Source organism: Geotrypetes seraphini, chromosome 1 (assembly GCF_902459505.1).
Source record: "Geotrypetes seraphini chromosome 1, aGeoSer1.1, whole genome shotgun sequence".
Taxonomy (NCBI): domain Eukaryota; kingdom Metazoa; phylum Chordata; class Amphibia; order Gymnophiona; family Dermophiidae; genus Geotrypetes; species Geotrypetes seraphini.
The window spans coordinates 21,388,750-21,507,647 of NC_047084.1; the positions used below are offsets into that span (position 1 = coordinate 21,388,750).

At 41.8% G+C, this 118,898-nt stretch overlaps 2 protein-coding genes across 3 annotated transcripts; one reads left to right on the forward strand and one right to left on the reverse strand.

Moving 5' to 3' along the window:
- Nucleotides 1–2,518: 2,518 nt before the first annotated feature.
- On the reverse strand, nt 2,519–65,422 carry CCDC125 (coiled-coil domain containing 125). 2 transcript variants are annotated; one of them, XM_033927568.1, is made up of 12 exons: nt 65,201–65,422; nt 61,898–62,297; nt 61,254–61,312; nt 49,295–49,381; nt 47,392–47,469; nt 46,168–46,253; nt 32,749–32,831; nt 16,523–16,638; nt 14,202–14,312; nt 7,396–7,573; nt 4,002–4,135; nt 2,519–3,909 (listed from the first exon to the last, which is right to left on the reverse strand). In XM_033927568.1, exons 2-12 carry the CDS (start codon nt 62,247–62,249, stop codon nt 3,691–3,693), a joined length of 1,503 nt encoding a protein of 500 aa, XP_033783459.1. In that variant the 5' UTR covers nt 62,250–62,297; nt 65,201–65,422; the 3' UTR covers nt 2,519–3,690. The 2 variants fall into 2 exon arrangements, with proteins under 2 accessions (XP_033783459.1, XP_033783536.1); XM_033927645.1 differs by having other exon boundaries at nt 2,520–3,909; nt 65,293–65,402.
- An 8,507-nt stretch (nt 65,423–73,929) lies between these two features.
- AK6 (adenylate kinase 6) lies at nt 73,930–97,365 on the forward strand. Its single transcript, XM_033927751.1, has 5 exons — nt 73,930–74,335; nt 76,978–77,070; nt 89,896–89,954; nt 94,014–94,159; nt 96,478–97,365. Exons 1-5 carry the CDS (start codon nt 74,305–74,307, stop codon nt 96,665–96,667), a joined length of 519 nt encoding a protein of 172 aa, XP_033783642.1. The 5' UTR covers nt 73,930–74,304; the 3' UTR covers nt 96,668–97,365.
- The last annotated feature ends 21,533 nt before the right edge of the window (nt 97,366–118,898 follow it).

Consider the following 118,898-nt stretch of genomic DNA (forward strand, 5'->3'; position numbering starts at 1 on the left):
CGCACTGGACCAGCCAGAGCCCCGCCCTCTCTACCCAGAGGCTCCTCTTCAGCCCTATTAAAGGGCAGCAACCAGGAAACCAGCGACCACAAGATTCGGAGCCAGCTATAGGCAGGGAAAGGAGGTGAGAAGCCCACCATCATGCCTCTCCTCCCCCTGCCTGATCATCGCCGCACTGGACCAGCCAAAACCCCAACCACTTTACCTGGAGGTTCCTCTTCAGCCCATGTCATTCTCTAATGGTTATTCATACATGAAAACTCATAACATCACCACCCGATGAGGTCTTGTCCTGTCATATCATATAAAGTATTGCCATGCTTTTTGCTCCCCTATGTATTGTCCTATCATGTCATGACCTAAAATGTACTGTCATGCTGTACTGTACATTACTATACCCTGTTCTATTTCATTATATATGTAAACTTGTAACCCGTTCTGAGCTCTTCTGGGAGAACAGGATATAAATCCTAATTAATTAAAGAGCTGGTGACCAGGAAACCAGTGACCCCAAGATCTGGAGCCAGCTATAGACAGGGAAAGGAGGTGAGAAGTCCACCATCTTCCTTCTTCCCCCCCTGCCTGATCATCACCACACCAGACCAGCCAGAGCCCCCCACCCACTCTACTTACTCTTCTTCAGCCCTATTAAAGGGCCAGCGACCAGGGCCAGGACAAGAAATAGTATATAAGCAGTAGGAAAATCCTCAATTCCTTCCACAGTCTTATTACGTTTTGCCTCTCATTCTCAGATTCTTCCTTGTTACTCATTCCCTTCTTTCTCCAGTCCCTTTACTATGTCTCATTTCCTATCTAGACTGCCATTTTCTTTTACCTTCAGTTCCAATCTCTCTTACTTCCTTCAAAGACTTGTCCTTATTTTTTGTCTTTTGCCCCTTCTTACAATCTCAACATCCAGCCAGATATGTCTTCTAATCCTCAAATCTCTTTCTAAATCCAAAGTCTCTGGTTTTCTGCATCCCCATGTCTCCATTATCTACCCGGACACTTTTCTCCCCTTGTCAAGCATCTAATGCTCCTGCTGCTTTCCCATACCTCCTTCTCTTAGACCCTGGCATTTACTATCTACACCAGGGGTAGGGAACTCTGGACCTCGAGAGTCATATTCCAGTCAGGTTTTCAGGATTTCCCCAACTCTTTTTTCCTACCTGGCCCAGTATCACCATCAGCCCCTTTTTCCAAGCCCAGTCCTTGCCCCAAATTTCTTCTTCTACTTGCCGGCCCCACTCCCCCAGCATCTGGAGTCTCCACATAACAGCAGAAGGTTGCTCTTTGCTCCTGTTGTCATTCTGCTGCTGGCACCAAGGGGGGGGGGTTACATTGGACAAAAAGCACCTCCCATGCTGTCAGCGGTACAGCAGTGGGAGCACAGGATCAAGCCCCTGCTAGTAGAAGAGTGAACCAGTGAGGCAGGCTTTTGGCATTTTCAACCAATACCTACTGGCTCTTTCAGACCGGATGGTATTCTATATCACTAATACTGCACAGTTTGGCATTAAAACAGGCACTCTTTTTAGTCTCAGGAGAGGATGGTTGGTTTTCATTCAATAAATTAGAACTACATTTAGTGCAATTCTACAGGTCAAACACACAAACTCATGCTAATCTCTGTGTACAAAGATGGAAGCTGAAGTTGCTGAATTTACTGACTATAGTGACAAGAGTAAATGTTAATGATTCTTGCGAGAACATCCCATTACACACTCACAGGGCCATGGTGTTGACATCTTATCAGTTGTAGGTCCTTTTAATAGAAGACAGAATTTAACTTTTTTTTTTTTTTTTTTTTTTTTTACAATTTTATTAATAAACTAATTCACATACTAGAACATAAAAGATGTAAAATTGCTTTAAAAATATCTACATTATATTTAGTTACAATAAAGTTAGTATCAGTTAAAATATTTAATCCATCTTTGTCAAATCATTAAACTAATCAGATTAAAATTTTTAAGAACAAGAATGGTATTATTAGAATGATGTAGGAGCTTGCTGCAATGACATGAGGGCAATTATATAAAAAGTTTGCCAAATTTGGGTGCTACAATGCCAGTATAGAATCTTCACTTAGTGCCATGCATCTGGGCACCTAGATTCCATTACAGAACGTAAATCAACATTTGCACACAGACATTTAAAAAGCAGACATAAATGTTAGCACATAAATACAATTTAGCACATACCATATTTAGCGCCCAACCAGGCCTGGGTCTAGGTCTAGGACAATACATCATTACCATTTAAGAGCCGCCTGTTCAGTGCAGCCCTTTTATCATGGGAATGTTCAGAGCCATACTTATCACGGGACTGTTCAGCACAGCCCAAGGCTCCAGCAAGTCTCATGATGTATTTGGTTGGGGGGGGGGTGATGCCCTTTCCCACCCTGATCCAGCACTCCACCTCACCTCGGCCTCCCACCCCCCCGATCCAACATATCTTGTGACGCATGTGGTGAGGGTCAATGCCCCCCCCCAATTTAGCATCCTGCCTCACTTCAGCCCCCCCAAACCCCTCCATCAGCACTCCAGCAACCCCTCCTCCCCCTATCCAGCACTCCAGCTCACCTCGATCCAATATGAAGGATGGTGCTGAGCAGTCCTGCAATGAAAGGGCGGTGCTGAACTGATGGCTCTTAAAGGGCCACGATGACCTGGCGGCTCTTAAAGGGCTGCGATGAGCGGTCCTTTTCCGACCAGCCCTTATGTGCTTGAATGTTGTGAGCAGTAGACTAATTGTTAATACAGTGGTTTTTGATCCTAAAGAACCAAATTCAATTCCCACTGCAGCTCCTTGTAACCCTGGGCAACACTTTAGTGCCCCAGGTACAAAAACAGATTGTGAGCTCACTAGGGACAAAAAAGTACCTGCATATAATATGTATGTCTGGTAGAACTATAGAAATGGTTAGTAGCACTAAGTGATAGTATTCTATAATCTTAGTGGGCAAATGGCACTTACATTTAGGCACCAATATTACAGAATTAGGGAAACATTGGATTATCCAACCCTCAGGGGAAGACTGACAGTAATCTGGGCCCCTAGGCATTGTCATGGGCCCCTAACTACCTATCAAAAATGACTGAACTAGATAGAAGTTAAGGGAGAATGGGGCCTCAGGTGCTGCTTTATTGTCCTAATGGTCAGTCCACTCCTGCCAACTCTTGTATATCACATACCACAAAATTCAGTGCAGAGGTTCCAGAAGCCTGTAACACTTCACAGATTTTAAAACCCCATCCAACTTATTGTTAGCCAAAATAATCTGTTCTTGAATGATGAAGCATTATATCAGGTAGCCCAGGCACTTCTTTACTGTTCAAATATACCAGTTAGCAGCTGGGTTTCTTCTTTTTCTGGACTACAACATCTTCTGCATGACAGCACATTATATATGTGCTCTGTAGGTAAACAAATCCCTCAATTATAAATTAAGGATTTTTGCCATAACTATTTACAAAGTTCAGTCAAAGAACATTGCACAGTACAATTTATAATTTTTGTTTTTAACTTAGTCATGAGACATCAGTCTTCATTCACTCTCAGCGGTAAGCCGTATTGCTTCTTTTGAACATTCTTGATGTGCAGAGCATGCAGTGGGAGTGTGAACTGTTCCTTGGAAATGAGTTTCATCAGAAGACAAGGTGTTTTGTGTTGGAATTTTGTAGCCTGCTAGCATGGCTTGAGCAGAGAGTCATCAGAGCCTGTATCTTGGTGGCACAGGCCTGAGGGGTCAGCTGCACTTTGCAATTCTGAGTTTTTGCACAGGCCATTCCTCAAGAATCCTGCCTCCTCACTTGGTTTTGGAGCTTCAACCTTCTCCTCCATACTGCGAGCTAACATATAGCTCACTTTCCTTTGATGAGCTAAAGCCTCCTCTTTGTCATTCAACTGTAGAGGAAAAAAAGGACACCTCACTGTAAGTTTACTCTCGGAACAGTAAACACCATAGACAGTAGCACAAAAAAGCACAGAGTACAAACCAGATCTATCAATATCTGGAAGATTTCCTGAGGGTCGTCAAGAGTTTCCAGCTTCCTACAGTCAGCAGAAGATATCAGCATGCCTATCAGTCTCTTCCCTAAACTTTTCTTATTTCCCTTGCAGAAAAGTGGTCCTGAGAATAAAAAAGGAATGTCAGATTCAAATACCACTCCTCCAAAATTTATATTCTCTAAGACAAAAAGCAGCTGCTGTGAATCAAGCTGAGTCCCTGCATTTCTCAGTTGTGAGACAAACAGCAACTCGTATTTATCCGAGTACAAAACTTACAGAAAATTGGAACCAGATGACCTAGAAACACCATCAGCTCAATTTTTGACATTCAAACTTAATCTATTATCCAATCCTGCAGCTCTGGCAACATATTAGAATATGAGATAATGGGGGATCAGAAATTGTATATTAGCAGTATAGTGCAAATTGGTGGCATGTATATATTAACACAAACAGCAAACAAGGAACAATAATAGTTATTAATACAGTTTCAAAAATGGCGTTTAGAATCCAAAAGTAGAGTAAAATAACTCAGCATAGGGAAAAACCCTTTTATAAACTTTCATAGAATCAATCATTGCACCATCTTGTTAGAATAAATGATTTTTAAATAACTTCATAGATTCATAATTCTTAAATCTCCATAATGTGAAAATAAAGTCCAAAGTCCAAAGTTTTGTGAAAAGCTAATATAAGTAAACAGATTTAGTTTCAATGTCTCTGCAGCGGTGACCTTTTGAATTAGGTACCCAACTGACAAGTCTGTCACACACAGCATTAGCGGGTTCTCTGAGGAAGCCAGGACGGCGAAACGCGTCAGAACCCCGCTGGGTCACCGCTGCAGAGACATTGAAACTAAATCTGTTTACTTATATTAGCTTTTCACAAAACTTTGGACTTTATTTTCACATTATGGAGATTTAAGAATTACTTATGAATCTATGAAGTTATTTAAAAATCATTTATTCTAACAAGATGGTGCAATGATTGATTCTATGAAAGTTTATAAAAGGGTTTTTCCCTATGCTGAGTTATTTTACTCTACTTTTGGATTCTAAACGCCATTTTTGAAACTGTATTAATAACTATTATTGTTCCTTGTTTGCTGTTTGTGCTACATTTCCTTTGGAACAATATTCAATTTATTCAATTACCCAGTTGTATTATATTGGGCACCAGAATGTATATATTAACAGCAGAAACACAGAACCTTAGAGAATTCCATTATCAATAGGCATTTAAACAGATTGACTGGCTGATAAATAAGAGCTCAGCAAGTAAAGTTCAAAAAACTTGATACCATAACAATACTGTTCCAATCTTAACTCAGGAGCATTTGATACTTAATCTGTATCAAATACTGCTATTTTACAGCATCACCAGGATATATCAGCTAATCTAAGTCAAATCCTCTCCAATAAATTTAGCATAGACAACATAAATAGTTAAATTCCTTCTTTCTCCTGAAAGCCAAACTGACAGCCAGCTAATACATTTAAATTCTCCAGATGATATTTAAGTTGATGCAACACCACCTTTTCAATAACTTTTGATAAATAATATGACAATGATGATATGTCTATATTTTGAAACCCATTGCAAAAACACTGGCTGGGAAGTAGAAGCGTGAGTGTAGAGCAGAGGCCTCTCCGAGGTTGGTTCATTTCTCTATTTGCTAAGGGGAAGACCCATAATGTGTAGATGAAGCAGGAGTGCTGCGCTGTTTGTTTTTAACCTCAGAATAAGAGATGAAACCATATTTATCATGCTTCTAAAGTCTAGAAACAGACATCTTTAAAATGCTTTGAGACCAAATCCCTGTGAGAAGTATGTTTTATACTTTTTTTTTTTTAAAAAAGAGAGAAGGTTGAGCAACAGTTTTCTCCCTCAGCCCATAAGGAACAGGGGCAGTCAGTACTAAGATAGGACGGAGTCCTGTTGAAGGGAAAATGAATTTTAATATGCACTCCTGGTCCCAAGAGGAAAACTGCTCCTAGGGACTTAGCACAGACCAATGCACCTCCAACATCCCCAAAGAGATCCAAACCATGCCCAGGGGAGGAAGCGGCTGAATTCACCATTTCTGAGGCACAAGCAGAGGAGACAATAAAAGGGAAAGTAAAGATGGCAAGCAGAAAAGAAGCCTTGGTTTAAAAATGGCAAGCAAAACTTTGAGGGAAGGGTGGAGGAAAACTATACTGAAATTTGATAGGTTATCTAATCCAATGCACAGCTATTCCTAAATTTAAAATAAACAAACAAACAAGACAACACCTATCAGTTGAAGGGCAGCTCTGGGCAACTTGGCAGGATCATTCGTTTTCCTACAGAGAATGTATGTGCTCATTTCAGACTAAATGTTATGGCTTCAATGGGTCTCTGTTGTATCCTAACTCAGCTATCCCGTTTCTTAATTTTCACAAGGAAGACATTCCATGTCCATTTTGTAGCCCTTTTCTGTACCTCTTCTAATTCTCCTCTAACTTGGGATGGTAATCCCATAACTGCACACAATACATAGAATGCAGCTGCACTACACATTCAAACCGAGGTAATTTCTTGTTTTCAGTGGGACACAAATCACTATTTTGAACAATTTCATCAGGAACATGCCTTTTAAGAATTTTTCCATCAAACGGCTAGATTCACTAAGCAAACCGATCATGTACCGATCGGTTTGCGAGCCCTTTGAAACCCAATTTACTAACCTGTGTCCCAATGATTCTCTGATCCGTGCATGCAAATGAGGGGAATCAGCATGCAAAGCAGGAAGGACGCGATTCACTACACTTTCTGACTGGCTGGCTGATCAAAAACAAGCGACTGGTGAGGACCAGTCGCTTGTGCTAAAACCCTACTCTCTGCCCCGATTCTCCTGCCTGCCGCCCTGCTCTCTGCCATGATCTCAGCCCCAAATCACTCCTGCTCTCAACCATGACTCTCCTGCCCTTCCCCGCAGTGCAAGCCTGTGGTTTTAACCCGCAGGCTTAAAGCGGGTTAAAACCACGGGCTTGGAAAAAAACGAACACCAAACACATGCGTTGACCATCTACAGGGAAAGCAGATGGTCTGCGCACACTCAAGGATCGCTCTCTAGCGATCCGTGTAGTGGGTGGGGGACGTGTCAACGATCGTCCCCATTTGCATGCAGGCCATTAGTGAATTTGTCGGCCTGCATGCAATTGGGCACGGATCGGACACAGAATTGGGGGTTAGTGAATCCAGCTCTATGATCTTTCAAGCATCATTTTCGGTGTCGCTAATTCAATAAGCAAACCACAGCAACAAAAGCAATTATAGACCTTGAGGCACTTTTCGGTCTCAACCTATGGAGCATGAATATATTCACATGAGTAATGAAAACGTGTTAGGGTTAATCACCATCATCCATAATGCGCTTCCAATTGTTCATGTGCTTCGTTTCTTTCATGTAGATCTTGTCCACATCATTAAGCCGGAGGGTCTGCTCATTCTTTCTCTTCAGTTGCTGCTCAAAGGCAATTCTAAAGGCATCAGCCACTATCAAGGCCTCTTCTTTGCTCTTCTTCTCAAGTTCAAACTGTTGTATAAAATTTAAGTTGGTTTTAGGGTACATCATGCAATAGTATGTGCCATGATTAGACCACTATTCTGCACCACTGGTTGCGCCTTGTGAACTAGCATTCTATGAGCACATGAAGTAATTATTACCTGATTTAAGATCTTTGCCATTCAAACAAATGTGATTCAGGATCTATGTGGGGTTGCTATTTTCAGTGAAGTTGTTTCTAATTCCTCCCTGCATGTATTTGGATTTCCCCCTGTCTGGTTTTGCAATGTCTACTCACGGCTTACACTGCTAGGCTTGTAATTCTAGCAGAGCCCTATGCTGAGCTATTTGATAGTATTTTTTGTAAGCAGGGAACCATTAACCCTCCCACTTTTGTGCCCAAACAAAGTGTACCTGGGGCAATGGGGGATTAAATGATTTGCCCAAGGTCACAAGGAGCACTTCACCACACATGCCCCCATCAATTTGTTTATCAAAAAAACTTAACCGTGAACTTGTCGAGGCCCAGTGACCTTCCTTGCGTCATCCCTCATGATGTCTGACAGGCCTCAATAAGTGTTATTGGCCTATCTAATCTCCTAGCATCGTTGCTACTTATTTTATCAAGACGAACCTAGTCAAGATACCCCTCAATAGTTTCAGGTGGCACATCCACTTCCATAGCGTAGAGCTTTTAATAGAATTGAACGAAAATCTCTAATCTACTTTTCATTACGCACAATCTCCCCTGAATGCCGTTTAATGGAGAAAATAGTAGCCTGCCCACGCTGTACTTTCAATCTAAGGGCCATCATTCGGCTAGCTTTGTTATTGTCCGCAAAATATTTCTACTTCAATAGTTGAAGGCTAAATTGTATATGATCAAATTCCAGAGCCCACAGGTCCCTTTGAGCCTCTTGTAGCCTCCGCTATACCTCCCTGTTCCAAGGCTGTGTCCCCTCCAAGCGAGCTGCCAGCTGAGACAAGTGCTGTTTTCATTTTTGATAAGTTGCTGTACAAATAAGTTGACCCGTGAAGCACAGCCTTTACTCCTTAATAAGTAGCACTGGGGGACACTTCTCCTCTTACACTGAACCAGATATATTCCTCTATATGTGATCTAATTTTAAGGACCACCCAGGAAACTACAGACCGGTGAGTCTGACCTCGGTACCAGGAAAGATGGTAGAGGTGCCGAAAAAAGACTGTATCACTGATCACCTTGACGGACATGGGCTGATGAGGACCAGCCAGCACAGTTTCAGCAAAGGCAGATCTTGTTTAACAAACCTGCTGCACATCTTCGAGGGAGTAAACAGGCAGATAGACAAGGGAGACCCAGTCGACATTGTATATCTGGATTTTCAGAAGGTATTCGACAAGGTGCCGCATAAACAACTACTTCGGAAAATTGCAAGCCATGGAATCGGGGGTGAAATACATGGATTAAAAACTGGCTGGAGCATAGGAAACAGAGAGTGGGGGTAAATGGACAATACTCGGATTGGAAGAGCGTCACCAGTGGGGTGCCGCAGGGCTCGGTGCTTGGACCCGTGCTCTTTAACATCTTTATAAACGATCTGGACATAGGCACGATGAGCGAAGTGACTAAATTTGCGGACAATACAAAGTTATTCAGAGTAGTGAAGACGTAGGGGGATTGCGAAGATCTGCAAAGTGACATAATCAGGCTCGAGGAATGGGCATTGACATGGCAGAAGAGGTTCAATGTTGATAAGTGTAAAGTAATGCATGTCGTTAACAAAAATCTCATGCACGAATACAGGATGTCCATATAGAAAGACCTCCCAGGAAAGGGACTTGGGAGTTCTGATCGACAAGTTGATGAAGCCGTCCACACAATGTGTGGAGGTGGCAAAAGGGCAAACAGAATGCTAGGAATGATAAAGAAGGGGATCACAAACAGATCAGAGAAGGTTATCATGCCACTGTACCGGGCCATGGTGCGCCCTCACCTGGAGTACTGCGTCCAGCACTGGTCGCCATACTTGAAGAAGGACACGGTACTACTCGAAAGGGTCCAGAGAAGAGCGACTAAGATGGTTAAGGGGTTGGAGGGGCTGCCATACAGCGAAAGATTAGAGAAACCGGGCCTCTTCTTCCTCGAACAGAGGAGACTGAGATGGGACATGATCGAAACATTCAAGGTACTGAAGAGGATAGACTTAGTAGATAAGGACAGGTTGTTCACCCTCTCCAAGGTAAGAAGAACAAGAGGACACTCTCTAAAGTTGAAAGGGGACAGATTCCGTACAAATGTAAGGAAGTTCTTCTTCACCCAGAGAGTGGTAGAGAACTGGAACGCTCTTCCGGAGTCTGTCATAGGGGAAAACATCCTCCAGGGATTCAAGACAAAGTTAGACAAGTTCCTGCTGAACCAGAACTTATGCAGGTAGGGCTACTCTCAGTTAGGGCGCTGGTCTTTGACTAGAGGGCCGCCGTGTGAGTGGAATGCTGGGCATGATGGATCACTGATCTGACTCAGCAGCGGCAATTCTTATGTGATAGGTTTATACTATATTTGTGAAGCCAAAAAGAAAAAAAAAAGAGGACACATGGCCCCACCCCTGTGCTCTCCTGTCCCCTAAGCGGTTGCCTGCTGTGTGCAGTCAGGATTGCAGCAAGGTATAATTGCACTTTGTGGGACTTGCCCTCCATGGTGCCCCCATCCCTTCTTGTGCTGCGCCCATGATATATCAGACTTTCAGTTGTGAGTCTATAAAATACTGAGTGGAGGAGTAGACCAATCCTTGAGCTGATAACCATGTGGAAACAACATTAAACAGTCCTCCAGGTGTAACAGATCTGAAGCATCAGGGGCAATTGCAAACACTAACCAAATACCAAAATTGCAGACTCTGTGGACTTTATTTCAAAGCATAGCCAGGGAAACTAGCTCTTTTTCCTGACTATAGTCAGGTTCAGTTCCCTCCCAACCTTTTAAAAACATTCAGCAAATGGTCATGTATAACAAACAGCCCCAGAGATCTCAGCAACACATGAAGAACACAAGTTACAGATTGTTTATTTAGGGGGGGCGGGGTTTGACAAACAAACCCTCTATTGCTGCAGCATTGGATCTAGAATTAAAAGTCCAGCCGGCAGTGGAATACCTAGCATATTTGACACCCAGGGCCTAGGAAAAGGCAGCATTTAACCACTGTAAAATTAAACAAGCCAGATTAGTAAAGATAGGACCCTAGCATTTCAAGCTGATAGGCAACAATCTTGGTTAGGTAAATGTATTCAGCAAGCTATGTTATCCTATTGCAGTTTTCGGAAATTAATTAAGACCACTTTGTTCGATAAGTTTATTATTTTGTGAGTTTTATTATTGAAATTCTATTTTACAAATATTTGTATTTTTTACTTTATTATTGTATTTCACTGATTGTCCAGCTCTTTTTAGTGTAAACCACCTAGAACTTTTGGTTATGGCGGTATAAAAGAATATTATTATTATTAACAGATCATTCCAACAGAAAAGCATGTCTTTTTTCACGCACACAGAACACTGATACTTACTCTATACTGGGCGAGAGTATAAGTGCAAACTAAAAATAGAATATTTAGACAACAATGAAACTGCACCCTAAAAAACCAAATTCTGAATAGAATGCAGCTCCACAGCCTCTGAGCAAATCACTTAATCCCCCCCCCCAACACACACCCACCCATTGCCCCCATTAGATAAATTGTGAGCTCACTGGGACAGATAGGGAAAAAATGCTTGCGTATCTGAATAAATTCAAACCCATTCTGAACTCCCTTGGGAGAACGGTATAGACAGCTGAATAAATAAACAGCAATGCATGTCCCTTAGTACTGTGCAAACTATAAACACAACAGATGTAAATTTGAAAAAGACAAATACCAATCACCACATAGAAATAAAACAAAAATGGAAAATAATATACCGTGTTATAGGCCAAATCTATTTTTCAATTAGCTTTCAGAAGCTAAAATCTCCTCTCTCAAGTCAGTACCATATATTGCTGTTATGGTTCCCTTTCCTGACCTGAGGAAAGGGGTTTTGATCTCTTAAAGCTAGTCAAAAAAAAATCCTAAAATTAGTCTAATAAAAAGATCATCTTATTTCCATTTTCAAATTATAAACATTTATTAAGATAGCTATAATACTAGTTAAGAACATAAGAATTGCCGCTGCTGGGTCAGACCAGTGGTCCATCGTGCCCTGCAGACTGCTCACGCGGTGGCCCTTATGTCAAAGATCAGTGCCCTATTTGAGTCTAGCCTTACTTGCGCATGTTCTGTTTCAGTAGGAATTTATCCAATCTTGTCTTGAATCCCTGAAGGATGCTTTCCCCTGTAACAGCCTCCGGAAGAGCGTTCCAGATTTCTACCACTCTGGGTGAAGAACTTCCTTACGTTTGTATGGAATCTTTTCCCTTCTAACTTTAGCAAGTGCCCTCTTGTTCTCTTCATCTTGGAGAGAGTGAACAGTCTCTCTTTCTCTTCTAAGTCAATTCCCTTCAATATCTTGAATGTTTCGATCATGTCCCCTCTCAGTCTTCTCTTCTGAAGAGAGAAGAAGCCCAGTTTCTCTAACCTCTCGTTGTACGGCAAATCCCCCAGTCCCTTAACCATTTTTGTCACTCTTCTCTGGACCCTTTCGAGTAGTACTATGTCCTTTTTCATGTACGGTAACTAGTGTTGGACGCAGTATTCCAGGTGGGGGCCTACCATGGCCCGGTATAACGGCAAGATAGCCTTTTGTGATCCCCTTCTTAATCATTCCTAGCATTCTGTTTGCCCTTTTCGCAGCCGCTGCGCATTGAGCGGATGGTTTCATTGACTTGTCTACAAGTACTCCCAAGTCTCTTTCCTGGGGGCTCTCTCCAAGTATAGCTCCGGACATCCTGTATTTGTGCATATGATTTTTGTTACCGACATACATCACCTTGCACTTGTCCACGTTGAACCTCATTTGCCATTTTTCAGCCCATTCCTCGAGCGTATTTATGTCTCTTTGTAGGTCTTCACAATCCTTCTTTGTCCTTACTACTCTGAATAACTTTGTATCGTCCGCAAATTTAATCACCTCACTCGTTGTGCCAATTTCTAGGTTATTTATAAATATGTTGAAAAGCAGAGGCCCGAGCACCGAACCTTGCAGCATTCCACTCATGACGCATTTCCAGTCTGAGTATTGTCTATTCACCCTCACTCTCTGTTTCCTATCCAACAACCAGTTTTTAATCCACGTGAGTATATCACCCTTGATTCCATGGCTTGCAATTTTTAGAAGTAGGTGTGGGCAGACTAGATGGGCCGTGGCCCTTTTTCTGCCATCATGTTCATGTTCTATGTTTCTATGTTAACTTTGTCAAATGCCTTCTGAAAATCTACATATACGATGTCAACCGGGTCACCCTTGTCTATTTGCTCATTTACTCCTTCGAAAAAGTGCAATAAGTTTGTCAAGCAAGATCTTCCTTTGCTGAATCCGTGCTGGCTGGTCCTCATCAGTTTGGATCTGTTAAGGTGATCGATGATGCAGTTCTTTATTAGTGCCTCTACTATCTTTCCCGGTACCAAAGTCAGACTCACTAGTCTGTAGTTTCCTGGACCTCCCTTCGAACCTTTCTTGAAGATCGGCGTAACATTCGCCACTTTCCAATCTTCCGGAATCTTTCCTGATTTGATCAACAGATTAGCTATTAGTTGGAGCAGTTCAGCTATAACCCCTTTTAGTTCCTTGATTACCGTTGGGTAGATGCTGACTAGTCCCTGGGATTTACCATTTTTAAGCCTATCAAACTGTCTGCATACCTCTTCTAGACTGACCGTCGTCCCTGTCAGTTTCCCGTCTTCATTTCCTGTGTATAGCCTGTCGGCTTCCAGTATATTGGATAGATCCTCGTCGGTAAATACAGACGCAAAAAATGTGTTCAGTTTGTCGGCGATGGCTTTGTCCTCCTTTAGTACTTCTTGTCTAGTGCTATACTATGGTGAGAGTCTGAGCTGTACAGTACCTCAATCCCCATACTGCTAGAAAAATAAAACAGCATACTTGCTATTAAAAATAGTACAAGTGAAATTTGAGATGTTTAATTCACACTTTTCCTTCCATCAGAAATATGTAAACTGAATTTGAAATTTCTAAAAATAAATTGAAAATCCAGCTGCTGTAAATACATGTGTCTAAGAAGAAGCTTAAAATCCATGGGTACACTTAGGAGATTTCACCTGACCAAAGTTGGTTAAAGAAAGATTTATGCATAAAAGTGGCAGGCATGAAGACAGAGGATTCTCTGAAGCATCAACAACCTTCTTCTTTGTTGTAGATTAACATGGACAAAACTAAGAGAGTCAATCTTTAAAAATAAATAAATTGCAGAGCCACACCAAGGGCAAGATTGTGTTCAACACAAGAAAGCCAAAAGATATCGTAATACATGTTTTTTTTAGGACCTCATATATTCTTTTCTCAAATTGTCTCCAAACCAATATTGCTACTAGAACTGCTCAACACAAGAGACAGTATATACTTAAGGTAATGAAAGATGCTATTTTACTGTGTGCAGTATGGCCAAGTTTTATTAGCTTCATTACTTTCTCCTGTCTGATTGGGTACATTGCTGTGGCCGGTAACATGAGCCAAAGATGAGATTACCTCCTGTCGCAGCTGGAGAAGTTGTTTGCGAGTTGCAGCTGACATCTTAGCACAGGAGCAAGGCTCTCCCCCAGCGCTTTTACAGCAGTTACAGGCTCCAAGCACTGCCAGCTTAAAATACAAAAAAAAAGTTATATGAAGCACTACACGTTACTATGTAAACCTCCACTCCACTCCTTACAGTTAACATTCATATAAGAAAAAAAGTACTCATTAATCATATCATCAGTTCTCAATTATCTATATTTTGCCAGTGATCCTTCTGCAGATCAGTTACATACCATATTTTTCGCTCCATAAGACACACTTTTTCCACCCCCAAAAAGGGGGTGGAAATAAGGGTGCGTCTTAAGGAGCGAATGTAAAAAAACCCCAAACAAAGCCTGTACCTCCTTTTGTCATCCCGGCAGTCCAGCGTCCTTTCCGCGCTCCTGCCTGGGTTCTTCTGATCTCTTCCGGCAGCGGCACAGGAAACAGGTGCGCGCTTTTTGCGTGCCTGCTTGGTCCCTCCCTGCACTCCGAATGGCTGCCTGTCAGTTCTCGCGGGACGAGAACTGACAGGCAGCCATTCGGAGTGCAGGGAGGGACCAAGCAGGCACGCAAAAAGCGCACGCTTGCCTCCTGTACCGCTGTAATGCTGACACTGCCAGAAGAGAGCAGCAGAACCCAAGCAGAAGCGCAGAAAGCACGCTGGACTGCCGGGGTGACAAAAAAAGGTACCGGGGGAGGGCGCCTGCCTTTGGGCTGGCTTGGGACTGGCTGGCCAGGTTAACTGGGGGCTGGCAGGCTAGCTTGGGGTGGGTTGGCTGGTTGCCTTTGGGCTGGCTGGCTTGGGGTGGTTTGGCTGGTTGCCTGTGGGCTGCTTGGCTGGATTGGGACTGGCTGGCTAGCCAGGTTAACTGGGGGCTGGCTGGCTGGCTTGGGACTGGCTGGCTGGCTTGGGGTGGGTTGGCTGGTTGCCTTTGGGCTGCCTGGCTGGCTTGGGACTGGCTGGCTGGGTTGATTTGGGGCTGGCTGGCTGGCTTGGGGCTGGCTGGCTTGGGGGTGGGTTGGCTGATTGGCTGGTTGCCTTGGGGCTGGCTTGCTGGCTGGCTTGGCACTGGCTGGGGGTTTGGGAGCTGGCTGGCTGGCTGCCACTAGACGTGTCTATCATTAGATGTGCCCACCACTAGATGTGCCCTGTACCCTTGTCCCAGCCTACTACTAGACCACCAGAGGGGGGACAGGGTACAGGGCACACCATTTGGTTCAGAATTTTTTTTCTTGGTTTTTCTTCCTCTAGAGGTGGGTGCGTCTTATGGTCAGGTGTGTCTTATGGAGCGAAAAATACGGTAATTACCATCACCTGTCAACTAAAGATTCTCCCAGAAGTAGCAAATGAAGGATGAGAAGGATCAGGGCCGGTGTTAGTTATGCTGGGGCTCAGGGCAGAAATTAAGGAGGGGAGCTCCTATCTCCACCCACCTGCCATTACTACCACACATAAATGACTTCTTCATACACAAAACACAGACATTCACCAAACACAGCACAAGAGATCACAAATTAGAAAAATGAAAACCAAAACTGAACTGAGAAATAAAAACAAGGTCAGATAGGGACCCTAGCAGTCCCAAAAACTTACATCTTAAAACCCCCCCTACTAGTATTAGTTTCCAAGCTTATTAAATACTTGCTATCCTGCATATCAAAAGAATTGCCTGAGTGGTTTACAATTTCTAGTAGAATATATTACCTATATAGATTTATCCAATTGTTTTTCTTTCAACTAAAAAGCAAGATTTTTCTTGGGTAACTTTCAAAGCTACTCAAGTCGAACCGTTTGAATCTGAGCTTCACCGAGCTTTTTCAATACCAAATGGTAATTTATACAAAATTAAAATCATATGTCATGCTCTAGAACAAGCCAGAATAAAAGACTAGGACCTTGGGTTTAAATGAATTGAATTAGGCATTTCTATACCAACTTAGTCATAAGAACATAAGCAATGCCTCCACTGAGTCAGACCCGAGGTCCATCGTGCCCAGCAGTCCACTCACGCGGCGGCCCAACAGGTCCAGGACCTGCGTAGTAGCCCCCTATCTATACCCCTCTATCCCTTTCTTCAGCAGGAAATTGTCCAATCCTTTCTTGAACTCCAGTACCGTACTCTGTCCTATTACTTCCTCTGGAAGCGCATTCCAGGTGTCCACCACACGCTGAGTAAAGAAAAACTTCCTAGCATTTGTTTTGAATCTATCCCCTTGCTTGGTAGAGAAATAAAATGAATGTACTGGCACGTAGCACATACACAAATCATATAAATTTCCTCCATACTTACTTCAAGAGCTGTGATGTCTGTAAAGCCACTTGTACTAACTGTTATATTTTCTTGAAACATCTTCTGTTGTTTCACATCAAGCATTGCCAGAAGTTCCAAACTCTGTTGGTTCAGGACTAGAAATATAAAACAAGAAAGTAGACTTATTCTTCATCTGTCAGTTCTCAAGACAGCAAAATATTCTGCATTAACTCAGAGACTGACTACTTCTACATATTCTACTGAACACAATTCTCATGCCAAATGATTTGAGAATGATACCGTTAGGATCATCCCTTAGATATAAAATCTCTGATGCTTCCAAACTGACAATATGAACATTTCCCTATGATAGAGTAAGAGATTATGTGCAACATTTATATGTATCTATATTTTTAGCCCAACTTTTTAAATAACGTTCAAAGATATTTATAGCATTAGTTGAATTCAGTTATATTAAATCTCTGTTTGGAATCCAGTATTTTGTGTGTGAGGGGTGGGGTTTTTTCAAGATGGTGTCCATATAGGCCATTGGGCTATTTTGTAATTTTTCTTTTAATTTGGTTTCTTTTATCCTTTTATTGTGTTTATTCTTTACTAGCTTTATTTTGATAGTTTTTCTTTGATTTAATCCTATTTTTGATTGTGAAACTGACCCAATATCAGTACTGAAGTTTTTAGAATTTGACCGTTGGATGTCTAACAGTTGAGGCCTTACTTGTACTGAGGCCCTTAATACCTGTTCCTGTCAAATGCAGTGTTGTTCATTTCCTCTTCGGGCTGGATGTCTCCATCATGCTGGCTGACAACTCCGTGTCTTCCTGTTTGGTGCCGGATGCCTCCTCCAGCATGCCAGCCGTTTCCTTCATCGTGCCAGCTGCTGGCTTCATATATTCCTGCTTGGTGTCAGATGTCTCTCCCTTTGCCAGCTGGTCCCTTGTGTGTTCCTGTTTCTGCTGTTCTGCTGCTGTGGCAGGCCTTGCTTGCGATGGACTGTGCAACGCCTTTGGATCTTTGTATCTGGTTAGCCCCAATGGTGAGCTTGGCATGCAGAGCGGAACTGTTCCGAGGTCATTGTTTTCAAATGTCGGTCATGACCTTGCCTGGTGCAGCTCGGCTTGGAACTGCCTCCTACACTGATGTTGCTATGGCCTTGCACTAAACAAGAGACTAGACTAAACTGATATTGTTTTGTTTTTATTGGTCTTTATTTTATTTCTAATAATTTAATTTTTCTTCTAAGATTTTTATTCATTTTTGGTCTAATCGTTTGCTTTTTCCTCCTTTCTATTCTATCCTTATTTACAAAATGTTGTATTTTTTCCTTAGGCACTTTTAGTTAGATTGTGAGCCCTTATGGAACAGAGAGGGTAGTTCAATGTGCCTACTGTATTTAATTTTGTAAACCGAATAGTACCGAAAGGCTTTTGGCAGTCAGAAAACTAAGCAACTGTATTTTGAATTTGGTAAGAAGCCTAGCCCTCTTCTGTCCCACAAATTTAAAAAACAAGCTCTCTGTAATCACATCTCCTGTCCTAAAACAGCCGATGGGAGAGTCTTGAACTGCTCAACAGACATTGGAAGTAGTTTCCATAAGTATTTTCAAGAGATTTACTGTCAGGGAGATACACTCTCTGCAACAGAGCCGGAGACTTATTTAGCGCAGGTTTCGCTCCCCGCCATTTCTGAGAGGGAGGCCCTATAGCTGCTCTATGCTCAGTGAGATGGACGAGGTGATTGAAGCACTCCCTGCAGGTACCTCCCCAGGGTTAGATGGATATACTAATCTATATATATATATATATATATATATATATATAAAATTGGAGGTATGTATGTGTGTATATATGTGTGTGTGTATGTGCCGCGATCACGCAAAAACGGCTTGACCAATTTGAACGAAACTTGGTATGCAGATCCCTCACTACCTGGGATGATATGTTCTGGGGGTCTCGCAGCCCACCTGCACACGTGGGCGGAGCTACAAACATAAAATCAGATTTCACCCATTCATGTCAATGGAAAAAATGTTAAAAGCTGCCATTCTCACAGTAATTCACAAACGGCTTGACCGATTTGAACGAAACTTGGTATGCAGATCCCTCACTACCTGGGGTGATATGTTCTGGGGGTCTCGCGGCCCACCTGCACACGTCGGCGGAGCTACAAACAGAAAATCGGATTTCACCCATTCATGTCAATGGAAAAAATGTAAAACGCTGCCATTCTCACAGTAATTCAAAAACGGCTTGACCGATTTGAACGAAACTTGGTATGCAGACCACTCACTACCTGTGGTAATATGTTCTGGGGGTCTTGCGGCCCACCTGCACACGTGGGCGGAGCTACAAACAGAAAATCGGATTTCACCCATTCATGTCAATGGAAAAAATGTAAAACGCTGCCATTCTCACAGTAATTCAAAAACGGCTTGACCGATTTGAACGAAACTTGGTATGCAGATCCCTCACTACCTGGGGTGATATGTTCTGGATGTCTCCCGGCCCCCCTGCACACGTGGGCGGAGCTACAAACAGAAAATCAGATTTCAACCATTCATGTCAATGGAAAAAATGTAAAAAGCTGCCATTCTCACTGTGACTAATTTGGACGAAACTTGGTATGCAGATCCCTCACTACCTGGGATGATATGTTCTGGGGGTCTCGCGGCCCACCTGCACACGTGGGCGGAGCTACAAACATAAAATCAGATTTCACCCATTCATGTCAATGGAAAAAATGTAAAAAGCTGCCATTCTCACAGTAATTCAAAAACGGCTTGACCGATTTGAACAAAAATTGGTATGCAGATCCCTCACTATCTGTGGTGATATGTTCTGGGGGTCTCGCGGCCACCTGCACACGTGGGTGGAGCTACAAACAGAAAATCGGATTTCACCCATTCATGTCAATGGAAAAAATGTAAAACGCTGCCATTCTCACTGTGACCAATTTGGACGAAACTTGGTATGCAGATCCCTCACTACCTGGGGTGATATGTTCTGGGGGTCTCGCGGCCACCTGCACACGTGGGCGGAGCTACAAACAGAAAATCAGATTTCAACCATTCATGTCAATGGAAAAAATGTAAAAAGCTGCCATTCTCACTGTGACTAATTTGGACGAAACTTGGTATGCAGATCCCTCACTATCTGTGGTGATATGTTCTGGGGGTCTCGCGGCCACCTGCACACGTGGGCGGAGCTACAAACAGAAAATCGGATTTCACCCATTCATGTCAATGGAAAAAATGTAAAATGCTGCCATTCTCACTGTGACCAATTTGGACGAAACTTGGTATGCAGATCCCTCACTACCTGGGGTGATATGTTCTGGGGGTCTCACGGCCCACAACTCTATTTTGCTTGCTCAAGGGTGGGTTCACCCAAGAATTTATATGTTCTTGCTCCAGGAGGTGAAAGTAAAATTGTTGTTTATAATCACGTTTTGCGTTAGTTGTATTGTATTCATTTTGTCAAATATTTCACTTTATAATTTGAATATTGTACTTTTTATTAAGCTGTAAAAAAATACTTTCATTCACCTCTATAAAGTATCTTTATTTGAATCCATTTACAGTGTTATTGCTATAATTAAATACCCGTGCAACGCCGGGGCATCAGCTAGTAACTTTTATAAAAGCTTCAGGGGAGTATTGGCTCCCATATTGGTTCGAGTTTTCAATTTCCGGGGGAGGAACCTTGCCTACCGCAAACATGGCGTTTAGCAGCGGTTAATTTGTTACTTAAGCCAGGTAAGCCGAGTACTGCTTAGACCAATATCCCTTCTAAAAACTGATTATAAACTGTTCACAAGGATTTTGTCCCAGCTGCAGGAGGATGTGCTGCCAAAGCTCATACATGTGACTCAAGCGGGCTTTATTTTCCAACATCGGACATTTAACAATATTAAAATAGCAATGCATTTGATGTGGCATGCAAGGCAGTAGGGAATTCCTTCACTGGTACTTTCTCTGGACACCGAGAAGGCTTTTGACAGTCAGCTGGAAATTCCTATGTGGGGTTCTAGAAAAAATGGGATTTGGAAAACAATTCTTAACATGGATTTTTTAAAAATTATATCATTAACCCTCATTGCAATTTAAAATCAAAGGTTTTCTGTCAGAGTCCTTGACATTGTTGAGGGGTACCAGACAGGGATGTCCCATGTCCCTGTTACTATTTGCCATAGCAATGGAACCTCTGGCTTGCTTGATTTGTGTGAATCCTTATATATAGGGCTTATGGGTACAGGATGAGTCCTATAAGATTTTACTTTTTGCAGATGATGTGCTATTGTTTATTAGTGACCCAACTAAATCTTTGACTGAGTTGACACTGGATGCTCCTGCTGCCGATCTTAAATATAGCAGGAGGGATGCTCACTCCCTCCAGCCAGCGGATGCCACCCTCCCTCGGCCCCCTCCTCCCTCAGCACCCCTCCTCCCTGTTACCTTTAGTCGGGAGCAGGAGTCCTTCCTGCTCCTCCGCTGGTCTCCGCTGTCTGCATTGCAGACCTTAGGCCCCTCTCCAGTGCATCTTCTGATGCATGAGGAGGGGCCTAAGGCCCTGATTGGCTCAGATGCCTCAAGCCCCTCCCCTTGGGTGGGGTCTTAGGCATCTGAGCCAATCAGGGACTCCTTTAGGCTCTCTCTATATCCTGGATAGAAGGGGGAGAAGCCTTAGTTTTGCATGCAAACTCCCTGACTCAATCGCTCAGTGATCAATTGAGTCGGGGCAGAGTCCTAACAGTAGTGATAGGAGAAGCAGCCTTCTGTAACTGCTGTCAGGGCTCCTGTCAACCGCCCACCAAACTTCTTATGGCAGGAGCAATGCCTGGTCCCTCCTGCCATCCGGTCCCTCCTCCCCCACTTTTTTTTTAATTTTTTTAAATATTTAATTTATAAATTTTTCATTCTTACAATAATTTAATTTTACATAAACTTCAATTAATACATGAAAAATTGTGATTACAAGTAATTCATCTTATCACATAAAATATAACCCTCCCCTTTCTTCATTTCTTAAATCCATATAATATACATTCCCACCCTTCCCCAATCTAATATATCCATTACTAATGTGCTATGAAACCTGATCATTGGAATATCGAGTCAATGGTTCCCAAATTTTCTTAAAATTATGAATATTTCCCTGTTGTAATGCTATTGTTTTTTCCATTTTGTATATATGACAGACTGAATTCCACCAAAATGTAAAATTTAATTTGGTGTAGTCCTTCCAATTTTGAGTTATTTGTTGCATGGCGACCCCTGTCAATATTAATAATAGTGTGTTATTGTTTGCTGAAATCGGACTCTGAGTTCTCATTGCTGTACCAAATAGTATAGTATCATATGAGAGTCCTACATGATTTTCTAGTAGTTCATTAATTTGGGGCCAAATTAGTTTCCAAAATGCATTTATACAGGGACAAAAAAAAAATTAAGTGATCTAATGTCCCGACTTCTACTCTGCAATGCCAGCATCTATTAGATCTAGTACTATCTATTTTTTGTAAACGCGTAGAGGTCCATAAAGTTCTATGTAACAAAAACAACCAAGTTTGACTCATAGATGCTGACTTTGTAGATCTTAATCTCCAGGACCAAAATCGTGGCCATTGAGATTCAGAAATTGTCTGACCAATCTCAATACTCCAAATATCCCTAAGTCCAGTTTTCTTTTTTTTGTTTAAAAATCCATTTAACAATTTATACCATTTTGCGGCTTGGTGACCCAAAAAATCCACCTGGAAACATAGAACCTGCAGACTATATTGAGTATTAAGAGCTTTCCATTCAGGGAACCCTGCCTGAATAGCTTGCTTCAATTGCAACCATTTAAAATATTGTGTTTTATTTAATCCAAATTTATGTTGCAATTGTGAAAAACTAAGCATTGCTCCTTCTGAAATAACATCATTCAATGTTCGTATACCTGCAATTATCCATTGTTTCCAGACGATTTTGTATCCGCCAATCTTGATCCTGGAGTTTACCCAAATTGATTGATTTAATGATTTAGCAATTGGTTCTGGTGATAGATTACTAACATATCTTAACGTCTTCCAAGTATCCAATAAAATTCTGTTATCCTTATATCTTCTTGGCATGTTTATACTAATTAGAATTTCTGGATGTAGTGGGAACAGGAGCCGCCATTCTAGATATAGCCAATCTGGTACATTCTCCATGAGATCTGGGAGGATCCAATACATACCCTGTCTTAGAATATAGGCTTGATGGTACCTATAAAAATTTGGAAAATTTACCCCTCCCTCCACAATTGGTCTTTGTAAAGATACTAAAGCAATTCTGGGTCTTTTCCCAAACCAAACAAATTTTGTAAGAATATTGTTTAACTTTTTATAAAATGACCCCTGAAAAAATATTGGTATCATACTCATTTGATAACAAACCACAGGCAATATCATCATTTTAATTGTTTGGACTCTTCCCCACCAAGAAAGATGTAAAGGATTCCATTGCTCACACATTTCTGTTATTTTTTTTAATAAAAGCTTTTCATTTTCTTTTACTGTATCTTCAATTGTATTTTTGATAATAATACCTAAATATTTTAATCCTTCTTCTTTCCAAATAAATGAATATGAATCAAATAATCCTTTGGTACAGTGAACATTAATTGGAAGAATTTCCGATTTACTCCAATTAATTTTATATCCAGAAAATTTCCCAAATTTCTCTAGAAGATTAAGTAAACTTGGAACAGTATTCCCCGGTTCTCTTAAATATAATAATATATCATCTGCATATGCAGAAAGTTTAAATTCCCAGTAAGAAAATGGGATTCCCTTTATCTCCTTAGTTTGATTAATTGCAATTAATAAGGGTTCTAAAACAATATCAAAAAGTAAGGGGACAAAGGATATCCTTGTCTAACTCCCCTACGCAAGATAAATCTATCTGATAAATTGTTATTAATATATAATCTTGCACCAGGAGAGCTATACAATGTCTGAATCATTTTAATAAAACCGGGGCATATTCCAAACCATTCCAGAGCTTGATACATATAACTCCATTCCACTCTATCAAATGCTTTTTCTGCATCTAAAGATAGCATAAAAGCTGGATCATTCATATTTTTCATTAAATTTAAAGAGTGGAATGCTAATCTAGTATTGTTTGATGAGTGTCTTTTAGCAATAAATCCTGTTTGGTGTACATCAATAATAAAAGGAAGAGCTTTTGCCAATCTTATTGCTAATACTTTAGCAATCAACTTACCATCTACATTTAATAAAGAGATAGGCCTGTAGTTTGAAACCAAGGTAGGATCCTTGTTTGGTTTTGGTAAGACAATAATTACCGAATCAGCCATAGTACCTGATATATTCCCATTATTTATTTGATATTGATACAAATTTAATAAATATGGTAAGATGACATTTTGAAATGTTTTATAGAATTCAACAGTATATCCATCACCACCCGGAGCGGATCCAACTCTAAGAGACTTCAATGCTGATTCTATTTCTTTTAAAGATATAGGATCTTCTAAACTTCGTTTTATATGATCCGGAACATTTGGGCCAATAAATGAGTTTAAGAAATTTAATCCCTCTTGTTCTTTATTTTCATAAGATTCAGAAGAATATAAATCTTTATAAAAATCAAGAAATTGTATTAAAATATCTTTGGTGTTAGTGTGTGTGTTGCCTTGTGTATCTTTAATTGCAATAATCTTAGATTTGCTTTTTTTTGCTTTAAGAAAATTAGCTAATAATCTTCCAGCTTTGTTTGAATTACCATAGAACTGAACTTGCTTATAGAAGATATCTTTCCTCACAAATTGAGAAGAAATCTCATTATATTTCGCTTTTATTTTTAATAAACTTTGTAATGTATTATGTTCCCAGTTCTTAATTAATTTATTTTCTAATACTTTAATTTGGTTTTCCAGATCAACATATTGTTTTTTAAGTTGTTTTTTGATAAATGCTGAATATGAAATAATATTTCCTCTTATTGTTGCTTTAAATGCGTCCCACAAAATCTCAGCATTAATATTGTCCGAATTATTTATTTGAAAAAATTCATTCATCTTTAATTTAAAATCTTCCAGAAAGTTCGAGTCCGCAAGTAAAGCATTATCAAATCTCCAAATTGGATCGAAATGTACTATATCATTATTCTTAAAGTCAATCCATACACCAGCATGGTCTGAAATTATAATGGGATCAATAACTGCATTCAATCAATTCGTGAGAAAGATTTATGGACCTGAGAACAAAAAGAGAATTCCTGATCATTAAAATGAAGAATACGCCATATATCAACTAAATTACAAGATTGAACCAAATTATCTAAACCTAACGATTTCATAATTCTACTTGGTCTCTTATCCAAAATTGGATCCATTACAGCATTGAAATCTGCTACGATTAAATTAGAAGTAACCAGTGGTAACAGTAATTGTTGAACTTGTTTGAAAAACTCCATTTGATTCGAATTAGGAGCATATATATTTAATAAATCCAGGGTTGTATTTCCCAGAACCATTTTGATATGCACCCATCTTCCTAAAGGATCATAGTTTATTAATTTGAAATCAGCATTGCACTTCCTATTTATCAGGACAGCAACCCCAGCTTTTTTCCCCATTGCAGGTGCAAAGAAGCATTTAGAAATCCAACCCCCAGATAACTTTTTAGATTCAATATCAGAAAGGTGCGACTCTTGAATAAAATATATGTCCGCATTTTGCTTTTTAAGGAACGTTAGTACTTTCTTTCTCTTAATAGGATGATTTAAACCATTGACGTTAATAGAATAAATTTTTATACCCATCTATTTTATAATTAAATTTTGGCAAATATTTCTAAAATAAAAAAGATGACCAGACCTCAGCACATTAAGTAAATATAATTCATTCATCCAATTCACCCATCCCTTTCCCCCCCCCTAAAATAAGATTATAAAAGAAAAATTCAAATTTTACATTTATCCCATTTTCAATCCTCATCAATATATTATTACTGTGAACCCCCCCCCCTCTCTATATGCTCCCTCCCCTCCCCCCATAATCATTGTCTGATCTGGAACACACATTGGTATAGCAGACCCTAAACCCCCTCCCCAGACAACTAATATCCCTCCATATTGAATTAATATCTCTCAAAAATTCAACTATTCTTTTTTCCCCCACACATTTAATATTTCATTATTTCTATCCATACATATTCAATCATTCAATTAATAATTATCATTAATATTAATATTTCATTGTAGCAAATAACATAAAATAATCTATAATGAATTCAAATATAACTATTCAAATAAATTTTCATTCATATAAGTTATTCATATAAATAATAGTATCTTAAAAATCTTTATCTCCTTAGTAATTATCTCTTCTTTAAAAAACCCAATTCCCAGACTTAACCCTTTATTTAATAATTTTTGTATTTCATATCAATTAGTATCTAGGTAAAATATATCATTATATTAAGAATCATACTTAATTAATTCATATAAATTATAAATATATCTTCCTTTCAAAGTAATATATATCCTATCTTAATATTTTGTTAACATTTTCAATTTTAACTATAATTCCATGTATATTAAATATTCATTGTTAATTTAAATATATTCATTCATAGCGTTAATATATTACTAATATTAGCATCTAACCAATTTATTTATAACATTCTCATTTAAAAATCAATCATAATATATTCAATATAAATAAATATTTGAATAAAATATATATTTTCATATTTATTAATAAAAGTCTACAATTATTTCCTATTTTATTAATAATCCCTTTTGAAATATGTAATATCCTATATATATTTCCTCATATTAATCAATTATTGTTATTCAGGATGGTTAGTAATTAGTAGTTAGGTAAATATATATATTATATTTATAATATCTCTCATAGATAATTAATTTCTTGTTAAATTAAAAATGTATCAGTAAATTCACAATATTGAAAAATTAGTCAAAAGCTCTTCATCTGCAATAAAATGCAGTAAAAATAACTTGGACCAGTATCAATCCACTTCTTTTTTTTTTTTTTTTCCTTCTGTCTTCCTTTTTTTCCCCCCTCTTTTCTTCTCTTCAAAATTAGTCTTCTCCATTTTCTCTTTTTCCTTTAATCAATTTTCCTTTATGTAGACATCGGTTCCTCTTGTGATAGAAATTCTTTAAGTTTTGCAGGGTCTTGAAAATACCAGGACTTATTTCCAGTAGATATTCGCATTGTAGATGGATAGTACAAGCCATACATGTAACCTTTTTCTTTCAACTGCTGCCTCAGCATAAGAAACTGCTTTCTGATGTTTGCAGTATGTTTTGCAAAGTCTGGAACCAATAACAATTTAGACCCTTTATAATTTAAATTTTTGTTCGCTTTTGCTACTTTCAGGATTTCTAAAGCTTGCTGGTATCTCAAAACTTTAAAAATCAAGGGTCTGGGGCCATTCTGATTCACTGGTTTTTTTGAAGGGATTCTATGTGCCCGTTCCAACGGCCACTTGGAGTTTAACTGTAACAGTTTAGGTAGTAAGTTCTCTAAAAACTGTACAGTGTCTCCCCCTTCAAGATTTTCAGCCAGTCCAAGCACTCTGATGTTCTTCCTTTTCCCCCGATTCTCCAAATCTATCAGCTGATTTTTCAAGCTTTCTACATTTTGTCTTTCACTGTCACACTTTTGTGTGACAGTTTCCAGCAGTTCAATTCTCTCCTCAATCACAGACATCCTCTGCCTGTCAGTCTGGATCTCCTGTCTCAGACCCAGCACCTCCTCCTTTACCTCCGAAATTTTGGCAGTGTTGTCTGTCAGCATTAATTTAATTTTAAATAGCTCTGCCATTATATTTGCTTTATCTGAGAATTCCTCTGTTTCCAACGGGATCGGGACACTCGACGGCGACACCGGAGTCACTTTAGATCTTTTTGCCGATACACCGGAAGTGCACGGCTTCTCCGATTTGCCTTGCCTTGTGGTAGCCATTTCAGAAGTTATTTTTTGTTTTTATAACTGAATCGTGGCTCGTGGCTCGTTATGGGACGATATTGAAATGGATGTCAGAAGCATGATAGTGCAGTATTTTTGTAGCACCAGTTTTTCGTATGATTCTGGGTAATTCTAGTTAGACAAACATCTGTGTTAGTTAAGGACCGCGCCCAAATAGAAGCGTACGGAAAAACAGGTGAATAAAAATTTAAATATAATGTAGCTAAGGCCAGAAGAAAAAACACACTAAAGATTAATATAAGGAAAAGAATGGTGTTTTCTTGTGTACTTTGCTGTTGAGCTAAATCATGGTGGAAATCATGATTACATGATTACATGGAGTCCAGTTTAGGTTCTTTTGTATGTGCTATAACTGTCCTGTCTTAGGTCACCATCTTGTGCCAGTGAATAGTTTCTGTTCTTTGTTCAGCTTCCCGCCTTTAGCCTCGTGGTTCTAATTGTTAACAGATGTGCTCAGGCCAGTTAGGAAAAGCATATTAGACTCCATATTCCAAACTGAGATATAAAATGTATGAAGTATGAATGGCCAAGATATGAATGAAATTATGAATGTTTGGGGCCCATGAATGTGGTTTATAAGAAGAAACACTAAGGAAAAATCCTGAGCATAACATCTGGAAGTAATTAGAGTCAGTCTCAAGAATAGGGAGAAGGGGGGCATTGGAAGCCCACGCTTCAGGGAGAGGAGAGGGGGATTTAACCCCCCCTTTTTCCTCCTGAGTAAGGTTTCTGTGTAAGGCCATGCAATTTGAATCTGTCAGCTTAGGAGTTTGTTTTTTTCCTTTAAGGCTCAGAGCTTGCCAGCATGGAAGGGCTGAGAATTTATCAGCACCATGTTAATAATTATAGATTCTCTTGAATGTTATAATGTTAATTCAGAAATCAAAAGTAATTTTCTGAAAACTTTGACTAACTTTTAAACATGGAGGAATGTTTTTGTCTAAACTTTGAGACCACCCATAGAAATGTTATTGGTCGTCAAACTTGATGATGTCACTAAACCGTTCGGCGTGCTGACGAAGGCGCACGACAAAGGCGCCTGCGCCTTAGTGAGCGCCTTCGTGGAGCACCTGAGAGGAGCACCTGCGGACCTTGGAACCGGGAACACCTACGCCCCAAAGACCACTCCACAGGACCTCCTACCGACTTCCAATATAAGGTAAGGAGCGAGAGATCCCCGCTCCTCCCCCTCCTCCCAGCACGAAAAAACCAGCCACTCCCGATCCAGCCGGGACTCTAAGGGAGAACCATTCCTTCTACCTAACACTCCGAACCAGACATCAAAAATGAAGCTCTCCCTGCATACACACACACTAGCCACCCTTTTGATAATCCTCCTCATTTCTAGTTGGAAAGCAGCAGCAAACAACTTACCCACCACAACCACATCCTCCAGTACAACCAACTTCCAACTTCCCAACAGAAGAATACTCACATCAAGAAACTCGAACCACCACACCAGCACTCAAAAATCCATCACTGTTACCTGGAGAAGAAGATCAACACTCCCGAAAACAAAATCCCATCCAACTCCCTCAACACTCATATACCCGGAAACAACTTACATTCCCCAGACCGACACAACCTCCCTTACATGTGCCTATGTTAACATCAGAGCACTAGGACCCAAAACAGAAAACATAAAAAATTGGATAAAAACAGAAAAACTTGACTGCCTATTCCTCACTGAAACCTGGTTAACCTCAGACACAGACCCTAGAATAAAAGAAGTATGTCCGCCGGGATACAAAATAACAGTAACCTGCAGAGAAAAAAAAAGAGGAGGAGGACTAGCAATAATAATCAAGAACTCCCTAACTCTAAACATACTTGAAAAAACATCCACTCCGCAAATGGATTTCCTAGCGTGTCAACTCACAAACCCAACACTAAAAAACTCACTAAACTGCTTACTCTGCTACATAACACCAGGAAACTGGACCACAGTGAGACCTGAATTTGAAAACTTCATCTACCAAAACTCATTAACAGCAGAATATAACCTCATCCTAGGAGACCTAAACCTACACCTAGAAGACACAACCTCCACACCAGCAAATAACTGTCTATCCTTCCTCAAAGCCTTATCCTTCCAGATCCTAAACCCACAAACCACCCATGAAAAAGGTCATCAACTGGACATTGCTGCATTCATGTCTCTCCAACCATCCAATCCAGCAATCCAAACTACTAACGGAACATGGTCCCCATCCCTATGGTCAGACCACTACACATACAACTTCAACATCAATTGGACTAAGACCAAACACACACCTCAATCAAAAAAAACCACATATACCACACGCAAACATATCGATCCAACCATTTTTTGGTCAAATGTAGACGAAACTATCCAAAACTGCGACCCAAAAAACTTCATCTCCCACTGGAAAAATGTATCCACTAACATCCTTGATGATCTGGCCCCCCTACAAACCAAAACCAGAACCAGCAGGAAATCAGACCAATGGTTTGATAATGAATTACTCCAACTCAAAAGACAGTGTAGAAGATTAGAAAGAAAATGGAGAAAAAAGAACCAAGATCAAACAAAAACCGACTGGAAAAAAATCAACAAACAATACAAAAATCTACTAAGGGATAAGAGGAAAAGCTACTATACTAATCTCATAGGCACGGAAACCCAAGATTCCAAAAAAATATTCCAAATCCTGAAAGAATTAACAGACACCAAACCATACACTAACACCACGAACACCCCTCCACCATCACCCATCCTCTTAGCAGAACACTTCAAGAACAAAATTACCAACACCAGAGCCACTCTCATCCTTAACCCATCCCATCAAAACTCAATCACAATCCACCCTACAGGAAAAGAGGCAACCGCAGCAGACAGAATTTGGACTCAATTCCCCAACATACAATGGTCAGAATTCAACAAATTCTACAAAAAATACAGCCATGCCTCCTGTGACCTTAACCATTGCCCCTCATATCTCCTTACCACCTCTAGTGTAAAATTCCGCACCATAATTCTACAATGGATTCAAATCACGCTCACAGAAGGCACATTCCCTGCTGACCTCAGCGAAATCGTCATCACCCCAATCCAAAAAGACCCAAAAGCACCACAAAACCACCCATCTAACTTTAGACCTATAGCCTCAATTCCGCTATATGTCAAAATTATAGAAGGCCTAGTAGCCAAACTCCTCTCCAATTACATAGATGACCACAACCTACTCCACCCCATGCAATCAGGCTTCAGAACAAACTTCAGTACAGAGACACTACTAGGCTCCCTTATGGATACCGTCAGACAACACCTTAGTACAGGGAAAAAAATGCTTCTCATACAACTGGACCTAACTGCAGCATTCGACTTAGTGGATCACAACATCCTTCTACAGATCTTAGACGCAATAGGCATCTCAGATAAAGTATACTCATGGTTTGAAGGATTCCTAAAACTCAGAACCTACAGTGTAAAATCAAACAAAGAAAAGTCAGAATCCTGGTCAAACCCCTGCGGCGTACCACAAGGATCTCCACTATCCCCTACCCTCTTCAATCTCTACACTGCTTCTCTAGGAACGCATCTGGACAATCTGGGCATAACCACCTATAGTTATGCTGATGACATCACCATCCTCATCCCATATGATCATTCTAAACCTACCATTCTAAACCTACCTCAGGTGCCTCAGGCCCTGCCCAGGGGAGGAGCCCGAGGTGCCTGAGCCAATCAGGGCCTTAGGCCCCTCCCCATGCATCACGTGATACACTGGAGCAGGACCTAAGGCCACAGTGCAGGAGGGACTGAGCACCCCTCCTGCTCTCAACTTACAGGGAGGGAGGTGTACTGGGACGGGGGATTGTACCGAGGTGGGCTGGGCCAATGGCAGTGGGTGGGTTCTGATGGCAGGAGGGAGTTAACATTCCTCCTGCCATAGTTTTAAGCGGCGTGGTGGGGGCAGCGTTGGGTGGCAGGAGGGAGTGGGCATCCCTTCTGCCATTTGTGGGTCACGGGGGGGGACGGGGGGATGGTGGTTTTTTGACAGGTCTGCCTGTCTTTTATTCATTTTTATGGGGTAGATATTTTGCGTGTGTAACACACACAAAATATCTGTGCCATGGAAAAAAATTAATAAAAAAGACAAACAGACCTGTCAAAAAAAACGGTAGATCTGTTGGTAACACAATTACCGACAGGTCTGCAGCAGTTGGGTCTTAAGTAACACCTAATTCAAAATAGTCAAGCAATTGTTAGTGAATCAATCGCTTGGCTATTTTGCATGGGTGGATCGGATTGGAAAGGAGATTGATCAGGCAGCAGTTTAGTGAATCGGATCGGGGTCGGGGAATGATCACAAACCTAGGATTGGTAGATTTAGTGATTCTAGCCCTAAATAAATATTTTTTATTTTTCTGTAAGGGGCGTGTTTGAGGGTGGAGAGTGGGTGTGACAGGGCTACTCAGCACATGGGGCATTGCTGTATGCTAACTGATTAGCATGGGGTTAGCGTGTGGGTCCTTAACTTCTACAAAATGGGTGGTGGTAAGGACTCATGTGGTAATATTTGTAATGGCTATGCGCTAATTGCACAATTTGCGCATGGTCTTTAATTCCAGAAATAGGAAAATCGCACAACTTTCAGGTGCTGAACAAGTGGCCTTAATGAGCAGGAAAGACCCCCACATAAGGAGTGTGCTAAGGCCACTTTTACCATGGCTTTAATAAAAGGACCCCATTATGCCTTGGGTAATTAATTGTTGTGCAATCCTATCATTCCTTTCCTTTTGTATCATCTTTAATTGTTGAACCCTGCTGTGGAATTGTACATTATTCTGATGTAATATACTGTATATTGTGAAGAGTGCTATATCAAATACTGATTAAATAAATTGTGTTGACCCTGAAAACTCAAAAACCTAGGTGTGTTTCCAAGAGAGGGTCAAGAAGCACTGTTCTAGAACAAAGGATCCTGCTTTGCTATTTCTCCCAATGCTAGGCTGCTCCGCTTTCCCTCCTGAAAGTTTCAGTCTCCTATTTCTCCTTAGTCCAAGTTCTTTCTTCCTTTGAGTTCAATTGTGCCTATTCACCCACCTCAAGGTAGCATGGGAAAATAAGCTTTATCTACCAGTACCAGTGCATGGTATCACTCTGCACTGTACTCTGATTTATATTTGGGCAAATCATTAGATTTCAGACAACTGGTAAAAATAATCCAGAGAAAACAGTTGAGCAGTTCAGCCTTCTGATTTGCTTACTTATATTTTCTGCTTTCAAAGTTTTAACTTCACTTGTTCTCAGTTCCAGAGTTTCTTTAAGAGCTGCATTTTCACAATAAATTCTGGAAAGTTAGAAAACAGTAAAATAATATATTATTTGATGCACAAAAATCATAGAATTACCCTTAGAAGTCAAGATTTTCTTCTATTTGGGCCAAACAAACTTCTCATACATATTCTCCCCGTGACAATACATAGAGAATCATTTTACTGCATTCACTCCAAATAATTTTGGCGTTACAAGTACTTCAGTTTCTGTATAAAGGGCTAGAACAGATCAATCTTGGTGAACAGAAAAAAAGTAGATATTATGCCATTTGTTTGCTATGTGTGGGTAAAATTTAAAAAAAGGTAAAGAGTAAAAAGTAATAAGAAAAATCCAAATTCAGTACAAATTACATATTTTGCTGCTATGGCAAAATGAGCCTTTGAAAAGACTTTTCTCACAGTTTGCAACTAAAAGAAAGGGAACATTTGTTAACTAAACCCACAGATAAAAATACATGAAAAAGGCAGTGAACAAAAATGGACAAGAGAATCAGAACTTAAATATTTGATTCTTCTAGGTCAGGGGTGTCCAACCTGTGGCCCATGGGCTGCATGAGGCCCAGAAAGGTGTTTCATGCGGCCCGGCGTGAGGGCGATGTGGCGTTTTGCTCATTGCTGTCCCTGGGTGTTTATCTTCTAGCCAGCTCCCTCCTCCTCCCTGCTAAAGTTGTTTCTCTGCACAAAGCTGCAGGCCAAGGATCAACGTTGACATCAGAGGGAAGGGCATCCAGTTCAGCTGCGGGACGCATGTAGGAGACGCCACTTGTGGCTTTATACACAGAAACGACTGTGACAGGGAGGAAGAGGGAATCGGCCAGATGGTAAATACCCGTCGGAGGGAGGCATGTACTTGAGGCACAGAATGGAGGGAGGAAGGTAGGGTGCTTGTTGGGACTCGAGAGGGAAGGAGCACAAACTTCGGACAAAAGATGGAAGGAAGGAAGGGGGGGCATGATCTTTGGCCACAGAATGAAGGGAAGGAGGGAGGGTAGCATGAGCCAAAGGATGGAAGAATAGAGGGAATGAACGAGGGAATAGAAAGGGAGAATTAGGTGTCAGAGAGGGAAAAAGATGGTGCACATGGGGTGGTGAAGAAAGAGAATTGTTGGGCATAGGGAGAGAGAGAATTAATTATTGGACATAGTGATGGGAGAAGAGTGAGGTAGAGATGCATGGGGATGAGATGGAGTAATGCTGGATATGGTGATGAAGAGGGAACAGTGGGATGGATGGAAACGGATGCAAGAAGGCCTCAAGGAGGTGGAGAAGGTAGGAAGAATACTAGGATCAGAGTTACATATAAGTTCAACTTAAGAATGGTTTAAAAAATGGAACCCATTCTTAACTCGGGACTGCCGTTACTGAGCAAGTGCAGCCTGTGGTGTGTGGCCTCTAGTGTGCAGCCTATTACTTAGGACGGGGTTATTTATTAAGAGTTGAAGATGGTGTGAGAGCTGAGTTTGGACAGCCGATTGTGATTTGTGACAGGGCAGTTCTTTCAATGAGATATTCATTAAAATGCTGAGGGTCAACACGATGATGACTCTAGCGTTACTGAATATCTCATAGGCTGCTGTTATTTACAAATTTGTAAAAAAAATCTTAATCTCACTGAAAAAAAATCTACCCCTCACCTGCAGAACTGCCCCATCACAAATCACAATCAGCTGCAGGAGATTCTTTTTTTTAATTATAAATGACCTTTTTTGCACTTTATTGGGTGTTAGGGTCACTAAGGCTCTCCAATCTCAGCTCTCACACCTTCTTCAAATCTTAATAAATTATAAGTGAACTAGGGAGGGCCATGGAAGTGACAATCTGATTTTTGGAACCCCTGCTACGTGCAATTAATATGCGATAAGCGAGGACCCACTATCCTGGAATTTTTTGAGACCCGACACTACTACTACTACTAATAATTTAATAATAATTATTTTATTTTTATATACCGCCAAAGCCATGAAAAGTTCGAGGCTGTTTACAACAAGAAGCACTGGACAATCAGCGAAGAGGTCAACAATTCAAAGACATCTATACAGTCTTATATAATGGAAAAAGTAGAAAGCTATATAGTTCTTAAGGTTAATGGTTGAATTTGCAGTGCTATAAAAATTCTTAGTTTAATCGATTGAACAAACTCGTTTTTATCAATTTTCTAAAATTGAGGTAGGTTGAGGAGTGCGTGATAACGTTACTCAGCCAATCGTTCCATTTACTAGATCCGCCCAAAAACTTAAACTATCTTTCCCCTCGTTAAAAGGCGTCATTTTTCAAATTCACTGAGCTTTGGAATAACTTTCCTGCCCCGCTGCGAAATCTAGGCTCATTCCAATTATTCCGAAAGCATCTGAAAACCTGGCTTTTCTCTAAAATGTAAAGCTATCTATCCTCTTTATAAACTCTAATTTCTTATTATATCTTTCCCTCATTTATTGAATTACCTGTAAACCGTGCCGAGCTCTATCCTTATGGAGAGGAAGCGGTATACAAACTTAAGGTTTAGTTTAGTTAACACAGCAGTGTACGGTAATTAAAAACAACTTCCCAGTTCAAGGAAAGCCAAAAGCAGAAAGTAAATTTTCTGGCATTGGAGCTAAGATGTATAAACTGAAAGAGACAGGCAGATAGGTGGTTGATTTTCCACATTTTGGATGGGTGAAGACTGAGAAGAATTGGCTTGCACCTCAGTTATGTATGTCTGTTTTTAAAGGAGACATTATTTTTTTAAAAAACAATAAGTGAACGAATAATCAAATAAAGAATTAAAAAACAAAAACAAACAATAAGTGAAAAATACCAAAACAATTTTAAATGGACAAACTGGAAAGGAACCCAAAAAAGCTGTAATACTTACCCTGTCTGAGTGATCCTCCATGTGAACCACTGATAGCTGCTTCAGCATCCCTGCTCTGAAGAGGCTCACCGTAGCTGTAATAGAAATGAATGGGAGAACCAGGCTTCTGCTGTCAGCGGCGCATTTAGAGCATTGCTGTCAGGGTAAGTATTACTGCTTTTTTGGGTTCCTCTCCACAGTGTCCCTTTAATGAAGGTTTATTGTTAGATACGCACATCTTCTATATTAGTGATTGCAAATTTGGAACCTGCTTGACCGTTTTTTTGCTCATCAGCTAGCGTTAGTGTTTGCGCAACCCCAGACAATATTTTTTCTTCCAATGCAGCCCAGGGAAGCCAAAAGGTTGGACACCCCTGTTCTAGGTATCCTCATGTTATTATGTGTAAATAACTCTCATGGCAACTCCCCATGAAGGAATTCCTACAGAGCCACATTGCATTACCACCATGGCTTGAATGAAAAAGATAAGTGTTATCTAAATATAGTACAATCATTAAATAGCTACTGTTGAGTTCAATCAGATCATATACTCCTTGTGTCTTTATAGGTATCAAATAAAGGGACTAGTCACAGAAGGTATTACTTAAATTTTGTATGGCCCTTCAGATGGCACCCGGGCAATGTACACCCAATTGCTACTGCTCTTCGTCGGTCCAGCCTTAGCTTATAGTGATCTTGTCCTATATCTTACATTCACCTCTCCCGACATACATGTTTCAGATTGAAACTTTTCTTCAGGGTCGAGGGAAACATTTAATGGAGCTACATCGGGCAATGTATCGGGCAATGATACATTGCCCGATGTAACTCCGTTAAATGTTTCCCTCGACCCTGAAGAAAAGTTTCAATCTGAAACATGTATGTCGGGAGAGGTGAATGCAAGATATAGGACAAGATCACTAAAAGCTAAGTGACGGTCTTTTTAAAAAAAGTTTACACTTACAAAAATTTCAAGAAAAAATTACAAAATTGAGTCTTATATGAAAAAATTAATAAAGGTTGGACCGACGAAGAGCAGTAGCAACTGGGTGTACATTGCCCGGGTGCCATCTGAAGGGCCATACAAAATTTAAGTGATAACAAAATTTATACCTTCTGTGACTAGTCCCTCTATTTGATACCTATAAAGACACAAGGAGTATATGATCTAAATATAGTAAACATAAGAACATAAGAATTGCCGCTGCTAGGTCAGATCAGAGGCCCATCGTGCCCAGCAGTCCACTCACCCGGCAGCCCTTAGGTCAAACTACCACTCTCTGGGTGAAGAAGAACTTCCTTACGTTTGTACGGAATCTATCTCCTTTTAACTCTTGAGAGTGCCCTCTCGTTCTCTCTACCTTGGAGAGGGTGAACAACCTGTCTATCTACTAAGTCTATTCCCTTCATTATCTTAAATGTTTTGATCATGTCCCCTCTATTTAAGGGAGAAGAGGCCCAGTTTCTCTAATCTCTCACTGTACGACAACTCCTCCAGCCCCTTAACCATTTTAATCGCTCTTCTTTGGACCCTTTTGAGTAGTACCGTGTCCTTCTTCATGTACGGCAACCAGTCTGGACGCAGTATTCCAGGTGGGGGCATACCATGGCCCGGTAAAGCGGCATGATAACCTTCTCCGATCTGCTCGTGATCCCCTTCTTAATCATTCCTAACATTCTGTTCGCCCTTTTCGCAGCCGCCGTGCATTGCGCAGACGGCTTCGTCGACTTGTCGACCAGTACTCCCAGATCTCTTTCCTGGGGAGTCTCTCCAAGTACCACACCAGACATCCTGTATTCGTGTATAAAATTTTTGTTACAGACATGCATCACCTTACAGTTATCCACGTTAAACCTCATTTGTCATGTCGCAGTCCATTTTTCAAGCGTTTTTATGTCACATTGCAGGTCTTTGCAATCGTTTTGCATCTTCACCACTCTGAATAACTTCGTATCATCCGCAAATTTAATCATTTTGCTCGTCTAACCAATTTCCAAGTCGTTTATAAATATGTTGAAGAGCACGGGTCCAAGCACCGAACCCTGCGGCACTCCACTCGTGATGCTTTTCCAGTTCAAGTATTGTCCATTTACCCCACCCCCTTCTCTGTTTCCTATTCACCAACCAGTTTTTAATCCACATGAGTATTTCACCCTCGATTCCATGGCCTGCAATTTTTCGAAGTAGTCGTTCATGTGGGACCTTGTCGAACGCCTTCTGAAAATCCAAATATACAATGTCGACCAGCTCACCCTTGTCTATCTGCCTGTTTACTCCCTCGAAGAAATGCAGCAAGTTCATCAAGCAAGATCTTCCCTTGCTGAAGTCGAGTTGGCTGGTCCTCATCAGAATGTGTTCAACAAGGTGATCAATGATGCGGTCCTTTATCAGCGCCTCTACCATCTTTCCCGGTACCAAGGTCAGACTCACCAGTCTGTAGTTTCCAGGATCTCCCCTGGAACCTTTCTTGAAGATCAGCGTGACATTCGCCACTTTCCAGTCTTCTGGAATCCTTCCCGATTTGATCGACAGATTGGCTATTAGTTGAAGCAGTTCAGCTATAGCCCTTTAAAGTTCCTTGATTACCCTTAGATGGATGCCATCCGGTCCCGGGGATTTATCATTTTTAAGCCTATCAATCTGCCTGCATACCTCTTCTAGGCTGACCGTCAATCCTGTCAGTTTCCCGTCCTCATTTCCTGCATATAGCCTGTTGGCTTCCGGTATGTTGTGTATATCCTCTTCGGTAAATACAGATGCAAAAAATGTGTTCAGTTTGTCAGCAATGGCTTTGTCCTCCATTAGCACTCCCTTTATTCCATGGTAATCCAACGGCCCCACCGCTTCCTTCGCAGGTCATTTCCCCTTAATATATCGAAAGAATGGCTTGAAGTTTTTCGCCTCCTTGACTATTTTTTCTCATAGTCTCTTTTGGCCTTTCTTACTGCCTTGTGGCACCTGCTTTGATGTTGTTTGTGCTTTTTCCAGTTTTCGTCCATTTTTGACCTTTTCCATTCCTTAAACAAAATCTTCTCATCTCTGATCGCTTCCTTCACCGCTACAGTGAGCCACACCAGTTCCTTGTTCTTTTTCCTGTTGGATCCCTTGGCGATATGCGGTATATATAGATTTTGCACCTGGTGATCATATCCTTGAAAAGGGACCATGCTAGCTCTAGCGTTTTTACAGTGCTTATTCTCTACTTAATCTTTGTTCCCCACCATGAGTCTCATCCTTTTGTAATTCCCTTTTTGGAATTTCAGTGCTGTGGTCGACGTTCTAGATCGATGTTTTGCCCCCGTGTCCAGGCCAAAGCCAATCATATTGTGATCACTGCAACGCAGCAGAGGAACGCCTGGAAGACAGAAGGCTGCAAAGCAGCCTGTCTAGATTGCTGCCGATGCTGCCAGTTTGTTATAAGGTATTTATTTTGGTCTCACGGTTCAGATGGGAGGAGAGATGAGTCAGCAGGGTGGTGGTGCGCTCACGGCCGGGGAGGGGGGACAGAAAGATGCTACATGAGGGATGGGAGGAAGGGAGAGTTAGAAGCTGCAAGTGTTCTGCTGCACAAGGGATAGGAGGGAGGGATAGAAGCTGCAAGGGTTCTGCTGCACAAGGAATGGGAGGGATAGAAAGATACTGTACAAGAGATGTGTGAAAGGGGAAGAAAGATGCACATGTGGGGGAGAAAAAGGAAATAGGAAGAATTGGGGTGGAGGAGAAGAAGGGAGAGATGATCATTGTACATGAAAAAAATAAGACATCCCCGAAAATAAGACCTAGTGCCTTTTATCGGCTCAAAATTAATATAAGCCAGTGTCTTATTTTCGGGGAAACACGGTATTTCTTATATATCCTTATGGGCCTCTTAAAATCGCCTTGAACCTGTACTGGATAAGTGTGATATAGAAATTCAGATTAGATTATTTTAATAACAATCACAGTTTTAATATTTTTTAAAAACTATTTTAGGTACGCATTATCAGTTATAATTTAGCTTTTCATCACTTAAACAAACCATTCATCTGCACAGAAAATATTACTCTAATCCAGGGGTAGGGAACTCCGGTCCTCGAGAGCCGTATTCCAGTTGGGTTTTCAGGATTTCCCCAATGAATATGCATTAGATCTATTTGCATGCACTGCTTTCAATGCATATTCATTGGGGAAATCCTGAAGACCCGACTGGAATACGGCTTTCGAGGACCGGAGTTCCCTACCCCTGCTCTAATCTAATCTAAGCCTTAAATTTATGTACCGTATCTTCTCCTGAAGTAGGAGCTCGACTCAATTTACATAAGATTTCAATAAACAGTTTAACTAACATGTGAATTACTAAACAAAAGACAATTAATACACCTTAGTACCATTCTAGGGATTATATTAGACCATAAACTTACCTATCAAGAACACATCAGTCAAACAGTTAAATTACGTATGATTAGGTCTTTGGCAAAAGTTTTGGAACCCCCAGCATTTAACATCCTTATACATTCTTTTGTCATTGCAAAACTGGATTATTGTAATTCACTGTTAAAAGGCATTACTCAAAAACAAATAAGAAGATTACAACTAATTCAAAATACCGCAATAAAAATCATAACCAACTCAAAAAAATATGACCATGTGACACCTCTGCTAAAAAACGCTCATTGGCTACCAATACCACACCATACCTCTTACAAAATTGCATTACTGTCATTTAAGATTCACCAGGTTAATTTAACTCTCAACATTTCTTGACAGATTACTGATTCCTCACATTCCATCAAGAACTCTACGTTCATCAGATCAAAATCTCCTTTCTATCCCAAAGTATATTGGCACAAGACAGACAGAAATCTTCTCAGTAACTGCACCACAGTTATGGAACTCACTTCCAGGATATATAAGAGAAGAAGCGGCATTAGATAGATTTAAAAGCTCTTTGAAAACTTTTCTATTTAGATACGCATTTGATAATTAGATTTCATATTTGCCAAACAGCATCTCAACAGACTTTGCTTTCAGCAAACAGATTTTCCTTTTACCCCTATCCTAGTGTATGAGCCTTTAATGTTACTTTCCTATAAAATAACTGTAGTTCAACTCCCTTTCCATGTAGTCTGTAGGTCTGTTCTTAAATGTCATTGTAATTAAATGTTATTTGTAAATCCTGATTTTAGTAGATTTGTAGTTCGCTTTGAAATAGTATAAGCATTTGCATCAAATTTTAATAAAAATGAAACATTTCCAAAAAACTGTTGAAATAGCATTGTTTTCATTGATTTATGAAAAATCTGGAAAGAGAAAAGAGTTCTAATATAACTAGGAATTTCATTTCAAATTGTTGTAAACCCATATGAAAAGGAGCAAGAGATATTACCAACAAGCTTTATCCCTTTCATTGAAGGAAATGAAAGTTTGTACTTCTGAGAAATCCTTGAAACAAAAGACCGAAGAGAATTTCATGTTAGAGGAACTATAAGCAAAAATAGACCATGGATAATTTTGAATATATTTATTTTTTAAATTTCTATATAGTATAGTTCCTAGGCGGTTTACAGTATATCCACATACATAATGCCTAAAAACAATACAATAAAAAGGATATCATACAAGCACATTTAAATCAACTTCTAAGATGAACAGGGTGCCAGGGAAGATTTCTCAGTAATGGAAATACATGATCAAATTTTCTTTTTCCAAAAATCAATTTGACCGCCATATTCTGAATCAACCGGTTGATATTTCCTTTACTCAAGGAAATGTAAATAGAATTGCAATGATCTAACTGAGCCAAAATGATGGCTTGAACCAATATAGCAAAACGTTGCTTAGAGAATAGCTGACACACCCTCCGTAACATTCGAAGACTAAAGAAACATTTTTTTAAAAGATGATTTACCTGACTTTGGGCTAGAGTCACTAACCTGCCAGATTGTGACTGATCCGGGCAGGTCCGATGGATTTAGAAACCAACAATATTCTAATGGGGGGCGATAGGAGGAACACCCCCATCCACCGACACGGATCGTAAGTGTGCGATCCTGACGCATGCGCAGACCATCTGCTTTCTCTGTAGATGGTCTGCGCATGCGTTCGTTTCTGTTCCTTTTTTGGGGGGGAGCGGGGGGCCCGATTCTCCTGCTATCAAAATTTGGCTTGAAGGGCGATCCCCGGCAGCAGCAGCCTCAAACTCACTGGCTCTGACTCTCCTGCTCTCTGCCTCCTTCCCCAGAGTGTGAGCCTGGAGGTTTAAAGCAGGGCTGCACTGATTAGTGCAGCCCCACTTTAAACATGCGGGCTCACACTGCGGGGAAGGAGGCAGAGATCAGGAGAGTCGGGGCAGCAGAGATCAGTCTGGGCAGCAGAGAGCAGGGGGAGTTTGGATTTGGGGCAGAAAGCAGGGTGGCAAGAGGAGTCAGGGTGGCGAGGCTGAAAGGCAGAAAACAGGGTGGCGAGAGGAGCTAAACAATGCAGCCTACAGCCACTGCTCTCCCCCAAATCTGGCTCCAGGGCTTCTGTAGAGTAAAGGCAGCGAGGGCGTGCAGAGAGCAAGGTGGCAATGGAGCTGGAGAGTCAGAAAGGACGTTTGTGACTGGTCCCCAGCAGTCGCTTCTTGTGTTGATCGGCCAGCCCTTTCGGTTTGCAAAATTTGTTTAGTGAATCACGTCCCTCCTACTTTGCATGCTATTCCCCTCATTTGCATGCGCAAATCAGATCGGCAGAGAGGTAAGTGAATCATGCCAGAGTAAAATTGGGTCGCATAGGGGTTCGGTACACGATCAGTTTGCTTTGTGAATCTAGCCCTTTGAAAGGAAAGGGAAGAGTCCAACAAAATAATCAGATTGTCCAGTCACAGCAAGTTGTTAGATGTTGTGAATGGCAGATCCCTATCACTTTTAAAAGTAGTATTGTGAGGCTGACACATCTTGAAACAAAGGTGTCAAACTCAGCAGGAAATCAGGTTGGGCAGGCCCCTAAACCACAATTTAGCCCTTATTCCTTCCTGTGAAACAAAGAATCAATACAGAAGGGGGAGGAGCTGGGCTGGGGGGAGTGCAGTCACAGAAGCCTCTGCAGAGAAAGATGCTGGTGAATAAATTAGCTACAGCTGACTCTTGAAAGGTAATCACAGAACGGCACATACCTCAGGACTCCAGGTCTTCCCAAACAAGGGAAAGAATAACTCTGCACAGGGCAGGATAGGACAAGAAAAGCAACAGCAATCAGGTAGCCATGGTGTCGATTTCCCTGAACCTGTGGGGATAAGAAGGGAGTTTTTCCACAGGGGGGAAGCTGAAGCTTATCCTGACTACACCAGTAGTTCCCAAGAAGGAGGATGGTGGGAGGTGAAAAGCCAAGCTGGGGAGTCCGTGATAATGAGTGAATGTAATTATAATCCCAATGATACAGGATGGGAAATAAGTGTATGTTAAGAGGATTTAAGTTTACCTGAAGAAGGAATGGAGTTGTGACCTAAAGTTAAGCAGGGGTAAGGGGGGGATGGGCAGCAGTCCTCTGGAATGGAACCTTTCCTAACAAAATAGCCACATAGTCCCCGAGCTACTGCTCGCTGGGGGGATTCCAGGGAACAGTATGGGGGGACCAGAAAATCTTTGGTATAAGAGTGGCTTGTTCCCACACAGTCTGTAGAGAAGGGCTGTGAGTGAATCCTGAGCAGGGAAAGAAAGTGCTTGAAGTAAAAAGTTGCAAGAAGTTGTTTGGAGGAAAAGCTGCAATAAAATGTTATGAGTTAGTCAAGAGACTAATTGTTTTGGCCCTGAAGGGGGGCTGGCTGGGACTGTGATAAAGCTGTAAGAGAAAAGGCAACCAGCAGCCCAAGAGCCTCAGGGGTAGTACCCTAAAAAGAGGGAACATTTATAAAAGTTTGGATTTACCCAATGACAGAAGATCCAGGGGTGAGGAATACCCCAAGGCATGAAGTTGTGGTCAGGTGCTAATAGCCTTGACTTGATGAAACTGAACTATGAAATATGTTTTGGGAAAGCTGAATTCTTTTGTGGTTTTGAACAATAAAAACAATCATTTTTCTTCCTAAAGTTTGTTGTTAAGCTTTTCTTCCTCCAACCATACAGAATTTTGTGCACCTTTTTTCTGTGGTCTGGTCAATCACCAAGTCTATACTTTGTTGATTCCACTCAATCTGTAACATCTTTAATCATTGTAAACCTGCAGTATATTAAAAAATTGTTGTTATTATTATTATTGTTTCCTCATTGCTGGGGGACTTAACCCAGTCACAAGGTGAATCTGGCCTAGAAGCAGGGACGAAGTGTGAAGTTATAAAATTTGCGGATGACACCAAACTCTGCAGCAGGGTTAGAACCACGGAAGAATGTGAAGACCTACAAAGGGACCTAAACAAACTGGAGGAGTGGGCAAGCAAATGGCAAATGCGTTTTAATATAGAGAAATGCAAGGTCATGCATTTAGGAAAAAAAAAACCTGATGTTCAGCTACAAAATGGGGGGGGTCAGTGCTAGGGGATAGTAATCTTGAAAAAGACTTGGGTGTACTGGTAGATACTACAATGAAACCAACGGCACAATGTGCAGCGGCCTCCAAGAAAGCAAACAGAATGTTGGGTATTATTAAGAAGGGCATTACGACCAGGAAGAAGGAAGTCATCATGCCACTGTATCGTGCGATGGTTCGTCCGCATCTGGAGTACTGTGTCCAGTACTGGTCACCGTACCTCAAGAAGGACATGGCGATACTTGAAAGGGTCCAGAGAAGAGCGACGAAAATGATAACAGGTATGGAAAACCTTTCATACACAGACAGGTTGGGAAGGCTGGGGCTCTTCTACCTTGAAAAGAGGAGACTCAGAGGAGACATGATAGAGACTTTCAAGATCATGAAGGGCATAGAGAGGGTGGAAAGGGACAGATTCTTCAAATTATTGGGAACCACAAGCACCAAGGGGCACTCAGAGAAGCTGAAGGGGGACAATTTTAGAACCAATGCTAGGAAGTTCTTCTTTACACAGAGGGTGGTGGACACCTGGAATGCGCTTCCGGAGGTTGTGATAGGACAGAGTACACTACGGGGGTTCAAGGAAGGTTTGGATAAATTCCTGAACGATAGGGGGATTGAAGGATACAAATAGGGGTAAAGATAGGTTTTAGACAGAGTATAGATAGAAGGATAAAAGGGATCAGAGAAGGATCACATTACAGGTCATGGGCCTGATGGGCCGCCGCGGGTGCGGACTGCTGGGCACGATGGACCTCGTGTCTGACCCAGCGGAGGCAACTTCTTATGTTCTTATGTTTACTAAGATCAAAGGAGGTAATTTTGTCTTTGTTCTTTAGGGCTCATTAAAAGAGATTTTTCATGTTTTAAAACCTCATTAAAGCAAGAATATCATCACTGCTATCCGTCTTACTCCCCTTTTTAGAGGATGGCAGGGAAAAGGACTTATACACACAAGCTTCAAATCTGGAAAACACTGGTACAAATACTATACTAAGGCAACTACCAAAAAAAAAAAAAGGGTAGGAATGAAGATTATACCTTCACAACTACCAATATAAATTATTCATTTGACACCACGGATTCTTTTTAAATTTTAAGACCCAAGCCACCGATTACATTATAGGAAGGAAGGAAAGAAAAAACAACCTTAGTACTTACAAGGCTCTGATTTTACAGCCCGAATTCAGTTTTCTGTCATCGGCTTAAAAAAAACCTTTCCTTACGAATTTAATTCATTAACATCCCCCCCTGTTTATCAAGCTGCGCTCGAGGATTTTAGCAAAGGTTAGCGCAGTAAATGCTAAGACGCCCATAAAATTCCTGAGTGTCACATCACTTACCTTGCTGGCCTGCGCTAAAATCCTCTAGCGCAGCTCGATAAAAGGGGGCGGGGCCTAAATATACTTCTGACAGCTCACAACAATTTATCATCATAGTACAGAATTTATGGTTACTTACCATCAGTGTGAGATTTCAATTTTGGATGTATTAATACAGCGAAAGGAACAAAGTTTTGAAATGACAATATACAGGAAGAGTACTGACAAGCTTTTTCACGATTTCTAAGGTACAGACACATCAGTTTCACCAAATGTGAATATAAATTACAGTCTATACCTAGGATAAATATAAAGGTAATTGAAGATTGAAAAGAAAACACCATAGCTGTCATAAGCACAATAAATTCCAAGTCCCAACTGTTCAGCACTGTGCTGATTTCAAAACATGATTTTGAAGACAAGCTGTATACTATTTTGCAATTGATTATGTTCCAGCATCTGTATGGGGAAGAATCAGAGGGAGGCGATCATAAAAGGAGACTGCAATAGCGAGAACAATTTTGGATATTCAGTTTAAGCATCTTAGAAAAACAACACAATATAAAACGGCATTATTTCTTTTGGATTTCTGTCATTGGATATTTGCAATTAATCAATGAATACCTCTACATGACTGGACAGTTGTTTGAGAGTGCCTTTTTAAGCCATGATGCCATTTTTTTCATTGGTTGCTTATAAATGAGTTTACATACCGGTCATACTTTTCCCTCCATGACTCATCAAGATTTTTACATTTATCCTGTTCAAATTCAATTTCCCACTGCAAAGCATTTATTTCCTACAAGGAAAAGAAAATACACAAATTACCTCAACAAGTGAAGCTATTTACCTGTAATGGGGGTTTCTCTGTAGCCAGCAGAATAATACAGCCACAGAGGTGGTAATTTCATCAGGCAAATCACCTGAAGAATCTGGTCTCCTGGTGGCCAGAAAAATCTATAAGAACTAAAATGTGTCCATTCCCTTCATTCTTAATCCAGCTGCTTCAAAGTCAGGTAATATGGGACATACTATTATGGGTTTGAATGTTTGTTTAAGACTTACACAGTGTTTTGGATTAATCAATTTCACAAGACTGGACTACGGTATATGATGTATGGGGCAGTTCTTATTTAGACTTATTGTCTGGTGCTGGTCATCTATGAATTACTGCCCGGGCCTACATTTCACTCCCACACAGTGAGTTGTGCCCATGCTGATGTTCATTATATTGACTTTTTCTAATATTTAGCAAAGTCCAAACATTCTCACCAAAGGGAACAAGGGTGTTAGCCAATTATGTTTTGGATATTAGATATACATTTCATCACATATCCCTTATAATTTATGATGAGCCCTTCCAAAGTCACCCAAAACCTATACCCACCTGTCTACCACCGCAATAACCCCTAAGGCTGCAGGTGGCACCTACTGTATATGGCAGAATAGTAGGGTTTTGATGGGCTCATAATTAACACCATAGATGTAGTGGTTAGAGTGCCTTATGGGTCTGGCTCCTCCTTTCTATGGTTCACTAACTCACCCATCTGACTACTTAAGACACCTTTGTGATGCTCTACTAGGATTTCCCATACTAGAAGCTGCTGTTCCAGACATGTATGTACTGTTTTATTCAGTTTGTTGGTGGGTGAGAGGGGGTTGGTAACCACTGGCAGAGTGTAGAGGTTCATTACTTAATCCCTCCAGTGGTCATCTGGTCAGTTAGGTACTTTTTTTAGCACTTAGATGCTTTCAAAAGAGGTCTAGCCCAAAATGTCTAAGTTCTGTCCAGGATGTCTTGGACACACCAAACCAGTTTTAAGATATCAACAATGAATACCAAACTGGCTTGATGTGTCCCAAAGACTGGATTGAAAGCCCGTGCTCTAGAAAGACCAGAGGACCACATATTCAACAGATTATGACAGAATTCTTACCTTTTCCAAAGCTCTCTTTTGTTCCTCTAATTTTTGGAGCATAACCTTTGTATGAGTTGTAGCTTTATCAAATACTGCCTATAAAAATATAGAAAAACTGGCTGATAAATGCAATCAAACCTAAGAAAATAGCAGCACAATAATGAGCATAATCTCACTGTTCTCACATAACTATAAAATATGTGGGAATATAGCATATCTATCAAAGAGCAGGGTGAATGAATACAGCTGATATCATAAAACCAGGCTATTAAATGAGTAGCAGTTGGGAGAAGGCGAAATTATGCTAAAGTGGTAACCACCAAATCCTTATCCTTGAGAAGCATATTAGGAGTACTGCAAGTGAAGTCCCTGCACCATACAGAGACAAAGGAGCTTGGGCCTTCTATTGGGCATGCTGTCCGCCTGCAAACCAGAGGCGAGATAATTAAGGGAAGTAAAGTAAGAAAGAAAGGGGTGTTCATGCAATACATAGTAACATAGTAGATGACGGCAGATAAAGACCCGAATGGTCCATCCAGTCTGCCCAACCTGATTCAATTTAAATTTTTTATAATTTTTTCTTCTTAGCTATTTCTGGGCAAGCATCCAAAGCTTTACCCGGTACTGTGCTTGGGTTCCAACTGCCGAAATCTCTGTTAAGACTTATTCCAGCCCATCTACACCCTCCCAGCCATTGAAGCCCTCCCCAGCCCATCCTCCACCAAACGGCCATATACAGACACAGACTGTGCAAGTCTGCCCAGTACTGGCCTTAGTTAAATATTTAATCTTATTTTCTGATTCTAAATCCTCTGTGTTCATCCCACGCTTCTTTGAACTCAGTCACAGTTTTACTCTCCACCACCTCTCTCGGGAGCGCATTCCAGGCATCCACTACCCTCTCCGTAAAGTAGAATTTCCTAACATTGCCCCTGAATCTACCACCCCTCAACCTCAAATTATGTCCTCTGGTTTTACCATTTTCCTTTCTCTGGAAAAGATTTTGTTCTACGTTAATACCCTTCAAGTATTTGAACGTCTGAATCATATCTCCCCTGTCTCTCCTTTCCTCTAGGGTATACATATTCAGGGCTTCCAGTCTCTCCTCAAACGTCTTCTGGTGCAAGCCTCCTATCATTTTCGTCGCCCTCCTCTGGACCGCCTTAAGTCTTCTTACGTCCTTCGCCAGATACGGTCTCCAAAACTGAACACAATACTCCAAGTGGGGCCTTACCAATGACCTGTACAGGGGCATCAACACCTTCTTCCTTCTACTGACTACACCTCTCTTTATACAGTCCAGCATCCTTCTGGCAGCTGGCTGATAAATGCAATCAAACCTAAGAAAACAGCAGTACAATAATGTCCATGTCAGTCCATTTTGTAGCATAACTGTAGCATGACAGTCTCTAATGTCACACCATGAACAGATATGCTATAGAGCAGGACTTCCCAAAATGTGGGTCATGACCACTTTTGAGTTACGACTCTTGTTGGAAATATTTGGCTGGGTTACTGGGAAACCAGCAGTGTCACAGCCCAAAAATATTAGTAAATTCTGCAGTACAGGGAGAAGCTGGAAATAATTCAGGGAGAAAAGAAACTTATTGTATACTTTGATTTGTAACACATTGCTTATATGTATGAAAATGTGGTACTTCCTGTGTTATATTCTTGCAGATATCAAATTTCAAGTTTATTAGGTGTTTATATACCGCCTATCAAGGTTTTATCTAAGCAGTTTTACAATCAGGTACTCAAATATTTTCCCTATCTGTATAAATAAAGATAGATATATATTAGGAAAAAAAAAAAAAAAGGATAGACCTCGTCACCCCCAATGTCTGGGTGCCTGACACAAGGAATCCCACCCAGTCAGTTTTTAGGAACATAATCCCCATGGCCACTCCACGATTCTCACCATGTTTTGCAGAATCTTAAGTGCTTCATCCTTTGTTTCAAGTTGCCTTTGAGATGCTTCCAGTTCATTTCTTAATATCTCCAGCTCCTGAATGATAAAAAATCAAAATCAACCTGTTTCAATTCAAGAAAGCAACTATTCATATCTAAGAGCAGGGTCCAAGCTCTGTATCTTGAAAAAGTATGCCAGTCACAGACTCGCAACAAATGAGCAGACTGAGGAGGTATAGCTAGTGATAGCACAATAGGCTCAAATCCTGCTTCTTCTATGCTCTACCCTTGGGCAAGTTACTTTCTCTCTTGTTGTCTCAAATAGAAAATTAGCTTATAAGCTATTTAAGGCAGGGATTTAATGATTGCACAGTAATATGTCCAAAAGCACTATAACAACAGGTAATCATCATCCTAGGATATGAAAAGAGCAAGTCTGAATCAAATAGTCAAAATGTTTTCTGATTTTTGAAACCAGATTTAAAAGAAACAGGAAAAGTCATTCACAAAATATTAAATTATTTTCTTCTGATGTACAGATAAACTCTCTTGTTGGCATTATTAACACTGACTAGTTCTGACCTTGCATTCCATGCAGAAAGATTATAGACCAACTCCTTATGTATTTTACTTTTGCTTCACTCCTTCTAAAGAATAATGGCTACTTTAATTTTGTTTACTTTTAGGGAGCGTTGTATGACAAATTGTTCTATGAAATAGGCACATAACAAAAGCATTAGATTTAATGTGTAACTAATGTCACAGCACTGGTCACATGGAATTTAAATGGACAAAAATATAGGCTGGTCAATATGCAAAGTAATTCATGCCGTTATCTTTGAAGTTTGTTGATAAATCAATGGCATTAATGTTATTTTGATGCTGGCAAGCAGATATAATTTACATGGATAATTAGCTGGCCACATAAAATTTAGCCACATAAATGATAGAGGAGCAATGGCTGTTTCAGGGACAAGGCTATAATTTATCTGAATATCAGCAATATTCTTCTCTAGCACACATGCTTTTGTGTGGTCCAACATATAGCTTCCGAGTCTCACAAGGTTGCTGCAGGAACTCAAGGGATTAAAGGAGTCAAGATTTTTAGTCAATCTCTGATCTTTAAGTTTTCTCAACTTTGGAATGATCTTCCATTTCTTTTAAGGAGTTCCGGCTCACTTCAATTTTTCACAAAAAAAAGACCACGATTGACAATTGCCGGCTGTGGACAAAATATCTGGGTATCTAATATAATAAAACGCTAGGCCGCGCATGCGCAGTTCCATCGCATGCGTCCGTTTTCCGTGAGATGTACAGCATCTCTAGATGCGCCCGAAACACTCTCTCTCCTCCCCCGAGACAGATGTCGGACACGGCGGCTGTCGGCCCGTGCTGTTTTTTGATCTGCCCTGCTCCTTGCCTGAAGTCCTCTCTCCTCCCCAGAGGCTGATGTCTGACGCGGCGGCTGTCTCCCCCGAGGCGGATGATCTTATGGGAATCAATGTTCTTCGCTCTGCCCTGCTCCTTGCCTTACTATATTTTTAAGTTGAAAGACCAGGCAGCGGCTCCTCTCAGGATCCCCACCTGCGTCGGAAGTCCAATGCAGTCGGGGATCTTGAGAGGAGCCGCCGCCACCGTGTCTTTCAATTAAAAATATACTAAGGCAAGGAGCAGGGCAGAATGATCTTCAAAATGGCGGCAAATCGATCTCCGTTCCTCCAGGGGGGGGGGGGGGGGGTCTGGGAGGACAGGGATTGCGGCCACACCGAGGAGCCCAGCAACTTTCCGCTGTCCGGGACCCGACTCATTTGCCGCCCTCCCCCTCTTCCCTTACCGCGGGCCCGACTGGCGATTCAAGCAGCACTCTTCACACGCTGCTTCGGGCCCTTCTACTGCCCTGATTTACTCTGCCACGTCCGGAGCAAATCAGGGCAGTAGAAGGGCCCGAAGCAGCGTGTGAAGAGTGCTGACACGCTGCTTGAATCGCCATGTATAATCGGGCCCGCGGGAAGGGAAGGGAAGGGGGGGGCGGCAAAGGACTCGGGCCCGCGTTTGTAGTCGCGACTGTGGGAAGGGAAAGAGGGTAGAGGAAACGCTAATGCAGGCACAGGGAACTGGTGTGGGGGGAGGAAATGCTGCTTTGGAAAGACAGACAGAGGGAGGAAGGGACACAGAAAGACAAGAAGAAAGACACAGGGGCAGGTGCGGGACAGCGGGAGTCGCGTCAGGAGGGGTGCGGGATGCCGCAGAGGGAACTTTTCCAATGGGTGCAACTGGGCGGCTGTCGGGAGCCTCTGATCACGGGCAGAGCAAGGTAAGTGTATCATAGGGATAAGAAGGAGGAGGGGGGGAGAAAAAGGAAGGGACGCCTACTGCTGGATAGGGGGAGAAGGAAAGAGGTGCTGATGGACAGGGGGGGTGAAGAAAAATGAACGGAGGCCTAATGTTGGACAGGGGGAGAAGGAAGGTGCTGCTGGACACGGGGGAGGTAAAACAAAGGGAGAAGGGCTGCTGCTGCATAAGGAGACCTGTGAAGGGGTGGTGGTGAACACAGAAGAGGTAAAAGGAAGGGAGAATGGACAGGGGGAGCAGGCAAGGGGTGGTGATGGACAGCCAAGGAAAAAGAAAGACAGAAAGAAAGAAAGCAGCTAAGGAGAGAGAGAGAAAGAAATAAAGAGAGACACACACACATATTCTAGCACCCGTTAATGTAACGGGCTATAAGACTAGTATATACATATGGTATTAGGTGCTAAGACTGTCGACAGCGCCTCATTTTCTGTGGTTGATGGAGCCCTTGGACCAAATTCACTAATTGCCAGACCGCTTGCAAGTTGGTTGGCTCTAATCATATCTTTGCTGTCATAGGTTAGGCTGGGAACCTGAGACGGTTTGACCTCATTGCACTTCCTTCTGTCTGTCAAGTCTTTTCATACCCCTAGTAGGCTATGACTACTTCATTGAGAATTATATCTTGGAATGTATAAGGTATTACTTCCCCAATCAAAAGAACTAAAATACTGAATCAGTTGAAACGTCATAAGGCAGATATAGTCTGCATGCAAGAGACCTGTTTGACGGACTTAGAACATTCTAAATTGGGGAGATCCTGGGTAGGTGCTGTTTATGCAGCCTCTTCCCCACAGAAACGAGCTGGGGTAAACTAAACTAAATCTTAGGTTTGTATACCGCGCCATCTCCATGGTCATAGAGCTCGGCACGGTTTACAGGGATTGTGAAGAGAAAGGAACTACAAAGAAAGGGGTTAGATGAAGATCGGAGGAAAGAGGAATGTTAAAGAGCTGGGATGTCAGATGAGGAGGGAGTGATTAAGTTTTTGAGAAAAGCCAGGTTTTAAGATGTTTGCGGAAGGGTTGGAGAGCACTCAGGTTCCGAAGAGGGGAGGTAAGGTTATTCCAGAGCTCGGTGAATCTGAAGAGGAGGGAAGTCCCCAGTTTTCCTGGGTGGGAAATGCCTTTTAATGAGGGGAAGGATAGTTTTGATTTTTGGGTAGGTCTGGTGGTACTAAGATTCGGGGAATTCCAGGACAGTGGGATTAATGGAGGAAGGATGCCGTGGAGGATCTTGAAAGTTAGGCAGATGCATTTGAAGTGGACTCTGGAAATTATCGGAAGCCAGTGAAGCTTGGAAAGGAGTGGTGAGACGTGATCGAATTTACTTTTTGCAAAGATAAGCTTGGCCACGGCATTTTGGATCCGCTGGAGTCTGTGGAGGTTTTTCTTCGTTAGGCATATGAAGATGAAATTGCAATAGTCCAGTCTGAAGAGGATGATGGATTGGACGAGAACAGCGAAATGTTTTTGATGGAAACAGGATCTTACTGTCCTCAGCATATGAAGGCTGAAATAGCATTTTTTTACCAGGGAGTTGAGGTGGTCGTTGAAGGACAGTGTAGAGTCAATGGTGACACCTAGGACCTTGCTGGAGAATTCGAGCTGCAGGGTGGAGCCGGAGGACAGTGGGATTGAGGTGGGTAGCTGGACTAATTTTGGGCCAAGCCAAAGAAGTTTTGTCTCGGATTCATTCAATTTCATTTGGACGGTGTGGGCCCAAGATTGCAGGTTCGAGATACAGGAGGATATGTTCTCTGAGAGATCATTGAGGTTCGAGTCTGTCTCCAGAAGGACAAGGATGTCGTCAGCATAGGTGTAAATTGTTTCAAGGGAGGATAGCTGGAGTTTTAGGGAGGACATATAGATGTTAAAAAGGATAGGGGATAAAGGTGAACCTTGCAGGACTCCACAGATTGGTATCCAGGGGGAGGATGAGGTGCCATTCTTGTTGACAGTGTAGGAACGGGAACGAAGGAATTTTGAGAACCAATCAAGGACTGTAGAGGTGATGCCAATCTCGGAGAGTTGGTAGAGTAGAATGTCGTGGTGAACAACGTCGAAAGCGGCAGAGAGGTCAAATTGTAGGAGGACGGCGAACTTGTTGCGGGAGTGAAGTTGTTGGACCTTGGAGATTAGGGAGGTCAGAAGGGATTCGGTGCTGAAATTGGGGCGAAAGCCATATTGGTAGGGTAGGAGAATGGAGAATTTCTCTAGGTAGGATGAGAGTTGGGTCGATATGATGGACTCGAGCATCTTGGTTAGGAGGGGGATATTTGCTATTGGGCGATAGCTGGATGTAGCGGAAGGGTTGAGGTCGGGTTTTTTCAGTAGCGGGGTTAAGGCGATATGGCCCATTTCTGGAGAGAAAAGGCAATATTAATACGTAAATCTTTGCCCTATACAAACCGAGTTGTGGAAAGTGACCCACAGGGAAGATATTTGTTGCTTAACTTGACGGTGGGTGCATACTCGTTTTATCTTTTCAATGTGTACGCTCCCAATACTTATGATCACTCCTGTTTTGAACGCATTATAGCCCTTTTGTTAGAGTGGGTAACTTACCCAATGTTTCTTGCAGGCGACTATAATCAGGTAATGGACCCAAATTGCGACCGCTCCTCTCCGGGGCAGTCCATAGGGGGAGGGCAGACACGAGGTATTCCCTATCTTTGTGCTACATTGGATTTGGTAGATCCATGGCGCTTATTACACACAACAGAAAGGGACTATACGCATAGATCGCGTGCCCATGGAACTCTTTCCAGAATGGATTACATTCTTGCTACAAGCCAGGCCTTTCTTAATGTTGATTCTGCGGTCATTGGCCCCGCAGTAATATCAGACCATGCGTTGATCTGGATAGATGTGAATGTGGGCACTGGTCTGCGAGGCCCAGCACATTGGCATTTTCCTAGCTACTTGTTTCTGGATGATCATTTTAAATCCTACTTGATAACTAAATGGGAAGAGTTTTTAGAGTTCAATGGTCAACATTGTCATGACCCCGTTTTGTTTTGGAGTACAGCCAAGGTTGTCATTAGAGAGGACTGTATTGCATAAATTATAGCTCAAAATAAACGCTTGTCTAAGGGAATAGTTTGCCTAGAGCAGGAGTTAGCTGAAGCCAAAAGACAGTACACTCACCAACCATCTCGATCCAATAAGGAATATTTAATTTCTGTGGAGACAGCTCTTATCTCCTATATACATGAAAGAACAGTCAAGATGTTGTTTTATCAGAAGTTTCAAAACCACTGTTATGGAAATTGCTCGAGGAAACTATTAGTGAGATTAACTAAACAGGCACGGGGGCAGCATTTTGTGTCCAGTCTTAGAGACGGCATGGGCCAGCTGCAGCACACCACTAATCAGATAGCACAGATTTTCCGTGATTATTTCCGAGGAATCTGGTCAGCGGAACTCGGGGGACCAGCCTCTTATTAGGGATTATTTGGAAGACTCAGGCATCCCTAAACTGCGGGACCGGGATGTGGAATCTCTAAATACACCTATTACTATCAAAGAATTGCAGAGGGCCATTCAGATTCAGCGGAATTACTCTGCACCGGGACTGGACGGCTTTACTGCCGAATTTTATAAGTTGTTATCCGATTAGATTGAGCCCTTTTTATGCGATTATTATACTCAAGCTATAGACGATGAGAGGTTCCCAGTGAAGCCCTGATTACTTTGATTATAAAGCCAGGGAGGGAGTCCTACCGACCCATCTCACTCTTAAAGATGGGCATTAAAATCCTGTCCAAAATATTAGCTGACCGACTTGCTCTCCTTCTTCTGAACTTCATCGCTCCAGATCAAGTGGGCTTTGTGAGAGGTAGACAGGCGGTGCATAATGTCAGTAAGGCGATCTTAACATTGGCACATACACAATCTCGAAACATACCTATGTTGTTGCTTAGTTTAGATGCGGCACAAGCTTTTGATCAAGTGAATTGGACATATTTATTTGAGGTGCTAGATTATATGGGATTTACGGGCTGGTATGCACAAGCATTGCGGACATTTTATGCGACTCCAATGGCACGTCTACTGGTTAACGATGTGAACACCGATCCCATTTTGATAGAAAGGGGCACTAGGCAGGGCTGTCCCTTGTCCCCTCTGCTATTTTTGCTTTATCTGGAACCCTTTCTTCGAACTGTATCTCAAGATAGGGATATAATTGGGGTGGACTTTACAAATTTTTCAATAAAAGTATTAGCCTTTGCGGATGATTTATTATTTACTCTAACCCATCATAGTCATTCTATTCCCCACTTATTACAGGCCCTGGACGAATTCCGATTTTATTCAGGATTTTCCCTAAATTACCAGAAATCCACAGCCTTTGCTAGCCCACTTGCATTGCAGCAGTCCTGGGAGGGGGAATTTCCTTCTTCATGGGCTTCTACCTCCATTAAATACTTGGGGGTCTGGATTCCTAGAGACATTGCAACTCTTTACAAAAGCAATGTCTCTCCCTTACTACAAGACACTTTACAAAGGCTACAAATTTGGCCTACATTTCCCCTCTTAGTGGCAGGCTGGGTTGCCTTATATAATATGGTGCTTTTTCCCAAATGGTTGTATCGATTTCAGGTGCTTCTCTTGTTACTATCACACACTCATAATACTCAACTTACCAGGGGATTGCAACGTTTTCTATGGGGGGGTAAACGGCCTCGCATGACACTTTCTAGGATGTGCTTGCCCAGGGAGCGGGGAGGGTATGGATTGCTGAATATTTGCTGGTATACCTTGGCATGCCAGATGAGACACATTAATGATTGGTTTAGAGGCACTTCTTTTTTTTAAAGTGACTTCCCTAGAACTATCCTTGTTGGCTCGTTATCATTTCAGTTATTTGTTACATGTCTCTGACAATGTTCCCTCTAAGGATTGATGAGGTGTGTGCAAAAAAAAATATGCATGAGCGACAAGTTACATACGCCACAAATTTATGAGCAGGCGCGGAGAACAAGTGCCAGTGAGATTGTGGGAGGGTTAAATACTCAAAACTTAGAAGAATAACAATTTACTTAAAGTTTTTGCTTTGTCAGCTTTCTGGTATCTGTACATAAAGTGGCGTACCTAGCATATGTAGCACTCGGGGCCCATCGTTTTTTGCCCCCCCCCCCATCTGTACGAAAAACATGATTTTTAGTAACAAGCCACACGTCACACATGAGTACCTAGGAAAAGGCAGCATCTTACATATTGCAGTGAGCAGTACATCAATACACCCATTGTAAGACTAAACAAGCCAGACCATCACAGATCAATCCTACACTGTCAATCCTAACAGAAAACCATGTCTTTCGAACACACAGAACACAGAAAACACCTTCGCCTAGTATGGAATATGTCATCACAAAATAACCCCTCCCCCTTTTATAAAACTGTATTGTGGATTTTAGCCACGGTGTTAACAGCTCTGACGCTCACAGAATTCTGAGCATCAGAGCTGCTACCACCACGGCTGGCACTAAAAAACGCTCCACAGTTTTGTAAAAGGGGGGTAAAATAAAAATACACAGACAAAGGTTAAATTGAACGCTGCATAAAATGCAACACCACAGAAACAGTGACAAATGTCTCCTAAAGCAATAAATAAATAGAAACTTTTTGTTCTACCTTTGTCTTCTCTGGTTTCAGCTTTCCTCATCTTCTTAATAATAATAATAATAATAACAGTTTATATACCGCAATACCGTTAAGTTCTATGCGGTTTACAGAAGATTAGTGGAGTACAAGTTGAGTTGACGTACAAGTTGAGTTAACTTAAGGGATGTGGGAACAATGGGGAGAAAGGGCAAGAGAGGGGAAGGAGGGAAGTGGGTCAGCTGTCTAGGTATTTCAGGAATAGGTGAGTTTTGAAGCGTTTCCTGAATACCTCATAAGTGGTGGGCAATAGGAATTGTTCTAGGTCTTTACCCCATAGAGCAGCCTGATGTGAGAGAAGATGCTCATGGTGTTTTTTTAGTTTGCATCCTCTAACCGGGGGAGAAACGAAGTGCGAGTGGGAGCTTCTCTTGTGTTTGTTGGCTGAGAAGGAGAATAGGTCAGTGATGTATTTAGGGGTTAGACCGTAGAAAACTTTAAAACAGAGGCAGGCGAACTTAAACTTTACACGAGCTTCCATCGGCAGCCAGTATAGCTGTTTGAAGTATGGCGTCACGTGATCGAACTTCTTTAGACCGAAGATTAGTCTGACCGCAGTGTTTTGCATTAGTTGTAATCGTCACATATTCTTTTGGGGGATTGCTAAGTAGGCGATGTTACAGTAGTCGAGTTGACTTAATACGAGGGATTGTACCAAGATTCTGAAGGCAGAGTTATCAAAGTATGCTTTAATGGATTTAAGTTTCCAGAGGGTAAAAAAACTATTTTTGATTAGGGAGTCCACCTGATCTTTCATGGTGAGGCATTGGTCCAGAGTTACACCCAGTATTTTAATGGTGGGCTATATGGGGTAGTTATGTTTGTTGATGTCTAGTGGGGTTTTGGTGTCAAGAGGGCGCGGTGAAGCGACAAAGAATTTTGTCTTCTCAGTATTGAGCTTGAGTTTGAAGTCTGTCATCCAATGTTCCATCAAGTTTATGGCTTCTGATGCTTTTGGAATTGTTTCCGAGATGGAGTTGGCAAATGGGATAATAATTGTGAAGTCATCAGCGTAACTGAATAATTTTATCCCCAGCTGGGTTAATTGAACGCTCAGTGAGGTCATGTAGATATTGAAAAGCAGAGGGGATAGTGGGGACCCTTGCGGAACGCTGGATGGGTTGCTCCAGGTGTTGGAGAGATCATTGTTGAAGCGAACCTGATAGGTTCAGGACGAAAGGAAACCATGAAACCAGTTTAGCACTTCGCCTCTGATGCCAATAGCGTCACTTGTTACTGTCTTCCTTCCATCCACTGTCTACCATCTCTCTGCCCCTCCCTATATGGCATCCATCATCTTCCCTCATGGTCTGGCATCTTTCTCCTTTCATCTCTCTTTCCCTCCCCCCTGTGGTTTTTAGCATCTCTCTCTTCTCATTTCCTCTGCTCAGATCTGATATCTCTGTCTCCTTCCCCATTCTCTGGCATCTCTCTCTCTCCTCTCTCTCTCTTCCCTTTCCTTCTCTGGTCTTCCTTCTTTATTTTCTGCCTCCGTTTAAATTAAATTATTTCTTATTATGCAGTCCTCAGTTTCCCTCTTTTCACTATGTCTACCCACAGCATGCCACCCTTTTCCTTCACCCCTCCACTATCTCACTAACTCTATCTTCTTCCCCCATCCAGCATATGTCCTTTTTCTTTATCCCTCCTTCCATCCAAGTCAAGATGATCTACTAACAATAAAATTAAAAAACACAAAGCACACTATACGCTGAGAAAATGTTAATTATCATTCCTATTCTGGGAGATTTTCAAAGAGGTCAAGGCAGATGACTCTATGCATTGTCATCTCAGTAACAACCATACAAAAATAGACAAATATACCCCCTTCCTTTTTATTAAACCACAATAGCAGTTTTTAGCGCAGGGAACTGCGCTAAATGCCTAGCGCTGCTCTCAACGCTCATAGGCTCCCTGCGCTAAAAAACACTATTGCGGTTTAGTAAAAGGGGCCATAGTGCAAAATATAGACAGCATATATAAATTCAGACACATTTTGATCACTAAATTTAAAATAAAATCATTTTTCCTACCTTGTCTGGTGATTTCATGAGTCTCTGGTTGCACTTTCATCTTCTGACTGTGCATCCAATCTTTCTTCCCTTCTTTCAGCCTGTATGTTTCTTCTCCTCCAGACCTCATTCCCTCCCATAACTTTTTCTTCCTCTCTCCCTGCCCTTTCTTTCTTTTTTCTCTCTTGATGCCCCCTTTCTTTTTTTCTGTTTCCCTGCCTGCCCCCTTTCTTTCTTTCTTTCTCCCTACCCTCCACAAAACCACCGCCATGGCTGCCCCAAGCTCTTTCTGCTTCCCACCATCGGGCCAACCAGCATTCCGACGTCAATTCTGCCGTCGGAGAGGAAGTTCCGCCCAGCCAGGCAGCGATTGGCTGGCCCGAACTTCCTCTCCGACGGCAGCCTTAGGGAGGTGCACAGCCGGCCAGATCCGGACCTGGCCGGCTGTGCACCCCCCCTAAGGCTGCACCCGGAGCGGACCGCCCCCCCTTGGTACACCACTGAACACGTGGCAGCGGCTCCTCTCAAGATCCCCACCTGCGTCGGAAGTCCGATGCAGTCGGGGATCTTGAGAGAAGCCGCCACTGCATCTTTCAACTTAAAATAGTGAGCAACACGAGAAAAAGTATGAGCGACGCCAATGAAAATAGTGAGCGATCGCTCATGCGCTCAGCTTAGAGGGAACATTGGTCTGAACCCACTCTCTACCCAGTAGTGGCATAATACCCAATTTTTGCCCCTGCTCGGCGGACATGGCGGTGGCATTGTAAAACAGCCAAGCTATCCTCAGGGATCTCTATGTATCTGCCCATTCAGGGCAATTGTTCATTTTTGCCAGGCTTACAAAATGTTTCTTTTAAACGATGGGCCGAGAAAGGATTACAATATCTATTTCAGTTGTTTTCGGATGATGGATAATTGGCCTCATTTGCTGCTCTATGCTGTACGTTCGACTTGCCTGCCACGGATGTTTTTGCCTACTATCAGATACGACATTATGTTCATTCTTTACCAACTGGCCATTTAACAGAGGACAGCTGTGAGGCACTTTCTGAACTTTTCAGTCTTTCAGCTCAACAAACGATTCCTCTTCAATTTCACCTACTGAGCCTCCGGGATTGTCAACCGGGGCCGAATTTGGACATTTTGGTGGCATCCTGGGCGGAAGATCTGCATTGCTCTTTGACTGCCTTACAAGTGCAACAAGTACTAAAAAACATCAGGAAGGTGTCCTCTAACATTCTTCATTGGGAATTACAATTTAAGATTGTTCTGCGACTTTACATCTCCCCTGAGCGAGCATACCAGATGGGTATTACTCCTAATCATAATTGCCCGAAGTGTGCGCAGGCCCATGCAACTTTAGGACATATGCTTTGGACTTGTCCCCACATTCTACAGTTTTGGCATGGACTTGGACATTATACCACATCTCTCTGGGGCAGGCGGTGGTCTCCTACGCCAAGAGCACTCTTTGGATATTATACTATCGCAACGCCAAAACCTAAAGGGATGACAGCCTTTGTGACCAGAGTGTTACTAATGGGCAAGAAAGCTATATTGACTAACTGGCTGTCCCAGGACCCACCATCTTATAGTCAATGGAGATCCTTGATGATCGTTCATGCATCTTTGGAGCGAAGACAGGTTGGGGATCTTGACCTAGGCCTGGGCCGTCGCTTTTGCCAGACTTGGGAACATTTCTGGATGGACCTTACTCCCCATGCTCGAAATAGACTATTGAACTTGTGAGGATAACCACATGTTACATGAGAGATTGTTGCACTTGAATCCTAGCCATGTGGGAGGGTGGGGGGGGGGATTGGTTTGTGCACATATGAAAGAATTTGGTTCAGCATATTTGTATAATGTTTCTTGCACTTTATTGGCAATTTAATAAAAACTACTTCAATATACATATACAGCAATAAATGTTACTTACTTCTGTAACTTCTTGAAGCTGTTGTCTCAGTTTTTTATTTAGTATTTCATGATTGTTATCTATATGGATAAAGAAGTAACCATAGATAGCAGATTACTTTTCAAGACAACATACACTGTTAATTGCAATACAAGATACACTGAAAGAGCTGTTGCATCTATTGTGATATAACAGATGACAACCATAATTAAACTAAGCAAGTCACTTAATGTACAATGTAGTTACACTTCTCCCTCCTAATCCATGGTTTCACTATCCGTGGATTCGGTTATTCATGATTTTTTTTTGGGGGGGGGAAAGAAATGCTGCATCCTGGACCTTACCTGGTGGTCTAGCAGGCTTTCGGGGCAGGAGCCGTCATAGTCTCGAGAGACAACGGGAACTCACAGCAGCCATTTTGTACGAGTGATCTGCACGGGGCAGGAACGTAGGAAGATCGCTCCTGCCCCGAAAGCCCACTAGACCACCAGGTAAAGTCCAGGATGCCAGGGAAAGGCAGGGGTGGGTCTGAGCCGGTACAAATGTTATTCGCAAATTTTCAATATTCATGGGCTGGCTCTGCCCCTAACCCCCGTGAATATTGAGGGAGAAGTGTATAGTACAACCTGGTGACCAGAACTATTTTGTTATAGTACAAGCCTTACCAGAACCGTTTTGCTGGTTGCATCTAGTTGTCCTTCCTACTCCAGGTCTTCTAGGTTGAGCGTCACAAGAGCTGCCGCATTTTGCTATGGTGGTACCATGGTCTGCTCCTTTCTTTATCAGAAGAAAATGACCAAAGCTCTTGTCATCCAAGCTGTTCCTCGGTTTAGATACAAATCCACTCATTCTCCTTGCATTATAAATACCACCACTCATTCTCCTTGCGTTATAAATACCACCAGGTCTTCTACCATATCCATCCCCCAAGTCTCCACCAGCCAGAAAGTCCTCTTCCTCCTCAATAGACCCATTTTCCTGTTGTTCTTCAAATGACAGTGAAGATACCTCAGTCATTGGATTATACTTAAAAGCTGATGGACTTTCGTGTATGAATCTTGGTGACTATTAAAAAGAAAGAGAGTTAAAATAAAATATAGGTTCCCATAAAAATGGCAGTTCCTATGCATGTAGAGTTTATTACCCATGAATAAGTAAATAAAATATTCATGAACAGCTACATTCTAACTCACAGTCTCACAAACTGTGTGCCATGAGAGATTTCAAAATTTTACTTTATTTTTAAAACTTCCATTCCTAAATATACACTAGATGACATGTATGTCACTTACCCAAGTCTGCCAATATTACGAGCGTCTGTGTGCATAAGAATATAGCTGCTCAGACAAACATCATTCTTTGACATGATTGGTCCTTGAAAACTAATAGCAAGACATTTTAGTTTTATTGTTTTTATAAAGTACTGTAGTTATCTTGACTGGAGCAACAAAGCAATCAAGGCTTTGTTACCATTTGGATCTTCTTACCTTTGCAATTTTGAATTTCAGCTCTGACAGAAATTAAATTGAAAAGAGAAAACGACTACAGATGGTGGATGATGAAATATGCATTTGCTTGTCAATTATTGAGTCACATTTTGAATTAATTTGCACTCAAAAACAAACACATCTAGAGCATTGATTAGCAAATCTATTCTATCTACTTTAGTTTTACCGTTGTTACAATTACCCATACATAGCTTAAAGAACTTTAAATAAATAATCTAAACTTTAATTTTGTTGGTTTTGCAATTTTATCATTTCAATTATAAATGTGCCGCGCAAAACATTTGCTCCGTTTAGTGTGCTGGAGCTAAAACAGTTTGATAAACCAGGCATGATATAGGGGTAAAATGGTCTGAAGAGTCCATCTCAGTTGATTCTGGGCAAAAAACAAGGGATTTTGAGGCGGATGGGGGCAAAAGACAAAAAAATAAAATTAAAAAAATTATTTAAAATCAAAGATGGCTGCCACCAGAAAAATCATGCCAAAAATGGCTCATGGAGACCTCCCTGAAGGAAAAATATCACAGGGAAAGGGGTTTTAGAGGAGGGACACCTGGGATCTGAGGGTCAGAAACCTTCAAATTTAACTTTTAGGGACCCTCCCGTTTATCCCCATAGACTTCAATAGCCTTATTCATGGTGCTATGTGGTACCTGTCTGCTTCAGCTTAGGATTACAACTGGTATCAAGGGAGAAGAAATCTGCCTCACAGATTCACTGGATGAACCTGGCCTTCTGGCTGCCAGTCGGACTGAGCATCCACTCCTGAAAACCACACCAAGAAAGGGGGGGGGGGGGAAGCACCATGCAGCTAGCCTACTGTTAGTCATAAGAATAGCCTTACTGGGTCAGACCAATGGTCCATCAAGCCCAGTAGCCTGTTCTCACAATGGCTAATCCAGGTCCCTAGTACCTGGTCAAAAACCAAGGAGTAGCAACAATCCATGTTACCAATCCAGGGCAAGTAGTGGCTTCCCCCATGTCCTGAGCCAGGAAGGAGCCCAAACAGCCTGAGCTCAAGCTCCTGACTTAATCAGGAATGTGAGCAGCTATACAAGGAATGGCCCCTGAGCTACAAAAAATACCGGTAGGCTGGCTAGCTAGATATCACCAAGGGGCTGATCCCACTTGCTACAGACTTCCGCCATGTGAGTCTGTAATCTACCCATCCTACCTTGTGGAAAGGCAATGCAGAGCAAGGTATATTAAAAAAAAAAACACAAAAAAACCCACACATCAAACCCCAAGGACCATATGACAAAGAACTCAAGCTCAAGATACAGAAAACGAAGGGAGGTTGGAGGTTCAGATAGGGGTATTTGAAGATGCATTTCCTCCTGGGAGTAGAGGGTATCTGTTTGGGACATAAGGTGGGAGTTTGGCTGATATGTAGCCAGGCGCCATGTCATGTAAGGACTTGAACGCAAGTACTAAGCCTTTGAAGATGCAACGTTTGGCTACAAGTAGCCAGTGGGCCGACGCTAGTGCTTGGGATAATGAATCCCGGGTGCAAAGGTTCTTCAGTAGTCTGATTGCTGTGTTTTGTACACATTGGAGATGCTTAATATTTTTTGCTGTCATTCCGTAGAATAATGCGTTGCAGTAGTCCATGCTCGAGAGGACAAAGGCATAGAGAAGTTGATAAAAGTCCGGTTCAGAGAAAGTGTTTTTTATTTTCCGTAGTTGTTGTAGAAAATAGAATGAAGATGAGACCACTTGCGAGATACGGTCGGTAAGTTATGTTAGTTGAGAAGTAACCCTAGGTTGCGGACTTGGTCTTTGGCAGTTATGGTAGATGATTCCCTATAGGAGAGGAGGGCCATTGTAGGCACAAAGTTTCCACTTTTTCCATTCTGTCAGAAAAGTACTGAACAAAAAAAAAAAAATGAAAACTCGCTGAATTAAGTGTACTGTATAGCCCTCAATGGCATTAATTGGGCTGAGAACTTTTCAGTACACCCCCCCCCACCTCATATATTGGGCTGTTTTGGGGCTGCTTTTTCAAGAGGATTATAAAAAAGAATCTGGCAACACTGGCCAGAACCCACAACCTCAGGGTGCCAAGGCTGCAGTTCCAATCCCTGTGCCACTCTTTCAGGAAATAACATGACAAACAATATCTGACAGGAATGGCAAAACATAGTTAACAAAGCATGGTAAATTATAATATGACAAAAATGATATGGTGACAGACAGTACGGTGAGCATAAAATTACAAAGCATGGGTAACATATAACGACAGGACTTAGAAAAAAATGGCTATGTTTGTGTATGTGAAAAGAAAGGTGAACCGAAAAACAAGGTTATAATTTTGCGAGAGTTGCGGGGAAAAGCGAAAATAGTAAATATCGTTTACAACTTAAAACTTGCAAACCCACAATGAAACTGAATCCACTACATGAAAAGGCTCAAATAGAACTCAGAATTCAACTAAACACCTAAAAAGGAGCACAACACACTCACGTAAGTTCTCCGATAAGCACCACTGAGGAGGAGAATTTGGTCTCCCACTCTCGGAGAGCTGGATTGTCCCCTTTTCTTTCTCTTAGTCGCACCTGTTAAGTTTTCTCCACTTTCTGCTTCCAACTTCCCTCCGCCCCTATGCCAAAAGAGCAGACATGGCGGACTTACGTCACGTGACAGTCCTCGGCGTGACGTCACCAGGTGCCCTTTTTTTTTTTTTTTTCCCCGCCCCCCCAAAAAAATAAAAAAAGAAAGGTATGGGCTGGTTCGTTTCCCACCTCCTTACTCATACGTAATTGTAGAGAGCCTTGACTCACAGTAAACTCTCCTACTGTCTACACTTCCAGCTTCTCGGCTGCTAAAGGTGAGACACCTGTTGCCATAGGAGCCAGCACTGTGAGTGCTGAGCACCGCCTATATTGAGCAAATTTCTCGAGTATGTCCAAGGTGGGGGTAATTTATGTTGGACTTAGCACCCTCAATCATTTTGAAAAGTTGGCTCCTATGCCTGTTGTTGAAAAACTAATTGTAATAGAGAAAAAAAATATATATTTGATTTGTAACTTTTGCGAAAGAAGCTGATTCTGGCAGTGGTCAAGTTGTTCTTTTTTTAAATCGTATTTTTATTAACAGTGGAAACACACCGCCCAACAGGGCAGAACAACAAACTTCTGTAAGTCAAAAGCAGTCCAATACAAGTGGAGTGTCAGAACAGAAACAAAGCCTTCCCCAGGTATCCCCCCCTCACAGGTACAATATGCATATAAGCAAAAGAAACATTGATGGTAGCGGGTCAAGTTGTTCTAAGGGTGGTTGGAGCTAGTAGTATTTATGTCCTGGGGAAAATATTCCTTCTTTGGAGTGAGCTTCTACAGTTTGGAGATGTGTAAAGCTTGATAACAATAAATAGCAGTGATTGTAAAAGATAATCTGTAAATGTTCTTGCTGGTTGAAAGTTTGTACTAAGCTGGCAGATAGGAAACTCTACATAATAAACAGCTAAAAACAATTTGATTGGCTGATGGTTCCTGTAAAATGTTCAGCCAGAAAGTTGAGCAGATAGCTAATCAGTTGGAGACGGGGCTAAAAGGAAACTAGTGCTGGTTTTATACTCTTGTGAGGGAAGTTATTTTAGATAGGAAAGATTGTATTTCAGAAGTTGTTCAGCTGTGTTTAGTGTTGAAAGAGAGTTGGGTGACATTTTGATTACTTTTACCAAGTTTATTTATATTTGATCCTCCAGATCCCAGGGTTACCACCTTAAACAAGATCCTCTGGATTGCTTTTTGGTTTAGCTGCTTCTGTCTCAGCTGTGTTAATTCAGGCTGTAAATTATCACTTCAAATCAAAGGTGTTAAATTTTCCTTTATTCAGAAAAATAATTGCAATGAAGTAGTAGTCTCATGAGACTGATCACTGGCAAGCAAATTTCAGTTCTTTTCGCACACATGAGCTTCTTTCTTGACAAGGGGAGAGTACAGAATTCTAAAGGCAATTTGTAACATTTTTCAGATAAAATGTTAACTCTAAATTTTGCAGATCCACAGCTACTTCTATAACACGCTTAGAGCCCTCCTGCCAATGTACTTTGTCATCCTCTGACATATCCTGCCTCCACAGGAATAGGACATCATGTCAGAGGGGGTGGGAACCAGCATAGAATGACAGCATGTTGGTGTGTGTGTGTGGGGGGGGGGAGGGGGTTGGTGTGTGTGGGGGGGGGGGAGGGGAGGAGTATCTTGCAGTTCCTTCCCTTCTTCATCCTTTTATTATTTACCTTATATTTTCCTTGCCGCAGCTGGGCAATGACATGTCTGATAGGAAGTGAGTAGACCATGGAGATGGGGCCAAGAGGGGAATATGCTGAATGGCAGGAGGTAAGGAAGCAAAAAGAAAGGGAGAATGCTGGATCATATAGAGGTGGATGATAGCAGAGATGTAAGATGCTAGAGCTAGACCATGTTAGGGAGCTCAGGGAGTGGTTGGGGCAAGAGAGGAATTGAGAACCATGCTGGTTGGATTAAGAGAGGGAATGCAGGACCATATTGGTAGGAGAAGGGAAGAAAAAGGGGTATGCTGAACACAGGGAGGAGGGCATAAGGAGACAGGGGAGAGCTCTATTGGGTCTCGCAGACAGAGTGGAAGAAGGGGGTACCATGTTAGAAAAAGTGTCTGATGCCAGGGGAAGGACTGAGGCAAGAGCTGTAGATGGGAGAACACTGTAAGCCTGACCAGGGCTAAGCAGAGTAGCCAAAGCTTGCAATGGAGTGTTGGAATTTAAATAGCATAAGACTTGCCATATTGGGGCAGACCGACAGTCCATCAAGCCCAGCATCCTGTTTCCAACAGTGGCCTTCTCAATTACCTCGCTAGATCCCAAGTAGTAGAACAGATTTTATACTGCTTATCCTAGGAATAAGCAGTGGATTTCCCCAAGCCATCTCAATAATGGCCTATGAACTATTCTTTTAGGAAAGTATCCAAACCTTTTTAAACCCTGCTAGGCTAACTGATTTCACCCCATTCACTGACAATGAATTCCAGAGTTTAACTACACGTTATGTAAAGAAATATTTTCTCTGGTTTGTTTTAAATCTACTACTTAGTAGCTTCATCACATGCCCCCTAGTCCTAGTATTTTTGGAAAAAATAAACAAGCGATTCACATCTACCCTTTCCACTCCACTCAGTATTTTATAGACCTCTATCATATCACCCCTGAGCTGTCTCTTATCCAAGCTAAAATGCCCTAGCCACTTTAGCCTTTCCTAATAGAGAAGTCATCCCTTTTATCATTTTCGTCACCCTTCTCTGTACCTTTTCTAATTCTGCTATATCTTTTTTGAGGTACAGCAACCAGAATTGCACAGTTTCCGACTGTGACTGAACCTTAGAGCGATACAAGACCATTATAACATTTTCACCTTTGTTTTCCATGTCTTTACTGATAATTCCTAACATTCTATTTGCTTTCTTAGTCTCTGCCGCACACTGAGCTGAGGATTTCAACTTATCCTCAACGATGACACCTAGATCCTTTATCTGTGCAGTGACTGCTAACATGGAACCCTGCATCAAGAAGAACCTTGTGAGACTGGGCATCAAAATAGCAGACGACGTTTAATGTGAGCAAGTGCAAAATGCATGTGGGAAAGAGGAACCCTGCATCACGTAACTATAGTTCAGGTTCCTCTTTCCCACATAAATCACTTTGCACTTGCACGCATTAAACGTCATCTGCCATTTTGATGCCCAGTCTCATAAGGTCCTCTTACAATTTTTCACAATTCTCTTGCAATTTTACAACTTTGAACAACTTTGTGCCATCAGCAAACTTAATTATCTCACTAGTTATTCCCATCTCTAGATCATTGATAAATATGTTAAAAAGCAGCAGTCTCCGCAAATACCCCATTATTTACTCTTCTCCATTGAGAATATTGAACATTTAAACTTACTTTCTGTTTTCTGTCTTTCAACCGGTTTTTAATCCATAATAGGACATTGCCTCCTATCCCATGACTCTCTGATTTCTTCAGAAGATTTTCATGAGGTACATTGTCGATGTCTTTTGATAATCCAAATACACAATATTAACTGGCTCATTATCCACATGTTCATTCGCCCCTTCAAAGAAATGCAGTAGACTGGTGAAGCAAGATTTCCCTTGACTAAATCCATGTTGGCTTTCTCTCATTAATCCATACTTATTATATGTTCTGTCATTTTGTTCTTTATAATAGTCTCTACCATTTTGGCCTTTCCTGATAGGGAATTTGCCCCATCCCCTATCATTTTTGTTACCAATGTATCATCAACAATGACACCTAAATCTTTTTCCTGGGCAATGATTTCTAATGTGGAACCTTGTATCATGTAGCTATAGTTTGAGTTCCTCTTCCATACTTGCATCACTTTGTACTTGCTCACATTAAATGCCATCTGCCATTCGGATACCCGGTTTCATAAGGTCCTCCTGCAATTTTTTATAATCCTCTTATGAATTAACTTTGAATAACTTTGTGTGTCATCATTTTAACCACCAAACTTGTTATTCCCATTTCTAGATCATTTATAAAAATATAGTATTAAAAAGCAGCAGACCCATGCAGAACCCCACTATTCACTGTTCTCCATTGAGAATATTGATCATTTGTGACAGGATATGCCTTCTGTCACCAGAATCCTCATACTTTAAGAAGGGATCTTTACTGGGAAACTACTATCAAAAGACAGCATGGGTTTAGCCCTGAGAACAGACACCATTGAAGAAGCTCATTTGCATATGAATTTGCATACAGAAAAGAGATCTCTTAGAAGGGACAAACAGGACCCTAGGAAGTGGGTGAGAACCCCCCCCCCCTCACCTGTGGAATAAGCCTAAATGTAATATAAAGGAAGAAAAGCCGACTTCTAAACTCTTACTAAAAGAATCCAGCCTCAGCCTGATGGAAAAAGGGTTTAACAAACAAGACATTCAGAGCAATGTGATTGGAATAGTGGAGAGAATGACTGGTGATAACAAAAATCTGGATCACTACAAATGGTATCAGGATTGAGCTTGTGAAATTGCCCAATGCTCAAAAAATGACTTCAAAGACAGGATTAAAATGGTTGGCTGACCAGCTATAGAGTCAACAAGAAACTACAGAATAATTCTTTGTGTACTGTAGACCTTAAACCAACTATGGCAAACATAGCAACCTATATTGCAACTTGTCTTGCGGAGACAGCACCCTAAAGACCTCCCAAAGAGGGAGGGAGACCAGAGTTGGATCAAATGGACTTAAGGAATTGGACTAAGGTATAAGTCTTGATCAGAAGATGACCCTGAGGCTTACTTGAATACAATTAATTGAATGAATAGTGACAATAGCTTGCTGGCCAATTGACCAGTGGGCAATTCATCTGGTGCCCTACCCCGCCATTTTCAAGAGGCCTGCTGGCTAGCGAGAGTAGGCATCCCTCTGGCCAGCCATCGTAACCAAAGTAAGGGGTGGGGGGTCGTCAGAGGCACTGGGGGGGGAGTGGCAGGGGGGGTTGCATGGTGACAGGAGGGAGTGGGCATCTCTTCTACTGCTGGGGGGGACGTTACTTGGTGGTGGGAGTGGGCACCTCTCCTGCCGGGGGGGGGGCATGCTTGGTGGCAGAAGTGGGCATCTCTCTCACTGCTGGGGGTGTCATGGTGGCATTGCTTGACAACAAAAGAGAGTTGGCATCTCTCCTGCTGCCAGTGGGGGTGTTGGGGGGGCGTTGCTTGGTGGCAGGTGTGGGCATCTCTCCCACAGCTGGGGGGATGTTGTGGGGGGCATTGTTTGGCTGTACGAGTGGTCTCTTCTGCTGCTGAGGGGTATGTCGGGAGGTTGCTTGACGGTGGCAAAATTTTCTGACATGTCTGAGCTGTCAAGCCTTACTTTCCTGTCAGTACCTGAGCCAATCAGCGCTCAGGCACTGATCAGAAAGTCTGAGCTGTTGTTGCCTTATCTGTTGGCAAATTTTGGCTGCAAATGTGGAAAAATGAGATTAGAGAATCACTCGGTGATTACAGAGAATTGCTTGGAGTGCTCATTTTAATATTAATGTCCCCTTTTAATATGCTATATATTAGTTGATGTTTCTTTTAAATTGTACTTCCTCTGTTAATGGCATTGTTTTTATTTTTATTATATTTTTGTTTTCCTTTTTATATTTTACATTGTAAACTCGCTTAGAAATTGGATAAGCGATCAAATCAAATTTTAATAAAACCTTGAAAACATTAGACCAGTGGTTCCCAACCCTGTCCTGGAGGACCATCAGGCCAATCGGGTTTTCAGGCTAGCCCTAATGAATATGCATGGAGCAGATTTGCATGCCTATCACTTCCATTATATGCAAATCTCTCTCATGCATATTCATTAGGGCTAGCCTGAAAACCCGAATGGCCTGGTGGTCCTCCAGGACAGGGTTGGGAACCATTGCTCTAAGAGACTGATCTTAAAGTATAGAGTTTTGGTTTTCATGAGCTTATGAGGGAATAAATTCAGATTATGTAAAAGAATAAAAGTTCTGTTGCACCTTTTCCTTGTGGTTGGTGTATTTATGTACAAGGTCAACAAAAAAAAAAAAACCAAAACAGCCATCCACTCCACAGTTGAATGATGTAAGCAAGAAACTAAAAGGAAAATATTGTGGAGTAGATGTTTGTGATGCTACAATAAAATCACACAATAAAATTGTAGTTCTCTATATAGTCAACTGTATCCACATAATATTAAAGGTACTGGTCATGTTTCAACTCAATCATCTTCCTCAGGGGTCCTAAGGATGGATGTCAAGCTAAGACACTTATGTGCATAAAATAAAACAGGGGTGTCCAATGTCGGTCCTCGAGGGCCGCAATCCAGTCGGATTTTCAGGATTTCCCCAATGAATATGCATGAGATCTATTAGCATACAATGAAAGCAGTGCATGCAAATAGACCTCATGTATATTCATTGGGGAAATCCTGAAAATCCGACTGGACTGCGGCCCTCGAGGACCAACATTGGACACCCCTGAAATAAAAGATAAACCTGAGTGCCTCCAGAAAAACTTCAGAATAAAAATCTCTCCGGATTTATGCTCTGGCTCTTGTCACTGCTATAGCCACTGCCTCCATACAGAGTATACAGGGGTTACTGGAGAAGCTGGGCAGGAGCACTGTAGGTGCTGGTCATGTGATGGGAGATGATGCTCAGCCTGTTCACAGCGCATTAAAATTTTTTAACATGCATTAAATGTCCCTGGTCTCTTCAGCTTTGCCCTACCACCCACTGCTGCTGCCAGCCACAGTCCACAATAATCCCCTTCCTCTAATTAACCTTTTATAGCCTGCTGGCAGTGCTAGCAATTAAAGCACAGCACTGCCAGCAGGCTCACCAGCTCCAGTCTCTTCAGTCCCTGGTACACTGGAACAGGAATTTATATCAGCCTTGCCAGCAGTGCTAAAAAATTAAAGTAAAGCTCTGCTGGTAGACTTGCCAGTTCCAGCCTTTTGCATTCTCTTCAATCCTTGCTACACCGTAACAAGAAGCTACATTAGCCGTTCCAGTGTAGTAGGATACAGCCACCTGCTGCCTCCTACCATGGTCCACTATATTTCCTCCCTCCCTTCCTATAACCTTTTATAGCCTGCCAGTAGTTCTAGCGATTAAAGTAGAGCACTGGCAGCAGGTTTGCCAGCTCCAGCTTTTTGCAGTCTCTTCAGTCCCTGCTACACCAAAACAGGAAGTTGCATCAGCTGTTCCAGTGTAGCAGGGACTGTAGAGATTAAAAGATTAGTATTTTAGCCCGTTACATTAACGGGTGCTAGAATATATGTCTGTCTGTCTTTATTTCTGTCTCTCTCTCCCTCCCGCTGTCTTTCTTTCTGTCTGTCTCTCTCCCTGGCCCCCTTTGTCTGTCTGTCTTTCTGTGTCTCTCCCTGCCCCTTTGTCTTTCTTCTTTTCTTTCTGACTCCCTTCCTCCCACTGTCTGTTTTTCTTTCTGTCTATCTGTCTCTCTCCCTGCCTCCTATGCAGCAGCATTTCTCTCCCCACACTTCCCTGAGCAGCAGCCGCAGCAGCATTTCCCCCACCCTACTTCCCTGTGCTGCAGCAGCATTTCGATCCCCCACTTCCCTGTGCAACAGCCACAGCAGCAGCATTCTCCCCCCCCACACACCACTTCCCTGTGCAGCAGCAGCGTTTCCCCTACCCCTCCTTTCCCTTCCCACGGTCTGGCCGGCTCCCTTAGTCCCTTTCCTTCTTGCTGTCCTGACAATCCTGCCGATTCCAGCAGCGTCTGCAGCACTCTACATACGCTGCTTTGGGGCCTTCTACTGCCCTGATTTACTCTGGCACATCCCTGATGACATCATCAGAGACGCGGCAGAGCAAATCAGGGCAGTAGAAGGCCCCAAAGCAGCGTATGTAGTGCTGCAGACGCTGCTGGAGTTGGCAGGTTTGGAGTCGAGACCGCTTGAAGGGAAGGGAAGGGGGGGGGGGTTGGTAAGGAACTATGTGAGCCGGTCAGACATCGGGAAGGGATGGGAGGGTCAAAGCGTGAAGAACTTACTTGATGAGTGAGTGGGGAGCCGGCAAAGCGGCTGGAGTCTTTTTGTCAGCGCTTCTCTTCCTGGGCCGCTATTTAGTTCAGCTGATTCTTTGGGTTCTGCTGCCGCGAGCGTGGGGTAGTTTTAAGTACGCATATGCACTCTTGCTGGCCACGGACATACAGATCAGGGAACACGCGGTAAGAGTGCGCATGCGCGCTTAGCATTTTATTATATTAGAAGATGCTACAAATTGAGTAGAATTAACAAAGTTAAAAGCTAGTGATTAACAGCTCTAGGGATCAGTCATTGTGGATTAAGATTGTACAGGTCAGTTACCTAAATACTTGAGGAACAGATATGTTTTTAGGTGTTTCCTAAATTCCCCATAAGTAAGTAAGTCACTGTCCGGTGAACAGTGACTACAGTGCAGCCCTGCGGTGACCAATCTATATTTTAACATCGCCCTGGCCTACACCTTTCTCCTGCCTGAGGATGGGCGAAACTTTTACAAATCAGTCTGCTTCAGCTATTGGAGTCCCAGAATGAGGCTTGGAATTCACAGAGCCAGCCCGAAAGCATTGCAGAATTCCGGCTGCGCCTCAATAAATCCAACAAAAATCAGAAACCAGCCGGCCCTCCATTCCCCCCCCCCCCAAAAAAAAAAAAAAAAAAAAAAAAAGAGTATACCGCAACTGCTCAAACTTTTTCGTAACCAGCGTTCGAAAGCAGGCCAATTGGGTGAGAAAATCGCGGACCTGGCAACACTATCCAGCGCTCCCCCTTCAAAGGAAGAATTCTCACAGAACATTCCCTAAATTTCCGCTGAGAGGACATTTTACTGACAGACACAAACTGCTTTCTTAGCACACGACATAATTAACTTGGAGCCAGGCACTACGGTGGACGGCTCTCTGGAAACGACTTCTCTGTAGCTACTCACTGAAGCCTGGGTCCTGATCTGTGTCGTAATCTTTCTGCGCCGACGCGTCTTAGGTCGCTCTACCAACCGGGCGACTTTGTCGCCACGTGCATGACAGAAGGAGAAAGATGCTGAGGAAACCGAATCTGCTGCTGACAGGTGAAAAGCGTGAGCGCTGACTCTACGCTCTTTGCACCGAATTGCATGTGCATTTATTGATCATAAGAAGAACCGTGTTTCATTTCACTGGTTGAGCCCATAGTAGAAGGAAAGGGGACATCAGTTTTCAAACTTAACACTGGAAACAAATGATATGAGCTTTTAAGGGTACACAGATCTCTTCAAATGATGCAGCAGCCTAAATGACTGCTGAGTATGATACAGTAAATAGCTCTATCTCTCTGTTTCTAAACACTTGATTTTATTTTCTTCTTCTTTTTATGGTGCTTAGGGCTTCTGATATACTTTGCTCTTTTTATTGAATTCCTTATTGTTTGTGCAGTTTTCCTTCTATTTATAGATTCCAGAGCATGCAAAATGAGCTTATATTACAAATGTTATATTTTTTATATACAGGGTGCCCACAAAAACACTCCTTGATTTTAAATGGTTAAAAAACCAAAATTTATTGGTATATTCTTTTACTTTTGAGGCTACAGTGTGCTAGATGCTAATGCCAGCATTGAGCTGGCGTTAGATCTTGGTGCGTAGCATGGGATTAGTTTGCGCGGCAATGCAGCGCACACTAAAAACGCTAGCGCACCTTAGTAAAAGGAGCCCAAAGTGTCATATGGTATCTGTTGATTATATGAAAAATTTCAAAATTATGCTAAATGACATAATGGTGCTGGTGTACTGCAGGGGTGCCATTATCCTTGGGAGCAGGGTGATGTAGCTTATAAGGGTGAAAGTGCAAGCAATTGTGTAAGATCTTGCTAACTGTGCTTTTGGGACTTGTATTTGCTGTCATCTTATTTATAAACATATTCCAATAAGTTTTGATTTTGTAACCATTTAAAATCAAGAAATGTTTTTGTGGGCACTCTGTACTTTCTAGGTTGTAGTAGATAAATGTTGCCAGGTGACATCTGCTGATGCCAAGTGATCTCACTTCTAGTTGTCGAAAGTCAAAAAGGAAGGAGGAATGCTTTGGCAGTTAGAGGCAGAGCCCTAGACTATTAAGAGTCAAGGTATATGTTAGACTCCTGCCTTTCACCATTGACTCTAAGTGACCAGGGCCCAGTCGTAAGCAGCCTTCTATCTGTCCTAGGTTATTCAGATAGTAGACTTAATATTGCCACTCTCCAAATAATTTCTGGGATTTTCCATACTCTGTCCTAGCATTATTCATATAGGGCCTCTTTTATCAAGCCACACTAGCGAGTGCCATGAAGCAAATGCACTGAAGCCCTTTACTGTAAATCCCTGTTTGCTTTGGTGCATTTACTGTGCCAGCCCATGCTATTCAGCTTGATAAAAGAGGCCCATAGTATGGGATCTATACAGAATAGTGCCTGTGAATATTCTGATCAGCAGCACTTATCCAGATAGCATGCATAGGCCTTAACAAGGCTGGAAAAGTCCTGGGAGCAAAGTCAGTTGGGTGCCTGAAACTAACAAATTAAAAACCAAAAAAAAAGGACAAAAATAGAATTGGCAATATTCAGTCTGAAATGACCAGAACGGAACCTACCCACACCATATTCCAGAAGAAACTGAAAACTCATCTATTTGACACTTAATCACCTGTATCCTCTCTTCCCGCCTCCACCCTTCTCCCTCCCCCCTCCTACCCACATCTTCTCTTCTCCCACCCCTCCTCCTTCCTTGCTCCCCTCTATAAGTCGCCTTGAGCCTACCTAGGTATGAGCGACGCAGAAATAGAAGATTAGATTAGAATTATGAAAATAATATAAACATAATAACAACAAAAAAGAAAGGAAAAAAAGGAAGTTATTTTCCTTGACTCCTAAAAAGATTTGACTTGTACTAAAGTTTCTAAATATATTTCCATCCCTGCGTATAAAAATAAACCCAACTTATTCTTAATGCTGAAATATTATATTGTGTAATTGTGTTACCTTACTGCCACATGGGTATGTTAAACTGGGACCTTCAAGTTGCCAGCAAATGGCTATTTTGTGTCTTCTAGCTCCTATATGCTCTGATTGACAATTTAAACTTTTAATATATGTTTTGTTTGTTTGGAGTGGGGGGTGGGGGGAGTAGGCCTGGAGTGTATAAGAATCAAAACCTCTGGAGTAGGTATTATAAATTAGAAAGTTATTGTGCTTGGGGGTTTAGTTGGTGGGGGGGACTCTTCTGATCCATTTCAAGGCATATGATTATACTTGTCAAACTTCAGTTTTCCTAGGAGTTTCATTCTATCTTTTATTTGTTGGTAGGGTTGGATTCTTGGAAGGTTGGGGAGGTGGGGGGGAATCTACGAGTTCTCCTGGGTTTTCCTTGGGGATTAAAGTGGTGTATGTTCACATTTGTACTCACTTACTGATTTCATGTACTAGGGAAGGAGGCTTGTGTTTGGGAGGTAGAGGGTGTGGGATTTAAGATAGGGTAAATAATGTTAAAATGATTGATGACTATGGAATATTTCTTTTTATCTATGTTGCCGGACATTGGATGTATATACTCCATGGTATGTTATGTTGGTTACTTACATTGGTTGTCATCAATAAAATTCTTTGGAAAAAAAACTTAATATATGTTTGACATCTGAAAGCATTAGTCATTGCTTATAACAGTCTGACTTTAAATATGTACTGTTCTGATTTTTTGTGCAGGAACACCGGGTGTAGGGAAAACCACACTGGGCAAAGAACTTGCAGAAAGAACAGGGCTGACTTACATCAATGTGGGTGATTTAGCAAAAGACGGTAGGTATTTGTTGTGCCATAGCACCAGAAAACAGGAATTTTATGGTAGTCATGGCTGAGTAGTTACGGTGATGGACTTTAAATCTATTGGGATCTTCTTGCACCAGGTTCAAATCCTGCTGACTATAGGGCTAATCATTCATCTTACTAGTAGAGATTTCTTTTTTGTTTGTTGGTCTTGAACAGATTGCAAGCTTTCTTGAGTACTTTGAGTAGCACTATAGAAATAAGTAGTAGGGGTGTTCAGAAATCTTACTGTAGTGTTATACCATTGGCCTAGAAGCAGTACTGTGTTCAACACCCAAGTCTGGCTTCTGCTTCCAGTGCCCATTGGAATTGGGGATACTGCTGAGTTTTAGTAGAAATGAGATTGAATATATTTTACAGGCAGTACAGCAATATTTAAAACATTTTGTTCAAGCATCTGTAGGATAGTAGTATAAATTAGAGAATGACGCGAGCTCGGTCACAATCCCTGTCCCTGCGAGCTCAGTCCCCGTCCTCATGAGCTCGGTCCCCGCAAACCTGATCCCATCCACACAATCCTCGAATAGTTTTATACTGAACTTATTTTTATTAAAGTATAAAAAGAAACAATATTCTGTACAATAGTCATTTATTTTAATCAAAGTTTTGGTTGCTGAACTAGAGAAAGAGATGTTCAACTGTCAGGGCTTTCTTTGTTTATAAATGTTTATCAACACAACTAATATACTACTTTATCCTAAAGCAAAAAAACAAGAAAATAAATAGAATTTTTTTTTTCTACCTTTGTTGTCTGGTTTCTGCTTTCTTCATTGATTTCCTTCCATCTACAGTCTACCTTCTCTCTGCCTCTTCTATATGCTCTGTTACTGTGCCTCTCCCTTCCATCTCTCCCTCCACCTCTCCCCAAATGGTCTAGCACCCATCTTCTTCCCTCCGCTCCCCCATAGTATGGAATCTCTCTCTTCCCCATTTCCCTTTAGCATCTTCTCCCCACTCTCTCTTCCCCATTTCCTTTCAGCGTCTGCTCCTCTCCACCCCACCTTCCCTCCCTCTCTCCCTTCCCCAGTTCCCTTCAGCATCGGTTTCTCTCCACCCCACCATCCCTGCCTCTTTCCCTTCCTCAGTTCCCTTCAGCGTCTGTTTCTTTCCAGTCTCCACCCCTCCTTCCTTCCCTCTCTCCCTTCTCCAGTTCCCTTCAGCGTCTGTTTCTCTCCACCCCACCTTCCCTCTTTTCCCCAGTTCCCTTCAATGTCTGTTCCTCTCCACCCCACCTTCCCTCCATTCCCCAGTTCCCTTCAGTGTCTGTTCCTCCCCACACCACCTTCCCCATGTCCCTTCAGTGTCTGTTCCTCACCACCCCCCCTTCTCTCCTCTCCCTTCCCCAGTTCCCTTCAGCGTTTGTTCCTTTCCACCCCACCTTTCCTCCCTTTCTCCCTCATGGCGGGCGATTTCTAAATTTTCTTTCTACGAGCAGCCGAGCCTTGATTCCTGCCAGGGACTGCAGATCAGGAGCCAGGGAGAGTTTCACAAGTTAAGCAAAGGTTAGTGACCTGTAGAGAGATTGTCACTGCTGGCCCTTATTTTAGCTGAACCACAGATCAGAGAACTTACATGATGGGGATCATCCTTACCTTTGTGGTGGGTGATTTCTAGATTTCTACAAGCAGCCAAGCCTTGAAGTCGCGTATAGCTGCCATAAAGGTCTCCTCTGATGCAAATTCCGGTTGTGTCAGAGGAGAACTTTATGGCAGCCACACTTGACTTCAAGGCTCGGCTGCTCATAGAAAGAAAATTTAGAAATTGCCCACCACGAAGGGAAGGGAGAGAGAAAGGGAGATGCCTGGACGGACTGCAGTGATCATTAGTAAGGAGGGAGGGAGCGCGATCAGTGACCACGCGCTTTTCCTCCATTAACTGTGGAGACGAGGCCATTCACCGCTCCATGGCCTTGAATGGCCTTGTCCCTGTAGCCGTGGTAAATACTTTTTTTTCCACCATTTCAGTGGGTTACCCATGGCTAGTCAAGGGTAACAGCCACCGTGTCATTCTCTAGTAAAAATGTAAGAAGAACCATGGAATTTGTTTCGTTGCCCTGCGATTTTTGCTTTTGTGGAGCTTGCCAGAACAATGTAAATTGCATGTATGCACTTTGGAATTCATTTGAATTGTACTCAAATAATCATATAGAACAGTAAACTAAACTAAGCTGTCTTAAATGCTAACATGGATACTAAAGCATCCTGTGTAAATACATACATATGCTAAAACTATGCATTAATTATTTTTTTGAGGGATCATTTCAAAAGTGGAAAGTGTATATCTATATTACTGCACTCTGATTGGTTAGCACATAGTTCATGTGGGAACCCTTACCACCACCTAAATAGGTGGCAGTAAGAGCGCAGAGATAATTTTAATAATGGCTGCTTGCTAATGGTAATATTAGCACATGGCCATAAATGAAACTAATGGAAAATAAGGGTTTTTTTATGGTCACTGTAAAAATGACCTTATTGTGCAGGAAAGACCTGTGTAGGGGTGTTCTAAGGTCAATTCAAAAATTCTTACTGCAGCTTAGTAAAAAAAAAAACACATTAAATTATTCAGCATGATGCATTCCAGGACTAGGAATCAAGGGTTGAGCTTCAGAGTGGATTGCCTCCATGTTGCCAGATTAAGATTTGGACACCTAAAGCAATAAGATACAGTGCTAGATGCCTTTGAAAGAGAGGAATGAACTATTTAAATATTCAGATTTTTTAAATGACATGAAACAGAGTTGGGTTTTTGTGGAGTTTTTTTAGGGTTTTATTACATGGAGGGGTATTTCCCTTTTCTTCTTTATTCCTTTTTCTAGAGAAGACTAATTGATGTTAAAATCTGGGAGTAGGGGATTGACTTGGATTGCATTAGATTTCCTCTTGTACTATTATTGTGGTATTTTTGATGCATAACTCTTTAAAAAAAAAAAAAGAAGGTGGTCTGGCATAATAACTTGGTGGCAGTGCTGAGCATGCTATGCTGCAAATCCTAGGTACGATTCTTAGTTCCAGAGCCAATGTTAAACATGCTGGGGCCCAGGACAGAACTTTGGAATGGAGCCCCCAAAGCCCACTAGCAGGCTGTCTTTCCGTCAAATTTGCATAGATTTGGAACTCCTTTAACATGGACTCAGGGCAGCTGCCTTGTTTGTATTCCCCCCATCTCCAACTAATGCCACCCCTGCCTGGGCCAGGACATATTTCCCATGCTGGTTAGTGAAGTGGTGGAGGCAAATTCACAGCCCTTAGAAAGGGAAGGGACTCCCAAGTCAACACACAATGGCGGCATGTAGTGGCTGGATTTGTTTACAGAGTTCTGGAAGGCACCTTGCTCAAAGCCCTAGCCTAAGGGGTGTTCCTGCAGTTGCTAGGGGTGAGGAGAGGATATACAATAACAGAGTACGGTAGTAGGGAGAGCTCTGAGTAATAGGGAATTCTGAACTCCTGTTTTGGTTCCAGTTCAGGAGAAAACTACTGAAGAAAAAAAGTTTTGAGAGTTAGGTCCAGGGTAAGCTTCAGCAGAGAGACCAAGAGAAGTCTTGTCGTGCCAAGTCCTGAGTTACAGTAAAATATTTGTTAAAAGCTTTTGATTTTTTCCTATGAAATAGTTCAGTCTTAACATAGTACAAATATGACAATATGTTATAAGATTGTACATTAAGAAATATTGTGATGTGAAAACCAGTAACAACTATTTCTAATGGTTTTCTATAGTTTAAAAGTTATTTTGTCATCTTTTTTGGAGTGTAATCTGAAGGGTGGGAGGGACATTTCAACTTTGAAGTCTTTTGTGATAGTTGTGGTTAATACCTTTCAAGGAAAGCAAAACTGTACAGCCTGTCATCCACCAGGTGTCACTATTCCACAAAGCCACCAGTATTCATGCTACCGGTATTTAAACATAGAAACATGACAGCAGATAAAATCTGAATGGCCCATCCAGTCTGCCCACACACAGCATCCACTATCTCCTCATGTCCCTAAGAGATCCCATATGCTTGTCCTGCGCTATCTTAAATTCAGATACAGTCCTTTTCTCCACCACCTCTACCAAGAGAGTATTCCAAAGATCTACCACCCTTTCTGTAAAGAAGTATTTCCTTAGATTATTCCTGAGCTCATCACCTCTTAACTTCATTCTATGCCCTCTCTTTCTGGAGCTTTCCTTCCTTTGAAAAAGACTCACCTCCTGTACATTAACGCCACAGAGCTATTTAAATATCTCTATCATTTTTTATTTTTAGTATTTATATACCACTTATAGTCTAAGCAGTTTACATTCAGCATTCAAGCATTTTTCCCTATCTGCCCCGATGGGCTTACTCTCTACCTAATGTACCGTATATACTCAAATATAAACATGGGCTCAGTTATCTTTGAAATAAAAGGTAACTTAGAGATTAGGTGGAAATTTGATACCATAGATAGGTCCAGGACTTCTGTTTTTCAAGCGTTGCTGAACTCAGGTTTTGGGTTTCAGAGATCAGATGTGTACATTGAAAAATAAATATTTCAGTACTTAGGCTTTACAAGGATAAGAGATGTGCAAAGATTAATTATATCAAAACATTCTTATATTTTGACAATTATAAAATTACACGTCATTATTTAATACTTTTTTTTTTTATAATGCTACTGGTGATAATGTTTTTTCCCCAGCGAGTTTGCAATCTTAAGTTGATACCTAGACAATGGGCGATAAAGTGATTTACACAAGCTCATTAGTGTCATAAGTGGAATATGAACTCTGGCTTCCCTGGTTCTTAGCCTATTGCTAACTCCCTCTACACACCTCCTTTGTCATCAAGGAGTATTCCTAACCAAACCCTCTCCAAAGGACATCACACGATGCGATACCGCTAGCAAGCCTTCTCTGGATTGGTCCCCTGATAGTTCCATACACTTCATCTACTTTTCCTGCAAAGACTTTAACCCCTTTGAAAATAATTTTTCTGTTTGACCTTCAAACCAGGACATCTTCATCACTTGAAAACTGCTGTCCATGGAGAGATTTCTTCAAAACTCAGAGCAGGAAATAATCCCAGGGAGCCAGATCAGGACTGTAGGGTGGATGGTTCAGCTGCTGAAACCCACATTCTTGTATGGCAGTCTATGATTGCTGTGTCATGTGCACCGGTGCAGTGTCGTGAAGAAGCAGAATGTCTGTTGTGAGTTTTCCTTGTCTTTTCTCCTTGATTGACTCCCGCAAAGCAATCGGTGTGTTGGCGTAACTCTCCCCGCTTATGGTTATCTTGCGTGGTATGAACTCCAGAAGCAAAAGTCCTTCATCATCCCTGAAGACAGTTGCCATGACTTTGCCTGCAGATTTTTATTTTTATTTTATATTCTTTATTAATTTTCAAAACTACAACAGTGCAATACAACCAATGCAATCTCATAGTAATACAATAAAAGCATATTCATCTTTCTCATGTTCATAATCATCCATTTCCCCTACCCCACCCATCCATCCACCCAAACAATTATCATTCCATATAACACAAACATATATTTTTCTGTCTTTGAACTTTTTGGGGGTACGGTCCTTCTAAAAGACACATGTGGATTGAGTTTTTAACTGTTTTATTGCTGTGATTGCTTTTAACAAGGAAATTTTGAATAAATTATCTCCAAGGTCCGAGAACATTGTATTTTCGCAATCTCGTTTGTTTGGATTTGTTCATTTCCTGTGGAAACTTGGGTCTCCTTGCTTTTGTTGTTCCACTGCATTGACTCCATTTTGGATTTAGGATCTCTGTGATAGACCAGTCTCATCTCCAGTCACCAGACAATGAAAAAAATTCACTTGGTCTTCACGCAGCATCTCCAAGTTCTCATGACAGTAGTGGAGCTTCATGGCCTTCTGACATGGCGTCAGAATTCTTGGAACCCATCTTGCACTAACTTTGGACATGCCCAACTTTTCATGAATTATTTTCCAAACTACCTGCCAAGATGTTTTTCAACTATTTCGGAAACCTTAATTTGTCTGTCTGAAAAAATTATAAATCTTCGACTTTCTTGCATATTTCTGTGGAAGTTGTTTCCACAGGCCGTCCAGTGCAAGGGTCATCTTCAGTGGACTTTCTACCCCCACTTAAACTGCTTGCTCCAAAATTTTACTTTGTAGGATGATGGGGCAGACCCATCATAAACTGCAGTCATTCGTTCATGGATCTCCTTTGGCTTTTCCCCTTCTTTTGTAAGAAATTATCACTGAATAGTGCTCCAAATCTAGCAGTTTCTTACTTGATTCACACAAGGACTCTCCTGACATCCTGTCTTTTGGAATGTTGAATCACACTGAGTCGCAACTGTGCATGAGTAACCTTGAGACATGTTACAACATGCACAGACTTGTTTCAGCTCGCTTTGCTACTTTCTTTCATACTCAGGTAGATAAATTATTGCACACCTTTTGGGTTCAGATTGAATACCTATCCATCCAGAACGACATACCTATTTACAAGAAAGAAGATAATCAAGGTAAGAACCTAATCTTTCTTTGCCATTGAAGGTCCACCAAGTCCTGTTTCCAATAGTAGCCAATCCAGATTACAAGTGCCTGGTAAGATCTCAAAAGAATAAAACAGATTTTTATGCTGCTTATCCCAGAAACAAACAGTGAATTTTCCCAAGTCCATCTTAATAATAGCTTATGGCTTTTTCAAAATTATCCAAACCTTTTTAAACTTTGTTAAGCTAACCGCTTTTACATGTTGAGCGAATAAATATTTTCTCTGATTTGTTCTAAATTTACTACTTAATAGCTTTTTTGTGTGCCCCCTAGTCCTTGTATTTTTGGGAAGAGTAAACTAGTGATTCACTTCTATAGCCTGTTTTTCCATCTTGTCTGTTTTAGATTCTAAGCTCTTTCAAGCAGGGACTGTCTCCTTTGTGACTCTATACATCTGGTAGCGCTCTAGAAATAATTAATAGTAGTTGTAGTACCCATTGCACTCCACTTAGTATTTTATAGACCTTCATCATATCTCCCTTGAGCCATCTCTTTTCCAAGTTGAAGAGCTTCCAGAGGGGGTGGTTGAGCAGAGTACGGTTTTGGGTTTCAAAAAAGGGATTGGACGAGTTCCTGAAGGGTAAGGGAATCCAGGGGTACAATTAGAGGGTTACTATACAAGACAAAATGCTCTTGAGTAATAGATCACTACAGGGGGCCGCCGCGGGAGCGGACTGCTGGGCATGATGGACCTATGGTCTGACTCGGCAGAGGCAATGCTTATGTGCTTATGAGCTCTAGCCTCTAGTCCTTTTAACATTTTGGACACCCTTCTCTAATTTTGCTATATCTCTTTTGAGATGCAGTGATCAGAACTGTGCACAGTAATCGAGATGCAGGCACACCATAGGCATGATAACATTCTCTTTTTGTTATCAGTTTCCTTTCCTGATAATTCCTAACATTCTATTTGATTTTTTAGTTGCTGCTGCACACTGAGCAAAGGGTTACAACATATCATCCAAAGGGTCGTGGACACTTGGAATGCGCTACCGGAGGAAGTGATCAGGCAGAGTACGGTACAGGGATTCAAACAGGGATTGGACGGATTCCTGAGGGATAAAGGGATTGCGGGATACGGAGGGAGGAGCTGGGATGTAACACAAGTATAAAAAGCTAACTAAGTAATGAGTATAGAAACCAAACCAGGTCGTGCATGTGCAAGACCGGAAGGTTAGGACTTCGATAGGAAGACAGGACTTAAATGAGAAACCAAGGTGGCAAGGGAGCCTCTTCTGGTGATACAGACAGGTCGTGACCAGTCTGGGCCGCCACGGGAGCGGACTGCCAGGCAGGATGGACCTATAGTCTGACCCGGCGGAGGCACTGCTTATGTTATATGTTCTTAGGTCTTTTTCATGGGTGGTGACTCCTAATGTGGAACCTTGCATCACAAAGCTATAGTTTGGGTTTCTCTTTCCTACATGCATCTCTTTGCACTTGCTCACACTAAATGTCATTTGCCATTTGGATGCCCAGTCTCCCAAGGTCCTCTTGTAATTTTTCACAATCCTCTTGTGAATTAACAGCTTTATGTCATCTGCAAATTTAATTACCTCGCTAGTTATTTGCTTAACACAAGACTTTCTCTACTTCAGGAAACAGCAGAAAACTTAGCTCTTCACCCGGGCCTTTAATGGAAGAAGTAATTAACTTGCTAGTCACACAGATAGAGAGGGACTATCGCTGGTGGCACATACTGTAGCAGGACTTGCTTATCAACTCCTACCCTAGGAATAATCAAGCACCTTTCTGATTTCATGTGCAACTTTCTTGGTCCCTTTATTTTCTAACTCCTGTTTCTCTCACTTATCTATCTATATCTTCCATCTTTGCTTACACCTTATGTTGTCTATTAAAATGCATTATTGTGTTTTGTGTTAATATTGTAATGTAGCATACTGTGCCATACTTTGTGTTATTTGAATATGTTTACTGCTGAAATTGTCTGTCACTAATAAAACCCTAAGCGTGCATGTGCACTGCTACCTGTGTGATCCGTAGCTCTGTGGCCGGCAGAGAAATGTTTAAAGGGTGCGGTGCATGCAGCGTGTGCGCACGTTTGGAGCTGACACCAGGGAGAGAAGGAGGCGGCGGCGACCGAGTTACGGAGCTAGGGGAGGGAAGGCCACAACCACTGCCGCTTCCTGGTCGCGCGGTCTTCTCCTCTGCCTCCACTCTCCCCTCTGGGTCAGAGCACCGTTTCAGCTCACAGGAGCCACGTTTTCTGCCCGCCCTGCGGCAAACCAACACCCCTTACATCTGAATTTGAGTTTGTTGGACGGGTTGAGGATGAGGATCTGTTTATTCGCTGCCATGGCGCTGGAGGCTGGTGGCGCTGCCGCAGAGAGGGGGGCTGGGGGGAGGGGAGGGGGAGGGCAAAGGATGGGGAGCGGGGCGCAGGCGGGGAACAGGAGGGAGGGAAAGAGACAGACAGACACACAGCGGCCAAGGAGAGAGAGAGAAAGAGACAGAAAGACGACAGACACACAGACAGCGGCCAAGGAGAGAGAATGAGAGAGAGAGACAGACAGACACACAGATAGCGGCCAAGGAGAGATAGAGAGAGAGACAGAAAGACAGACACACAGAGAGCAACAGAGGGAGACAGAAAGACAGACAGACAGCGGCCAAGGAGAGAGAGAGGGACAGAAAGAAAGACAGACAGCGGCCAAGGAGAGAGAGAGGGACAGAAAGAAAGACAGACAGCGGCCAAGGAGAGAGAGAGGCAGAAAGAAAGACAGACAGAGACATCTATTTTAGCACCCATTAATGTAATGGGCTTAAACACTAGTTGCCTATGTTTGACTTATTCTTGCTGCACATTGCCTTGAGTGAATTTCTTCAAAAAGGTGGTTATTAAACTCTAATAAAGAAACAACTATTAGGCTACTCATAGTTTTAGAAGAGCTGGATGTTGCCTTAGCTATAGAAATCTTGTTTTGCAATATGAGTACAAATTCTGTGTTTCCATCTTATACAGATTCTTAGCCATTTATAAAGTGCAAGAATTTTACAGAATCTTTGCCTAAGTAAATAACAAAGTGCTATTTATTTTGATCTGTGACATAAAGAGGCGAGGTCTAGCATTTGGATGGAGGTTTGGTATGTAATACATTCCATAAGCAGCCTGTTTTGGACAGCGTAAAATATTGCTTTGTGTATAACGGCCAAGTAAATTCCTCAACAAAAGATCAAAGTCTCGATGTAGAAATATTATAGGAGCAAGCTGTGCAGAGGTAATTTATATACTTGAAAGCCAAGGTCAAATGCAAAACTCATTATTCCATGGAATGTTTTTTTTTTTTTAAGTTCACATAATTTTCTTGTACAATCCCACTCTATTCCTGGACTAGTGGGTTAATCTCCCATACCCGTCAGAGCCTTGAGCCCCTCTCCTCTTACCTCAGGACTGCCCCCCCCCCCCCCCCCCCCCCCCCCCCCCGGAATCCAGTTTCTATCATACAAGCCAGTCTGTAGAAGCTCTGCTCGTGTTTATTTTCTTTAAATTCAGTCTTTTGTTTGCAAATTCTGCCCTTGTGCTGCAGAGGTTCCATGCGGGGACAGCTCTGGCAGCAGGAGATCACATACTTTGGGGAAAGTCTGTTTCCAGGGAGTTGACTGCCTGGCAGTGCACCCTCTGAGGCTTCAGTCTCCGCTTCAGCTCCCCTGTCTGACTTGGAATCTCAACCTGGTTCTCCACTCTCCGGTTCGTCTGCCTTATGGACTGGAGCATAAGCAGTAGTTCATCGTGCCCAGCAGTCCGCTCACGTGGCGGCCACCAGGTCAAAGACCAGTGCTCTGAATGAGTCAAGCCTCACCTGCTTACGTTCCAGTTTAGCAGGAACTTGTCCAACTTTGTCTTGAATCCCTAGAGGGTGTTTTCCCCTATAACAGACTCTGGAAGAGTGTTCCAGTTTTCTACCACTCTCTGGGTGAAGAAGAACTTCCTTACGTTTATACGGAATCTATTCTCTTTCAACTTTAGAGAGTGCCCTCTCGTTCTCCCTACCTTAGAGAGGGTGAACAGTCTGCCTTTATCTACTAAGTCTATTCCCTTCAGTATTTTGAACATTTCGATCAAGTCCCCTCTCAATCTCCTCTTTTCAAGGGAGAAGAGGCCCAGTTTCTCTAACCTCTCAACGTACGGCATCTCCTCCAGCCCCTTAACCATTTTAGTGTTAGGATCAAGACTGCTTTTCTGGTGGCCATTACCTGCTCATGCAGGGTTTCGGAGCTTCAGGCTCTTTCCTGCCAGGATCTTTTTCTGCATATTACGGATTCTGGACTAAGGGGGCACACGATGAAGCTACTAAGTAGTAGATTTAAAACAAACCAGAGAAAATATTTCTTCATATAATTTGTAAATAATGTGAATTCAGTTAGCTTGGTGGGATTTAAAAAAGATTTGGATAATTTCCTAAAAGAGAAGTCCATAGGCCATTATTGAGATGGCTTGGGGAAATCCACTGCTTATTCCTAGGGTAAGCAGCATAAAATCTGTTTTACTACTTGGGATCTAGCTGCGTACTTTGGACCTGGATTGGCCTCTGTTGGAAACAGGATACTGGGCTTGATGAACTTTCAGGGCTCCTTTTACAAAGCCGCACTAGGGCATTAATACACGGAATAGCGCGCACTAAATTGCCACGTGCGCTAGCTGCTACCACCTCCTTTTGAGCAGGTGGTAGATTTTCGGCTAGCGCATACTATAACGTGCGCTAATCCGGTGCGTGCGTTAAAAACGCTAGTGCATCTTTGTAATAGGAGCCTTCAGTCTCTCTCAGTATGGCAATTCTTAATGTTTAAATAAAATTTTAGATAATCTTTTTTTACCATATATCCAAACCATCATAACATAACTTTATTTTTGTATACTGCCACAATCAAAAGAATTCTAGGTGGTTTACACAAGAGAGAAAAACTGGACAATTCAGTGAAATACAAATTATTAAAATGGGAATACAGCATATTTAAAAAGACAATAAAAATTTAAGTTAATGCAGTAGAATTATTAAGTTAAGAATAAAAACATCGAATTAAGAAATAAATTTATTAAATAATACTGTCTTGATTTCTTTTTGGAAGGCGCTGTAAGATAACATGGCTCTGCTAATATAGTTACCCAACCAGAACTGTTGTTTACTTTCTTGAAATGCAAGCATCCTGTCTAAAAAAAAGACCTAACTTTACAGCCTAAAATCTTCGGGTATGCAAATAAGTTACAATTCCTGGTTACCCTCACAGGGTTATATAGCACGAAGTGAGATAACAGGTAGGTAGGGGCCAATCCCCAAACCAACTTGAAACAGAGACATGCGAATTTGAACATTACTCGTGCTTCCACTGGCAACCAGTGTAATAGTCGATCATGTATCACTAAGGATCAAAATAGTACAATTTTAACAGACGCATTTTCCTGCATAGGAAGTAAATGTTGAGTTTCATCCCTTATAGATTCCTAAAATATTTTAATCATTGGGCATCCAAAAATCATATGAAGTAGCTCCCCAGTCTATCTGGGAGAGGTTTTGTTGCAGATGACACATTTCACAGTATAGGGCAGAGGTAGGGAACTCCGGTCCTCGAGAGCCGTATACCAGTCGGGTTTTCAGGATTTCCCCAATGAGTATGCATGAGATCTATTTGCATGCACTGCTTTCAATGCATACTCATTGGGGAAATTCTGAAAACCCGACTGGAATACAGCTCTCGAGGACCGGAGTTCCCTACCTCTTCAGCACCTGCTTACTAAGTTGTACCCTCTTCCTCCCACATCTTGCTCGATTGCAAAGTAGCTAGCCTGGGTACAATAAAGGTTCTTTAGCTAGTGAAAGAAATTGGGTATTAGTTAGAAATGAATATAGGATTATAATTTTTTTTAAAATTTTAAGTAGCTTGTTTTAAACCTTTTTGATCAGGTAGTTATGATTTCTAATGTTTTCATATTGCTATTTGGAGTCTGTTTCTGTCCTATTTCCTTTTCTTTTTCTACTATTGTTTTTGTATATCGCTTATATTTGGTTGTACCATACTTTGGCGATTAATCAAATTTAAAATAAACATATAGCAGGCCATGGGATGTCACATACCTGGCTTATTAGATACAACATGTTTACCTGGGAAGGATTTCTGAGACTTAATTCTGGAAACTTTAGGGATTGAAGGCCCTGGAGGGGGAAAAAACTATTTCACTAGATTTTTCTGTTTACTGAAACCTTAAAGTTATAATTTCCTGGTACAAGAGAAAATGTTTTGATGATGTTTTATTTTCTTTAGGTGAACTATTTGAAGGTTATGATGAAGAGTATGAATGCCCAATTTTGGATGAAGATAAGGTAAGTCCTGTTTTAGCCAGATCCCTCAAAGTGAGAGGCAAAATAGGGCTTAGTGTGGACACTTCCCCCAAGGATTTCATCTCCCATTAAATGAAAGTTGAAGCATTTATTAAGGCTCCAATTTAAGAGAGAAATAATTCTACAGTGTGTTAAAAAAAAAATTACACTGTGAACCAAAAAAAACCCCCAACAACACATCAAAATGTTTTTTGTCGGATCTTCCACAGATCTCAGCTGATTCTTATGAAATTTAGTGTTGTGTCCTGAATGAAGTTTGATGTAAAATGTAAATATTTCCCACTGCACCACTACGCTATTGTGAACTGAATAAAAACACATCAAAAAGTTTTATGGCATATTTTGCAGAAAAATGTAAAGTCAAAAAGTAATGTTTCAGTTAAGCAGATGTTTGAAGTGCACTTCCTTTGCACGAAGGTATGCCCTCGGCCTTGGCTGCCACTGATCTATGGACTTGTCAACGACACTGTTCTTCAGCTCAGCCCAAACAGACATATGATGCTGTTTAAGGTCTTCAGCATCAGATATTGCTGTCTGATAGACATATTTCTATATCAGCCCCCAGATCCAGTAGTCACCTAGGTTTAGGTCTGGTGAATTCGTAGGCCAGAGGTCTGGACCAATGACGTGTGGCATCTCCTGATGTAGCAGTTCTGCGGTGTCCTTTGCTCAATGTCCTGGGGCATTGTCCTATTGGAAGATAAAGTAGTCTCCTGACATATGACGGATCGCTGGCAACAGCTTCTGCATAAAGAGGACATAGAAACATGATGGCAGATAAAGGCCAAATGGCCCATCTAGTCTGCCCATCCTCAGTAACCATTATCTCTTCCTCTCTCCCTTTTTTTTTATTACGTATTCATTTTATTTACAAACACAACCAGTGTGACAAACAAGTCAAATAGATCTGAATCCTCTTCATGAACCCAGAATGTTGTAAGGGGAAAATGTTTTTATCAATCAGGACGTCCTGGTAGTATTCGCCATTGATCTTAACCTAGGATTGATGAAGAACAGATCTGTGAATCTGAGTTTCAAGATTGCGACCGAGACCATTACTGATTGATTGAAGGTGGGGCGGGTCTGTAGAGGCATTTGGGATTAACTTTACACTTCAGAGTTGTTGAAGGCACTTACAGGTGATCATTCTGTGTGTTGCTGTGCTCTGAGTACTTGGTCAAAAGCTGCTTGCACCGTTTCAGGTGTGTGTCTTTGTTGTGTAAATTTAATTATTGGGCATGATGCTTTTTAAGACACTTTAATTTCAGGTTGTCATGAATCATCCTAACCACAGTTGTCTGGCTTATTCCTATTTCTCTTGCTATTTGGTGAGTTGTTCGGTGTGTTTGCGACGCTTCCTCTTGGCTCACTAGAAGATCACGAACAACGTCAATGTGTTCTTGTGTGCGAATTGAGCGTGTTCATCTGCTGCCTGGCTTACAGTCAACAGTGCCCATTGCTTGGATCTTATATAGCAGCACATCAAGGCTGTTTTTGTTCCAATCCTTCTATGGGAACTCTTTCAACAATTGTCGACAGCTGTAACCTTTTAGCAGTACCAAGTTCTTTATCAGAATTCGGTCTTCTGCAGTGAAAACCATTTTGATACAGAGACTGTTTACAAACTAGCATCTGCTTCTACACAATTCATTTTCACAAGGTAGTTTTTCTGCCCCTATCTCATAGGAACAATTCATTTTCAAAAGATAGTTTTGTGTTGCGGTGAGAAATATTTACAACGTTTTACATCAACTTCATTCAAGTCACGACGCACTAAATTTCATAAGAATCAGCTGAGTTCTATGGAAGATACAACAAAAAACATTTTGGTGTTGGGGGTGGTTTGGTTCACAGTGTATATACAAAGTTTATTTTCTGCATAACTTTGTTAAAACTTTAGCAAGTTCAATAAAATATGGGATATGTCATCTTGAACAAGCCTACATTCACACCAACCACCTCACGCCACTACCTAGCAATTTCATGGTAGGTGCAGATGCCATTTTGCTTTAAATGTAAACAGTAACCATTGTTTTCAGTCAGGAGGATCTAATCCTTATTAAAAATTTGTATTTGGAGAAAGGTTATGGTTCTCTTTAAGAGTCGTGCAAGAGTTTCCAGAAAAAAGGTAAGAGCAATGGTGAAGCCGGGGGTGGGGGTGGGGGGGCAGACCATCCTAGGCCCTGCCTTTGGCGGCAGCGAGCAGCATCTCCTACCTTATGTTCACGCCAGCCTCAGTTCTCATTCTGATGTTGCTACCTGGTCACGGAGCAGGGATTGTCTCTTGACATTTTAATGTATAGCACTGCATACATATAGCAGTGTCATAGAAATGATTAGTAGTAGTAGTGGGTGTGTGATGGGGAAGAGTGCAGGTGCCTCCTTTTTTTGCTATGCCGCTGGGTGGGGGAGAGTAAGCGTAGAATATATTTTGAAGAAATTTGTGAGAAACAGGCTCAGCTGATCACCAGTCAGGAATTGGCAGGGCCCGATCAGTTCACACTGAAGAAAAACATCATGACAGTTGAAGAACTAGGTAGTAAAGCAACGTTGATTATTAGTCGAGTTTCATTACAAATTTATTCAAGACGATATAGCACAAATTTTATTGAAATTGGTCAAGTTTTGACACAGTTATGCAGAAAACAAGTTTTACAAAATACACCATGTATCAAAAAAACAAGCTATACAAAGCTTGTTTTCTGCATAACTGTGTCAAAACTTGACCATTTTCAATACAAATTTGTGCTATATCATCTTGAATAAATTTGCAATGAATCTTACCTAACAATCAATGTCACTTCACTACCTGGTGTACTTCCTTTTTAAATTTAGGAGTAGGACTGACTTATAGATTAAGCCAGCCTTGGATGATCTGGAAGGATTTCTGTAGGAGCTTGTAGAGAGAAGTAAGGCTGAACAGGGCTGGAGAAATGAGGCATGGTAGAAAACCTGCTTTATGAATTAGGACTGAAAAACAGCGCTCTTGGAATATATCTTCCCCTTAACAAGGAACTGAGAGGGGGGTGGAGCAGAGGCTTTTAGGAAAGAACTTTGCTTTAAGTTAAGTTATTCTCTTAGTGACTGCTTTAGCAAACTCAGAAATGCTTGGAGGAGATATTTGTTTATTTATTCAATTTTCTATACCATTCTCCCAGGGGAACTCAGAACGGTTTACATGAATTTATTCAGGTACTCAAGCATGTTTCCCTGTCTGTCCCGGTGGGCTCACAATCTATCTAATGTACCTGGGGCAATGTAGGGATTAAGTGACTTGCCCAGGGTCACAAGGTGCAGCATGGGTTTGAACCCACAACCTCAGGGTATTGAGGCTGTAGCTTTAACCACTACACCACACTCTCTCCATACATTTATTTGTGAGGGCTAATTTGAGTGACACCTACTCTCGCATCAGGGAGGTGGGAGGCAAGCGACTCCAGCAACCACATATATGTTTGTGATTCTGGAATGCTATCTTGTAATTCCTCTAGATCAGTGATCTCAAACTCGCGGCCCGGGGGCCACATGCGGCCCGCAAGGTACTATTTTGAGGCCCTCAGTATGTTTATCATAATCACAAAAGTCAAATAAAACAGTTTCTCGATCATATGTTTCTTTAGCTATAAATGACAATATTATTATTAAGACAGCCAAAAGGAAAGATTTATAAACTATAAAGAGTTTTTTACCTCATGCAAAATTGTCATTTCTTTACTAAGACATTAACTATTTTTTTCTGAGGCCCTCCAAGAACCTACAAATCCAAAATGTGGCCCTGCAAAGGGTTTGAGTTTGAGACCACTGCTCTAGATGCTATGGGTAGATTAAAGGGTAGAGTGTTATTTAGCAAGGTTGGGGGTGGGAAGGGAATTTTCCCAGTTTAAACCAAGCAATTGTTGGCCCATAATGTGGTTTCAGGCTTTCATTAAATAAAATTCAAGCTAAACTTTGAAATGAGAAGTGGAGCAGACCCTTATTAATGCTTCTCCCAAGCTTGTTTGGAGATGAGGAAAGATGATGTTTGTTCTCCTGGCCCTCCAGGTAGTTGATGAACTAGAGGACAAGATGAGTGAGGGTGGCGTCATCCTGGACTACCATGGCTGTGACTTCTTCCCAGAGCGGTGGTTTCAAATAGTGTTTGTCCTGCGCACTGACAATTCTTTTCTGTATGACAGACTGGCAAGCAGGTGAGGCGCACCCCCCCCACCCCTCACACACACACACAAAAACATACATACGTTGCAGCAGTCTGAGTGGCATGGAAGGGTAGATGCTGTAGTACCTGCACAATCCCGCCGCTGTGGACATGTTTCATATGCATCATCTTCTTTGTAAGTGATGTTTTTTACACTTCAGTAATCAGGTTCTATTTGAAATCCCAAGCTTTTGTCAAATCAGACTTGATTTATATAGAGAGTCAGTGTTTACGGTTGCAGGTCCAATTATTTGGAATACACTACCTTCAGATTTGAGACATATTGAGCTGTTGTTTCCTTTTCATAAGCAGTTAAAAGCTTACCTGTTTCAAGATATGTATTGATTTTATTTACTACGAGGGGCAGCTGAAAAGTTCTCGGCCCAGCCACCAAAGTTGGGGCAGTCTCCATCAAGAGCTTTACATTTAGTCCAGTGATTTTGCCTTTTTTTGATTCCATCAGAAAAATATGGAATAATATAAGTAAAAATCACTGTATTAAGTGTATAGCCCTCGATGGAGAGTGCTCTGTTTAAGGCCGCTGGCTGATTGGCTACTGCGAGTTCTTGACTTGCAAGAACTCACAGTAGCCAATCAGCTAGCAGCCTCAAACGGAGAAGGAGGGCAGGAAGATCACTCCTGCTCCGTGCACAAGCAGGCTACCAGGGACCCGAAAGGTACATGGGGGAGGTGGGAGTGAGGTGTAGTTGTCAATTTTGGCAGGCACAGGAGGCAGAAGAGATTCCTCATGTCCTGCCCATGCCGAGGAGTTGGGGGTGCGCAGGGTTTTTTTGGTTTTTTTTTTTATTCAGCTGGGACGGGAGATGGGGGATCCCTCATATCCCATGCCCACCACTGAACCACCAGGTCCTGAGGCAGACCCAGTGGAGGCCTGCAAGGCATCGGGAGGGAGGGGGACAGGATGCAGAGCCTGGCAGGGAGTGAGGGGGGCTGGGTGCAGAACCTGGCAGGGCAGGAATGGGGCTGGGTACAGAGCCTGGCAGGGTATTTGAATATTAAGCCCCTGTCTTATATTCGAGTCAACCATTTTTCCTCTTTATGGGGGGGAAATGAGGATCTTGACTTATATTTGAGTGTATATGGTAGGTTCCCTAAGGAAGTAAAAGAGAGAGTAGGTGGCATGGATGGGCAGACTGGATGGGCCATATGGTCTTTATCTTCTTCATTTTTCTATGTTTCTATGAATGCATTTTGAAGAATGCTATCAACGCTTTCTCTCTCCCATGACCACTGCTGGCATTCCTAGATTTAGGAGTGTATTCCAAATGTAAATGATGGAGTCTCCCTGTTCAGTGTATGTTTGTGGATTTCACTTTGGTAGAAAGGGATAGTCATCTCCTTATGCAATATGATTAAGAAGTTTGATTTTATTAAAAGCTAACCGGCCTGATCAATATTTTCTAGTGTTTGTAAAAAGAAAGTTCTAGAAGACAGCAGTACTAAGAAATATGCAGGTTGGCTGCTGTTGGTCATTTAACTGCAACATTTTGTTAACTGACTTAATATATTTCTGACTAGGAGTGTATCCCATATTTAAAGGTGCTTGATGGATTTATATTACAGTAGCTGTGTACAGGGGAGGGATATGAAAGGAGGAGTAATACATTAGCAGCGTGGTGAGAAAACTGATTGAAAAGCAGCAGGACTGTATTTGGTCATTTGGCACTGTGCTATATAGTATCAGTAGTGCATTCCTTCAACCAGCTGACTTGCAGGGGGTTCAGAGCATTAGAATGAAGAACTGGCCTCCAGTTTAAAGAAATGAACTGAGAGCCAGTATTTAAAATCTGTTCTTTGCACTGACACTTCTTGTGACTTTGGTCAAATCACTCACCTTCCATTGCTTTAGGTAGAAACTGCTTGGAGCAGGGTTAGATGCCAATACAGTGATGCCTCGGAATCCGAACTTAATCCGTTCCAGAACCCCGTTTGAGTTCCAAGACAATTTTTCCCATTGAAAATAATAGAAACTGGATTAATCCGTTCCTGGGTCCCACAAACTCAAATTTTAATAGTACATACACTGGATTTTAAGATAAAATATTATCAAATATTCCAAAGCAGCTTTCAGATTCTGGGGCAGAAACACACACATACAATGTGCAGAGCGTTCGGATACCAAAGCGTTTGAGTTCTGGGGCGTTCGGATTCCAAGGTACCACTGTACTTCCCAACATTGTACAGTGCTGCATATATACAGTTATGGTATCAATATTATACACTATATCTTTAATTAAACAAATGGAAACTTTGCAAAGATACATTTTTTTTATTATGTATTTTCTCAAGGGGCTATAAAGGAAAAAAGCTGCAAGACAACATTCAGTGTGAGATCTTTCAGACAATCTACGAGGAGGCTGCCGAGTCATACCGGCAAGAAATTGTGCACCAACTTCCCAGCAACACCCCCGAGGACCTGGAGCGCAACTTAGATCAGATCGCACAGTGGATCCAGCAATGGATGAATGACAATAACTGAGGCATGAGGGGACACTCAGACTGCAGCCAGGGTTACGTAGCACAGGGGATGGATCTGCTTGTTTCCAGGCCCACAATAATTATTAAAGTATTTAATTTTTACTATTAAAGCAAACCAACTGCTTTTAGTCCTATAGAGGCAACCTACTGGATCTGGTGACTGTTTGCTGATACCTGTGTGGACAAATCGACTATGGAAGTTTGATCTGTGACTTCTTTAGTTTTGTGGGTTTTTCTTAATTTTCCCAAGTCCCTCTTCCCTCAATGTAGCACTATGTGGCGCTTGATGGTATCTTTCAGATAGTTCTAAAACTAAAGTTACTTAGATTTCGTAGTCCTTCCACTGAAAACTGAATCAAGCTTAAATTTTAGAGCAGAGTCAGTTAGGGAATAATTTTATCTTGCAGTTGAGCAGGAAGAATGGTACTTTGCGAACATGGACTCTTCAGGGCTGAAAAGAAAAAAGCATTGCATAAACCCATACAACTGAATTTATAAAAATTATGGAATTTCTAGCTCATCTTTCCAAAGGGCAGTCAAAGTAACTTACAGGTTTAAATCTCTGCCCCAAAGAGCTTACAAACTAAGGGGAATTTCTCGCGACCACATGGAAGGTCATTAGGATTTGAACCCTGATTCCATTGGATCATGACAGACTATATATATCTACAGCTAATAAATGAATGGATTTGTGGTGGATTGCTTTGATGTCAAACATCTTTGGTGCTTGTATTATATTTACACTATAAGCAAAAATAGCAGGGTGTCCTCGGATTTCTGTACATAACCAAAGCACTAGTGGTTTTGATCAAGAAACTGTGTAGCAGGAATGATGCCATGGCTTTACCTGGTTCTTTTACAACAGTGGCCAACCTAGGTCACAAGTACCTAGCTAGATTCCAAGAAGTAAAACAGATTTTATGCTGCTTATTCTAGGAATAAGCAGTGGTTTTCCCCAAGCCATAATGGCCCATGGACTTCTCCCTTAGGAAATTATGTAAACCTTTTTTAAATTCCACTAACCTAACTAATTTCACCACATTCTCGTCAATGAATTGTAGAATTTAATTGCACGTTGTGTGAAGAAATATTTTCTCCAGTTTGTTTTAAATCTACTACTTAGTAGCTTCATTGTATGTCCCCTAGTCCTAGTATTTTTGGAAAGAGTGAACAAGCGATTCACATCTACCCTTTCCACTCCACTCATTATTTTATAGATCTCTAATCATGAGATCTGAGCTGTCTCTTCTCCAAGCTGAAGAGCCCTAGCTGCTTTAGCCTTTCCTCATAGGGAAGTCATCCCATCTCTTTTATCATTTTTGTCACCCTTCTCTGTACTTTTTCTAATTTTGCTATATCTTTTTTGAGATATGATGACCAGAACTGCACACAGTATTCGAGGTGCGGCCGTACCACAGAACAATACAAGGGTATTATAACATTTTCATCTCTGTTTTCCATTCCTTTCCTGATGAGTCCTAACAATCCGTTTGCTTTCTTAGCAGCTGCAGCACTTTGAACTGAAGGTTTCAACGTATCCTCAACAATGACACCTAAATCCTATTTCTGGGCAGTGACTCCTAACACAGAACCCAGCAGCACATAGCTATAGTCCAGGTTCCTATCTCTCACATGCATTACTTTGCACTTGCTCACATTAAACGCCATCTGCCATTTTAACACCCAGTCCTCCAGTCTCACAAGGTCCTCTTGCAATTTTTCAACTTTTAATAACTTTGTATAAATCGACAAACTTTATTTAGATTTCTATCCCATCCTCCCGTGAGCTCAGAACAGGTTACAAAAGTATGTTCACAGAAGATTACAGTTGACATATACAGTCAGTTATATTAGTCATTCGTGGTACATTACATAGGACAGCCATGGTAGCATAGGACATGACTAGTTATTCCCATGTCTAGATCATTGATAAATATGTTAAAAAGCAGCAGTCCCAACAAAAACCCATTGAGAATAATAACCATTTAAACCCATTCTCTGTTTTCTGTCTTTCAATAAGTTCTCAATCCATAAAAGAACATTAACTCCTTTCCCATGACTTTCTAATTTCTTCAGAAGTCTTTCATGAGGTACTGTGTCAAATGCCTTTTGAAAATCCAAATACACAATAACAGCCAGTTCACCTTTATCCACATGTTCATTCACCCCTTCAAAGAAATGCAATAGATTGGTGAGGCAAGATTTCCCTTGACTAAAAGCATGTTGGCTTTCTCTCATTAATCCATTCTTACATATATATTATATCAATTTATTCTTTATTACAGTCACTACCATTTTGCCCAGTACTGACATCATACTCACCGGGCTATAATTTCCCGGATCACCTTTTTAAAAATTGGTGTCATGAACACCTACTACAGAAACTGAAGAACCATGGGGTGGAAGGAGATGTACACAGATGGATCAAAAATTGGTTTGCAGGTAGAAAGCAAAGGGTGGGAGTGAAGGGCCACTACTCGGACTGGAGGAGGGTCACAAGTGGTGTTCCACAGGGGTGGGTACTCGGACCGCTGCTGTTCAATGTATTTATAAATGATCTAGAAATAGGGACGAAGTGTGAAATAATAAAATTTGCAGATGACACCATTTAGTGGAGTTAGGACTAAAGAGGACTGTGAAGATTTACAAAGGGACCTGAACAAACTAGGAGAGTGGGCAACGAGATGGCAGAAGAAGTTTAATGTAGAGAAATGTAAAGTCTTGCATGTAGGAAACAGAAACCCGAGGTACAGCTATACGATAGGAGGGCTAGTAATGGGTGAAAGTACCCAAGAAAAGGACTTGGGGGTAATAGTGGACAAGACAATGAAGCTGTTTGCACAGTGTGCAGCAGCCTCTAAGAAGGCGAATAGAATGCTAGGTATTATCAAAAAAGGTATTACAACCAGAACGAAAGAAGTTATCCTGCCGTTGTATCGGGTGATGGTGTGCCCACATCTGGAGTACTGCGTCCAATATTGGTTGCCATACCTTAAGAAGGATATGGCGATACTCAAGAGGGTTCAGAAAAGAGCGACACGATTGATAAAAGGTATGGAAAACCTTTCATATGCTGAAAGATTAGAGAAACTGGGGCTCTTTTCCCTAGAAAAGCGAAGGCTTAGAGGGGACATGATAGAGACTTACAAGATCATAAAGGGCATAGAGAAAGTGGAGAGGGACAGATTCTTCAAACTTTTGAAAACTACAAGAACGAGGGCATTCGGAAAAGTTAAGAGGGGACAGATTCAGAACCAATGCTAGGAAGTTCTTCTTTACCCAGAGGGTGGTGGACACCTGGAATGCGCTTTCAGAGGGTGTGATAGGACAGAGTACGGTACTGGGGTTCAAGAAGGGATTAGACAATTTCCTGAAGGAAAAGGGGATAGAAGGGTATAGATAGAGGATTACTATACAGGTCCTGGACCTTATGAGCTGCCATGAGAGCGGACTGCTGGGCATGATGGACCTCTGGTCTGACCCAGCAGAGGCACTGCTTATGTTCTTACGTTTGGTAGTGAGTGCCATGGCAAACAAGTCATACACAAACAGTTGTGCTTGATCCTTTTCTTTGTGAAAAAAAGTATACAGTAGGGCAATAGAGTTTAGATATTCTTTTTTCTCAGATCTGGAGCACCCTGCATTATTTTCGTCACACAGACCATCGGTCATAAATGGAGGGGCACCACTGAGAAAGTTGTGTGTTTCTTTCCAATCTTAGATATGCTATAAAGGTTGTATTAAATATACCTTCAGTATATCGGTCCTGGGTATTCAGTGTTGAGCTTTTTATGGGCACTGACACTGATTGTCCAGATTTGGCTGATATTCATTGCCGTACCTGCATATCTAATTGAACTTAGGACCACTTTTTATGTGGTATAACAACACCTGATTAGTTATGCAGGCACTGGCAAAGAATATCAGCAATGCCTAGATAGTTCCTGGCTCAGCCCATAGACCGCCCCTGCACTAATCAAAGAGTGCCTTAGTAGTTGGAGTGGATATTGAGCTGTAATTTGTTGCCAGAGAATGTGATAGACAAGGGCGACCCAGTCGACATTGTCTATCTGGATTTTCAGAAGGCGTTCGACAAGGTTCCACATGAACGACTACTTCGGAAAATTGCGAGCCATGGAATCGAGGATGAAATATTCACGTGGATTAAAAACTGGTTGGAGCAAAGGAAACAGAGAGTGGGGTTAAATAGACATTACTCGGACTGGAAGAGCATCACCAGTGGGGTGCCGCAGGGCTCGGTGCTCTTCAACATATTTATAAACGATCTGGACATTGATACGACAAGTGATTAAATTTGCGGACGATACGAAGTTATTCAGAATAGTGAAGACACAGGGGGATTGCGAAGATCTGCAATGTGACATAATCAAGCTCGAGAAATGGGCATCGACATGGCAAATGAGGTTCAACTTGGATAAGGTAAAGTGATGCATGTCAGTACCAAAAATCTCATGCACAAATACAGGATGTCTGGGGCGGTACTTGGAGAGACCTCCCAGGAAAGAGACTTGGGAGTTCTGATCGACAAGTCGATGAAGCCATCCATGCAATTCACTGTGGCGGCGAAAAGGGCGAACAAAATGCTAGGAATGATTAAGAAGGGGATCATGAACAGATCAGAGAAGGTTATCATGCCGCTGTACTGGGCCATGGTGCACCCTCACCTGGAGTACTGTGTCCAGCACTGGTCGCCATACATGAAGGACACGGTACTACTCAAAAGTAGTCCAGAGAAGAGCGACTAAAAATGGCTAAGGGGCTGGAGGAGTTGCCGTACAGTGAGAGATTGGAGAAACTGGGCCTCTTCTCCCTTGAAAAGAGACTGAGAGGGGACATGATCGAAACATTCAAAATACTGAAGGAAATAGACTTAGTAGATAAAGACAGATTGTTCACCCTCTTCAAGGTAAGGAGAACGAGAGGGCTCTCTCTTAAGCTGAAAGGGGATAGAGTCCGTACAAACGTAAGAAAGTTCTTCACCCAGAGAGTGGTAGAAAACTGGAACGCTCTTCCGGAGTCTGTTATAGGGGAAAACACCCTCCAGGATTGACAAAGTTGGACAAGTTCCTGCTAAACTGGAATGTACGTAGGTGAGGCTGGACTCATTTAAAGCACTGGTCTTTGACCTGGGGGCCGCCGCATGAGCGGACTGCTGGGCATGATGGACCACTGGTCTGACCCAGCAGTGGCAGTTCTTATGGTAAAAACAGCTTAGCAGGGTTTAAGATGAATTTGGGGAAATTCCATCTTAAGCAGCGCAGTATAAAATCTGTTTTACTGTTTTGGGATGTTCGCCAGCTATTTGACCTGGATTGGCCATTGTTGGAAAAAGGATATTGGTCTTGATGGACTTTTGGTTTGTTTCAGTGTGACAATGCTTATACTTTATGTTCTTATGTACTCATAATATTGGCTTCTGGACCTCCAGTGCATTTTATCTGGGCAAAAACCCCTTCTGTCTGATTTAATCACTTTGAATATCGACCCCATAACTTTATAGTAAAGGACCAACATAAAGCAAAAAAAAAAAAAAAAGGGTTTCACTGTTTAGTGTGTGTTTGTGGATTTCAATTTGACAGAAAGGGGAAAATACTTAAAACGTAAATCAGAAGTTTTAGAAGTTCAGCCTGTATTCCTGGATTTTGCTTTAATGTTGGATAAAATTGACAGTCTGTAGGAAGTGGGTTTTGGCCTTGGTCTGATTTGGAGTCAATAACTGGTGAGGAGTAAGTAGGAGCAAACTGCAAAATTGAGTAACATTTTGGGGTTTTGCAGACAGCCAAAAGAAATTTTTCTTTAATGTACAGTGTGTGACCTGAGGTATTTTCTATTTCTTAGATATTTTAAATTTTGTTAAATTCATTTGCATTTTGTATATCTTCACCTCTATATGTGGTGGTTTAAAAGATAAAACTGGTGATTGCAGTGTAATTCAGAGGCTTGGCATATAAATTAAGAAAGGATCTAATAGTTGAGAAGAGTCACTGAATAAAAATGTATGGGGTTTTTTTTTTAAGTGGTGTGTGTGACTTTGTAACAAGACTGGCTCAGATAGCAGTGCTGTTCACTACCAACAGAGACCTAAGCTTATGTCACAATGTTGAGGTGCTGAGGAGGAAGTCTGTCTTTGCACAATGGTGACACCTACTGGCTGGACTTAGGGTCCATGATTGTTAAGGCTTTAGAAACACTGATAAATGGGCAAATTGAATTGGGAGGGGAACAAAAGGCTTATGAATGCTTGGTGGTACAGTGCCTTTTTTGTAAGTATCTTTATACCCTTGTTCGTTTTTCAGATGCTGCTGTCTAAAATATAAAAGTCAACATTTATTTATATTATCTTTATTAATAAAAGGTTTGCAAATTAACCACATTTAACTCTGCAATTAATGCATTCATTATAAATTGTGATTAATACAATTAATCATGTTGCAGCATCTCCTGTCCACTCCAGACATCTCTTCTACTCTCTCCCACTCCCAACCCCTGTCCTTGATATGATCCAATACAAGAATAAATAAGAATTAGCTAAGCGGTCCTTTACCCCTGAAGGGAGTATATGAAAAACAGTTTTTCATATACTCCCTTCAGGGGTAAAGGACCGCTTAGCTAAATCTTATGTATTCTTGTATTGGACATTATTGGCTATTCTTAGGGTTATATATCCTTTTTGCTGTCTTGATATATCCAGCATCATTTGCCCCAACTGCATATCACCAGCCCCTTGCGCCGGTCTACCTTAAAGATGGTCTTCTGTTGCTCCACAGCTTCAATTCTCAGAAGTGCCCGATGCAGAATATTTTGTCCATTAAATCCAAGGTCCAGATAATCGAGGGTTTACTGTACTGGCAAATCCTAGAGGAACAACTGTTCCAATCTGTCATAGATCTGGGACTGGGGAGAAGATTCACTTTTTGGCAAGGCAGTGAATCTAGGTACAAAGCAGAAGCAAAGGTAGCATGATTCAGCAAGAAGAAAGCAAATGTCCTTGAGTGGCCCAGTCAGAGTTCAGACTTGGATCCAGTAAAAGGTCTATGGCAAGATCTGAAAACTTCAATCCACAGATGAGGCCTAGTCAACTTGCAGCAGTCTGAGTTATTCCACCATGAAGAATGGGCAAAACTGCATCATCCCACTGTACAAAGCTGGTAGACACATCCTAAATGACTCAAGACACTCACTGCTGTACAAGAGGCTTTCACTAAATTTGTGTCATAGGAATTTCAAGATTTTTTGGGTTCTTTAATGTATTTAACTGTTTGAATATTTCTATAATAGCTTCTTCATGTTGAAAGTATAAAACATGTTGATCAGTGAAAGAAACCCCTAATTTAATGCGTCTTGAATTATATTGGCCAACCTCCTTAGGTGGTGTATAAATATAGTGTATTTAGCTGCAATAGTAAACCTAGGGCTTCTTTTATTAAGGCGCGCTAGCGTTTTTAGCGCGTGCAAACCACATGCTAAACAAAAAATACTAATGCAAGCTCTATGGAGGTGTTAGCGTCTAGCGCGCACGGCATTGTAGCGCACGTTAAAACCACTAGCGCACCTTTGTAAAAGGAGCCCCTAGTTTATATGTGTATATACATAGGACGATTGATTTGGTAAATGTATGCATATAAATAGGATGACCAATGTGCCAGTAACATAAGTAGGATGATTGATTATGGCATAATCATGCCAGTACTAATAACTCTATTATAACACCACCACAGAGCTCTGTGTATTTCAGTATAGAGCCCATGTATTGTAATAGAGAATGATACGGGGACAAATTTTTCCCCATCCCCACGGGAACTCATTTTCCTGTTCCGGTGAGTTCTTTTCTTGTCCATGCCCCATTCCTGCAAGCTCTGTCCTCATCTGCACAAGCCTCAAAACACTTTAAAATCATAAATGTTCGAGGCTTGTGAAGTTAAGGCAGAGCCTACAGAAATGGGACAGGGACAGCGAAAAACTCATGGGGTAAGGGCAGGGAAATTGAGTTCCTGTAACTCTGAATGGTAACATCTCTACAGAAGCTCATGACTCCCCAGTCATTAATAGCAGTTTAGAAGCTCACCATAAACAGTATTTTTTAGATAGAATGTGAAGAATGTAGAACAGCATGATGGCTTTTACAAGGTCCTAACTTTAATTCTAGAAAAAAATATTGGAAGCCACAGTTTCTGTTGAGAGACTGAGAAATGTTTAGACAGCGGTGTGGACAGTAAGAAGAAAAGCCAGTAAAAACATTTCAGAAAAGACAAATTAAAACAGCGGAAAACCAATGAAAACACTGCCATACCCTGAAGCCTCCTTCATGTTGTTACTGAGACTTGAGAATGTTTTCATGAACACCCAGACAAACCATTCTCTCCTGTGGAGGGAATGGAACAGTGCTGCCCTATCACTTTTAGCTTTGACGTATTGAAAAGGGCAAGCGAAGAGTGTCAGATTATATGGATGCACATCTGCCCCTATGCAAGCTGTGTTTTCAACTAAGAGATGGACATTTGTCCCAAAATTTCTAATTTTTCCATATTGTACCTCTAGAAAAACAAAATGTTGTTGTTTTTTTTTGTTTTTAAGAATTGTACATTTCTATATTCAATTCTCCTCCTTCAACTATTAGGCTAGATCAATGTTATTGCTTTCTAATAAATAGAAGGTTTGAAAGAATTACCGGTATGTGAAATGTTCATCTGTTTGACCATAGGCGCAATAATTCTGTGATAGAGGGGTGGAATTTCATCAAACTGACATGAGCTTGAAAACTGGAAACCTCTGCTTGCTGTTTTCCAGAGAAATAAGTTTCTAAAATCAATCTCTATTGCCTTTTATGGGAAACGGTTAGAGCAGTAGAAGGTTGACCAGTGCTCTTTTTCAGTGCCTAAGCATGGAGCAACCCATGAAGACAAAGGAAAAATAACTAAAGCAGCTGAAAACAGATGGCACACACAAAAACTCATCTCCCCAAAACTTTTAAAGTCAGACACATTCCAACAACCCCATCTTCACCATAAGCACCCCCCAACTCCTCTTATACCTACCAATCAGCTGCTACTCACGCACATCCTCTTCCATTCCTCCAATTGCCAGCCCTCTGCTCCCCTCCAGTGCACACTCCACAGATTGCCACACCCACAACACATTCCCAACCTTTCTGTGCACACATATCCATACTTTTACATTTCTGCAGGTACTCCACTCTTCATGATTACACATACAGTCACGACACAGTCATGATGATGTGACCTCACACATCAGTCCTCTAATACACCTTCCCCACTTGCCATCCACATGCACATAGCATATAGCTTTCATCACTCTACAATACCCATGACACCCCCTTATGCTTCTACACCCATGACACATACATCCCTCCCTTCCAAAAATAATCTCTTCCAGATATGTATGTTGGAAAGCATTCCCAAAGTCATGCCTTTGGATGCTTTCCTTACTTATTTTTATAATGTACAGTAACACCAAAGGTAGTTGTGGACAATTTAAGAATTAGAGAAAGTCTGGGCTAGAATGTGTCTCATTGGTCTGGTTCTGGGAAAAAGCGTCTATGCTCAGCTGGAGCAAGATTTTATAAGGCCCAATACCTCACTTTTATTTATATATATTTTTTTTTTACATGAATTTGATTATGGGCTGCTAGTTAAGGCACTTTATAACAGAAAGAAAATACATGTGAAGATTAACATAACAGGTCACCTATGTGCAAAGGCCAAGTATACTTCCATTTCTAGCCTATTTTATAAAGACACATAAGTGTCTATGGGTCCTTTATTGAAAGTGTGGTAAAATCTGGGTTGAATGCATTCTAATGTGGGTCTTTCCTGTACACTAAGCCCAAATTTTATCTGGCAGTTGTTGAAAGCTTTTTTTTTTTTTTTTTTTTCAGGTCATGTGCTAATGTTCCCTTAGCATATGGAACCTGTAAAAAATTAACATGGGGGCACTTGCCATCTCCTATTTAGGAGGTACTAAGTACTCCCAGATTAACTCTGTGTTATCCAGTTAGCATGCGCTAGTCACAACCTTCTAATCGGATTCCCTGCCCATGCCATGTCCCCTCAAACATCATTTTTAAAAATAAGTAATGCATGGGTAGAAGGAGGAGAGCTATGTGCTGAAGAGTTCTTCCCGTTACCCATTGTGAGATCGTTTGTTGTTGTATCCAACCTCAGAACAACTGACATCACAGGATGCAACCATAAAATTGAGCACTGGTAACCTGGTAACAGAGGACTGTGGAGGGAGAATTGTGTGCTGAAAAGTGCTTTCTGTTACCCATTGTGATATCACACGCTGGTGGAGCAAATCCCAGAACAGTTGATGTCAAAGGAGGTCACCATAAAGCCAAGCACTGGTAACGGTGCATGGTTGTTGGTGTACAGTTGTTGGGGGCATGCCCATAGGGGAGTGACCTAAGGGACAAATCCCTTAGAGCCCTTTGGTGCCACAATGAGATGCGAAAAGAGTTAAGAGATGATCTTCTCTTTTTTGGTTGGACATCACGAATATGGGTGTGACAGTGAATGTTTAACACTGGCCTTGGGTACAAACCAGCCAATAGTCAGTGCTATTTAAGCAATCAAGAACAGTTTCTGGATGGCAAAGGATGGCCAGTGAATATTAGCGCTTAGACCCGTATTCTTTATATCATTGGTTTCCAACCCTGTCCTGGAGGACCACCAGGGCAGTCGGGTTTTCAGGATAGCCCTAATGAATATACATGAGGGAGATCTGCATATAATGGAGGTTCCAGGCATACAAATCTGCTCCATGCATATTCATTAAGGCTATCCTGAAAACCCGACTGGCTTAGTAGTCCTCCAGGACAGGGTTGGGAACCACTGCTCTATATAGCATCAATATCAACGGCCACCTAAAAAGCACCCACCGATCGTATGTCAATCATGTAATGGCGCTGTATAGAGAATTACACCTCCAGTAAAGATAGGCACTGGAAATGTAGGCCAGGTTTTTCCAAGCTTACAATTCCAGCACCTATCTTTGTCATAAATTGTGCCTATGTAGGCGCTTTAGACTACCTAATTCCACTTCCATCATTAGCCATGCCTACAGTGGCATTAGGTGATCTAAAGTGCCTATGAACAGTGCAGTTTAGGGGGTAACCTAATGGAACAATCCAAGTTGAAATGAGAGAGCAAGTACATAGGGCCAAACCAAGAATAGATTTGAAACAAAGACAGGCGAATTTGAACAGAATTCTTGCCTCCAGGGGCAGCCAATGAAGTTCTTGATCCCATTTTTTAATACCAAAAATCAATCGTACTGCTGAGTTTTGAATAATTCGGAGTCTTTGTAAGGTTTTCTTGAAAGACCCCAAGTAAATGATGTTGCAGTAGTCGAGCATGCTTAGAATGGAGGATTGTACCAGTAAACGGAATGAAGTTGCGTCGAAGTACTTTCTGATGATTGTTAGTTTCCATAAAAGTCGAGAAGCTTTTTTTAACCAATAATTCCGTGTGTGCATCTAGAGTAAGGTAACGGTCCAGAGTCACTCCCAGAATTTTTATGGAATCAACAATTGGAAAGACTTGTCCGTTCAAAGAAATTGAAGAATGTTTGATTTTGTCATTCGGACCCGCCAGGAAGAATTTGGGTTTTTCTGGGTTGAGTTTCAGTTTGAATTCCATCATCCATTGTTCAATTTGCTTTAAAATAGAAGCCAGATGGTTCAGTCTCAAAAGTCAGGTTTGTTAGGGGGAAAACTATGGTTATATCATCAGCATAGATGTAAAATTTGACTTTTAAGCTTTGCAGTAAGTTACCCAATGAGGCTAGGTAAATGTTAAACAGTGTAGGGGATAGGGGGGAACTCTGCGGGACTCCACATGAGTTAACCCAGCTGAATGAATGATTGTTGTCACTGATCAAATCGGGAAAGATTCCGGAAGACTGGAAGGCAGCGAATGTTACACCTATCTTCAAGAAAGGTTCAAGGGGAGATCCGGGGAACTACAAACCGGTGAGTCTGACCTCTGTACCAGGAAAGATGGTAGAGTCACTGATAAAGGACAGCATCATTGATCACTGACGGAAACGGGCTGATGAAAACCAGTCAGCAGCAAAGGCAGATCGTATTTGACGAACTTGCTGCACTTCTTTGAGGGAGTAAACAGGCAGATAGACAAGGGCAATCCAGTCGACATTGTATATCTTGATTTTCAGAAGGCGTTCGACAAGGTTCCGCATGAACGATTACTTCGGAAAATTGCAAGCCATGGAGTTGAGGGTGAAATACTCATGTGGATTAAAAACTGGCTGGAGCATAGGAAACAGAGAGTGGGGGTAAATGGACAATACTCGGACTGGAAGAGCGTCACCAGTGGGGTGCCGCAGGGCTCGGTGCTTGGACCCGTGCTCTTTAACATCTTTATAAATGATCTGGACATAGGTACGACGAGCGAGGTGATTAAATTTGCGGATGATACGAAGTTATTCAGAGTAGTAAAGACGCAGGGGGATTGCGAAGATCTGCAACGTGACATAATCAAGCTCGAGGAATGGGCATCGACATGGCAGATGAGGTTTAATGTGGATAAGTGTAAAGTGATGCATGTCGGTAACAAAAATCTCATGCACGAATACAGGATGTCCGGGGCGGTACTTGGAGAGACCTCCCAGGAAAGGGACTTGGGAGTTCTGATCGACAAGTTGATGAAGCCATCCACACAATGTGCGGCGTCAGCAAAAAGGGCAAACAGAATGCTAGGAATGATAAAGAAGGGGATCATGAACAGATCAGAGAAGGTTATCATGCCGCTGTATCGGGCCATGGTACGCCCTCACCTGGAGTACTGCGTCCAAAACTGGTTGCCGTACCTGAAGAAGGACACGGTACTACTTGAAAGGGTCCAGAGAAGAGCGACTAAGATGGTTAAGGGGCTGGAGGAGTTGCCGTACAGCGAAAGATTAGAGAAACTGGGCCTCTTCTCTCTCAAACAGAGGAGATTGAGAGGGGACATGATCGAAACATTCAAGGTACTGAAGGGGATAGACTTAGTAGATAAGGACAGGTTGTTCACCCTCTCCAAGGTAGGGAGAACAAGAGGGCACTCTCTAAAGTTGAAAGGGGATAGATTCCGTACAAACGTAAGGAAGTTCTTCTTCACCCAGAGAGTGGTAGAAAGCTGGAACGCCCTTCCAGAGGCTTTTATAGGGGAAAACACCCTCCAAGGATTCAAGACAAAGTTAGACAAGTTTCTGTTGACCAAGAACATGTGCTGGTAGGGCTAGTCTCAGTTAGGGTGCTGGTCTTAGACCAGAGGGCCGCCGCATGAACGGACTGCTGGGCATGATGGACCACTGGTCTGACTCAGCAGTGGCAATTCTTATGTTCTTATGAATAATCGACTAAATCAATCCTCCTCAACCAGACACAGGAGAACCCATACACCATTCACGTACCCGCCGACAAAAAAGTCAAATGAAAGAAACTATATAACAACCTCCTACTATGTAGGAATGCCACAAAAGAAGCACACATGCAATCTTAGAATCGGGAGGAGGCGCTAGTAAGGGCTAGCTCCGAGTCCCTATTTATTATGCTTCTAAGCTAATGACATCATAGTAACTCCCTTGTTTACACATCTCATGATTGATGGGTACAAAGGTATATGGTTTTACATTGGTGGATTCAAAGATATGTACATGCTTTTTACCTCGTGATTACCTCGTGCTTTTACCTCGTGATCATCCTCCAACTTAGCACTTAGAAAGGGCCTAATTAACATGTGGACAGGGCCTGAGTCTTTGCACATATGCAATGTCTGTGCAATGCCTGTCAGCTGATGTCCGTACCAAATAAGGACAGCTCAAATAAGATAAGCATGTGACAGTCCAAAGGTTATAATGTATGCTCCTTAGCCTTAAGTTGAAGGCAAAGTCTGATTGTTGCCCATATAAGGGATGCTTAAACAAGATAAGAGATAAGATAAGGGTAAACCTGTGTCAGGTTAATATGTGGCAAAAGTCTTGTGACAAGATGCTAGTATTTTTCCTTTACTTAGAATGGCTGCATGGCAAGAAGGGAAAGGGAATGAGAAACAGGGCCTCAGATCCAAACACAGGCCTAGATCCACACATAGGCCTAGATCCGCACACAGAGCCTAGGTTATTGTGCCGACCTGGCCTGCGTTCAGAACCGCCTGTGTGCTAACCCTGCCTGTGTTCTGATGCCCTGGATCAGAACTTATCAGATCTCCATTCCTACATTACTAGAGCTGCAAAACTGGACCACCAACTCTCCAACCTACTAATCACGACCACATACTTCAAAACCTTCAAATAAGAAACAAAAACCCTACTATTAAAAAAATACATTAAACTAAACTAACACAACCAAACGCGCACCACCTGCAACACTCCCTGATCCTTCCATCTTAGTAAATTTCCAGACTACTTCTTATGTATCTCCAATTGACCTAATACCTCATATGTAATATGTAATACTGTAAATTGTAATAATGTAATCCGCCTTGAACCGCAAGGTAATGGCAGAATAGAAATCACTAATGTAATGTAAACTTGGTACGATCGTTTAGTCAGAAAGCCCTGAAACCATTTTAATAGGTTACCCGAAATACCAATTGACTCCAGACAGTCAATTAGGATGATGTGATCGACTAAGTCGAAGGCACTACTTAGATCAAATTGCAGGACTAGTGCGCTTATATCCTGACTTAATAAGCTGTGGAGGGAATCTAGCAGTGAGACAAAACTGTTTCAGTGCTAAAACCGGAGCGAAAACGTGACTGGTTATCATGTAGTATGTTGAATTTATCCAGATAGGTTACTAAGTCCTGGCTAACCAAACCTTCCATCAGCTTTACAAAAAAGGGAATGGTTGCGATGGGTCTGTAGTTTAATGTCAACTTGAAAGATTCCTTGGGATTTTTTACGATCGGAGTGATTAGAATCTGGCCTAAGGACTCAGGGAAGGTACCTGGCAGTAGAAGAGAGGTAAGCCAGTTATGTAATTTGGCTTTGAAGGTAACTGGAGGAGCTTTCATAATATTTGGAGGGCAACAATCTAATTTACAGTAGGAATTGGCGTATTTTGAATAAAATTTGCAGAATTGTTGCCAGGTAGGGGTGGTAAAATTATTCCAGGTCATGTCTACCCTAGGTACGGTCATGAGTTGAGCAACTGGGTAGTCCGAATGGTTAGTTGTAGAGACCAAAAGGAAAGATCTAAGGTTGATGATTTTGTTGCTAAAGAATTCAGCCAGAGCATCGGCCGATGGTAGGGGGGTCTGAGGTAGGGCGGGAGAGTGTATGTATGTTGTAAAGATTGTTGACTAATTTAAACAGATTTCTGGTTTTGGTATTTGGAGAACCAATTTTTTGAGCGTAAAAATTAGTACGTTTTGTTGTTATTAATTTTTTTATATTCTTTTAATTTTAGTCTCCAATTAATTCTCCCATTACTATCTCCTGATTTCAGCCATTGTCTTTCAAGTTTTCGTAACTCCCATTTCACTTTTCCTAGTTCGGCGTCGAACCAGCCATCTAGGTTATTGTTTCTCATTATTCTAGTTTTGATGGGGGCCATTTTGTTTAATATCTGTGTACTGGTGTTGGTCCAGGATTCTGGCGTGAAGGAATCAAGATCTGAGTTAGAAGTAATGTCGTAGTGTGACCAGAATTCCACAGGATTTACCAAGCCTCTAGTGGTAGGCTCTGGAGTAATCTAAGGAAATACTTTTTTACAGAAAGGGTGGTAGATGCATGGAACAGTCTCCCAGAAGAGGTGGTGGAAACAAAAGACTGTGTCTGAATGCAAGAGGGCCTGGGATAGGCACATGGAATCTTTCAGAGAGAGAAAGAGATAATGGTTACTGTGGATGGGCAGACTAGATGGGCTATTTGGTTTTTATCTGCCATCGTGTTTCTATGTTTCCGGCGCTGATTTTTAGGTGCTGGTTGATGTCTTGAAACTTAGTTAAACATGGTTTAAATGGTGCTTTTTACTGGGTTTGGGTGCTTACTGGGTTTTTGGCACCTAAAAAATCGGCTCCGGTTAGAGAATCTGGGCCTTAGTGAATAGCTGGCTATCCACAAAATTTAAAGTACTAAATGGTTATGTTTAATGACCAAATCAGACCACTTAAATACCTACCTAGCTGCTCATGGATTATACACCCAAAACATTCCCTGGATGTTTTAGCCAATATTCACCGAGCTGCCTAAATCAGGTCATGGACATGGTTAACATTTTCAGGATTTGAAATCGTTTAAGGCCTCCCAAACCTTGCTGAATCTTTGGTCTCAAAATCTCCATGCTGAAAGTTTGCACACCACTTCTTCACTGTGAAGTATGATGGGCATTTGTCACCCAATGTTTGCATCATACATTCATGGATTTCCTTTGGAGTTTTCTTCTGCAGGAATAGGAACTTCAAGATGATTTGGAGTTCCACACTTGAAAATTCCACACAGCATAAAACAGCATAAAAGCTGCCACAAAAATACCATCCACAGATTGCCAGGTCTTTCTTCGTGTTATTCACACCATCCGGCGTGTCTACTCTATTGCAGATTTTGGTATCATCCACAAAGAGGCAAATCTTACCTGACAACCCTTAAAAATGTTAAAAAGAACAGACCTAAGAACAGAACCTTGAGGCACACCACTGGTAATATCCCTTTCTCAGAGCGATCTCCGTTGATCACTACACTCTGTTGCCTTCCACTCAACCAGTTCTTGACCCAGCCTGTCACCTTGGGACCCATCCTGAGGGCACTCAGTTTATTTATTAAACTCTATGAAGGGAGCAAGACTCAGGCAACTGGTGTTGGAACCAACAAGGGATCAGGCAATACTGGACCTGATACTTACCAATGGAGAAAGTGTCACAGAGGTCTCGGTGGGGCGACACATTGGCCTCCATTGACCACAACATGGTATGGTTCAATCTCAGGAAAGGTTTCACTAAATCTACCACACTGACCAAGGTCCTCAAATTCAAGGACACATACTTCAAAGAAATGGGAGACTTCGTTCACCAGGCGCTACAAAGCCAAGCAGAAACCGATAATGTGGAAGAAATGTGGTCGACTTTGAAAGCCACCATACAAGAAGCAACAAACCGCTATGTTAAATCAGTAAGTAAACGGCGAAGGAACAATAAGCCACAGTGGTTCTCTGCGGAGATTTCGGATCTCATCAAGGAGAAGAAAAAAGCATTCATCTCTTACAAACAATCAGGGAAACAGGACTCTAGGGAAGTCTATCTGGCCAAGTCAAAAGCCGTCAAAACAGCAGTTAGGGAGGCCAAATTCCGCATGGAGGAGTCTCTAGCGAAGAACATCCAGAAAGGAGATAAATCCTTCTTCAGGTTTATCAGTGACAGAAATAAGAACTCAGGCGGGATAGTACGTCTTAGGAAACCAGACGGAGACTATGTAGAAGCGGACTCGGAAAAAGCCCAACTGTTAAATGAATACTTCTGCTCAGTCTTCACCCGTGAGGCACCAGGACTAGGCCCTCAGCTACAGACAAGAGTTGACACAGATGACCCGTTTAGTAATTTCGAGTTTACACCCAGTGGTGTCTACTGCGAGCTGTCAAAGCTTAAGGTTAACAAGGCAATGGGGCCTGACAACCTACACCCCAGGGTGCTCAGGGAGTTGTGCGATGTCTTGGCGGAACCGCTATCCGCGCTCTTCAATCTCTCCCTTAGTACGGGTAACGTCCCGTTGGACTGGAAGACGGCTAACGTCATTCCACTCCACAAGAAAGGCTCCAAGATGGAGACAGCAAACTACAGACCGGTGAGTCTCACATCAATAGTGTGCAAACTAATGGAAACTCTAATCAAATGCCAATTGGATACGATCCTGAACGAGGAGAATCTACGGGATCCCCGTCAACATGGATTTACTAAGGGGAGATCCTGCCAATCCAACCTGATCAGCTTCTTTGACTGGGTGACGAGGAAGCTGGATGTTGGGGAGTCCCTGAACATCGTATACCTGGACTTCAGTAAGGCATTCAATAGCGTACCACACCGCAGGTTGCTGAGCAAGATGAGTTCTATAGGATTGGGCGACACATTGACGAAATGGGTTGGGAACTGGCTTGGAGGTAGGCTTCAGAGGGTAGTGGTGAACGGCACCCCCTCCGAAATGATGGAAGTAATCAGTGGAGTGCTGCAGGGCTCGGTCCTGGGCCCGATCCTATTCAACATCTTTATAAGAGACTTGGCAGAAGGGCTGCGAGGTAAAATAACATTATTCGCCGATGACGCCAAACTAAGCAATGTAGTGGACAAAAGCACAACAGACATAAATTCAATGTCTGACAACATGATGCACGACCTACTCCTACTGGAGTGCTGGTCTAAGTCCTGGCAACTCAGCTTCAATGCCAAAAAATGCAAAGTCATGCACCTGGGCAGCCAAAATCCATGCAAGACTTACACCCTTAATGGTGAGATCCTAACAAGAACTGAAGCAGAACGAGACTTAGGGGTGATCATCAGTGAGAACATGAAGACTGCCAATCAAGTGGAGCAAGCTTCATCCAAGGCAAGGCAAATCATAGGTTGCATACGCAGGAGTTTCGTCAGCCGTAAGCCTGAAGTCATTATGCCATTGTATAGATCCATGGTGAGACCCCACCTGGAATACTATGTGCAATTCTGGAGGCCGCATTACCGTAAGGATGTGCTGAGACTGGAGTCCTTCCAGAGAATGGCCACCCGGATGGCCTCGGGACTCAAGGATCTCCCGTACGAGGAACGTCTGGATAAGTTGCAGCTGTACTCACTCGAGGAACGCAGAAAGAGGGGTGACATGATCGAGACATTCAAGTATCTCACGGGTCGCATCGAGGTGGAAGAAGATATCTTCTTTTTCAAGGGTCCCACGGCAACAAGGGGGCATCCGTGGAAAATCAGGGGTGGGAAACTGCACGGGGACACCAGGAAATTCTTTTTCACTGAAAGGGTGGTTGATCGATGGAATAGTCTTCCACTTCAGGTTATTGAGGCCAGCAGCGTGCCTGATTTTAAGGCCAAATGGGATAGACACGTGGGATCTATTCACAGAGAAAGGTAGGGGAGGGTCATTGGAGTGGGCTGACTAGATGGGCCGTGGCCCTTATCTGCCGTCTATTTCTATGTTTCTATGTCTGTGTGGAACACTGTCAAAGGCTTTGCTAAAATCTATATACACCACATCTAGCACACATTCTCTATCCTATTCTCTGGTCACCCAGTCAAAGAAATTGATCAGATTTGTCTAAGACCTACCTCTAGTGCAGTGGTCTCTGACTCGCAGCCTAGGGTCCACATGCGGCCCACCATGTACTATTTTGAGGCCCTCGGTATGTTTATCATAATCACAAAAGTAAAATAAAACAGTTTCTTGATCATATGTCTCTTTAGCTATAAATTACAATATTATTATTAAGACTTAGCTTAAAGGAAAGATTTATAAACTATAAAGAGTTTTACCTCATGCAAAATTGTAATTTCTTTAATAAGACATTAACTATTTTTTTCTGAGGCCCTCCAAGCACCTACAAATCCAAAATGTGGCCCTGCAAAGAGTTTGAGTTAGAGACCACTGCTCTAATGAATCCATGTTGCTTCCGGTCCTATAATCCACAAGATTCCAGAAACTTGACAGGATGCATGTTTTAAAAGCGTTTTCATTAATTTGCTTACCACAGAAGTCAGACTTACTGGCCTGTAATTCCCTACTTCTTCCTTACTTCCACTTTTGTGGAGAGGGACCACATCCGCCCTTCTCCAGTCCTCCGGTACCACTCCCGACTCTAGAGACTCGTTGAAAAGGTCAGTCAGCGGAACTACCTGAACTTTCCCAAGTTCCTTCAGCACCCTAGGATGTACACCATCCGGCCCCAAATAAATAAATACATACATCGAGTTACCATATTTAATGATGAAAAACCCTGGACACATGGCCTTGCCTCATTCTGCCCCCAGCCCTGCCTTGTTCTGCCTCAAAGCCCCGCCCCCCCCAAAGCCTCGTCTCTTTTTTCCCCAATCTCCAGATGCAGCCGGAGCTCAGGGCTTTCCAAAACCTAGACAAACTGCGAGTTTTGAAAAGTCCGTCCAGGAACCCAGACAGTCCTCTAAAAAGAGGACATGTCTGGGTTTTCCCGGATGTCTGGTAACCCTATACATACAGCAATTGGATAAGAAGGCCCTGGAAACACAGTTAAGAACATAGACAGAAGAAAATGCAGCCAAAGACTAGAAAAAGATGATTAGAAAAATAAAATCACCAGACAACAAAGGTAAGAAAAATGATTTTATTTTAAATTTAGTGATTGAAATATGTCCGCTACATCTGCTAACTAGATTTTGCATTGTTCGGGAAGAAATGCATTTCTTTCTATTTCTCTGATTTAGCATCTTACATCTCTCCTATCCTCCACCTCTATACGATACAGCTTTCTCCCTCTCTTTGCTTCCTTACCTCCCCCCCCCCCAAGCAGCATATTCCCATCTTGGCTCATCTCCATGGTCCACCAACCTTCCATCAGACATGTCATCTCCCAGCTGCACCAAGGTAAATAATCAAAAAATAAAAGGATGAAGAAGGGAAGGAACCACAAGCCCCCACCCCAACATGGTCTATCATTCTATGCTAGTTCCCAGCCTCTGACGTGATGCCCTATTCCTGTGGGGTCAGGACATGGCAGAGAATGACAAAGTACATTGGCCTTAGGGCTCTCAGCACATTATAGAGAAGCATAAGAATAGCCTTACTGGGTCAAACCAATGATGCATCTAGCCCAGTATCCCATCTTCACGGAGGCCAAACCAAGACACAAGTACCTGGCAAAAACAAACAAATAATGTTAAAGGAATCAGACCTAAAAATTACATCTTACCCAATATGAAACTATGTAGAGAAAATGTGGGTTACACGATGTTTACAATAAAGTTTGTATACCTTGACTCTAAGAAATTCTTTTAAAGTGCTAAGGATAGCTACTACTTAAATTATGTTTTACACAAATTCTTAGCAGGAATATATATATATATATATATATATAAAAAAATCTCTTTATATCAATTTTGCAGTTTCCATCTAAAAAATGTATAAATCTCTCACTTGGGAATAGTAGCAGCATTCCATGCAACCGATCCAGGGATCTGCAAAATTTATAGAGTTAACATTTTGTCTGAAAAATGTTACAAATTGCCTGTATAATTCTGTACTCTCCCCTTGTCAGACAAGAAGCTAATGAGAAGAGAACTGAAATCTGCTTGTGAGTGATCAGGCTCATGAGACTACTTCATTGCAATTATTTTTCTAAATAAAGAAAAGCTTAACTGACATCTTTGATTTGAAGTGATAATTTACAGCCTGAATCAACATAGCTGAGACAGGGGCAGTCAAAACAAAAAGCAGTCCAGTGGATCTTGTTTAAGGTGGTAATACTAGGATCTGGAGGACCCAATTTTTCCACAGATCCCTTAAGTAATCAAAATGTCACTCAACAACTATTTTTCCACACTAAGCACAGCAAAACAGCTCCTGAAATATAATCTTTCTTTCCCAATCCCACCTAAATTTCCCTCCCAAGAGTATAAAACCAACACCGATTTACTTTTAGCCCTGTCTCCAGCTCACTAGCCATCTTCTAAACTCAACTTCCTAGTCAGGGGTGTCAAAGTCCCTCCTCGAGGGCCGCAATCCAGTCGGGTTTTCAGGATTTCCCCAATGAATATGCATGAGATCTATTAGCATACAGTGAAAGCAGTGAATACAAATAGATCTCATGCATATTCATTGGAGAAATCCTGAAAACCAGACTGGATTTCGGCCCTCGAGGAGGGACTTTGACACCCCTGCTAGCTGAACTTTTTGCTGTTCTTAGCAGTTCCCAGCTCTCCTGTTAATTATTATGCAGGGTTCCCTACCTGCCAGCTTAGTAAAAACTTTCAACTAGCAAGAACATTCTCCGATTATTTTTTACAATCACTGCTTTTTATTGATATTCCCTAATCATGGTTTGCACATCTCCTCCAAACGGTTCCTATTTCATTTAGACACTGTAGAAGCTCACTCCAAAGAAATAATATTTTCCCCAGGACATACATAAATACTACTAGCTCCAACCATCCCTAGAACAACTTTAACACCGCCAATCTCTGAAGCCACAAATTAATTACTTTTTCTGTCTACTGCAATTAGTTTCTCAG

What these genes read in the sequence shown, in the direction of transcription:
- CCDC125 (XM_033927568.1), bottom strand. Translation starts at nt 62,249, where the DNA reads ATGACTGAGGTATCTTCACTGTCATTTGAAGAACAACAGGAAAATGGG. An exon ending in CAACCAGCAAAACGGTTCTG is followed by an intron (nt 61,313 to 61,897) that starts GTAAGGCTTGTA and finishes TTATCCATATAG; the next exon opens with ATAACAATCATGAAATACTA. An exon ending in TTAAGATTCTGCAAAACATG is followed by an intron (nt 47,470 to 49,294) that starts GTGAGAATCGTG and finishes ATATTTTTATAG; the next exon opens with GCAGTATTTGATAAAGCTAC.
- AK6 (XM_033927751.1), top strand. Translation starts at nt 74,305, where the DNA reads ATGCTGAGGAAACCGAATCTGCTGCTGACAG. An exon ending in CAATTTTGGATGAAGATAAG is followed by an intron (nt 89,955 to 94,013) that starts GTAAGTCCTGTT and finishes CTGGCCCTCCAG; the next exon opens with GTAGTTGATGAACTAGAGGA. An exon ending in TATGACAGACTGGCAAGCAG is followed by an intron (nt 94,160 to 96,477) that starts GTGAGGCGCACC and finishes TATTTTCTCAAG; the next exon opens with GGGCTATAAAGGAAAAAAGC.